Here is a 141,134-nt window from a genome sequence, read left to right on the forward strand (position 1 = left end):
ATTAGAGATGTACAGAATACATATATCCATTTAAGTGTTGTAAAATAAATGCTACACTTTTATTCTTCTGTTTTAAATGTAATGCATGCCTTAATGTGCATTTCTAAAGCCCCAAAGTATGTTAGGATAATACTATATATGCGCTATTATGATAAACATAAGGACTTAATAATCCTAAAATGTTTTATTTATCCAGAATTTACACTGACATGAAGGCTTGCAATAAAATTTTTTTCTCTTCATATCTGATCTAACATTTTCGGGTAAGAATTTTAATTGCCCAGTCTGCTTGGCATTCAATGTTTCCACCTTTGAACTGGTGATTACTGCAAATGATTTCTGTATAACAAATTTACTCGATTCAATGGCAATTTTGAAACTTCTTTAATTCTTTCAATAACTTTTATATATTCCTTGAGCGTGTTATTGCCAAAGCTTAAAATTTTTATGTACAAAAGATATATCACAAAAGGTATGAATAACTTGACAGGTATGTTGGCTACATTACAGAAAACCTCTTTCTGTATACAGGATATGTGTAGCACATGCCTATGAATGTACAACTTGCACTTTGTACCAATAAAATCAAAATACTGCATCAATTTACACACAGAATTAAAACTTTGATAGTTACTCTTACAATACAACATTTACAATGAATTCCATTTCCAAGGTGGACTCTCAAAGATTGATAATTGATGTACATACATGATTGTTGTAAATGTTATTTCTTTGCAACCACTGTGAAAGAATTTTAAAATTGTAAGCCGTCCAAAAACAGACATGCATACATATGCAAATGATAAGGACTTTGTTTAATTTACAATTGATACTCATCGAGTAGATTCTTTTCATTACCTGATTTCAACGTGGGTACCTCACTATACTAAACTATTCTAAGCTGCAATCAGCTATTCCTATTTGATCCCAATGCAGGAGTCTCTGACTTCTAGAAATGCTCCCTGTCCATCTTAACATAAACTATCAGTTCTAGTTGCGGTGGAAATCTCAGTGTTCATGTCCAGATAAAAACTATGTGCAGTTTTGATCCACGTGTATTTCACAGTGGAATTTGCTGATCGAAGATGAATAACATTTGAATAAGCACATGTTCCTATTATTTCTTAAAATATATTTTTTTTACATTTTAGAAATAGCATATTACAATTGGAATAATTTTTCAGATTTTTCTACATCTAATCCTTGATGAGGCTGAACTTGCCTTGTCCAGGATGTACAGACGAAATGTTCTTGTCCTCAACGATAAAGTTGACTTGATGAGTGCCAACAGTCATGCTACCTATAAGCAGTTCATACTACGGCAACATTGAAGGCTAGGGTCTGGACAGAGACAAGTAATTCCCTCTTGCTGTTTCTGGCAGATACATGACAAATATCCAGATGAATAATACACTGGCTTCATCCCCTCTAGGCTTGCATGAACTTAAACACTTTTTTGCATGTATGAGTTTGTATATAAATGAATGCAATTGATTTTATTCATTGTTTTCTTATAAATGCACATAATATTGCATCAAACAATAATGCTTTCAGATTTTTTTTAAACACCAGTCTATTTCTGCCTATAAACAATGTGGGCACGAAGATCATAAATAATCAATATAAAACGTTTTCAGCAACTGCAGATACAATATTATACATTATTTTATTTTCAACTACTGATATTTCAGGATATTATATAAAGTGTATCCTGCCTTAGCTGACACCTCCATATATCAGATACTGTTTCATATTTTACATAACTAAACTCGAGAGATCTCCTTCACCACACCAAAACCAGAGTTGATGGTGGTTCTTGAGGTGCCACGTTTCTACAAATTCTCCTGGGATCATCTTCTCTTCTCCTCTGCATGCACTGCTTTCCCTCAAGTTGACAGATGAGGGCTTTCTATATAAGCTCCCTCATGTGATGATGTTTTCTTTTCCTTGCATGGGTAGACGGAGCATCTGCCACATTTTTTTGTTGTATGCCTGTTTTAAAGAAAATTTTATTTTCTTAACATGTGTGACAAGCATCCCCATGCTAACCCATATTAACTTTTCACCCAATATTAGAGCCTCATGATCAGTTCCCAAGAAGGAGTTGTTGAGGGGTTGTTTTTGTTCTTATTTGTTCTATCCACAAAATACTGTGAGACAGGATGCATGTTTGCCCATTCCTTCAGAAAGCAACATGTTTTCATGAACAGGTATTAGCTAGTAATCATCATGATGACAGCATCTACCCCAAACTTCCTGAGCATATTCCATAAACCCCATATATCCTTAATAAAGTGTGTCAGTCCCCTGGGAAAGTGCTATACATATCACTGGATCTAATTATTAGACTTGCATTGCTCAAATCAAAATAAATATCCATTAGAATGATAACAATACTAATTACAAGATCTGTATGCATGAAAATATTAAGATTCCTTACCACAAATATAAATATGTGCCGATTGTTGCAAAATGACTTGTATCTAATACAAAGTTTTCATGACTTGTACATGTGAATAATATTCCATTCGTCTGATCTCCAGGCAGAGATCATAATGTACAATCAATATATAAAATTATTTCTAATTTCCTGCAGTGAAACAAGCTTACACTATCTCCCCTTCTTTGTTTCTCATTACACCTCAGCCACTATGGATATTGTGATCCAAAGCAGCTAGCTCATTCCTAATCCTGTACACAGGAGGGATGTATGAAAATCTCTTGGCACTGTACATCATGATCTGCTGATGAAAAACTTCAAGCTCAGCAGTGCTTCTGCAATTATCAAAAACATGTATATTGTAACATGTGTTATTTGTTGTTGTTGTTGTCGTAGGGTTTAACGCCATTTTTCAGCACACGATAGACTATACATGGCGGCCAGTATTAATGGTGGAGGAAGAACCCGGGAAAACCCCGGGAAGAACCACCGACCCACGAGAAGCTACTGGTAAGCTTTCTCACATACCCACATTGGCCGAATCCGAGACTCGAACCTACGCAGATAGAGGTGAGATGGCAGTGATCCGTAACGGAGAGCGCTTTAGACCACTCGGCCACTCGGGGCCCCCGTGTTATTTGTAATCTGCTAACAGATTAATACAATTATTAAATAATCATTACTGTTGGTAATTTTTGCATACATAAAATCTTTGCTGAAGTGTTTATTGATAGAGTGTCATGGAATTGTTTATACCTCATGTGCATGTATTATACCTGAAATTACCAAAGACTTGAGAAAGAGAGTCACTATACATGTATCACGTGCACACATCTTATGAATTCTAACTTATTCAGATCTTCAAATGGTAAATATATACAGTAATTTATTATTTAGTTGAGAATAAAAACATTTAATGTGGTCTTCACATTTTTCTTTTCAATACCATGCAATTGTTGCAATCCTGAAATGGCATACCTGAAATTTAAGTAATAATCCACTCTGTTTAGGAATCTTTGGTCCAAGAGCACCTGTGCCAAGGTTTACAGCACTTTGGCTTCCTTCTTGGGATCAACTTCATCAAGCCAAGGCTTTGTCCGCTCTTCATTCTCCAGGTAAGGTTCATGAAGACATGTATTAATGCCTTGGCCATGTGAGAGGATCTACTCATGTGTATTGGTGATGTGATGTAGGACACTCCTCAAGATACTCTGAAAGAATGCCACAATCAATACCTTTAGCACCTAAAGCTGGTCTCTTTTGTCATGGTGACCCCATATTGATAAGACAACTTGATTTATATCATAAAGCGAAAGCTACATTGTAGAACTGGCTAATAGTTAACGTAGCAGGATTCAAATTTTCCTCAGATCATTGTTCCTTCAATATTCCACACTACTCTGACATTTCAAATAAATTACTTTTAATAAACTACATACCTAGAAGATTTGGTGATAAATATATATGGATAAAATATACATTAAAAGAAATCAGAAGATAAGGATTATGCACTGTAATTTTGATTTCATACAAAAGTATACAATAGCAAATGTTATCATATATGTTTCAAATAAAAGGACTGAAAACTCAAAAAAAAAATTTCCATAGCTGCTAGCAGTCATGCATGAAAACCAAAACTGGTTCATGTCTTGGAGCCATTGTAATAAAGCCATATTATCCATTTGTTTGGCAACCTTGAAAAGTAGGTAGAAAAAATAAAGTTAAAAATGCATGAAGAGCAATCATCAAAACAGAAACAGCTTTTCAATTCCAAAAGTTTTATAACAGTAAAGAGTGAAAACCAACAAGTCATTTAATTCCCAAGAATAAAAATGAAATTGAAAAAGAACTTTCAGTATTTTAAATTAAATCCCAAATAAGTTATATCACCAGTCCTAATGAATAAAGTTCTAATGAACTGCCAGTGGTTTCCAAAAACAAACTTCAACTGTTATCTCAGTATTTTGTTTTTAAATAAATATGTCTTATGTGCATTCATCATGAGCTAAGTGGAAAGATGGGAAGAGGGTGTTAGCAAGAACTGCATGTGGGACAAAGATACATGTATAAGTGGGAAACGGCATAAAGAAAGCATATGAGGCATGTATACACAATTTCAGTATACAATCACTGGTCCTCTAAGTATTGAGTGGGGAAGAAAAGAAACAGCTGTGATTATTGGGTTAGCCAGCACAGTATACTGGAACATTTTTGCATAACCAAAACAATGACAGTTCAAATTATGCCTTTTTCTATGCATCAAGTGGCACAGTTGAAATACCCAACCCCACTTCTGAGAAAGCGAAAATCAAGGCTTATTTTCGAACTCAAACTAAGAAAAGCATGAAGTGGGAACTCAATCTGCTAGCAGTTATAAAAATGTCCTTTATCAGCATTGCATTTGTTACATCATTGTTTTCAGCAGAATGACAACTGTAAGACAACCCCCACCCACCCACACACAAAATCTGCAAGACGTTTGTCATTTTTACCTTCCTAATTCAATAGCAAATACTTCAGATACTGAAGGTGTCTTCATTCTCTCAGTATGTTGCAAAAGCACTTGGCCAGGTGTTGATGTGAAGCATGAAAATCTACTGGCCATCGGTTCTGTATGCTTGGGTTCATCTTTTGCTATATTCTTTGTAATTTTGTAACTAAAAATATGAATTAAATATTCATTTGTATTATAATTTATGTTTTTAAACTGTTTCTTTGTGCACTGTGTTAAACACTTAGAACTTAAATACTTCATTTAAGCAATCCGCCAGCCATATATTCTGGTAGCACTTCAACATCCTTTTCCTATCATGACTAAAGATCCTTTTGTAATTGTAGTCAATACAGTGCTTTATAATATATTTACTAGTAGTTGAAAGATGTACAATAAAATCTTAGTATTTGTTCCATCACGTTTACGTGATAAGGTCATTAAACTTTTATGCAAGTAATGTGCATGTCACATTAACCTAAGGGGTGTGTGTGTGAGAGAGAGAGAGAGGGATAGAGATGATATAAATAATGATAACGCTTGTAAATGTATCTAAGTTCCCTCGCCGAATTTAAAAATACCTCTCACGAAGATAATTGACAGGTGTACAAATTGACCTTTATAAGCACGCTGTTATAAAAAATAAAATATATATTCCATCCCAACATACAATACAGTCACCGAGTGAAATATTGATCAGCCGATCACATCTATTTTGGGCATATTACAAAGCAAGTCCTTGTGCAAATATTGTATTAATAAAACAGTGTGCTTTTTCAAACATACAGTAGGAACAAGATATTGAAAAATGGAGAACACTTATACATAGACATCACAGGCACTTGATTCTGGGGAAACTAATGTGTATCACCATATAACACAGACATTGGCCTACCTGTCCAACAACAACTTCGCCATTTTAGTGTCTGATGACAGTCCTAACTCTTACATCAATACTCTTCATCGAACAAACTGGTCCCCAAGACGAATCCTTGATAAGTCCCGTTCGGTTTCTCATACAGTTTTTCGACGTTTCTTCTCGGAAAGCGACAAGCGCGGGCGACCTTTACGTTTTTGACTCTCACGTGTGTCCGAAATTTTTGTTTATAATGGATATTTAAATTACAAGCACGTGATTAATAACCCGCCCACTGGACGAAGATGACGTACACGTTTTTGTGGTCCCGTGAGGCTTCCGTAACAGTTCGTGACCTACAAGTTTCAATTAAAGCGGGCCCCCACAAAAATTCATTTTCTCTCGTTTATTTATCAATTGCCCAATTTAATCTTCTCAAACTCTAGGTTTTTTTAATTATTTCAGCTTAGAAGTCGACACATTTCACTAGTTACATGATCTGTAACATTCACAAAATTACAGACACTCTGCACTATTGTGCCTTTAAATAAAAATTATAAATTTAAACAAATCAGTATATGCGCGTTACACGTAGTATGTAAAAACGATAATCTGTAATGATTGGAACTGATATAAAATATATCCCTTGAGATGTTTAAATAGCAGTGACTAAAAGAAAAGAAGTCAGTTATAAAATCAAAGTTTCAATTTAACTGGCTGACAATAGAAATTGGGGGAGGTTACTGTTGACCCCATCCCTTCCCCCAATGTGAGAGCACCCATGTGACGCGCCATTTCCCCTGTGATACGCCTTATTATCCCCCAGTACAAGACCATTTTTTCATATTCTTATCAGCTGTGGCTAAACTGCATAATAGCTAAAGGTTAGACTTGAGTAAACAAGCATAAGGCCAGTGTGATTAATTAACAGTTAATCCTTATCAGTTCATTTATTATGTGGAAAGGGCTGCCCTTCGGACATACTTCAAAGAAACCATGTTCTACAATATGTATATGTACACATCAGCATTGACTGGACAATAAACGATGCCCTATTTTATTGTAACTTACGATGCCTAGGACTTCATTTTAACAGTTAAAATCTGTTTATCCCACATTTAAATCCCACCTTTTTCCTTAGGTTTAAGTCTTAAGGCGTGTAACACTGTTTACTGAATAAAATATTTTTTATTGAATTAGTTCTTTGGGGGTACATATACTGCGTGGCATATTTTATTTTATTCCTTCTTTTATTTTAATCATTTTAATTAAACTTTACATATACGGGAGAGGAATGTCAGTCGTTCACTGGCAGAGTTTCTTTGGTGGAAATGGAGGTTGATTTTGTTCGCAGAGAAAAATAGGCAACATTCACAGTGATCATTCATGGGATTTAAGCTAATTGGCGACAATATTATTTTTTAATGTTTTATTGCTACAGTTATGTTGTAGTGTTTTAAAAATATACAATTTATGTGAATACTGTTTAATCTTAATATTATATTTACTGAAGAAAAAACTCGTGCGATATTTATTATTTCGTCACTACAGTATTCACAAGTGATAAAATATAATATGGCCTCTGTGGATTGTATGCGTTGTATCTATTTATATATGGTTATTTTGTTGTTTTTTTTCTTCTGAGAAACGAAAATTGGCAGACATAATGTTATAATAGAGAGTTCTCTGCGAAAACTCGGGAGACAGTACGAGATCGGGAGGTAGGTGTGGAAATACCCCCAAAATCGGGTAGGTTTTTCTCCCGGCTTGAACTGTCCGGGCTTGTTTTGTTTGGCAATTGCACTCGAGTTTATTTTTCATTTTTATGGATTTGAATGCATGCTAGCTGCAATCGTTTCTTGAAAACATAAAGAAATTATCGACAGTTTGGATCCCTATTCATCTCAATCTGGTCATCTGGAGAGGCCCAGGGACAGTCTCCTAGAGTGTACTGACCGAAACAGAATTATAACGCTGACTGAATGATTGATGTTCACCAATAATGATGATGTCTTTGTAAAGGTATCTGCAATGGTTTCATAATGTTCAGATTTGCAAACAACATTGGTAACAAATGAATCAGATCTTAGAAGACAATACAAACATGTCTTGGTGTTTTACCTTGTCAAATTGACTACGCTGCTTAAATTCTGATTGGCGACTCGTATATTTATTTTGCCATATATGATATTTATGGAAACATTTTTTCCAACGTCAATTACTCTGTAATTTTGCACGTTGGAACAACGGTTATTGATCGTCAGAAGCCTACCAACCTGGATGAAAATACTGGCTTCTAGTCATCATGGACTACAACGTTGGCTAGGATCTTTTGCAACATTGTAAGTAGCATTTGTGTTAGCCAGCCAGTCGAAACTTTCAACTGCATTGAAATGACAAAATGAGAACCTAGTGCATTTGTGAACTGATTCTCTTCAGTAATTTAATGGTTTCTTCAAAATGACTGAAAATTGTTGACATCAAGGGACAAGGATTTCGGGCCTATTGTAAGAATATGAAGTAACTTCATTGGTGAAGGTTTGGTTCTTAATTTATTCTCTGTATTAACCTTTAAGTAGTTATCTATTTTACCTTTGAGTTTAAGAGGTGCAAGTTCAAAGAAGCATTTGATGTCCATAAGTTAAACAGCATTATCATAAGCTTTTCTGCTGTGCATGGTTTAGCAAACATTAATAAAAACTTATACAGGATATGTAAGACTTTTATGACACAACTATTACGTCCACAATGCAGGAAGACAGTAGGTTAATAGTTATTGTTGACATTGGGATTGTACTCATGGGAATTGCTTCCTTTCAAGAATAACGACCATACATAGCTTGCTGTATGTAAACGTTTACCAATGACAATATGAATAATCCCTAAATTGTCTAGGAGCTAAATATGCATATTGGATATTGAGGAGAATAATATACATGGCAAACATGCATGTGATCTAACGTAAATCAAACGAAATTCATTATAAACTGGCGACAAACTTGTCGGAATTTAAAACCATAATCAGACGTTTAACGTATATGATTTGAAAATTGAATAACAAAACACGCTCCCACAATATTAAAGACACACATATGCTCAAGCAAAAATCACAGTAATATAAATTAATGAGCCACATACTTCCTTGAGTTTTCTTCACTTCTGCTTCTAATGTTTCCATCCTGAAAGAAAATCCCATAATTATCGAATTACACCTATATTGGTTAGGGCAGCGAGAAATGTATACATTTGCACTAGCAAATGTCTACATACAAACAGTATGGTATGATGTCATGGAGATGGTGAAGCATTCGGACATGTAATTTAACTTTTTAATAAACCTATCCTAATTTGTCCAAGTCTGCATCACTCGTACCAGTTTGATTTCTTTGGTTTTGTGCATGTTGTTGAATGAGTGCATGTGAAATTAATGTCGATCTCATATAAACATCTAATTGATCACAGTTGATGCCAATATTTAAAGAGGACTCAGAGATGTTATAATTGTTACAATTAATGAGGCTCTGAAGTGACACTGCAGAATATTTAATACGAGATCTCTGATTAGAAACATAAGCAGCGTGTCCATTCATGGTCTCCGTGTAAAGCGACCACAGATCAACGATTAATTTAACAAAGAAATAGAATATAAACAGTTTTGTCCTAAAATGGTAAGTTTCAGTTAAGTTTCAAAATACATATATCAAAGATTTATTCAAATTGTTCACGTACCTCAAACTATCCATTCGTATTTGCCAAACATTTACTAATTTCTGCCACAGCAAGAAATGTCTTAGTAGATTTATTTGTTTATATGTGTTTAAGTACATTTCTTTCACCGTCTATTTTGACTCCAATATGGCATGAACTATTAAAATGAGTATCATCTTACTTCTGTCAATTATCTGGTGCAGTTTTAGATACAAAATTCTACTGCAATGCGCATGAGAAAATCGCCTGCTTGATTTAGGCTCAATACAGAGTTACTCAAGAGAAAATATCTACGAACACATATAGTAAAAGAGTTTGAAACTGCAAAGGATTCCTATTTAAAGTTTGTATTCCTAATAACAGTTTTATCCCGCGCTTATGTCTTTCCATCTTCCATATGTCTGTATGTATAAAGATATATTGTTATTTAAAACAAATATATATTGTATCCATCAATTTAGTTAAACAAAATATTGATATCGAAAATAATGTGTTCCTGCAAATCGTTAAGAGTACAGTCAGTTGCATGGATGTAAACCTATATATACAAAAAAAAAATTATATATGCATGTCAATACACAGACATCCGTCTTTTCCTTCATACAGATATGCTGTATATAGACGGAATTTCAATCATTACTTAACAAAAGTTAACTGTCTATTACAAAACTATTCTGAAAAACAAAACAAGATTTGAACTGATTTTTAAAGTGTAAGTATTATAGCTCTAACTGGATATTGAGGTCTTTGAGATGTTATATACATAACAATTGCTATTTGTATTACACAGTATATACTAAAACACACGGGATACTGCTGTACATTTGATAAATATAAAGTACCCAAATCTACAGAGGAAGATTGCCCCTGCCTTTTGTAGTTTTTTACTTGGGTAAAATATAGCAAGTGTAATATTATTTTGTAATTCATAATTTTATCAAGCAATTAGTAAATGTTGACTTCTATATGAATTTCTTTTCAAATAATTGATGCTAAACCCATTCCATATATATTGGTACGATACATTTGCAAAGTTACCAATTTGATACCCGTAATATACTTTCATACAGTTACGAAAGTCTGAGTTTATCTGAGTAAACTGTCTAAGTATTTTATACCTGTAATGTACTTTCATAATAAATATTTAAAATAAACAGAATATATATTGTGACAAATACTTAGAATACCAAAATGTCCAGGAAATAACTGCAATGCAATTAACCAATCCATATTTTGCATGCGTTACGTCAAAAAGTAAAGCAAAACTGAGTTACGTCCCTTTCTATGAAAAGTGCTCTGTGAGAGTATTGACCATTTTATATTTAATAAACTATGAACAGAAAATATACGGACAAAACACCTTTTTATATATGCTTACCATTAACACGAATTAGCATTATAGATGATACACGTATATTAATACATGAATACCTAAAGACATATAAATAACAGATCTTTACAGAAAGTAACTTCACAATGTCGATGGTTCAGTTTTGGTAAACCAAACACTTGGGGGAAGTATTAACTAGTTTCGGACTTATGGTCATACGATATTAGATTTATAGAAAAAGTTATAACCCACGTTGAATCATCCCTTCTAGAATATTGTAAATGAGACACTTATTGCCCAACACTATCTTGAAGTATCGCGATTTTGTGTCTGGTATCGATATAAATCAAACTTTCTGGCTAGGAAATAAAATAGGAAATTTAAACGAATAATTATTCAGATTTCCAATAAATACATCAGTATTATACTTTTCATACCTTTTCATACCTTTTATTGACACTTTAATATACTTCAGACTTACATATTTACATGATATCTAACCATGACCATTATATAAGCTTGCACATTATATAAATTAATTTGTAACCTCTTACGACATAAGGTACATTCGGTATGAAGGAGCATGGAGGAACACTAGATGACGGTAAAGATGAAAGTTACCATAATATTAATTTCAATGAAGAATATGACGAAAAGGCCATTGCGCGTGTATGTTTCAAGGAAAAATGGCATTATCTGGAATATATATTTCATCCCTATCTAGTTATTGTTCAGAACCATATACGTGTTAAATATCTATATCAGCAAAGAATTTGCTATTTATTTTTAATGCCTAATTTTGAACATGTCCCTTTTAGATTAGTCTAAAAATAACATCCTTTCCAGGTTGCAGTCATCACACCTTACCTTCAGTGAAATCCCTTTGTTTGGTAGGTTCGACCAATATATATTCCAGGCTGAGATCAACCTTGTATTTTTAGTTATTATCTGTTAATTGTTATTGTTGAGGCTGATATAAATGCTAGACTGAGTTTAATAAACCATTATTATTGCCATGCCTATATTTATTTTTTAGATCTGAGACTAGTACATATAGAAGGAAGCGATCAACCAACCTAACATCTAATCATGTCCCTGTATTCATTAGGCTTTAAACATACATACATGTCTGGCTGAGATAAATAATCCTTAAGTTCAATGCTGTTTTATTAGGTTTTAAACTGATACAGATGACAACGTAATGTTGACTGATGGTGCTGTATTTGTTACGTTAGAAACTAACCTTCATGTCAGTTCGAAATCAAAACACCTAAGTACCTTATTTATTATTATTCGACAAATATTAATGATAGATTACACCCCGATAACCACACTATTAGCAAAGGAACACGCCAGAGGCTAAAACATTACCAAAATAAGGAAAGTAAAGGCAAATATCTGCGTCAAAATTAAAAGATAGAATATAATTATTTTCAATATCAACACAAGAACCATACACATTATTATTTATGTTCCAACATAACATAATATATTTTAACAGACTGTTCGTATTTCCGGTGGCACAGGCTGACATTTTAAACTCAAAACTATGAAACTATCAAAACAGAAAAGTTATTTTAAAAGACTCACATTTTTACTTATCAGCGCAAAAACACTGTAAGTGATATATCCTTCATGTTTTCACATTGTTTATTGCACTGTAGTGTGTTGTTTATATATCAGATCTGTTAAATATAATCTTATTTATGTTTGAACATAACATAGTTAACATCAGTATAGATATGCACAATTTTCTGAAGCCATTGCTCTGACTGAAGGAAATTTACTGGTGTTTAGAAGTAACCCTTCTAGCACCGAATAAATCACACCTACTTTCAACCTCACGGTGCTCAAAAGCACAGAGATTAAGCTCCATGAAAACGTTATTTTCCGCTTTGGCTTAACTCCGTTTTCCATTTGAGAGAATGTAACATTATTTACTGCTTAGGACTCACCATAAAATCAACAATAATCATAGTAGAAATATCAGTAATTCTCTTAGGGACTACAATAGTATACAATAACAGTTCACTGACCCTGCTCGTGTTGTGATACCTAATGTAAATAAGGACTACTTCAGTTATGCTCTCATAATTCTTTGTAGAGATTATAAATTCGACATGGTATGTACTAAGTTCATAGGTATCTGAGTGTTCTGTAGCTCCATATCAGTGTTGCCATACCTCATGTTCCAGTTATCTTACAAAAATACAACAGTAAAAACATATATCCAAAGGTTGTACAGCAAATTTAGTTGTCATCTGCGTACTAATGAAACTATGTCAGTGTGCAAATAAGAAACGGGATAAAGCAAACATACTGCATTGTGTGGATACTATTTTATATCAGATTATTGACTGCTAGTCTAAGATATATATCAGAATAAAGATTTAACTAATATTTATTGAAATAGTTTGTTCACGCATGTAAATTAAAAAGATATATATTTTGACACATGTTGAAAAGACGTCTTGCAAATTGTATTTCACATGTTATACTATAAGGACTTCCAAAAAACAACTTTATAATGAATCTCAATTTAATTTAGGAATACCTCCCTAATATGAGATATTATGACTACCTTGAGGAATATCAATAAATTATGTGAGATAGAATGCCCACATATCGAATATTTGATATGCGCAATTTACCTGTAACTATTTATGTGTTTACACAATCAGGGAACGTGTACAACTTACATATCATTAAATCATATAAACGCAATTTCATTTATAATACTGACACTTCCATTATGATGCCCATGGTGTGATAAACGCATCACTGTTCCGTATGAATATTATAGGTTTCTATTCTTCTAGAAGAAGAACTATAATTTGTTTTACTCTACAACTGTTAATCTAATAAGGGGACCGTAGTATTTCTAAGTTCATTCTACTAGTAGGACAGCATTTTTCGGGACACGACAGTGTAGTCATTGATGTATTCTTTGCACAAGACCCATGTGAAAATCTTTTAAGTAAATAAATATATCGAGAAGTGTAGAGAAATTCAAACTCCAGTTCTGTAAATATAACAGCTACTTTCAAAATTACTCAACCAGTCAGACTTGGGAATTCCACAAAAATTAAACAAGACTTTAGATCATTTAGACTATGGAGACAATTATTAGTGCGACACAAATTGGATAAAACATTTATATAGTACCACTAAATGAAACTATATTCTCTGGCACTGTAAGACTTAGAGAATAGTGTCTTTCACAACAATTAATATTTGCTGGTATGATAAGACTTGGAGAATATAATATTACCTTATACACCAATCAATATACACTGGTATGGTAAGACCATGAAAATATTATCTTGCCCAATAATCAATGCCAAATGACATAGTAAGACACGGGAAATATTACCTTACACACAACAATAAACATTCAATAGTACGGTAGGACGATGGGAATATTATCTTAAACTACAATCAATATTTAATGGCATAGTAAGACTGGCGATATATTACCTTACACAACAATCTATATATACAGGCATGATGAGACTATCGAACAATTATCCTACACAATAATCAGTGTTTTCTGGAATTCTACGTCTATGTGAATATTGTCTTCCACAACAATCAATATTGAATGGGATATTACGAAGAGGGGAATATTGCCTTCATAAAAATAATTATTCGATGGTGTATTTAGTCTAGAGATATGTTATCTTATTAACATTGGTATTTACTTGTATAGTCTTACTACCATGATATTTAATAATTGGTATTAGAAACTGAAACCTTACGATCGTAAAAACTGATTAACAGAAGGTACAATCTCAGACGCAACATTCCCATTCTACTGTGAAATTTGAATGTCATGATATAGGGTAAGTTACTATAATATAGTTTACCACACGTTTATAATTTAGCCTGTCTGGATATTGAGTGTCAAACCTAATGTGGAATTGCAGACTGGAACGTCTGAGGTTCGGTTTTTGCCAGAGGTGAATTGTTTATTATATATATTCATTACAGAAATTGACCACACAATATATATATCTCCCTTTCTCTTTCTTTCTTAAATTCATTGTTCAAATATCATTGCGTGTCTCTGTCTAAGAGGGTATTCCATAAATCGATGTCAAAGATACAAGTTGACATTATTTTAGTTTACAGTGCATGTAAAACGTGGGTGCACTTCACAAGAACAATGTAAGTAAACCTACAGTATAATTTGTTTTGTTCAAGAGCTCTCTAGTTTCGCTTTCGATTTAGAGGCTCTAATGGAGGGGTAAGTATCGCAATGTTATTGGAATGATTTACCAACAAAATGGCTGATTTAACATGCGCAACAGACTTAACTATCGATCCACCCGAAGAAGTGTAGGTGGATTATGTTCTGGGAGAGCTGGTAGTATGCAGACACACCTTAAAACTCCGAAAAGTCGTCTCCAGAGAGTGATAAACTAGAGAGAATAGATTAAGTAAGCTTAAAATGTATTTTTTAAATTTAAAGTTTCAACTTTAAAGACATATAAGCATGCGAAATTTAGTTATCCCAATCAATAAGATTCCAAAACTTGAACTCAGATTGTAAATGCATAGCTACTGACGCCTCAATAGTACAATCACTTTTCCAAAGCTCTTTAAGCTAACTATGATATATAAAAATGCTCTTGATGACCTATTAGTTTATTTTACTAACTATGTTTTGACACTCGTATCGAGAAGAATTTTAATAACAGCTTATTCCTTTGGTGATGAATGGTAGCATATGTTTCAATCACGTGTAGTTTAAAAAACAATGCACCAGCTGTACTCTCTTTCGTAATACAGAAGCATGTAGCAGAAATGGTTTTGTTCTATGATTTATAGGTCAGGTTAAGAATGTTTAAATATTTCGAATTATTCAGTTTCTAGTAGTATCGTGTTTGCATGGAATAGTGAATAAATGTGCCTTGAAACACCAACAGCTTGATACGCTAACTGTACGGCTGATAGCCATTCTGCGCATAAATAGAACACGTTATGTATTAACGTTTTTGATTTGAAATGTACCAATAATAATATGTTTCCCTATGTTACTTTCAACCTGGAGACGTTTAGTCGATGTGGGACTTTAATTCCCTGTGGACGTCTGGGAGGTTGAATTCTAAGATTCATCTTTGAAATCAGTAGCCTGCAGTATGTCTAGCAGTCATCACAACACATGGCCTTGGTCACACTGACATCTTGCCTTTCATTACTACGGAACACGATGTAGTCAATCTGATGATCTTGCTCAGCCCGTAGGTGCATCCAAGTTGTTTTATTAAGGTTAGGAAGATGGAAGACGGTCAGGAGATCATATGTAGCGCACATCCTCAAGGACAGATGTCCATTGCTGCTGCAGTTGCCAATTCCATGTCTGAGTCAACTCTAACGTTAAAATCACCAAGAATTATCAGCTTGTCTGACTTTGGTAGTGAAGCAATCAGAGCTTCCAGATCCTGGTAGAACTTGTATTCGGCTTCCTCGGAGTAGGTTATGGTTGGTGCATAAGCACTAATGAGTGTGGCTTGCTTTTTTACATGTAAGGGTAGCTTCAGCATTATAAGCTGGTCATTAATGTCCTTTGATAAGATGGAGAACGTATTCACCAAATTCGACTTGACAGCGAATCCAACTGCAGACTCACGACCGTCATCATTGTCACGATCACTCCAGAAAAAGGTGTAGCCAGCTCAATCTTCAGTCAGCTGGCCCTGGTCGGCCAAGCCAGTTTCACTCAGGGCTGCTATCTCTATCTTGTACCGAGCAAGTTCTCTTGCAATCAGGACAGTTCTTCTCTCTCGTCTGTCAGCATCTGAACGATAAAATAAAGTGCGTATGTTACAGGCACAAAGGGTGAATGCAACACTTCGGGTTTTCTTTGTTTTTTGACCGCAAGAATGGGATTCCCTCAAGGCGTGGTAAGCTGGTCAGAGTAGATGAAGCACGCTTTCTTAGAGCACCTTTTCTAGCCCATACCTCAGCGCTATCCTGAAGAGGTCGGCTTAGTCTCTCAGACGGCTGCCGACATCCATTGCTGCTTCAGGTCAATGGAAGACGACCATACGCCCTGAGCCGCCTTCGTGCAGGTTCGCCACTACGGCTGCCAGTGCATGCATACCATCGCCGCAGGACGTGTGCATGGGTGATGACATAAATGAATTGCACGTGAGTTGGATTAAAGTGAGGACAAGTTGCGCTGCGTCAGCCTCACTCTCTCGTCCAGGCTCCACTTTGTCCAGTTCCAAGACGTAGTAAAGACGGCTGGAATGTAGATTGGATGCATTGCATGACCAAATCGTCCTACGTGTCTTGCCGTGCTCTTTGCATTATGCATTGTATTACTGGGTCAGCCTTCCTGCCCGTTGACCAACTGGTGGTTACTCAGTCCACCGGATTCAGTCTGCGCATGAAATGGGTGACAATCCCTGACTCACTGAGGGTTTGAGACCCGTCGCTTACCCTCAACAAGGTTTATCCAGCCAGTCGAAGCCGTTGCCAGTGGTGTGACTGCTACAGCTTCTTTAATCCACATGTGAGAGCTCAACTCCAAGTGAAGACCAAAGGGGGACTAGCTACTCCCAAGGAAGCACAACTGCTATCCTCACCAGAGGCACTACTCCTCCATGCGCACCCTTACACAACTTGCATATACCCCTTCGCTGAATCTGGACGTGTCCAGGAACCGATAATGACTGATAAGCATGGTAGTCTTTTAGACTGAAAACTTCTTTTGTAGTGAAACGCACAAATGATAACTGTATTAGGGCGGAACTGGGCATAATCAGGTTTGAAACTATAAATCAATAAATGAACTGATTAAGTTCTGGGATTATCTAATCTCATTTTTTGCTTTCTGTTTTTTAATGTAAATTGGAATGGGGTACAAACAAACGGAAAGGTGATATGTCAGAGCACTTTCACATCAGCAAGTATATTCCTGCAGAAAATTAATTTTTAAATTTGGAAAACTCTGCATGTTGCTATATATACCTCTACAGTTCCACACACAAGGCCCTAATGAAGTTTATTCTACTTAGGGCTATCGCATATATATATGATAATCAGCAGCAATTGGCTATGGGACAGCTGTGAGACTGCAACTGTAATCAACAACCACCATATTGCTTACGTCAACGTACAGTGTTGCCTGCAGCTTTCTTGGGCGAATAAGACTGTTTTCATCTTTGCTTCACTGATGTTCTGTTACAGTGATACAGAGCTATGGGCTATTAGATGTGCTGTCTCCCTATTATTATTAGCACACGATTAATAGTTGGCCTAGACTGGACATCAGAAGACTTCACTGTCCTATTCCATAAATATATGGTGACCGAACTAAGACCTAGGTTACGTTTGACCATAAATATTTGGTTCCCACATAAAAATCATTTTAACACCACACAAATATATGGCTCCGAAGCTACCTGAGTTAAGATTTGTTGCACGTCGCACCTATACACAAGTCTCCTTCCTCCTCGTGCCATCGTTGTAATATATGCTCCAGTAGAAAACACTGTTTTACAGTAACAACAGTAGTACATGGAAAACACAGATTTACAGGGAAAATGAGACAAAAAACACAATTTAGCATTCCTAAAGGTTTGCTTATATTTATCATAATTTTGATTGGTATTATAATAAAATTGTTTACTTGGTAGTATAAAAACAGCCTAGCAGATTTACTTTATGACCCGTTTTTAAAAATTAATGTGCAATGTGCATATGCATCCATCATAACTCATTTCTCGAGAAGTGCAGATAATGATAATCGTAGACCCATAAAAAGTTACAGGAGGTTTTAATATCAATGCATTATCACTCTCTCCTTCATCTTGAAATGAGCTAAATTATATAGGTCAGATTAAGTTAAATATCAAGATTCTGTGACAGGATTATTGAATATTTTCTTTAAAAGTAAAATTGTTTTTATCATCAGATCAGATTTGAGATCATATTACTCTGATATATAGCATATGTTTCAGCACAAGATAGGCTATATACGGCGGGCAGTATAACTGGTGGAGGAGAAACCCTGGAAAACCCCGGAAAGAACTACCAACCCACGAGAAGTTAATGGCAAGCTTTGTTACGTACCCACCTTAGCCTAACCTGAGACTTGAAACCACGCAGACAGAGGCGAGAAGGTAATGATCCGAAACGGTTAGCGCTTTAGACCACTCACCACTCAACCACTAAGAGCCCCTAAAACAAAAATAAAGGACGCTGATACAACTATGAAATGTATCATAAAAGTACTTGTTTCTTGTAAGCATTACAGTAACAAATAAGCAACTGAAAAAATCGGTTACAACCGCTTCCCATGGAACTTTAGAATTCATTACAGTAGTATAAAGAGTGGTACTGATGTAGATGTCTACTGTCTGTCACATTGCCATTACATGTTTAGTAGCTGACTGTTTTCGGCAGAGTTTGGTTTGCCTCACCGAAATAGTTACTAAAGACTTTGATGAGAACTTAACTGATTCAAAACAGGATAATTAGTGAAATGAATATTTTAGGCAAGTAAATGCATTGTCATTGAGAGATTCATTCTCTTGAGAGCTATGAGTCTGTGACTTTCGGTCAAAACAGTACATCATCAAAATGGGGTAGTCACAGTATATGCTGTTGTTTAGACGATGATTTCTCTGATTTCTCGTGCATAAAGCAAATTAATATAGTTGCAATATCAAACCTTATACAGCATAGTGTCAGGAACGATTTAAATTACAACATTTGAGAAGACATATAATAAAATGCCCTTGAACGTTTGGAATTAATTATCAAAGGACTCTTTAGTTTGGAAATCTATTGAGAACCCTGTCTATGTGTATATGGAGGGCACACCTTGTCGAAACAGCAACATGACTGTGTCTACGTTTAGATTCCTTATCCATACTTTCTATATAATCGAATGAATAGTGCACAATTTTATTACAAATGCAGTTTTAATGTATTATTATGACTAGTTTTATTTGAATCTTACATGATGTTCATGAATTTGGTAGTTGTCCCATTGACGACCCGTTACGCGGTCAGTAAAGAATTCAATTTTAGAGGCAATGGTTATGTGGCTGCTTCAGAAATTAGAAATGAATGCTGGACTACTATAGTATTGTGGTTGCTACCTGAACAACCCAACACTGGTACCCTAGTCTTACTGTGTAAGATGTCGCCCTATACTGGGATTGTAGTCATTTTCTTACCTCCTGAACAAACCGCGCCGGTGGCCTAGTGGTTAGAGCGTCCGCCTCGGATGAGGGCAATCGTGCGTCCGATCCTCGGCCGAGTCATACGAAAGACTTAATGGTATGGTACTAGCTTAGCGCTTAGCATAAAGAGATTAGGATAATGTGACTGCAGGTCCGGCCTTAGGCCTATTGGATAGATTTTAAGCTCAATATCATATGAAACGTTTTTTAATTCTTTTAAATGCTTTGTTCACATGGTACCCGTGTGTGTCCTTGTTGTTTAATGCTGATAGATTATGATGTGGATTGTTTCGGCAATATATAGACCATCCACCAGTATATATCCAGGGTGCTGCCTTACTTGGTACGACAGACTGGTGCCCTAGTAGCGGCATCTTATAATGCTTCTAACATATGTAAAATAACAAAAAACGTGAATGGGTTATTGATACAAACAAAGACTGATTATAATCAGTCCTTTAAAGATGTCAACATTAGGCTTGATGAATGGTCCTTCAAATAATGGAATGATGTAAAGCATAAAGTTATGTTATAAAGGCATTCCGTTAAACTTCCAGTTAATTGATTTAAATATAATCAGTTTGATTTAAATAACCTCACAGGCATAATTAATTCATTTTTCCCCATTTCTCATTATTATTAAATATAGTAGAAAGAATGATGTTGTCATTGTGCTATTTAAAGCCTGTCCGATTATTCTGCAGTGTTATTTTGTCCATTCATATGATTTTATCATGACATTTAACCCAGATATGTATCATAGTTAGACAGAGCTTTATGTACAGGTAAACATGTTCTGTGTAATGTTTCTTATGTATCTGATATGTAGTTTTCTTAGCTTCAGGAAATATGAAGATAACACTATATGCAAATATACATTATATCACACCCTTTTCACATATTTGATAGGTCCCAATTTTAAAAGTCAGATCATAGCGAGATATTAGACAAATATCAGGTTTGGTTACCTTGTTGCAGCATTTTTTATAATGAAAGCAATTGACAAGTATCCAGTACTTACATTGTATTTAATATTTATGTATATATAAAATTCAGCAAATAATATTTTTCTCTAGAATGCAAAGTGAACATGTAATTTTTTAAAAACCTATGTTATAATGAATTAAATCCCAAATAATTATAGAATTACAAACACAAGTCCTAATAATGTAAGACCTGAATAAATTAAAACCAAAGCTGAGGGTGTTGATGTGTCAGTAGTAGCTTGCAGAGTGTTGATGTTCCAACAGTCTTTTGTTGAATCACAGAGATATAATTCCAGGTCTGAATTCACTATAAATTCCATGAAAGGTTGCTGTCCAACTCAATTTTGGACAAGGTCAAGTCCAACGTACGATGTTACATTACAATAACATGTAATGAAAACCAAACTTAAAACAAATCTATCAAACAATGCAAATTAATGTACATAACAGCGGGCTTTTGTGAAGATAATTTATTAAACGTGATGCCTGGCCGAGTCATACCAAAGACTTACAAAAATGATACTAACAGTTGCCTCGCTTGGCGTTCAGCATTAAGAGGTTAGTTTTAGGACTGGTCGGCCCGGTGTCAGGATAATGTGACTGGGTGGGACATCATGCTACATGTCTGAGGCATGATGCCCCAGTGCTAGACATCACTATCAACTGCCACATTGCAGACATCGTAGCGATATGACTGAAAAATTGTTAAAGCAACGTTAAAAATCCAAATCACATCACATCACATGAAATAATGGATATGCAATGCTTTAATAAAAACAAAAGATGTGATCATAATAACCAATGAGGCTGTGAATTCCTTTCTTGAAGGTTACCACAAACAACTAATTTCAAGAGCTCGTGATGGTCCGTATTGGCAAATGAGTTCACGTATTAGAGATATCCACTTAGGAATATATAAATATTGAAATTTCATGATTATAACAATTAATCTATGCATCACACGAGATTGATTGGACCTTTCGTTGTATCAAAATAATTATATTTCAGAGCTTCAGAACACCAACAGAAAAATATTTTTTACAAACCACAAGTCTTTCACACTGTTAATGCTGTATATTCAAGATTGTTGAATAAAAATGGGTGATAACTTTATATCACAATATTACATTGAGTTCATTTTATGTCAAAACTAATTGTTTAAGTACATCTGAACCATATCATGGCAGGTTATTCATTTATTTTATCTTATGTATTCCTAAAAATGTTAACAATTAAACTTGTTCACTTTCTTTTACTGGCTACAATTCATATACCGTATGGCAGTAATGCTGAGGTTAAAATATGTACTTCACATATGCTTGTGCAAGATATTCGCTGGTAGCATTTGCTTTTAATGCAAATTAATAGTGTGTTACAATGATACATTTGTCAGTGTGAACTCGAGACTCTAATTTTAATGTTTCCTACTGTCAGTATTGGTTTCTTTAATTGGATTAGATCTGTTCCTTTTTGACATACGTGGTACCCATGGAAGGCAGATTCTTCAAAACTATATGCCAGGGTACATTGATTTCACGAAGTTTATATTAAAATGATACGAAAATTCTAAACTGCTACTTTTTGTGACTAACCACTTAAAAAGTGTCCTCTCTGGGTTTCATATGGAACAGCCGTTACATGGTAAACAGTTAAACAATTTCTGTTTAAAATGGTATCAATATTTGGTGGATGTAAGATCCGAAAGTAAAAGAGAAAATTGTTAAGGTAAAAACTGCAAGTCTTGTGTAAAAGCACAAACGAAGAACATGACTAGAGTAGCATGGTCTAAAGAGGAGAATGCAGCTGTGAAAAAACAACTGAGACAATTTATAAAAACTGCTTCAATACCAGGAAAAATGTATAAATGTCTTTCAAAAAAGGAATAATGAACATTCCACATGAATTATGATCACAATAAGCTTAAAACTAACGATTGGGATTAAGGATTGTAAATTAGAAAGCAATTTGTACTCTTAAACCAAACAGCCATAGCCCTTAAAGCATGTGGAATGCAACGACCTCACATTTTAATTTCATTCTCGGAAACGTCAAGTCTCTATTCGGAACCAGTGCGGTTTGTACAATGTCACACGAACTCCTAAGATTTATAAATGTTGCTCTAGTATTTCTAAAAACTGATAGCGAGAAATATGACAAAACAAGGAGTCCGGAAACTGTGGAAGAAATTAAGGGAGTTAAATTAAACTAGATTAAACGTAAAAGAAATTAATTGTTTTGTTTTCTTTGGATGAAGAAGGTTCTGTTGGAGGATTGGTCTACTGACCAAACAAGGTTCTTCTTTATATTGTCATTACTTGTATTAGTAGAAGTAATATTAATGAGATAAATGAATTATTGAGTTTAATGACATGCTTTGTTATTATAATGCTCAACAGAAAATGTGTGAATAGGTGCATGACTATATATTATAAATGCAACATAAGTGAATGTCATGTCCCGTTAATCAAAGACCCACACATTCTCTCTCTCTCTCTCTCTCTCTCTCTCTCTCTCTCTCTCTCTCTCTCTCTCTCTCTCTCTCTCTCTCTCTCTCTCTCTCTCTGTGCCATTTAACACCACATGTAGCAAAGATTTTAAGTTTAAAGGCGTATTCATGATGTCGAAAATGATGGACAAATTCTAAAGACTAGTCCACACAATTACGAATTTCTTAGCAGCCTCAGCACCATACAATTAGCGTGGAGTTAAACATTAGTACTCTGGACTTTGAAAGGGAGGATTATTTATTTATAGTTATTTTTAGGTTTCAAGTGGACCTTGTTCATATAAATCAAAACTAGCAGCAGGAGAAAGATTACAAGTGTCATTTTTATCTTTCAAGTAATATAGATTAGGTACTTGGCTGCTCAAGTAAACTATGTATAGACCCTTAAATAGTATGTCAGCCTTCGGTTGATAAAACTTTATGAAATGGTATTCTAGTACTTGCCCGATTTTATTGTATTTATCCAACTTAGAGTCCGTGTAATGTTAAACATAACTGGAAATGGCTTGTTTGTTCTCATAAGATATACACTACAATGCAGCAGTAAACATTGTCAACCATACCTTTGAACAGCAACAAATCCAAGAATACGTCCAATATACCTAAGATTTCATATGTATAGGAAATCGATGTAAGTCATATTTATCAGAATAATAGAGGAACCAAAGAATATAAACTCCTAGAAGTTTTCTTAGTTTTCCTTGTCTCCTTTCATTTTAGTCAAATTTATAATATATCTAATATAACAATGCAATAGTTGTAATCATTTTTTAAGCAAGGTACAAACAATTCGATTACAGTTTCCTCCTCGGCATCATCAAATTATTCTGATACAAGTCATTTCAAGGCATTTGTGATCAATATAATAACGCTGAAATTCGCGTTGAAAGTGGCTAAGATTACGAAAGTAGCAAAAGGTCAAGATGCAAAATTGTAGGTATGGATGTTACTGCTTGTAGTAGGTTTAAACTGCAGACAAGACATCGCAAGAAATTAACCTTGAGATGACTGTGCCTTTTACTTTGCAGATAAGATTTTGATGGTGATACAAGACACACTATCTGCAATATTTTCTTATTTCTTTTCACTACTGCAACAGCTACTGAATCACATCCTAACCATGAAAACAAACACTGATCTTGCAAACAATGAAAACAAACACTGATCTTTCAAAGCATCAAAACAAACACTGAACTTTCAAACCATGAAAACAAACACTGATCCTTCAAACCATGAAAATAAATACTGATCTTTCAAACCATGAAAACAGACACTGATCTGTCAAACCATAAAAACAATTACTGATCTTTCAAACCATGAAAACAATTACTAATCTTTCAAACCATAAAAATAAATACTGATCTTTCAAACCATGAAAATAAACACTGATCTGTTAAACCATAAAAACAATTACTGATCTTTCAAATCATGAAAACAAACATTGATCTGTCAAACCATGAAAACAAACACTGATCTTTCAAACCATGAAAACAAACACTGATCTTTCTAACCATGAAAACAAATACTGATCTTTGAAACCATGAAAACAAACACTGATCTGTCAAACCATGAAAACAATTACTGATCTTTCAAACCATGAAAACAAACACTGAACTTTCAAACCATGAAAACAAACACTGAACTTTCAAACCATGAAAACAAACACTGATCTTTCAAACCATGAAAATAAATACTGATCTTTCAAACCATGAAAACAAACACTGATCTCTCAAACCATAAAAACAATTACTGATCTTTCAAACCATGAAAACAAACACTGATCTTTCAAACCATGAAAATAAATACTGATCTTTCAAACCATGAAAATAAACACTGATCTGTTAAACCATAAAAACAATTACTGATCATTCAAATCATGAAAACAAACACTGATCTTTCAAACCATGAAAACAAACACTGATCTTTCAAACCATGAAAACAAACACTGATCTTCCAAAATATGAAAACAAACACTGATCTGTAAAACCATGGAAACAAATAATGATCTTTCAAACCATGAAAACAAACACTGGTCTTTCAAGCCATGAAAACAAACACTGAACTTTCAAAATATGAAAACAAACACTGACCTTTCAACTCATGAAAACAAACACTGATCTGTCAAACTATGAAAACAAGCACTGATCTGTCAAACCATGAAAACAAACACTGATCCTTCAAACCATGAAAACAATTACTGATATTTCAAACCATGAAAACAATTACTGATCTTTCAAACCATGAAAACAAACACTGATCTTTCAAACCATGAAAACAAACACTGATCTTTCAAACCATGAAAACAAACACTGATCTGTCAAACCATGAAAACAAACACTGATCTTTCAAACCATGGAAACATACACTGATCTTTCAAACCATGAAAACAAACACTGATCTTTCAAACCATGAAAACAAACATTGATCTTTAAAACCATGAAAACAAACACTGATCTTTCGAATCATGAAAACAAACACTGAACTTTCAAACCATGAAAACAAACACTGATCTGTCAAACCATGAAAATAAATACTGATCTTTCAAACCATCAAAACAAACACTAATCTTTCAAATCATGAAAACAAACACTGATCTGTCAAACCATGAAAACAAACACTGATCTTTCAAACCATGAAAACAAACACTGATCTTTCAAACCATGAAAACAAACACTGATCTTTCAAACCATGAAAACAAACACTGATCTGTCAAACCATGAAAACAAACACTGATCTTTCAAACCATGGAAACATACACTGATCTTTCAAACCATGAAAACAAACACTGATCTTTCAAACCATGAAAACAAACATTGATCTTTAAAACCATGAAAACAAACACTGATCTTTCGAATCATGAAAACAAACACTGAACTTTCAAACCATGAAAACAAACACTGATCTGTCAAACCATGAAAATAAATACTGATCTTTCAAACCATCAAAACAAACACTAATCTTTCAAATCATGAAAACAAACACTGATCTGTCAAACCATGAAAACAAACACTGATCTTTCAAACCATGAAAACAAACACTGATCTTTCAAACCATGAAAACAAACACTGAACTTTCAAACCATGAAAACAAACACTGATCTTTCAAACCATGAAAACAAACACTGATCTTTCAAATCATCAAAACAAACACTGATATTTCAAACCATGGAAACAAACACTGATCTTTCAAACCATGAAAAAAAATACTGATCTTTCAAACCATGAAAACAAACACTGATCTGTCAAGCCATAAAAACAATTACTGATCTTTCAAACCATGAAAACAAACACTGATCTTTCAAACCATAAAAATAAATACTGATCTTTCATACCATGAAAATAAACACTGATCTGTTAAACCATAAAAACAATTACTGATATTTCAAATCATGAAAACAAACACTGATCTGTCAAACCACGAAAACAAACACTGATCTTTCAAACCATGAAAACAAACACTGATCTTTCAAACCATGAAAACAAATACTGATCTTTCTAACCATGAAAACAAACACTGACCTGTCAAACCATGAAAACAAACACTGATCTTTCAAACCATCAAAACAAACACTAATCTTTCAAACCATGAAAACAAACAATGATCTTTCAAACCATGGAAACAAATACTGATCTTTCAAAACCATGAAAACAAACACTGAACTTTCAAACCATGAAAACAAACACTGAACTTTCAAACCATGAAAACAGACACTGATCTTTCAATTCATGAAACCAAACACTGATCTGTCAAACCATGAAAACAATCACTGATCTGTCAAACCTTGAAAACAAACACTGATCTTTCAAACCATGAAAACAATTACTGATCTTTCAAATCATAAAACAAACACTGAACTTTCAAACCATGAAAACAAACACTGATCTTTCAAACCGTGAAAACAAACACTGATCTTTCAAACCATGAAAACAAACACTGATCTGTCAAACCATGAAAACAAACACTGATCTGTCAAACCATGGAACCAAATACTGATCTTTCAAAAAATGAAAACAAACACTGATCTTCCAAACCATGTAAACAAACACTGATCTTTCAAACCATGAAAACAAACACTGATCTTTCAAACCATGAAAACAATCACTGATCTTTCAAACCATGAAAACAAACACTGATCTTTCAAACCATGAAAACAAACACTGATCTTTCAAACCATGAAAACAAACACTGATCTGTCAAACCATGAAAACAAACACTGATATTTCAAGCCATGAAAACAAACACTGAACTTTCAAACCATGAAAACAAACACTGATCTTTCAAATCATGAAAACAAACAATAAACTTTCAAACCATGCAAACAAACACTGATCTTTCAAACCATGAAAATAAACACTGATCTTTCAAACCATGAAAACAAACACTGATCTGTCAAACCATAAAAACAATTACTGATCTTTCAAACCATGAAAACAAACACTGATCTGTCAAACCATGAGAACAAATACTGATCTTTCTAGCCATGAAAACAAACACTGATCTGTTAAACCATGAAAACAATTCCTGATCTTTCAAACCATGAAAACAAACACTGATCTTTCAATCATGAAAACAAACACTGATCTTTCAAACCATGAAAGCAAATACTGATCTTTCTAACCATGAAAACAAACACAGATCTGTTAAACCATGAAAACAATTACTGATCTTTCAAACCATGAAAACAAACACTGATCTTTCAAACCATGAAAATAAATACTGATCTTTCAAACCATGAAAATAAACACTAATCTGTTAAACCATAAAAACAATTACTGATCTTTCTAATCATGAAAATAAACACTGATCTGTCAAACCATGAAAATAAATACTGATCTTTCAAACCATGAAAATAAACACTGATCTGTCAAACCATAAAAACAATTGCTGATCTATAAAATCATGAAAACAAACACTGATCTGTCAAACCATGAAAACAAACACTGATCTGTCAAACCATTAAAACAAACACTAATCATTCAAACCATGAAAACAAACAATGATCTGTCAAACCATGGAAACAAATACTGATCTTTCAAAACCATGAAAACAAACACTGAACTTTCAAACCATGAAAACAAACAATGAACTTTCAAACCATGAAAACAGACACTGATCTTTCAAATCATGAAACCAAACACTGATCTGTCAAACCATCAAAACAATCACTGATCTGTCAAACCTTGAAAACAAACACTGATCTTTCAAACCATGAAAACAAACACTGATCTGCCAAACCATGAAAACAAACACTGATCTGTCAAACCATGGAAACAAATACTGATCTTTCAAACCATGAAAACAATCACTGATCTTCCAAACCATGCAAACAAACACTGAACTTTCAAACCATGAAAACAAACACTGATCTTTCAAACCATGAAAACAAGCACTGATCTGTCAAACCATGAAAACAAACACTGATCTTTCAAACCATGAAAACAATTACTGACCTTTCAACCCATGAAAACAATTACTGATCTTTAAAACCATAAAAACAAACACTGATCTTTCAAACCATGAAAACAAACACTGATCTTTCAAACCATGAAAACAAACACTGATCTTTCAAACCATGAAAACAAACACTGATCTGTCAAACCATGAAAACAAACACTGATAATTCAAACCATTAAAACAAACACTGAACTTTCAAACCATGAAAACAAACACTGATCTTTCAAATCATGAAAACAAACAATAAACTTTCAAACCATGAAAACAAACACTGATCTTTCAAACCATGAAAATAAATGCTGATCTTTCAAACCATGAAAACAAACACTGATCTTTCAAACCATAAAAACAATTACTGATCTTTCAAACCATGAAAACAAACACTGATCTTTCAAACCATAAAAATAAATACTGATCGTTCAAACCATGAAAATAAACACTGATTTGTTAAACCATAAAAACAATTACTGATCTTTCAAATCATGAAAACAAACACTGATCTGTCAAACCATGAAAACAAACACTGATCTTTCAAACCATGAAAACAAACACTGATCTTTCAAACCATGAAAACAAATACTGATCTTTCTAACCATGAAAACAAACACTGATCTGTTAAACCATGAAAACAATTACTGATCTTTCAAACCATGAAAATAAACACTGATCGTTCAACCATGAAAACAAACACTGATCTTTCAAACCATGAAAATAAATACTGATCTTTCAAACCATGAAAACAAACACTGATCTGTCAAACCATAAAAACAATTACTGATCTTTCAAACCATGAAAACAAACACTGATCGTACAAACCATGAAAATAAATACTAATCCTTCAAACCATGAAAATAAACACTGATCTGTTAAACGATAAAAACAATTACTGATCTTTCAAATCAGGAAAACAAACACTGATCTGTCAAACCATGAAAACAAACACTGATCTTTCAAACCATGAAAACAAACACTGATCTTTCAAACCATGAAAACAAACACTGATCTGTCAAACCATGGAAACAAATACTGACCTTTCAAACCATGAAAACAAACACTGAACTTTCAAACCATGAAAACAGACACTGATCTTTCAAATCATGAAAACAAGCACTGATCTGTCAAACCATGAAAACAAACACTGATCTGTCAAACCATGAAAACAAACACTGATCTTTCAAGCCATGAAAACAATTACTGATCTTTGAAACCATGAAAACAAACACTGATCTTTCAAACCATAAAAATAAATACTGATCTTTCAAACCATGAAAATAAACACTGATCTGTTAAACCATAAAAACAATTACTGATCTTTCAAATCATGTAAACAAACACTGATCTGTCAAACCATGAAAACAAACACTGATCTGTCAAACCATGAAAACAATTACTGATCTTTCAAACCATGAAAACAAACACTGATCTTTCAAACCATAAAAATAAATACTGATCTTTCATACCATGAAAATAAACACTGATCTGTTAAACCATAAAAACAATTACTGATATTTCAAATCATGAAAACAAACACTTATCTGTCAAACCATGAAAACAAACACTGATCTTTCAAACCATGAAAACAAACACTGATCTTTCAAACCATGAAATCAAATACTGATCTTTCTAACCATGAAAACAAACACAGATCTGTTAAACCATGAAAACAATTACTGATCTTTCAAACCATGAAAACAAACACTGATCTTTCAAACCATGAAAATAAATACTGATCTTTCAAACCATGAAAATAAACACTGATCTGTTAAACCATAAAAACAATTACTGATCTTTCAAATCATGAAAAAAACACTGATCTGTCAAACCATGAAAATAAATGTTGATCTTTCAAACCATGAAAATAAACACTGATCTGTCAAACCATAAAAACAATTACTGATCTTTCAAATCATGAAAACAAACACTGACCTGTCAAACCATGAAAACAAACACTGATCTTTCAAAACCATGAAAAAAAACACTAATCCTTCAAACCATGAAAACAAACAATGATCTGTCAAACCATGGAAACAAATACTGATCTTTCAAAACCATGCAAACAAACACTGAACTTTCAAACCATGCAAACAAACACTGAACTTTCAAACCATCAAAACAGACACTGATCTTTCAAATCATGAAACCAAGCACTGATCTGTCAAACCATGTAAACAATCACTGATCTGTCAAACCTTGAAAACAAACACTGATCTTTCAAACCATGAAAACAATTACTGATCTTTCAAACCATGAAAACAAACACTGAACTTTCAAACCATGAAAACAAACACTGATCTTTCAAACCATGAAAACAAACACTGATCTGTCAAACCATAAAAACAAACACTGATCTGTCAAACCATGGAAACAAATACTGATTTTTCAAACCATGAAAACAAACACTGATCTTCCAAACCATGTAAACAAACACTGAACCTTCAAACCATGAAAACAAACACTGATCTTTCAAACCATGAAAACAAGCACTGATCTGTCAAACCATGAAAACAAACACTGATCTTTCAAACCATGAAAACAAACACTGATCTTTCAAACCATGAAAACAAACACTGAACTTTCAAACCATGAAAGCAAACACTGATCTTTCAAATCATGAAAACAAACAATAAACTTTCAAACCATGAAAACAAACACTGATCTTTCAAACCATGAAAATAAATACTGATCTTTCTAACCATGAAAACAAACACTGATCTGTCAAACCATAAAAACAATTACTGATCTTTCAAACCATGAAAACAAACACTGATCTGTCAAACCATGAAAACAAACACTGATCTTTCAAACCATGAAAAAAAACACTGATCTTTCAAACCATGAGAACAAATACTGATCTTTCTAACCATGAAAACAAACACTGATCTGTTAAACCATGAAAACAATTACTGATCTTTCAAACCATGAAAACAAACACTGATGTTTCAACCATGAAAACAAACACTGATCTTTCAAACCATGAAAACAAATACTGATCTTTCTAACCATGAAAACAAACACAGATCTGTTAAACCATGAAAACAATTACTGATCTTTCAAACCATGAAAACAAACACTGATCTTTCAAACCATGAAAATAAATACTGATCTTTCAAACCATGAAAATAAACACTGATCTGTTAAACCATAAAAACAATTACTGATCTTTCAAATCATGAAAACAAACACTGATCTGTCAAACAATGAAAATAAATACTGATCTTTCAAACCATGAAAATAAACACTGATCTCTCAAACCATAAAAACAATTACTGATCTTTCAAATCATGAAAAAAAACACTGATCTGGCAAACCATGAAAACAAACACTGATCTGTCAAACCATGAAAACAAACACTAATCTTTCAAACCATGAAAACAAACAATGATCTGTCAAACCATGGAAACAAATACTGATCTTTCAAAACCATGAAAACAAACACTGAACTTTCAAACCATGAAAACAAACACTGAACTTTCAAACCATGAAAACAGACACTGATCTTTCAAATCATGAAACCAAACACTGATCTGTCAAACCATGAAAACAATCACTGATCTGTCAAACCTTGAAAACAAACACTGATCTTTCAAACCATGAAAACAATTACTGATCTTTCAAACCATGAAAACAAACACTGAACTTTCAAACCATGAAAACAAACACTGATCCTTCAAACCATGAAAACAAACACTGATCTTTCAAACCATGAAAACAAACACTGATCTGTCAAACCATGAAAACAAACACTGATCTGTCAAACCATGGAAACAAATACTGATCTTTCAAACCATGAAAACAAACACTGATCTTCCAAACCATGTAAACAAACACTGAACTTTCAAACCATGAAAACAAACACTGATCTTTCAAACCATGAAAACAAGCACTGATCTGTCAAACCATGAAAACAAACACTGATCTTTCAAACCATGAAAACAATTACTGATCTTTCAACCCATGAAAACAATTACTGATCTTTCAAACCATGAAAACAAACACTGATCTTTCAAACCATGAAAACAAACACTGATCTTTCAAACCATGAAAACAAACACTGATCTTTCAAACCATGAAAACAAACACTGATCTGTCAAACCATGAAAACAAACACTGATCTTTCAACCATGAAAACAAACACTGATCTGTCAAACCATGAAAACAAACACTGATCTGTCAAACCATGGAAACAAATACTGATCTTTCAAACCATGAAAACAAACACTGATCTTCCAAACCATGTAAACAAACACTGAACTTTCAAACCATGAAAACAAACACTGATCTTTCAAACCATGAAAACAAGCACTGATCTGTCAAACCATGAAAACAAGCACTGATCTTTCAAACCATGAAAACAATTACTGATCTTTCAACCCATGAAAACAATTACTGATCTTTCAAACCATGAAAACAAACACTGATCTTTCAAACCATGAAAACAAACACTGATCTTTCAAACCATGAAAACAAACACTGATCTTTCAAACCATGAACACAAACACTGATCTGTCAAACCATGAAAACAAACACTGATCTTTGAACCATGAAAACAAACACTGAACTTTCAAACCATGAAAACAAACACTGATCTTTCAAATCATGAAAACAAACAATAAACTTTCAAACCATGAAAACAAACACTGATCTTTCAAACCATGAAAATAAACACTGATCTTTCAAACCATGAAAACAAACACTGATCTGTCAAACCATAAAAACAATTACTGATCTTTCAAACCATGAAAACAAACACTTATCTTTCAAACCATAAAAATAAATACTGATCTTTCAAACCATGAAAATAAACACTGATTTGTTAAACCATAAAAACAATTACTGATCTTTCAAATCATGAAAACAAACACTGATCTGTCAAACCATGAAAACAAACACTGATCTTTCAAACCATGAAAACAAACACTGATCTTTCAAACCATGAAAACAAATACTGATCTTTCTAACCATGAAAACAAACACTGATCTGTTAAACCATGAAAACAGTTACTGATCTTTCAAACCATGAAAACAAACACTGATCTTTCAACCATGAAAACAATCACTGATCTTTCAAACCATGAAAATAAATACTGATCTTTCAAACCATGAAAACAAACACTGATCTGTCAAACCATAAAAACAATTACTGATCTTTCAAACCATGAAAACAAACACTGATCTTTCAAACCATGAAAATAAATACTGATCTTTCAAACCATGAAAATAAACACTGATCTGTTAAACCATAAAAACAATTACTGATCTTTCAAATCATGAAAACAAACACTGATCTGTCAAACCATGAAAACAATTACTGATCTTTCAAACCATGAAAACAAACACTGATCTTTCAAACCATGAAAACAAACACTGATCTGTCAAACCATGGAAACAAATACTGATCTTTCAAACCATGAAAACAAACACTGAACTTTCAAACCATGAAAACAGACACTGATCTTTCAAATCATGAAAACAAGCACTGATCTGTCAAACCATGAAAACAAACACTGATCTGTCAAACCATGAAAACAAACACTGATCTTTCAAACCATGAAAACAATTACTGATCTTTCAAACCATGAAAACAAACACTGATCTTTCAAACCATGAAAATAAATACTGATCTTTCAAACCATGAAAATAAACACTGATCTGTTAAACCATAAAAACAATTACTGATCTTTCAAATCATGTAAACAAACACTGATCTGTCAAACCATGAAAACAAACACTGATCTGTCAAACCATGAAAACAATTACTGATCTTTCAAACCATGAAAACAATTACTTATCTTTCATACCATGAAAACAAACACTGATCTTTCAAACCATGAAAACAAACACTGATCTTTCAAACCATGAAAATAAATACTGATCTTTCAAACCATGAAAACAGACACGGATCTGTCAAACCATAAAAACAATTACTGATCTTTCAAACCATGAAAACAAACACTGATCTTTCAAACCATGAAAACAAACACTAATCTTTCAAACCATGAAAACAAACACTGATCTGTCAAACCATGGAAACAAATACTGATCTTTCAAACCATGAAAATAAACACTGAACTTTCAAACCATGAAAACAAACACTGAACTTTCAAACCATGAAAACAAACACTGATCTTTCAAACCATGAAAACAAGCACTGATCTGTCAAACCATGAAAACAAACACTGATCTTTCAAACCATGAAAACAATTACTGATCTTTCAAACCATGAAAACAATTACTGATCTTTCAACCTGGATAACAAACGTATGTAACATGGTCTTCGGTCATGATGCATTAATATAAACTTGATAACGTTGATTTGTGTTCTCAATTTGCATGAAAATAACATCAAAATGCATAATACAAGCAGAAATTATGATACTTTTAATGAAAATTCATACTTTCGATGGATTTTTTGTACATAAAATGTGAGGTAACTTCACAACTGACATTGATATTTCAGATAAAACCATGATATTGATATATATCTATATTTTAGACAGACAAATGATATTGACCTGGGAATTCAGGTTTAACTTTTCAGAAAGGACTATGAAAATGACAAGTGACAGCATGATTCCATGATGTACAGCTATATAAAAGTATGAGTCTCTTACGTGATATAAACATTTACAATTTATAGCTCCAAAATCATAATATAGTATTTCTCAGTACTGATCTTAAAATAAAAACTTTGAAAGTTCCAAACTGAATGCCCTTGTCTCACACATGTGTAACCCCTTACCAATTTTCATACATCTACTTCTGGCAGATTCAGACGTACAAGCACGCACTAAATGTAATATTAATCTGTGACCTTATGCTTCAAGAACAAACGCCAGCTTCAGCAAATTTCCAAGCAGAATACTTTTGGTAGATTTTGTAAAAATATTACTTAATTATCCATTCAATTTGATTTCACTAAGAAGCAGGTTTTACACTGTATGTCACTTGTACAGTTTTCTCAACAAATGATTCCTTGTATAATGATAAAATTGAGTGTATTCCAAAGTGAATTCAATAAAACAGTTACAATTAGGCAAATGATGTGACACTGCATCTCACAACAGAGAAAGAGTGTGTATTTTTTCTACAGAAACAAATCCCTTAATATATTGAAGTTATAGTGGCGAGATGAACGACAACACTGAACAATTATTTGCGGAGTCCGATTTAACAGAAGGAAGTAAGTGAAGATCACGTTTAATATATACAACATTACACGTTGATATATGTCAACCGCTGAGAGGTACCTTGTATATACATTTCTTTGAATGAGTTCATAACAGTAAAGTTTGTATCAACGTCTTCAATAAAGTAAATGGTACCTTTATTTTGTGAAATTTGTGTTCATCACATCATATGATAATTTAGACAGACCATATCAAAATATAATTTAAAGAATACAATTACTGTTTTAATGAACTTCCCGTAAAAGTTAAGGACGTGTTGGTAGTTTGCAAATAAATATATCTAAATGTGCACAACGCTTCTAAGGAGGGGGGGGGGGGAGAAAATGCTGAATTCATGACAGATAAAAACAAATCTTTAAATAGTGTTTGATTTTCTCAATACACGAGATGTGCTTGGTAAAACTTTAGACATGACGTTAAATAAAACTTTTAAACATATCCTACCAATGGTTGCATGTTAAATCAATCCACTTGAGAAATAAACCAATAGTGTACATTGAAACAAACTGTACTGAAGTATTTTGCTATGAGCTGGTAAAAGTGCGAAACCAGCGTATGTAGTATTAAGAACAAATGAAATGCTAAACAGTTATATTACATATATATAAATCTCTCATTTCTAATCGCATTACCAACCTGAATCATGCTGTACACGGCGTCGATTCCTATTTTGGAGCGCTCTTACCCGAAGATGGCAACGAAGTGACTATTCGTAAACTGTTTCAAAAAAGTATATGATTGTATTATATAATATAGCCCCCCCCCCCCAAATATACCAATTTTAACTATTGTCTATTTTATGATAAAAAGTCAAATTTCTTACTTTTATAAATCTGACTATTTCCATGCCTCGTAACCACCTTTTCTTTGTTGAATGTCCGAATATCCGATTGTGAAAGAGGCAACGTCTTCCGGTATCAGTATCGTCCTGTGGTATCGAAAACCAAACAAGATACAATCTCATTAACAAATAATTATGTGTACAAGCTGTGTCATCCTAATACTAGTACCGTGGTAATCATTAGAGCTCGGCGCTACGAATAATATTTTAATTCGGTATAGCCCTGTTTGTATTTCTAAACATACCGAGAAATGTGCCACTGTATACAGCAATTATATTAGGTCCAAACAATGTAATGGCTGGAGCAGGGGCCTGACACCTTATTTTAACTTTTGTCTGCCAATAGCCGTATTTTTTTATTTATAGCTTCAAAATAATGTATTAATCATATTATCTTGAAATAGCAAAAAGAAAGTTCAAACGAAAATCGCACCACCTCCATCCCAATGTTAAATGGTCACTACATTATAGTTGATGAATTTACTATGTATGTATCCATTGTTATATAAGTATTGTAGCTGCTGTGGACCTTTTAGGCCAGTGGTATGCTGGCTCAAATATGAGATAGACATACCAGGTTTATTTTTCCGACCGGAATAGTTTGAACTTTTTTCTTATTCTGTTACAGTTCTAATACAAAATCTTTCACTTCATTAAAGTGAAATAATTAACCTTACATTATAGTTCACAGACAATGCTAGACACTGTGCTGACAATAGAGAGCGTGTTGAAATAAATAGTGTTGACACTGAAGTCTGAAACTTACTACCTACACTAATGATATAATAGACACGGGCATTTGCTTGCGATGACAGCACCTGGAGAAGATATGTATCAGTGACGAACCGTACACGTACTGTACACTATTTCAACAAATGAGAATATATTTGGTGCAATTGCGAAAGTATGTAACATTCAAACAGAAACCAACTCTTTTGAAAATCTCAGGATGATTTACAATTATTAGATTAAATTGACACATTAGCATAAGCATGTAAATAACTAGAAAATAACATTTTCTACTTTAAATTCGAACAAATTTCAAACATTGGATTTGGCCTGAATATAGTTCACAACATCCCGTTTGGCCATTAAAAAGTGAAAGGCATATATGACAAGTGTACAAGATGTAATCAAAGTGTATTTGTAATATCCAAATGCAACTAACCCCCCCCCAAAAAAAAAAAAAATAACAATAAGAATTGGTAATTATTTTGTCACAAAAATGAATGCATGATGTTGATATAAATTTAATTCGTAAGACGGTTATTCCGGAATTTCCGTAGATTGAAACTAACGCAGTGTCTTACAAAGAAAATGTACCGTGGTACTAACAACCAGAAAAAAGCGCAGTATTACCGCATACCTCTGGTAAATCATAGTCCTTATTTGCTACATATATTTTACTCAATTTGACTTCATATCATATATTAGTACTTCAATATTAATAGTAGTTTTTACTCCAACTTTAAACGGATGTCACGATTTGGTTACATTATAATTGTATCCAACGAAACACCCAATTTTATGACCATGTTAGCATTACCAAGAACAACATTTTCATATTTACACTTTACCCTCATATTTACTTTCTAAATATTGTCCTAATAGTTTCATTTCATTAATAACATTGTTCACTTAGTTTCTCAAACAATGTGCTAACGGTGTCTTGACGAGTGCAAATATACTCCGGTGTAGGATTTTAGTGTCCATGTGCACCTAAGATGCAGATTTGATACATCCTGTTATTTAATTGAACCTCCTTCTGTACATTAACTTACATACATACAGAAATAAGTATGAAGTATGTTGCTCATCTGCATTTATGATCAAATAGCTGTATGATAATTTTCCCTTCCTTTGCCAAGAACGAAATGCACGAAGTTCTTTTACCATATCATATTTTCTTTCAAAATCAGATAAATTGTAATATGGTTTCGGATAGAACTTATACTCCTCTATTGCAGTTTTCTTTTTAATCATACCACTCGGGTGACCTAGTGGTTAGAGCGTCCGCTTTGGATGAGTGAGGTCGTGGGTTTGATCCCCGGCCGAGTCATACCAAAGACTTACAAAAATGGTACTAACAGCTGCCTCCCTTGGCGCTCAACATTAAGTGGTTAATGTTAGGATTAGTCGGCCTGGTGTCAGGATATTGTGTACGTTGTAAAGAAAAGCCTTCATCAAATTGATGCAAACAATACTTTGTTACTTTTGTACTGATTCATTTTTGACGGCTTCATGGATGGCTTAGAAATGTGCAAGCATTATCAATGGGGGAAAATGCAATTGATCAATCTTCTTTGAACTATGTCTTAAAGAAGATATAAAATGTTTGTGTGGTTCCATCAACGTTTATGTGATATTGATTTTCTTACCTTTAGTTCAGAATCTCTTAGAATAGTTTGAAGTTTTTTATAATTTCTTTAATTTCGTTTTATATCTGTGTTGGGTATGGTTTGAATCAACTCCACATTTCGTAAAGTTATTTAGTTTGTTTTATTTATGCTGTACTCTTACGTATCATCTATATTGGATATCCCCAACATACTGGTCAAATTACCATGCTTTTTATGCGTTCTACATTGCTGTTAACTAGTGATGATTGGCCATGTACTCTCTCTTTCCCTCTGGTTTTGCAACCAACGCAAATTATCATGTTGTTTTCATGTGCGGGTTTTTGTGATGTTCGTTTCGTTGTTGTTGTTGCTTTTATTTTCTTATATGCTTTTGTTCCTCTATTTGTTTTTCTTCGGGGGGGGGGGCTTTTGCCACCCATGTAACGTGCAATAAATTATTTCATTCTTCTTAAAACTGTTATATATGCACACTTCTTTATTAATACTTAGTGGGAGTGCCATTTATAAAATGTGTTAATATTTTCGGATCGTTCCTACGTGTTCAACTGTTGAATATATCTTTCGTATTGTACTAACATATAACAATTCCAGTTATCCTTTTACTTTTAAGTGATTATGCATGAAGGTGTTCAGGTACCACCTATGGGCGTGTTGAGTTTGTAATGAATAGTAACGGGCGTAAGCCTGCGTTACATTCGTCCGAGCTACTCAATGTTGGTGAGTAGAGTGCTCATGCTCGTCTTGTTTATTCTGTGATTCTCACCAGCTGGTCGTCGCTTCATACAGCGGCTGTAATCGCTAGGTGGGTGGATGGTATACGCGCAGACATAAGGCAGAACCTCTATTTTGAGTATTTGAGAATTTAGGAGATACGGAAATAATAAACTAATTGATGGAGTCCACATGTCGATGCTGAATCGTGAGTACTTTTTCTTATAGTCACCCGTGTTGTATGTTGGCGTCTTCTGCAATGTTGCAGATATAGATTGTCGGCCTCGTTCAGCAGCATCAGATCTCAGTGTCACTATAGAGCATGTTTGGCACTGTAGTGGGCACTGTAGTGGGCCTTAATTTTGTTGTATTAAAAGTCGTATATCAACAGCTTACTGCTAGGTTTCAAGATGGCCATCTTATAATGTACGGTGATACGATTCCCATCAGAGATTGTTTCATTTATCGAAGGCTGCTTCAGTGATACTGTGACTAAACCTGTCCTCCTTGTCTTTTCAACATCACCAGGTCCACCCAGATCTGCTTGCAAAGGTCCTACATCGTTGTGACGATAACAGTGTTCATCACGAATAAGTCTTTCAAACACTCTATCTTAGCTTTGGTACTCAGATCCACATCCATCTAAATGTATGGGCCATCAAGGGCTCGGCTAAAACTCCTGATCACGGTGGTTATCGTCACGCGCACTTTAGACTGGTGGTAAACTTAAGTATGCAGCTGTGAACTACAAACCGATGCTTCTCATGCGGGATGGACATTAGCTTCCTGTACTCAGGAACGTTACCCTATTTCTTTCAGTCCGGCTAGTGGTCGTCCTGCCAGCCACTTGGTCTGGAGCCAGTGGGTAGTCAATATGACAACTATGAAGCTCCTTATGCCACTAGATGTAGACCTTAAAAGAAGATGTAGCCCTTTGACGCGTCTGTTTCTCAAAGTGTGGCACAAAGCGCAACCTACTGGAAACGATTCATTAACAGGCACTGCCTCATGATACAAATATATAGATTCTAGTGCCTAAGTAAATGATTCTACTTGCGAGTATTTTGCTGCCGTAACCTGGAGAAATTTGGTAGCTGGATGTAGCATGGCACCTGCTCACCGTCGAAATGTCGTTATCACCAAATAGTCTCATATCAATTTCTGCCAACAGAAAGGCTTAACGCGTGCAGACATCGCTGCCCATTTTGGGGGAGCTGTATAAATGGAAATGGTTAAGACCATAGCATTTTACTGAGGTATCGCGAAATGCCTCACGCAAGTCTGCCATAATTATTACGTCCACTTCCAATTAGTAGTCGTGGCATGTCTTTGCAGCCGTGTACCTCTCAAACATATTCCTGAACGACATAGCCTCATCGATTAAATGCTTCATTTCTTCCGTCTTTAGCACTATCGCAATTTAGATCTTAATATTGCCCGTCAGTTTAATCATCTCAATTCCCCTTGTTCCTACTTTTTTCCTACCTCGTTGAAAACAAAAGCTAAACTTTACACCACCAAGGAGCTTAGCTCGCGACCAATCATATTATTTTCACTTGGCTCCATATTCTTAAGAAATAAAATTGCATCTGATTTAAGAATTTGGTTCAATAATCCCTTACAAGCGTACCTGGCTTTTCTAGTACGAATGATGTAGCCTTTGCAACAAGCCTCTGATTCCTGGCTTATAACGCCGGCATAAACCATTCACGTAGTGGCTCTGGCATTTCTTTCAAGTTGTAGCTGTGGCAATGATCTTTAAACTTACGACGTGTACGCCTTGCCTTCACAAATATATATATTATATTCGCATACGTTTCGGGAGTAATTGTCCCATTCTGTAGTAGGTGGGTAATACCAAGCCCTGTCCCGTCCATGGTTTTATGCAATAACTATGTTATTCTCAAACTTTAAACTCTTATACAATGACATGTAAGTATGTGTACTAATAATGCCTAAAATTTTCCAAACTTTAATTGGCATGTATCCTATAGCTGAAGTATCTTTAATTTAAATCTTTTAAATGGGGTTTGCGCAGATTGCATAGAATCTGGCTAACATACACCTCAGCCTGAAATAGTGTACATGAGGCTGTCAGATTTTGTAGGTGATATTCCTGATTAGACCAGTCAATAGCCAGCTGTTGCCTGGTAAAATGTTTCCATCCGGTTACCTCTAGCTCCATCTGGATCTCGTGATGCCACTTGAAACCTGTTAAGACTTGTCATTTGGTTAATCAATTTACTGAACAACTTTCTAGCATTTCTGCACATAAAGTGATGGCAAATCCTTAACTATATTCTATTATGTGCTATAGAATATTTGCCACCACTTGATTTGACAAAACTCCCTTTTACCCATCATTATACACTTACGCTTTCTAAACTCTGGATTCGTGTATACTTGATCAGTATACTACAAGACGCGTGTATTTAACTGAGCACTTACCCTGTACCTGTAACGCACTGTTGCTCATAACGTTAATGCTATCCTGCTAAAGGAAGGCTTTATTCTTATATCAGGCTCTTGCTACGAGCTTGCTAAGTAACGTAACCAGTTGTACGAGCGAGGACCCAAAACGTGTTTGCCCCTATGTCAGTCAGCATTATGGTCAACCATTAGCGCTCTTGGGCAATTTTGTTGCGAAACGCGGCGTGAAAAGATTTTTACCGAATACTCAAAAATGCTAATGGAATATCTTGTTTCTGTATTGTTTTGAGCACTTTGCTAAGCATGAGGAAACAAGTTTTGGCTCCTGTATTAAACGAAATCTATAAAGCACAAAATCTAATAAGGAGTTATTCATTTATTACAGGATGCTAAATGGATGCAAAAATGGAGATGCGAGGGGTAAACTATCCATTGCACGTTTAACGGTTTCAAATAAAAGTGGAGCTAGAGTTCCATTTTTCTTAGCTGAAAATGTATGTCATGTTCATTTGTGAATATGTGTGTATGTCAGTATAAGTGCGTGAGAGAGAGAGAGAGAGAGAAAGGGAGAAGAATATTGAAGTTGACCTGCTAAAAATCTCAAGCATTAACTTCGATAACATTTGACAATGTCTGTGGTTGGAAGACAACTATGCAAAAATACCATTTAGTGTTATGTCCAGTTTGTCACTATTTTTAAGGAGCAATGTAAGACACAAAGAGATCATTTTAAAGGGAATAATTTGACCAGATCCACTATTTTACCACTGTACACCTTCAGGCCCCTTGTTTTTAGACTGATTTTGATTTCGCTCACAATCCTTTATGATAAAGAAAAGGTACCGAGAAATGTTTTATTTACAGTCAAATATCAATTATATATATATATATATATATATATATATATATATATATATATATATATATATATATATATATATATATATATATGATAAATAGTGGCATTTTTTATTTCATATACAATTGTCGTCCATTCAAAGTTAATAATCAAACCACTATGATACATATGAGAGAAAAAATTAAGTTTTGGTTGTGAATGAAGTTGAATTTTTCTTATGATTCAGATGAATCGGAGAGGGTCTCCTGTGATGGTTAGCTTCTAACGCTATCAGATTTCACAAAATTAGCGAATGTCTCCAAACGTATTCTATCCCATTTCAAACGTGAGTCCTGTGAAATGAGTATAATAAAATCAGGTGTTTATTGGAATACCGATATTGATTTCATACTATACCATACATATTTCACAGATGACCAGATAATGACTAAATTTAATTTCTTACCATATCATTATCACATCAACCTTGGTTTACAAACAAACTATTGAGCTCTTTAAGTGTTGCCTCCCTCAAGATGGTGATCAACACCATGGGACAGAAGCAGACAAATAGCAACAGATGAAAAGTGTGTTCAAGATCCAGGAAAATAGCATTGTATTCATTTATGGCCAATTTTGGGCTTTCTTCTGCAATCAACATCGTTCATCCGGCTCACTGGTGTTTTGCAAATAATTATTCAGTCATTTGTAAACATTTGGATATGCTGAACTAAAACCTAACAAATATCTAAATTTGACAAACTGTAAATAAGCAAATATCTTGCTTGATTTTCACCAACGTTTTCAAACGTCTTCAAGATATTAATTTTGCATCACCTGTCTTATGATATTTCTGCCAATATTGGGATTTTTATGAAAAGTGTATAAAATACAAAGGCAGACAACTGACCTTTTAATCCTACTATTGCATATGCAGGGTTACGTTTTGTTTATTGGAATGAAAGTTAAGGAACTTGTCAAATTTGAAATAAAACAATCCTTTACTCATAAAACTTGGGTTATTATGGTTGTAAATTAATCCTTGATGATTGCCTGATGTAAGTGAAAACCTCGTAGTTCCAATCAAAGTGATGGAAGAACGATCTTTTTGAAGCAAAGCACTTGATACATGTTGTGAAACCATCACCTGCTTTATTCATAGACAAAGATCGGTTTTCTTGAACATTGAGGATGAGCATGGCATATTCAAGCCACAATTTCTATAATATTAGATATTTATACAACAGTATTTAGATTTAAAATTTGTCAAAATAATTCAGCTCGTATCTTATCTCACTTGATTCACAATGGATTCAATAACCACTATGGTCTGTGATTTTTATTGCGACAGCAACTGTACACAAAATTGCAGTTGCTCATTTAATGTACCTAAACAGCTATAAGTGACTGAATCTAATGGAAGCGCTTGGGCGCATATGAGGAAACATATGTGCAGTGGATTGACTATAAGTAGTATAGGGGGACGATATCAGCCCAGAAAAGATGCTATACACACAAGTGTATTAATCATCTTCAACTCCCATTGTGCCCACATGATTAACCTTGAAAGCAGGTAAGCAGGTCCATAGGGGTACAATGTCAATTTGACATGAGTCCATACAATTAGGATTAGGGGAGTTTGTGTACACAACTGGAAAATTAACGTTAAACATGTCCGTAGGAATATCATTGTAGAAACCTATCGCTAACAAGGGATGTACTACATTTATATGTAATGTAATTAATATTTCAGGACAGTATCGACAATAGATAATTTGCTAATGATAAAAAGGTAAATAGGTTTAACATGGATGTTTGTCTTGGAAAGTTGTAACATTATTTTATGACAAGTTATATCGCACCGACCTCAGTACTGAGTACAGGCAGGGGCGAAATTCAGATTAAAACCGTTGTTAGTGCAACATTAAACATGTTATTGAAGTCATTGTCTCAACACATAAACGTTTTTAGAAATAGATTGGATATATCCTATAAAATCGACACGACGGAAACGAAGAGTGCTGAGTTAGTTGATACCATTTGCTATATAGTTTTTCAAAAGGGACATTATATTTAGTTTATCTAGTGAAGCAAATTAGTATCAACAAGCTTTTCACGAAATAGAACGAAAGCAGACCGGTGTCGCTCTGCCGTCAAGAGCACTTAACATTAAGGCGCATATTTTGACATTATGACCATATACAGAAACAAACAATCCTTCTGATTCAGGGTGATTTTAACAGGAGTCCACAGGTGAACATTACTATGCTTTTATTTATTGTATCAATAGAAAATGACAAAAATGTTCATAGATTGAACACTGAAAAATATTCAATATCTGCTCTGTTCGTTCACGTGGTGTTTGATTTAGATTTAGTAAGCTCTTTTTTATGGTAATGTGCTGCTGTTGAATAAACCATTTCGTACTCTGTCAATCGAGATTAGACTTCAGCGTAAACCGAGTTTCATACATTTTTAGGATTGTTCAAATATGCATTGCACTACAACTGACCGCGACAGAAAACAGAGCAAAATATGCTACTGTTTCGAGTCTATGCTCTTAAAATAAGTAACAGAAAAGAGTAAAAGGCAACAACATTGTCAACATTTTTTACAATCATTTATCTGGCTAGAATACAAAGTGAAAATGAGAAAAACGGACTTAGGGTATTGCGAATTAAATCCCAAAATAATCCAAGAATAACAGACGCGTAACAATTTAAAGTCCAGAATAAACCGCAGTACAAGGCCCATAGAAATCCAAAATCTGAAGCAGATGACGTGTCTATTATAGCTTATTGAGTGTTGATGAGTCAACAGTCTTTTGTGAAACACAGTAATATAATTGCAGGTTTCAATTTAGTAAAACTTCCATTGAATATCTTTATCCAAGAAGTTTTTCAGAGCACTTTTGTATTTCCAGAGAAAATAATCACTTGAATTTAAACATTTAAAGAAAAAAGTTTCAGCCCAAAATTAAATACATTCTGGACACAACATACACCTTGATTCTGTTAAAATTTAAAGCAAGAATGAAATAGTACTCTCAGCAACAAGATTATATCATTCTCTACTTGCCCGAAGATCACAATTAGCATTTTCTAACATACAAATTTCCTAATTATACCATTATTTTTGTAAGCCAATTGTGACAGATGAGTTGGTCATTTGTTCTGTTGAAATGATAAGAAAGAACAATACTATTTGTACCCATTGTGAGTTTTACAACATTATGCAATCTTCCCTATTAATCTATATCCTTATTTTGGTCACTCTGTTCGTGTATGTCTGAAACGGTATTGGTCTCAATGATAAACTACAGCCGTTAGAGACACCACCTCAGCGACATTTGAAACGTTGTAAAAGCTGGAAGAGAAGACTGTTCACAACCTGCGATGAAATTCAAGATCAATACTAAATCATAAACGATATATTTTATATACTGATCACATTTATAACTTCAAATATTTAGTATTATCTGTTCCATAAAATAAAACAATATCCAAAAATTTAATCAAGAATACATTCGACACTTAGTACAAAGATACAACATTCAAACATAAAAACTCCAGACAAAGAACTGTAAAAACAAAACATGAAAATCATTAATTACAGCGTCATCTATATATGGATATGTTTATGCGTGGAAAGTTTGATTCAATTACTGAAACCCGAGGCATTGAAGTTTAAACTCGAACTTAATCATTTATAATCATCGATACTAAACCATGATAAAGTCACCACTAAACCAAACTACATATGGGTAGTTGATGATAGGACATTAACAAGACAAACAGTTCCTACGGACATTCATCAAAAGTTATTTCCCTTTAAGTTGGACAAAATATGCCCTTTGATTTGGCAAGCCATACGAATAAAACTATATTGCAACGGTTTACCATGGCGCATGGGTCACCTTAGATAATAATACATTGCACCATCTGAGAATTTGAGAATATAAAAATAATTAGTCCATTGTTAAAGACTATTTTGATTGACCTCTGTAGTTTCATAGAGAGATAGCTCTTGTCCAAAATATTCACCCGGCTATCAGCAGGCACATTATTAGTTTGATTGAAAAGTACAAACAGATTTGTGTGTAATAATGTGCATAACGTCAAGCTTCATAGACGCACTCGACCGAGGATGATTTGCCTGACAGCTGTTTATGTTACAGATGGTTTCCTAAGGCATCCTGCAGCATGTATGCATCTTTATACAAAATGAATGCCTGTATTTGATACCTTTTAAATATGTACCATTAAGTGTATAATATTTCCATTAAAAACAATAGATGATACGCTTTTCATATCATTTATATAAGGAATCTGCACTTAAAATAGATTGAATTTGGAGTTCAGACAATAACGTTACTGCAAATGCCGATCTGATCAGTGTGTCTGTATGATTTGGTTTTTAACGTAGCTTTAAATACAATTAAAACATATCGCTACGATGTCTGCAGTGTGACAGTATATAGTGATGTCTAGCACTGAAGCATCATGCCGCACACATGTAGCATGATGTCCCGCCTAGTCAGATTAACCTGACACCAGGCCAACCAGTCCTAACATTAACCTCTTAATGCTGAGCGTCAAGCGAGGCAGCTGTTAGTACCATTTTGTAAAACTCTTTGGTATGACTCGGTCGGGTACCAACCCGCGACCTCCGCATCCGAGGCAGACGCTCTAAACACATGGCCAACCGATATGCCTAGACTATGCTATATATATATATATATATAACTTACTTATCGTGAAAGGTACATACATATGAACCTCGTTACACTATTCTATATGAATTATATTCACACATCGTTTCTAGTACATTTAAATCTATGCATTTAAGTGCAAATCGAAAGAGTCACATCATAAACTCATTTGGCATTAGACAAGTACGTTACAATGTAAAAACGGAAAGATTATTTACTTTAGTTTAAGCAGATAAATATAACATTTGATTCGTCATTTGATTTATTTATAATTTATAGGGATATTATTTGCGTGTTTCATCATTTGTGCAGGATGATTTAGTTCAAAACAAATTTCAAATATACTTATTTTCAAAACATAATTACGTGTTGAATATATGTAATGCATTCTGATAGACTTATTATCATTCATTGAATATAATCATAGAATACAAAGCATTCATAAACTCTATAAACAAATAGAATAATTTGACATTATGAAAGTAGTAATAAACAAATAAGGTTGTTGTATATTCGCAAAACAATAGTCATCACACACTTTTGTTCTTAAGTGATTTCTTGATATATATATATATATATATATATATATATATATATATATATATATATATGGGGGGGGTGGGGGTGTATGTGTGTGTGTTCTGTGTGTGTTTCCTTTTCAATTGCTCATATACATATATCTTCTTTTTCTATTTTTGTTGTATCATAATTACGTATAGCTTTGAGCTTCAAACAAAGTGTTTCAATCTTAGACCAGCCTCTCGTAATAGCGTTGGATGAGTAATATGAAATGAGTAATATGAAATGAGACAGCACCCAAGGAAGGTGCAACCAGGAGCAATCATTCTTGATCTGGTTTTGTACTCGAAGGACGATGACAAACTACTTTCTTTGCACATATGAACTTGAATAGGCATCAATTCAATTTGAAATCATTAGACAAAAGTTATAAAACTTAAACGAAATAAGTAGGTGTTTTGGTGTGTCTGTATTTAAACAATGCTTATTTTCAAAGAGATATGCGATGAATCCATGTACATAGATAACTTAAGCGACTCCTTTGCGTTATATGAACATTTGTATAATTTGTTGATTAAGCATACCTTCTGAATTCTTTTAATGAAAACGTGTCTTTGATATCAATGAAACTTATGTACACTACAACTTTCCCTGTAGAACATTATTGCTTTAATTCAGTTTAATACAGACCATCCCTGAGAAAAGCTAGTATGATACTAGACGACAGATAAGGATGTGATTTACACGGTAGCAAATTATTCTGGTAAAGCGTCATTGCGGGTTCCGTTTCCAAAACTTCAAAGAAATTCAGTAATCAAAAATCAATATGTTGAAAAGGTACTTCATAATGTTGTTAACATTTCAAATGAAGCAATGGTCTTTTTCATTTAGCAGATTGATAATAAGTACGTGTTCTATACTAAACACTTGTCTCACTTCACTGACATTGTTTATAATTATCCTTGTGACACAACTAATCTTAAAATACAATTACCATACTTCAGAAACAATTTCTGCTTTCCAAACATAAACCACGATGAGTACAAACTGATATCCTAAACATACTTGGTAATTCGAGGGTATACACAATTGTTTTCGTACTGCTAATTATCACGTACGTTTAAAAGTCGACCTGAAAAATAACACTCATTCCTAACATATTAGCAAATATCTCGGACAGGAAAAGGACTGATTAGGTTAATATTTATATTGTTTCCTGCAAATTAGACGTTGTCATCGAAAACCAAAGGCAAACAATCGCTGAACAGAGGTTAATTAGATACACAGATGCATGCCACAGTGATCATTTGTATACGCAAACGTATTGCAAATTCATAGTCCCACTCCCGAGCCTTTAAGACTGACTTACCCGTAAAGATGCACCGAGATTCTTTTTCTCAGTTATAATAGTTTATTTTTTTAGTTTAACTTCATCACTGTACGTATTTTATTATTAATCTTTCATTCTTATTCATTTACTCAATTTATTTAATGTGAATCTTCGTTACTATTTGCTTCGTTTCATCTTTGGGCACTAGGCATGTCCTACCTCAATTGTAAGACCACTTTCCCCACTATCAGCTACTTATCTTGGCCAGAATATGAAGTCTACATTAAGAGACTAAATTACGTAGTGACCCAAAATGTTCTGTCAATAAATCTTGAATGTTTTTAAAAGTATCAAGCTCATTTCTTGTAAAGTACCTTGCATTTACGCCGAAATGTTAAATAATATACGATTTCAAATTCGAATTCCAATAGATTTGTCCCCCGACCAACAAAATACTGAGAAAAGACTAATTTCACCTTAGCCATTCATCTTAGCCATTTACTTAATGTTTGTTTATTTTAAACATAAACGCATGAAGTGTTCAAAAATCGTCGATTTCCTAATTAATCTATATATTAATATGTTTGATCTTATATAGATTCATCAAAATTTGTCAACACTGGGGATTTATAAGTGTGTACTGTTTGTAAATATTTCTAGAGATTTACTTTTCATTATCTCTGGGAAGTTTCCTTTTATTTGATGCCCTCTTTTTGTGGAATGATATGATGTGGTCTTTGCCGATTCCATAATTTTCTCCATGTGTTGTGAACTGCCATTTTTGACATACTGAGTTTTACTTTTTTCAGTTTTTTTGCGTGACTGGGGCGAACTACTTTTAAAGGGTGAACCTGCTGATTGTGGTAACGATTTGCGTGCTTCCTGATATTTCTTCTTTTCAACGTCTACATTTTGGTCGCTCGAACCTTGATCACTCATAGATTCCACTTTTGAATCTCCTTCTTGTTGATTGACTTGTGTTGGAAGTTCTTTCTTTTTTGCATCATCTTTGGCACCCGTCTGTGTGTGTACATCAGACGAGTCTCCCATGCCCTGTGCAACGCCTTTACAAAGAATCGGTCCATTTTTATATAAATACATAGCTGGCCATACCATGTATTTAATTTTGCTCCCAGATTTGGTATATGCTCTATAGGCAGACAAATCAAAACCCATATCAGATGATAGTACGAATCCTATTAAGTCCATTGGTGGCTCCTGGGTATTCATCAGAAAGCAAATTGTTACACATTCGTCCATATATGGTCTTATGTCTTCAATCATTTCCTTGTAATTTCTATCAAGCGTAATACGCACATGCTGCAAAAGTAATTTATGATAAAAGAATCATTTCATAAATAAATTATAAGGACTATCATTAAATCTAGTTTTCTTTTCATTTAATTGTATTGTCTTAGTTTCAGTTCTTACTAAAGGCGTGATGAACAAGAATTACTCGAACCATTGGCAGTTTGGTCCAAAATATACAAATTTGATGTTAATGCATGTTTTGTGATAAGAAAATGTTTTCGAAATAAATAGAAGCCTATTTGTCATTGGATTTTAAAAGAACATTCATTGTCAACGTCGGGATCAGTTATATTCATGCATATCCTTCTCGATTGTGTAATACAACATTATCATCTCAAATTGCAAATAAAAGCATCCAACATCTTTGTCGTGACTGCAAAAATGGCATCGATAAAATTGAATTCACATGTACTGCTTACTTTGCATTTTGTAGGTGTCAAGCATGATAGCAGTCAGTCCCTCTTTCTTTTATTGATTATTCTGATTACAAGATACAAACTGATAGGAAAGGGGATCACCTTATTAAATTGTTCCTGCATTTTCTTAATGTTCCTTCTGGTACCTTTTAATGTTCTCATCACTTCTAGTATCGTCACATCATCCTACAAGAGTATACAGATTATCAAATAATATTAACTGCTTATTGAACTAGATATATATTGAAACAGCCTGCTTTGCATATTTATTACAATCCTTCCATCAGCAATGTAAAGAAGGTACCAAATTAAATTTCAAATGCAAAATCCCTAATATTTCGTTATCTAATAAAATAATGTGTGCCAAAGGCAAAGAGTTGATAATTCCCATACTGATTTTGTTCTAAAATAAAATCTGAATATACTAGTATTATTATTAGAAGATTTGATGTTGAGAAACAATATTGAAATGACCTACCTCATCCACGCCTATATATGCTTTTAGAGTTCTTAAAAGATCCTCTTTCAGTCTTCTAGCCTCTTTGCACTCGTCAAAGGAAACCTGTTAAAATTATATCGTAAATATCAGAAGTGATTATTGTTGCAACGTGATCATTTAGATAACATGCTAAAATTTGGAAAGAAAGTTCATGTAACAAATCTTACAACTTTGCGCTATGATACTGATCATTCGTCGTTCTCAATAGTTCTCATTTGCAAATTATGTGATAGTCTCTGCAAACAATCAGTATTTCTGAGCGAAAAAAAATATTTTTTCAATTTCATTGGGTAATCGCTTAAATCACAACGAGAATTAATCTTGAGAATTGAACAAAAACGCGTTCCTCATTGAATCACTGCCGACAGAGAACGAGAACGTGGCAAGCACAAACACTACTATAAGTATTAATAAGATAATTACATTTATTGTGTAAATGCTTGTGCTCCTTGCATGGGCAGAGTTTCTTGTTAATCAAATAAACCTGTTTTCTCCTTCATACTTTATGAAGACAAATCTTTCGATGCTTGTTGATTTTCAGTTCCATAATTGGCCCGCATTAACTGTTGGCCTTTAGGTTAAATGGTCTACTCTACAATATCATACAGCGTCAGTATCTGGACTTCAAGATTTTATATTGAAACAAGATAATGTCATAAAAGTAGATCGTTGATGCTAATAGATACTTAGATGGGACATGTCATAAGAATTATAATTACACCTCTAAAAGTTTACAAATTTGAAATATCTTTACATCGCTAACATTATGATTGAAATGGTTTTGGAAATAAATAAATTTGCGTATTATTTCACCAATCCAACCATGTATGAATGGCGACAATATAGAAAACATTCGTGTACTTTGAAGACAAAACATTGGATGTGTTCATCGAGAAATCAGCACAAAATCCGAAAAATGAGTCACCTTCACTTTATATGTAAATCTGCACAACAAAAGAACTCTACAATTATAAAACATTACATCTGACAATGTTGCTTCTAACCATAACTTTCAGACATTTAATTCTAAACGGAAAATCATATATATTTCTGAACTTCAAAATAAACTATTTTCATAATGTTCCAGTTAGTAATGGCAAGTCAATAGTACGTAATTATGTTGGGCTAGATGGACAGATAGATGGATGGATGTCACATATTTAGACAATACTATTGATGTGGATATACAGTTTGTCGTCTGTGGTAGTTACAATTACACTTACATGGAGCACATCAAGAAGAATTCTTATAGCTTCGGTCTCCGACTGTTTATATTTTTTCTGCAGCATGTCGAAAGCATCTGTCCACTGGTTGTCGTAAAGTTCTGAATATCTCTCTGAAATCTTTGTGGGCCTATTCTGGTCACTTAGATCCGTAATATTTGGGTTGTCATAGGTCATTTTTGCTGCGGCTTGGGAACTGATTCTTATGTGGATACAAATTAAATTTACAAAATGAATTTCACTTTTGATTCCTATCAATATATCGATAGCGTGAGTGAATTGTGTGACTTCTTAACTGGGTCAATGCATTGCGCTCTGGCAAAACGTCTTAGACAGGAAACAAATTAACTAAGGCTAGAAAACATTGGTCCGTATAACACATAAGCCATTTATGAAATAATAAATACTAGGTAAGTGTCCGAGTTCCATTATTGATTAGCGAAATATCATTATAAAAAGGTCACTATAAATATTATTCACATTACCAAGATGGTCAAGAAGACTCGAAATCGGCACTTCTTTGAATACAGTATAAGGCCTGACATTAAACGAACACCAGATTATTTTGGAACAATATTGCAAATAATATCATCAGCAGAATTTACGTTATACGAATAATGACGTTCATGGAAATTATCAATTAAAACGTTCGACGACTTTTTACGTCGATTGCAAACCTACCCATTGAAACCTGCATCATTTACAATGCTTGCTCAAGATTTGAACCAAAAGGAACATAGAGCTGTAGAAATTTAGATTTCCATATCCTCAATGTGCAATAGTTTTCTAGACAATATTTTCATCCACCGACGCGCAGAACGTGCACTTTAATATGGAAAACACACACATACATACATACATACACATACACACACATATATAAAGCGTTTTATATTGCATGAGAAAAGAAGATTTGTTCAATATGTATGTCTCTGTTTTGTATTTGCCTTTGACAAGGACGCATATATATATATCATCAATCAACTGACAGCTAAGTACAAAACTAGTTTGCCACTAGCCCTAGCAATTTAGATTCTCACTGCGTCCGTGTCAAAGGCAAATACAAAACAGAGATATGCATATTGAACAAACCTTCTTTTCTCATGCAATATAAAACGCTTTTGGACGCAAAAGCATGGAATAATTTTAGTCTATCTCTATGCAGCAAAACTAAATCCACTGGAAAGCTAAATGCTAGTTTTGTAATACGCACTAAAATTAACATATGGATAACTTTATTTAGAGGACAATATTCATTACAATTTAATGCATGCCTGTAACAATTTTATACATGAACCTGAAGAAAATAAAACCATATTTACTGCAACTTATTACTAATCTTTCAAGAACAAACCTGTTCAAAAGCTCGTTTTTGTCTTCTTCAAGTTGTTTTATTCGTTTCCTGCTTCGTTGCAGCTCTAGTTCGAATTTACTTCTCTCCTCCTCTCCTGGTTTAATTCTCCTTCTCTCATGGTTTAATTCTCTTTTTAGTATATCCAGTTCTTTTCTTGTGAAAGAAATTATTGCTATAAGGGTGCTACACCATTTATTATTGTTATTATTATTACCATTAGTAGTAGTAATAGTAGTGGTAATGATGCTATCAGTATTATTGTTTATATTAGCAATGCTGTAATGATTGTTATTGTTGCTGTGTTATGTAAATAATAACCTCATAAAACATAAACAAATGTAGGTTGTTGATAATACATGCGTTAGATGGTCAATTTAAGGGAATATTAAATGCAGAGTTCATGCGATTCTATAAAAACGTATGATAAAAATATCATAGTTGTGTTACAACTTTGTTACAAAATATCAAATATGGCAGATAGAAAATAAACAACGATCTTAAATTTTAAAGCATGTACATTATGAAGTACAAACAATTACGTGGTTTAAATGTGTTGCAAAATAAAGGAGCAATATAGAAATCTTCATGACACGTGAAACGGAAATATTTAATCCAGCATAATTCTACTGCACATGATAAGGCTGATGTTACTGAACAATAAAAGGAGAAAGATGAATAAGATTAGGACAAAATATATAACTAAAACTGATCACTGGTACTATTCTACTGTGATTGTTCATAGGCTATGATTTTTCAATCTTCTGTTTACTAAATTACTGATAAATATCATAGAGTTATATAACTTGACGAAATATTTCCAATCTAAAGGAAGTTTGGAAAGAAACGTGAGTCAATATAACGTACGTATGAAACCTAATTCATTGACTAACTACATTGTCGGCAATAAAATCATACTTTTTAAAACATAAATTTCGTTGTATGTGTGTAGTGTCAAGCAAACGTATATACCACAAAATTTCAAGTAAAGACGTTTCACATAAAGGGTGTGCAGTTTTTGCAAATATATTTGTAACCAGGTATGTTAGAATTTTCACAACCCGGCGATACTTTTAGGTGTAATGGATTTGACAATCAAATAGTGCAAATTTGAGAAGCAATTATTGGTAAAAGTTTATTTTTCTGAATAAGATGCAAAACGGTAAAACAGATAAAATATACAAGACACATAAAAATAACAAATATATTTTTGAAAGAGTTTGCAGTTTAATCTTCTTTAGGAAAAGGATGTATTTAAATGTATCCCAGGAACTTAAGTACCATGTCGGTTTCAAAGAATGATATGATCATATACTGGTTGTAGATGTTTAAAAAAAATGCTAGGTAAGAGAGAGTGATGTCGTAAGTTGGATGATAATCTTGTCAACTGAAATTTCATTCCTTTTACTACAGTGTTTTCCAATCTAGTTCTTTCATTTTAGCATGTTCTGTAGCTGACATTAATATTATGTAGGATAGAAAGGAACATAATAGCTTTTCAAAAGATAAGGACCTGGTCTGTAAGTTTCCAATATATGTGTTCTTTAGAAGGATTCGCAATGTATTATGTCTGTTTTCTTCACTATTTTGCATACCAGGTTAATGCAGAAATTGTGATTCACATCAAGATGCAATGAAGTACCTATACAATCTGACTTTTGAACTTCACAATAAATGCTGAATATTACTGCCATCCGCTCCATAATTTTTCTGAAAAAGTCACACTTATTGTAGCATTTTTGTCATTTGGCGAATGTGCTCATATTTTACTTTCATTTATTTTTAGGAGTTGGAAAGCTTTGACACCGCAAAACGATTTTGTAGAAGATATGTTTATTATCAACAAATTAGATTCCTATTGACAGCAATCTGGTCATCTATATGTATTTTATCTGACGGCGAAAGGAACAGACGCCTTGAGAGTATGAACTCAAACATAAGTCTGGTACCTTTTAGTAGATCGAACTATAATGATAGCTTAATGCTTGCTGTTCACCAATAATGATTATATGTAAGTGTTATTATGTATAGATGTATAGGTTGCTCCCCCGGTTTCGTATTGTTTCATATTTTCCAGCAAATGTTGGCTTAGTACCAGCTTAATTACCTCTTAGAAGACAAAACATTCGTGTATTGTTGTAATTTGACCCAATTGACTAAAGAAGCTTAGATTCTCAATGGTGTCTCACAGAATTGTCTTACCGTGTATAAGACGCGTCGGTAATTTTTTCCTCTCAAATGAAATTAATATGTGCTTTTGGAACAAAAAGTCGATCAGGAGCCAATTAACGTGGATGAAAATGCTGGTTTCGAGTAATCATGCACTATACGGTAGGCTGCGATCCTTTTCAGCATAGTAAAGAGCGACGATGTGTGCCAGGTAGTCGAAACTTTCAACTATATAGAAATGATCATTTGGAATAACGCACTCTCTCTTTGAACTGACTTCTTGAGTAACACGATGGTTTCATCGAAATGATTGAGGTACAAGAATGGCCAGACTATTTAGGAGAGTAAGAGGCATCCTTATGGGGGAACGTTTGGCTCGTTCTGTACGATCTGCATCAACCATTGAGCGATTTCTAATTTAGCTTCGAGTGCAAGGTGCAATATAGCATTTGCTGTCCAAACGTGAGTTGATACAATTACCAGAAGCTTTTCTTCTGTGCTGGGCTTTTGACTCGATTTTGTTCACTAACATTAGTATAAAAAAATGATAGCGGATATTTAGGATTTTAATGGCATAACGCTTATGTTACCATGGTGGGAAGACTGTGGTTAAGTATTTTTTGTTAGGATTGGAATTGTATTCATATAGATTACTAACAATGAATTATCACTATTTGTAATATATTTGTGGGACAAAATATGCATGCTGAAATACGTATATACGTGGCTAAAATGTATTTGGTATTCAAACGAAATTCACTAACAATTAAGTAAAGAAAATGGTTCGAATTTCATCCCCTCTATAATCACACAGTACATGTAGATAATTTACACTTAGAATAACATCAAGTAGTTCCCATATGCTATGTATTAACTATGTACGTATCCTCAAACAAATATTACACGAAAGTAACTGTATGAAGTAAACACTTACTTCAGCTCTTTTATTTCTGCCTCTAATGTTTCCGTCCTGAAAGAAAATGATATTCTTATAACAATTACACCTATATTATCTGGGTCACATGTACGACAAGCCCGACATACTTATTAGTCTGGTATCGCTTTTTAGGTGAACATCCTTGATAGTTGCCTCTACCTAAACACGACTAACACTTATACATTAGTTTTCCTTTCTTTTTTGTTGCGATGTTAACATGTCCGATACCTTACCCCAAATTTCAAGTGAAATGGTGATTGACAAGCGCCTTGAGCAGTCTACATCGATTTGTTTGAAACCAGCATCCATTCTACCGATAATAACACCAGCATGATAGAAACAACAAATATGAGAATAACAATGGAAAGGTTCAGTTGGTTGCACTCTTTTTATTTTGGAACGCCAAACAGAAATCTATTAAAAGCCCGTGCTAACTTAGGAATTTCGGATTTTAGTCTTTCCAGATTGCCAATACAGGCTAAAAATATTCACATATCTAGTCCTCTAATTATCGGAGGTTTTAAATTGGTTGGAAAGAGGCACTCATCTTATCTGATATTGCGACTGATCATCAGGCACCTTCAACGTATGTGTGCCAACTTGAAAGGCCAAATTAATCATACCTTCTTCGTGTACTCGAGGAATGATTCTTCAGAAATAGTCATGTGATCGGTGCGTCTAGAGTTTTCATATATTATGATAAGAGTTCCTTGCAGAGAGTGTATTACATTTTAATGAATATCTTACTCAGAATGGATTTTGAGAGGTTTTAAGTGAATTACTTAAAATGTAAATCCCATTGTTGTTGTCAATAAAACTAAAAGTAGATACAAGGAGCATAAACAATAGAATTAGTTTCACGTTTATATAATTTAATGCTCTTTTGCACAAGTTAATATAATCGACGCAAAGGGCTATCAGCTGAACGTAAATAATGTATTATTTCAATGTTGACTTAAAATCAAATTAATTGATATTATTGAGTTTTCTAACAATCCTATATTACATTATTTGCAAAAGATGTTCAAATACATATATCTTATCTGGGAATAAGACTGGTGGACCAGTACGTTGCAAATCATGTGATCCAACCTGTTATCGCAAATCACTTTCTTCTGGGTATATTCCACCTGTTTCTCTCTACATATATCATATGTGTGTGTGTGTGTGTGTGTGTGTGTGTGCGCGTGTGTGTGTGTGTGTGTGTGTGTGTGCCCCGTATTCTGGAAATCTCAGATGACAGGGAGGGAACAAAATCAAGAATGAATTGAGTAATACATATTCCATACAGTTGTTTGGATTTGATTTAAACATACAATCATGTATCAACAGTGCAAACTAACCATCAGCAGTGCGATCTTTTATTATATTTTTTTAATTTATGTTTTTAGTGGGTAGTGTTGTTGCTTCTGTTGTTGTCTTGCCTATTTGTATCTAACTACTCAGGCCAGATATTAAGTTGTAATTAGTACATGGACCACATAGCAATTCATTCATATGGTTGCTATTGATGCACTAACTTTCTGACACGTTTATCACGTCTACAAATCTAATCAAACAATTGCACTTATGTATTCAACAATAATGTAATCTGAAAACGAGTAAGTCTTGAAACGGAACCGAATTCGCCAATGCAACAGTATCCATATACATTTGTCTGTCGTGCTTGAATAATAAGTATAAAAATTTTTGTCTGTATAATTTAAAACAATATTGCTAGTTACACGGCCTATTATATATTATGTGCAAATGTAATCATTATAATCTATCGACTGATTGATATGTCCTGAAATATGTAGGTTGAAAATTCTCGCCTGAAGATTATTCACCTCATTAGAATGTTACGCATGCAATTAATTGATCTGTTGATTCACTAAATTGTTGAAAGTGTTTAACAAATACAAACTACCAGAACGTTTCTCGATTTCAGTGGATAATTAACCTGTTTATTATTGTTTTCATCTGTTATATTCTATTTTTTACACTGATGCAAATTGTTTGAGAAATAATTTTCATTATTTTTCATTAGTAAAACCATCCAAATCATATCAATCCAGTATCACAATATTTGACATCTGTCAGAAGAACCTAAGTGTTAAAAGGACACACTGATCATACCATTAGCATGCAATTTCCACTTCAGTTCAGTGTTACGACCTTTTGTCTTAAACTAAGTAACCGAAATTAGCAAAGCCAACATGTTGTACACACGTTTACAAATGATTTAATTTTCTGACTTATAAAACGGACATGCATGAATAACACACCTTATTGTAAACTGAGATTTTTGAATGAATTCCAGGCCCTAACTGTTTTGTATCAAAATAGTATTATCCATGATGTCTTTGAACGAAATCATAGTAATCCTAGAATAATAGTTTAATACAAATGAGAACTTTGTAATTCCAATAAAAACTCAAAACAAATTATTCTTCCCAAATAGATCTATCAACAACATTAAGCACATCTGGAGAATGATATTAAAACAGGAACATACACAATGGAAATGAATCAATTGTCCACGTCTTCATTCTTATATAGACACGATGGCTCTACGCCGCACTATTTTCCTACTTGATCTATGTCGCAATAATTTTCAAGTGACATATTTCACAATACACCCCCACATTGCAACGGGGCGCACCATACGTAATCATTCAATCGGAAATTAAATTACGTCAAACTTGACAATAAGTCTAATATTAAGGTTAATTTTAAAACGTGTAAACACATATTTATCACTGTAATCTAAAGTCATGCAGCAAAACTTAAAGATGTAATATGGATATACTTAACTCTATAAGAAGAAAAGTAGTAGCGGATGCGTTAGTAAGGAGTAGGCTGTGGTGCTTATATTGTCGACATCGTTGTAATTATCATTACTATAGAAGTTTCTGAGTTCTTGATATCGCTTACATATATATATATATATATATATATATATATATATATATATATATATATATATATATAGATAGATAGATAGATAGATAGATAGATAGATAGATAGATAGATATAGATATAGATAGATAGATAGACAAGCAAATATCAGACTTTTGCAGTTAAGTCTAAGTGTTCTATATTATTTCCTGTAATCTCCGACCTTGTCGTTTTAAATGTTGAACTTACTTTGCTTGGTCTTGACCTCCTTGTCCTTGATGCACATTGTCATCTGCGATATCCTGAAAGCGAGATTATATAAAATCATAACATTCTTTCTCTCCATAGCCCTCTCTATAAATTGTGAAACGTTCATTTCTTATAAGCTAGTACAGACTGAAAGATAACCCGTCGGTCAGGTCATTTGTTTTTATACAGCTTGGCCAGTTTAAATAATGTTATTTCTCACATCGACAATGTAATCCAATGTTCATACAATTATTAATTATGTGAATATGATTTAAACAAGTGCCTAGATTACATCAAAAACAACGTACAGACAAGTCTTACTTGAATATAACAAGGATCACCGAGTACTCGCTTATAATTATTACACTGTACTTTTATATTCAAAACCATTTTGGCCAAACCCAAAGCAAGCAATATGTGTATCGCTCCCAAAATAAATACCATCGTAGTCGTCCTCGAGCAGTGGTAGGGGTGATAGTTATAATACTAGAATATAGGAAAAGGTACTACACACTGTTGTCTTTGATGAAGTTGTTTCTGTTCTTCTATTTTTGTTAATGTCGTTTCTTTTTGTTTCAAAAAGTGCTTTTTAATGAGACGTTGTCAATACAAACGAACAAATTTTGAATACACTTCTCAGTAGGATAAAAAAAGTCCATAAATATGAGGTACATTTTAAAACAATGCATAATTACGGCTGTCTTTTGTGGTCTTCCTTCATGTTCTTGATCTCTTAATAACACGTTGGTTTCATGATCATGCCGTCTGAAGTAAAGGATTTGCAAATATAAGCATTGAAAAATATACATATAACAATAAAAGCATTAATATGAAAGTAGGCATATGTATACTTGTATTTGTCCAGCTGTAGCACATACATACATACATACATACATACATACATACATACATACATACATACATACATACATACATGCATGCATGCATGCATGCATACATACATACATACATACATACATACATACATACATACATACATACATACATACATACATACATTTGGTTTTATTTACACACCAGGTACTCAGTCATGGATAGTACAGCGATCACACAGCACTAGGTGCATGTCTTAAGAGATGTTATGTTTCTACTACTTTATGAATCAATAAAGTAAAGTAAATGATGTGAAATCAAACACATTTTCCATATTTATTTAAAACCAGCGTCTCTGTAGAAATATATTTGTGGGCAAAATTATATACATATACTTACTGTTTTTGTTCCTCGTTAACCGGAATTTCAGGCTTTGATATCGTTTGGAACAATTCCGACTGGAAGATATGTACTAAGATTTCATCAAGAACTTATCACTTCATATATAGATACATTACAGTAAACATTTTCTACAATCCTATGGGCTCATCTATTTTGGTACATTTGAGACAATATTCAAATCATAATAGATCAGTTCGAGTAACTTATTACTCAAGTATACAGACACACCGATTGGAAGAGCATATGAACTGGATATCATAATTCTTGTCAAAAATATACAGTAAGACTAAAACGGTATAAAAACAGATCACGCTAGCCTTCAGGTATAAATCATAAGAGGGTAAAAACAAAATTACATTGTAAGCTATTTTACTACAATCTAAGCTCGTCAATTTATTTCTCGTAAGACGAACAAATAAACGAGGAGAGTGGTTAAGTTTGTGTGCATTTTAATCGTTATGAGAAGCACTTTAAATGTTGATCTTATCATGTCTAATGAATGTTTCCCACAAACCTTTTTCGAGGTATTCAGCTTAAGTTACATCTCCGTTTGGTAACCAAGTTTTGAAAAGATTTATTCTTTCCTACTACGCACCCCTGCTGCTATTTTTCCATATTTTAAGAAGTGTCAAATGTTTTTAAGTATATATTGGCATAACAAATGGTTACGCTTGAGTAATTTGTTATCCTTATTTGTAAAATAAATGTTCCAATGATATTCTCATTGGAGTTCGAACATAACGTATAACTTAGTTCGAAATTTTATTTACCTCTCAGACCTTTTGTAAACTCATCTTGATTAAGTTAATGCCACATCGTCTCTGCTATTATTTCCGTCTATTTTTTATAAACACTCTTAGTATAAAGTCTATTAATATTATTGACCAATACTTCCGCTTGAATAAAATGATGTTATCCAGTAATGACACAATATGGTACACTGCGCTATCTAATGACAGAGAGAGAGAGAACAAAACCAATATATGTACTATTAGAGGTGGAAAATCGCTGATTAGTACCGAGCCTATTCTGAATATTATCTATTTATTTTAATGTATTATATTCAAATACATCCACTATCCAGCCATATTAAAAATGTGAGAATATGAAAGCATAATGAATATATGGTTGTCACAGAGTAGCAGACAACCCACATTTATATACAATAGACTTTGCCTTGTATGTAAACGATGCGCACTCATACACTTCATTCAGTATACCTCTCCTTTCTGTTCCTTCCCCTGGTGTTTCTCCTGCAAACTTGAAGATGTTGAACTGAAAGAGCAACAACACAACCAATGATAATAACAAACATTGGTAGTATCAGTATTAGCATTAGTATTATCCTCGAAAGGACCGCTCCAGTGCCCTATTGGTTAGAACCCTGGCCGAGTCATACCAAAGACTTTTTTTAATGGTACTAGCAGCTACCTCGCTAGGCGCTGAGCATTAAGGAGTTAGTGTTATGACTGGTCGGCCTGGTGTCAGGATAATGTGATTGGGTAGGACATCATGCTACGTGTCTGCGGCATAATGCCCCATTGCTAGACATAGCTATAAACTTCCACACCGCAGACATCGTAGCGATATGACGAAACAATTGTTAAAGCTACGTTAAAAATCCTAATCACACACACACCCACATCCTCAAAAGTTAGATAATAATTAATGTATAAGAATAATATCCATACAAAATAGACATGTAGACTAGTGGCATAGTATATGAATTTATTATTATTATAAATAGACATGTAGACTAGTGGCATAGTATATGAATTTATTATTATTATAAATAGACATGTAGACTAGTGGCATAGTATATGAATTTATTATTATTATAACATTAAGACGAATGTAGGGAACTATAATTTGTGTCCATATGCGTCAGAAATCAAAAGCATAATCCACTGATTACGACCAACTCATTGAAAAATAGTGTATTCTTAGATATCAGCTCATGCTAGTTGTCAATTTATTGATAGCGTGATAGTGCTCGCGATCCTTTTCTTCTTGAAATGACATTGGTCACTTTCACTGATCAGTTACGAACCAATCACAACAGTGTATTTATTTTGAATGAAGAATACATTACATACAATTCCTGAACAACAGAAGTAATTGTGTAGTTCATATTTTTATTATTAATGCATTAATGTTCTGATAAGTATATCATGTGTTAAAAATACTGTGAACCACGTGTAGTTGAATATTCAGCTATCCTGTATACTGAAGCTATGTCTCGCAAAGGAATTGAACTTGTCAAGTATATACATAATATAATCGCCAAGCCATCATTATCCCTATAAATTGTTATGTCGTGCTCGAATAATAATTATCTACGTAATTTTAAAGTAGTATTGCCATCTGTTCGACCTATTACATATTTTGTGCAAATAGTTATAATCTATACACTGATTGATATGTACTGAAATATATCGTTTGAAAGTTATTGTCAGAGGATAAATCCTTTCCTTTGGACTGCTGAATATTTAATGATTTGCTAACTTGATTCGCTAAACTGACGAAAGTGTTTGAACAATAGAAACGACTAAAATGGTTTACGGTTTTACTTTTTTTTACGCATCGTCTAAGACGGTTACCCTGCTTGATGTTTGTGGATGTTTGCTATACTTTTTGTCTGTTGAACTTTCATGTATGACTGATTTAAGGTCATATGATAAGTACATATCGCTTTGCCAATTGTAGAGTTATGTCCACTTGCACTTACCACGTTGACGCTTTGCCTAATTGGTTACACCATGTCGAAAGTTTCAAACATCCAAGTGGTTATTGTTTACATGTTTCTCATCTGCATGAGAGTATTGGTAACGTCTCGTATTTCCTTTTTATTCTTGACAACAGCACAAATTGTTTGTTATATATTTTTAATTCTTCTTCATTATTAAATTCGCAGAATTAGCTCGTACCAGCATCTCAGTATTTGACATTTCCAATTGAAAATGTAGATTTGAAAGGTTATCTTACATTTAATCTCTTCTTATACAATCCACATTACATGTCGCCATCAAATGAAATGTAATAATAGCACAAGCGGAGGCGTTAGTGGAGGGTGATGTTCTTCTTGTCGTCATTAAAGTTAATAACATTTCTATAATTTGAATTTGAGATCTTGATAGTGCTCTTATTACAGGTCACAAGATTTTTCATATATATATATATATATATATATATATATATATATATATATATATATATATATATATAGAGAGAGAGAGAGAGAGAGAGAGAGAGAGAGAGAGAGAGAGACAGACAGACAGACAGACAGACAGACAGACAGACACAGAGAGAGAGACAGAGAGAGACAGAGAGAGACAGAGAAATATAGTTTCAAAAAAAGACTCAACTCAAACGCGATAGTTTGAATGGTCTATCGTTGACCAATCAAGTCTTAGCGTTCCCTGTTCAGTCTGAGTGTGACACATTTTATTTCCTGTAATTTCGGAACTTAAGGTTGTTTTAATCAAATATATCTCTTACTTATTTTGGTCATGACGGCTTTGCTCTTGATTAACAGAGTTATCTGCAATAGCCTGAAAGAGAGACTTATTAAAGTTATAAATCAATTCTCTCTAAAATTTCGGAAGTGTTAATTTCGTAGACTTTTCTCCAGACTGAGAAGAAACCCACCTGTGAAATCATTTGTTCTTGTATGGCTAGACCAGTTCAAGTACTAATATTTCCCACAAAGACAACGTTTTCGAAAGTTCATAAGAATTATGACTTTTGCAAATATATGATTTGAACAAGATTCTAGATTACTTCGTAAACAAAATGTAGAAAAGTCTTTTTTAACTTAAGAGTAATTACCTATTACCCTCTGATAATTATTATCAACTTTACATTTAGATTAAAAACCATTTAGGCTGACGCCAAATAAATGGCACTACTCGACCTCGTGTTCTCCACATCGAATCTTTATGTATCTATTTCGTTCGAAGAGTTCACATATATGGGCAGCTCCTGCATACATATACTGCTTCAAGTACATTAACTCTAAACAGTTTCAATTTTTATATGATTTTAACGTTCCATTTGGGATATGATATTTGATAAATACAGCGAAAATAATTCCCTGGTTTCTGCGGTACTACTCAAGAAGTAATCAACCCATTGGCAATTCTTTACAGTGAGATATCTCGTCTGTTGCCCAAAACTAATTATTGTTCTAATGATGTCAAGTAGTTTTCTTGGAGTTTTCTCTACTTTCCTTTGGAAAGACGTGTGTCTGCGTTTAAAATATTTTGAACTATCATTATCCAAATTGTAATGATCTTACCTTCCAAAACACTTCAACAACCTTCTTTCAAGTCGTTTGTTTTCTGAAACAACTTTTGTCATCTTACAAATGCGTATTTTACTAATGGATGAAATATTCACTCATTTCAAGCAGCTTTTGTACTTATTACAGCACGCTGTCTTGCATTTTCTTGTCTGCATTTTTGGGAATTCGCCTATAACACATATTTTTACTATTGAGTTCGCGTGCCCTTTTATAAATTATTGCCATGTTTCACATTAATTTGTTTACATTCTTATGATAATTTTCTTTTACTGAAACCTTCAGCCCTAAATGATAATATTGTTGTTCAAGGAATTTACTATTGACTTCAACACTTGTTGAACTCATCTTAGTACGATCATGTAACATGTATATATATTTTGTCACATTTCTGCATTTATTTGGACAGAAACAATGGGCAAGTTGCAGAATCACTGGAAACATCAGTAACAGGGATGATAGTTATAAAACGGGAAAATAAAGAAAGATACGGCAGTTTGTTACTACTGAAGTTCTTGTTAATGATGATAATTATGATCCTAATGCTATTATTGTTGTATGTTGCTGTCGTTCTGTTTCACATAATGTGCTTTGTTAATGATGATAATGATGAAACTATTGATACAGCTGTCTGGTGATGTCGTTCTAGCTGAAGAAATTGATTTGTAACTGGTGTTTTGTATATTTAATTAATATTGTGTGTTGTTAGTTTTCAGTGCTTATATGTTATTTATATTTATATTGTGTGAACTGTCAACCCTAATTGTGATCCTCATACTGTGAGAGAAGTTTTAATATAAGGGAAAAAGGGAGAAAGAAAACAATTATTTATTACCATCTTAACGTAAGCCTTGAGATGAATCAGCTGTAGGTGTCTTTCAGTCAATATTTCAGAGGATTTATTAATTTTAATTATTGACTGATATTGCAAGGTGCTCAAAATTATTGAACTCATTGACCAATTCTCACAATTATCCATTCATTCAACTTGTGATTATAGCATTGTGATAGATCAATACTATTTGCATAGTAGCACATTCGTTGACTAAAGATACAGGATAATATTGAAAATCGGAACTCATCCGAAACGCCACTGCAATTCATTTACAATACTCTATACTGTCATGAAACCTCTAGGAGTATGTGGTATTTAATTTGCAATACTGTAATCTATTTTTAAATTTTTAGGTTGTATTCTGAAGAAATAAATTATTTGTGAAATTTTACAATATTTATAGGTTTTAGCGCTTTTCTCTTACTAAGTTAAATGCCATAGAGCCTTAACACTGCTCTATACGAACACTTATTCAACACAATATTTTGTAAAGTACAGATTTTAAAGACCCTTAAATATTACTTACTCTTTTTTCACAGAACATTTTTTCATATGGTTCTCCTTGTTGACTTTCATAGTTGGAATGCAAGTTGGCTACATGGTCTTGCAATCTAAATTAAAAGGTATGCAAATTTATTAATGATGATATGTATAATAATTAAAAAATAAATAATGAATGTTGGCTCTTGTCGATTAAGCTGTCCTCTTCTAGTTTATGTTTCAATTCAAATAACCGTCTCGTTCATAAGTTACATGCATACATACATACATACATACATACATACATACATACATACATACATACATACAGCCTCTGCTGAGATTGGTTACCTCAGCTCTCACGCATTCTGTATTAGATATCACTTTATTTCAGCGAAAAGAAATACTGGTACCAAGCATTTATATTCTGCAGCATGATTACATAAATATTTAAAGTAACGTAATGAACATTGATATCTATATATAATGTTTGTAGTGTGTGTTTTATTTTGTCTATGACTATATGTCATGTATATTTTATTGACTTTTATCCATAATTGAGGGTAAGATTGTTGGGCCTACCTGACCAATATCTTGTTTGTGTAACAACATATTGCATGCCTAATTTTTGTCTTTGATTGTTGATTATATATTAAGATTACTATTATTTGTAGATAAACATATTCACTTTGATTTAATTTCAGGATATTTGTTGTCAAGGAAATAAAATTAGTTGTTGAAATTTATTAAGCGTGTTGGTAGTTCTCTCATTTTAAATACTTAGTTTAATATCATTGAATCGTAATAGAAGGCTGAGTACAGAAATATCAAGTTACCACTACACCCTTTTTTTCCAATGAAAAATAAAGGTCAGTACTTTCATCATTTTGAGAAAATGGCTGAAAATGTGAAAAGGTCAAGAGAGAAATGGACTTTATTATTACAAAGTGTACTTATTGTCAACGTTCTTGAAATCTACACTTCACTGTCGGTACAAGAAAGTGTTGATTATGATGTAGTTAGGAAAATATATCTTGAATGGTTATTAGTTTGCACCTAAGGAATATCGACCAAGGTTTAGGACCTGTAAAAACTCAGCTGGACAGACCCATGTCGAATTCATACGGGGTAAAAGAACAATTAGCCAAGAAGGTTGATAAGGATTATGGTACCCTCAGACAGCTAAGTTAAGAATTGCTTCTATAGTGACGCCAAGATGTACCTTGATGTGCATAAGGTCAAAGCTCACACACTTTTATTTGTCACTAAATCTTCCTCTTAGCAATCCTTTGGTTAGAAAACATATATGTCTCAAACGCGAACCTCTAAATATATATATGGCACAACTTTTAGAAATCGAAATTTTTAAATGACAGGTCATAGTAGATCATTGAAACATAAGTAGCAGCATAAAGGCGAAAGCTATTATAAATACTCTTATTTCTAAATGGTCAATGTCACGTCCATATTTTAAAAGCAATAGATTTATCGGGTTAAAACAAACATTCTGACTTTATTATCGATAATTAATAACTAATCGAGCAAAAAAGTTCTGTACTTCCTGTGTGTGGTTCTACCAAATCTCTCTCTCTGTCTCTCTCTCTCTCTCTCTCTCTCTCTCTCTCTCTCTCTCTTTTAAAAGATTGATAAAAGCAGGATCTTCTCAAAGTCTTTCATTATCAGGTAATATGTCCTTATCTGAGAATTCTTCTTATGGTAAACATATTCTTATTCAGGAAATAAAGTGGGGGATTCTTAATGTCCTTCTACATTCTCTAATTAGTTATCATATTACTCTATAACCCAAGATAGTCATAACAATACCTTCTTTACCCATCGACGGTATTTATTTTTTTTACTAGGCAATGACTTAACTAAATATAAGGTTGTCGTTAAACCTTTAGCAACTGATAAAGCTTCTTTTGATTAGAAAGTTGATACTGTTGAAATTAAAATCCCTGATTTATAATAGCTTGTGTAATTAATAGAGCTGCAAAACAAAGTGTTCTTGGGAATGATCTTGATCAGGAATTTATTCCTGTAGCTGACACGTTTATTGATCAGGCTTTTGATGAATTTACTTTTGCTCTTGGTTGTCGATCAGTAAAGAGGTACTGATCACGATGAATTTGTTTTGACTGAAAACAATCACATATATTTGAAGAACAATATAATGAGATATCCTATTTGTTTTTAGGGCTATTAGCAAAATTCAAGACAAACAAGTTACAGTTTGTTATTTTGTCATAGACAGAGTCCGCGTGAGAAAATGGAGACCACCTGATATACAACCTGGTGACGAGTAGTCATTGAGTTATCACGTTGCTGTTCCTAAGCCATATCGACATGATATTAGTAGTTTAGCTAATGAAACTCTCTTGGCTGGTCATTCAGGGGTCAGTAAGCTTATCACAAGATCTTTAATTATTTTTTATTTTCCGCAGATTAAAAGTGTTGTATCTAAATACTGTATATTGTGTCGGAAGATCCCCAAGGCTAATCTGCAATATATTCCTGCATTTGACAAACAATTTAGCAAATTAATCATAGACTGTAACGGTCCATTACCTCAGACCAGGTATGACATCCAATACTTGTTGACCATAACGTGTGCAAAACCAAGATTTCAATAGGCCATTCCTTTGAGGAATATTAAAACTAATTCCATTTTAAACACTTTGATAAAGTAGCGTTTCTGCCTTCACTTTTTGGAACTTTATATGTTAGTCAAAGCTGATAAAGCGTCAAATGTTGTCTCTAGAATTTTCAAATACGTTTTGCATGAATTGGGCATCAAAACTGTTCAAATCTGCATATCATCTTGAAGGTCAATGACCTTTGGAAAGGTTGAATTAGACTTTGAAGAATATGATTCGGTCGTATATCTTTGATACATTAATAGGTTCAGGTACTCATTTGCTTATGTTTGCTGTAGGGGATCAGTTGAAGAAGATTTAGATTTTAGACATGTTGAACTAGACTTTGTATATATTGTCCGTAGACTATTGAAGTTCTGAAAAGAGCAATTACCTTCAACCGAACATTCAAAACTTGACTAATTGGCTTTATCTCTGAATTCCATGTGCATATCAGTAAAAAGCAACTGCTGTGATATTTCATTGGAATTACTAAGTGTTTAATAATATTTCCGACTACGTCACTATTTTGGAATCATTGTGAATTTATTTATAGACATTTTAGACAATAACATAGTTATACATCATTCATTTAGGCACATCAACACAATTCCAATCTAATGGTACATCAGAACTTTACATATTGACATTTGGAACTCTGTATATAATTTTGGACGTGTGATATAACTTTAATTACGATTTGTGTTCATATTTCACAATAGTCAAAGTAAATTAAAACTTTTCCCTCTTTACTCAAGGGAAATACATTATTTGTTGAATTTGTCTTCACTTGCTGGTTTTCGCTCTTTTATGGTACTTAGCTGAGGACCGTAGAGTCGTAAAAAGATGCATTTAAACATGTTTGATTTTGATACCCTCAAAACAAAGCTGTTTGTTTAACTGGATAGCTTAATATTTCGTCTGCATTATCGATCCCACTCAAGCATAACTGAATGATCACTCTGTCGGATTTTTAGCATAGTATTTTGCAAAACATTAGAGAGCGAGAGAGAGATTATTGCTTTGAGTACTTGAACTGTGAGGGAATTTTCAAACAAGATGATATAAATCACCCGAGGAAATAAGCAGAAATTTAAATAGAGCTCGATCCTAAAATTAATGATTCAGAAATGTATCTATATTTATCCATTTTTTCATTTCTGAGATAAATTTAATAAATCAAAATAGGTGTATGCAGGATATTTCTCTACTTTACTCTGTTGTTTTCCTGATGCATTACATTCACGCAAAGAAACACCAGAATATATTAATTAAGCATTTCCCTACCTCGTTGTGGTCGCAATTACCCCCAATTTGGATGTAGATTCATATACATACTTATTCAAGTTGCAAGGCAACAATAAATGGAAGAATAAACGAAAGCATCAAGCCTTCTGAACTTTCCTTGGAAATTATTTAAATGTATATTCTAGGGAAAAGAAAGCGAACTAAGCATCAGCAGTATATTTTTATGCTTTTTTATGTTTGGTCTGCTTTTAATGTGCTTTTATGTTGTTGTTGTTATTTTTCTTTAGTTCTAGGTACTCTGGCTAGGTACGCAGTTGTAGATGGGACAGTGAAGCAAAGAAATTTATTCGTGTCTGAAGAGCTCGTTAGTGAAGTTTCTTCTATTTTACGAATAATGAAAGTAAAATACATATTGTCCAATGAAACAAATTTTCAATAGTTATGTAATCCCGGTGTCTCTGAAGAAACAACTTTTTGAGCAACATTTACCGCTTTTCTTCTTTGCTATCCTGATCTTCATGCTTTGAAATTGTATGGGACACTTCGACCTGGAAGATACGTGCTAAGGTTTCATGAGGAACTAATCACTTAATATGCAAAAACACACTAGATTTGAATAACATTTCTAATAATGTTATGTCCACCCTCTCTTTCCCTAGATTTTATACAATTATTCAAGAACAACAAATCAGTTCATGTAACTTTTTACTTAGTTATGCACACTGATTTATAAAATGCATTAACTGAAAATTAGAAATCTTATCAAAATATCAATTAGCACTAAAAGAATGTGAAACAGTCTCAGTCTGAAGCATAATATAAGATATTCATTTTTACTACATTATGTTCAAGTCTCTGTAAAATTCAATCGTATTAAACAAACATCAGAACATACAACTCAAGCTGACCTCCCACATTTATATCCAATATACTTTGCTTTGTATGTAATCAATGCGCTTTCATATCGTTCACACGACATACCTTTCCTTTCTGTCCCTCCTCTTTGTCTCTATGCTGCAGGTTTAAACCTTCGGAACTAAATAATAATCATAATAATAATAGTGTTTCTTGTAATATGGGCCACTGGCCCATGAAACATATCAACACATCATGCGGTACAAAAATATGTTATAGTGCTTAAAAAGAACACGTATTGATAAGAAGTAATATACATAAAAGTACCTATTATTATTATTAGTAGTAGTATTGTCCTCAACCGTTAAATAGTAATTAATGTATAAGCTTAATATCTATACAAAATTGCATGAAAAGTAACGAAATACTGTTCTAATATATTATTACTACCAAATCAAGGTTAAATAGAGCTGAAAGTAGTGCGTTGTTACCCGTGTTGGTATGCTTCATGAATGCAAACGAGAATCCACTAATTGCGAGCTGTTTATATAAAAATATTGTATTCGTAGATATCAATTTATTCTAGCTGTCAATTTAGCATGAAGGTTCTCGCAATCGATGTTTGCTTTAAACTCCAATTTTACTGACCAATTCAGTGCAGTTCGTTTATTTTGAATGTATTCACCATATTTAATTAACAAGAATACATTGCATACATTTAATGTAACATGGTCTAAGTATATTAGTACCAGAATACGTATGTATGGCAAACACCGTATGCACTTCATCATGTTGCGTGAGCAACTTTTGACAGTAAATCTAAAAATATATGACCACTGGAATACAAAAAGAAGAAAGAAATAAACAGCAATATCTATTTGAATTATGATAATCTGGAATTAGATTTTAAATATGATTATCTACCTTGGATCCAATATTTTTGAAAATCGAGCCGTAGACTCTTCATTCTGAAATTTGCAATGACTAATTTTGATTATATTTATCAACACCTATCAATCTAAACAAAACTGATATTTAAATGAATTTGTATTTATAATGCCAATACATGTAGATATTTCTTTAAATTTTATATTTATATTCGCATTTTGAAATATTTTGATCTCTCAGCTGTGACAATTAATGGTATTTACATTATGTATGAATCAGTCAGATACTACGTAATAAAGCATCTTCATTACACATCATCAGGCAGTACAAAATGATGATGATGATAACAACGATGACGATGAATATGACGATATACTGGCGTATAAATTATCACAAAAGAAAAATATTAATTTTATAAAACCCTACCGTTGTCGCAGAGATTTTATTCTCAGAGCTAAGAGAATGGCAGCAGTTCTGTCCCATAACGTTTCTTGAGTCTGAAATCTAGACAAATGTGATAGACATGTTATGTGTGCTAACCAAAGTGTAATTGATTCCTCGTATATGTGCAGTCTTTGAAAACTTAAATGACGTTAGAAGTTTATGTTCAAGTGTTTTATCTAAATTTGATTAATTCTTCTCTCTCTCTCTCTCTCTCTCTCTCTCTCTCTCTCTCTCTCTCTCTCTCTCTCATACATACGTGTTGAACACGTATATCGCCAAATCCTCTTCCAATTGTTATGTTTGAGACCAACGTGCATGCCAAGCTGAGATCAGCAAACATAATGATTATAATCCCTCTTTATTTGTAAGGTTTGAGATTAACATCAATACTAGGACGAGATGAACAAACCGAACTTTAGTCATGTTTTTCTATTCCCTAGATTTAAGACTAACATCCTTGCCAAGCTGAGATCAATAAGCCCAGTGTTTGGTCATTTGCTTCTTTATCGGTCAGGTTTGAAATTAACATTAATATGAAGCCGAGATCAAAAATCTTAATATCCATGCCGGATAAAGATCAACAAACACGTTCAGACAAAATAATGGATTTATTTATCAACGCCAATACCGCCTCCATACGAATTCGTGTTACTAATAAAGTACTACAAATAATCTTAAAATTAGGACAGAATATATGTATAAGTTTGTTTTATAAGCAACACATTTGTTAGCAGTTGCATGAGATTGTTTAACAAACTATGAAAATAGTAGGAGTACTATAATCACAAAACCATAAAGACAGAACTTACGAATTATATCCTTAGACAGTCTATTTGATTCGATTTTTGTTTCCTTTTTAGTCGACCTCTATGGCGGATCTTTAATTTCCTTCCTCCTTAGTGATAACTAAGAACTAGTTTTAAGCTGTACATGCACACACATGTAGTATAAACTGTATCTACCCACATCCTTTTGCTTAATCCACAATGATATTATAATCTGCGCAAGAATATTTACATATTATTGAGTTACTCGGTTCTTTATCGACTTCAATGGAAAAGTGATGATGCCACTAAACCAGAACTGAAAAGAATATGTGTGGGTCAATAATGTTAATAAACGTGAGTACTACGTAAACACTGTCCACCAATTTGTGTAATGATATTACATCTCCACTTGGGTGTGTATAGTAACTTCGTATGTGTATCACTGCTGTGTATCTCGGTATACAACTGTTGATACGTTTCATTTGCCAGATAAAGATAGCTACAAATACCAGGGCTCACAAATTATAAAGTGTCCATATATATTCTTATATCTGAGGGATGGATGGTAATTGTGACTTGAGTTCGAGCTCAGATCACACAGACCAGTGTGCAAACACAATACAGCATATACAAATCTAAAATGTTGCACTTGCTTCTATGTGTCATGTATGATATCTTTGTATGGGCGGTCGGGACAATGTATACACTAGACGAGGTAGATAACTCATTTTTGCAGCTCGATAGAGCTGTCATGTGAACAGTTTAAGTACATCTGTCCCCTAGACTGATTAAGATCATTGGATTCGTTACATTTAGGTGGAAACACTATGGAGTGGAAGAATATCCCCATGGCTAGCAATGTTGTGACCCACATGCACAGAAAGTATGGTAATCCGAGTTAAAATTTTTGTTGATTTGTATATATAACAATGCATTACACTATTTTACATGCACGTAAAAGATTTTACGTATGGGAAATGCCTTGTTTTATTTCAATGTTTATCATTTACAGAGATAAAAATCAAACAAGTGAAAGGAATTTTAAATAGTTATCAAGAGAATTTAAAATATATAAACTTCATTCTATAAATATAATTTATTGTTATATATGTGACATTCTTTTCTATATTTGTGAAATTTGTCTTACATATACGAAAAGGAATTGTTTCATAATTATGAAAAAAATTTGTATGTGAAACATGACTGAATTTAATGTAGAACAATACTTTCAATTCTTCAAAAAGTTAAATTCTTTGTCACATTTGAAACAGTATTTGACATATCCAAGAATAACGATAATCAATGTTCAAACGGGTTGCCATGACAAAATATTTGGTTCTTATTTCGTCTTTCCTGTTTAGCCACGATATCTGTCTGACTAATTATCATTTGTACTGCCCAATACCTATACTAACTCAAATAAAGGTCAGGATGCTGCGTTGCCCTAAGAACAAATGACACAAGAGGCAATTGCGCCTATATACAGTATACAGGCGCATTGAAAATGATTTCGGTAGTGGGTTACCAACCAGAATATGTGCCACATAGATTTGTAAGGTCATGCGCTGTATCACCAAATCATATATGTAAGATCGCTTTCGATGTAAAATACCAATAAGTGTTTTTACAATTTGAAAGTGCAAAATAGTGTTAGTACAGGATATATGATTGAAATGAAGACGCTGTATTGGGATATTCTGCAGAGGATGCATATTATACTCGGTATTAAAACTGGACCACTCCTCCTGCAGCGAGCATTATTCCAGAAAAGGACTTGGATTCGGATTGACTCGTGTGCAATTATTTATCTTCGAATGAGTTTTTTCGGTACTCTTTTGAAGTTTCTTATCGTCGCAGGAGATTGTCCGGTATCAACCTTTCCACATTTTCCGTCATGACCAGCATAGGGTGATTATCAAACATTTACGAGCTATATAAATTTATGCAGGGCAAACAATTATAAAATGCATTAGTTAATAAACAAAAATACCGAAAATAGAAAACAACAAGAGGAAATGAAGACCTTGAACAGTGAGAAGAGGTTACATGGCATTCTGACGGAACAAAACACCTGAGATAAACGTATGAAGTCACATTTGCCAAACCCAAGGAAATGTAACCTACATAATAAATCGATTCTAAACCACCCACACCATTTACTACCTCCATTGAGATGTAAGTAGCATCAGCACCATCACAGCAACAAAAGGGCTTGGACGTGATAAAGGTTTAAGTCACTTAAAGATTATGCTGAAAGTCCGTATTATCAAAACCCCAACGGCTCAGTTAAGAGCCTCCCAGATCTCTCAGATCAAGGTATTGCTCCCATGATTGCAAATCAAACACACCAATACAGAACACGCAGGAGATAACACCCATCACGCAAATATGTGTGAATATCTTATGAATGAATGCTAAATAAATAAACAAATACAATTTTGGATACAGTAACATTTTGGACATATTCTACTCAATTGCAATGACTACTAATTTTAAAAAAGTCGCATAAGTCCATTTTGTTTATTTTTCTGTTTCTTTTAATTTCTTTACTTGAAATGGGTTTTACTGCTACCAAAATTATTTGTAATTCATTTCTTCTCAATTCCCTCAGACACTCGAAAAGCAAATGTCCCTCTTATACATTGATAACTGGTATTTTCATTTTTGTCACACTTCCTGCTTTTCTGAATTTGAGTTTTCTTTTCTTCGACGTTCTGAACATTATATATCCAAGTGCCTTTTCTCGTGACAGACATAAGCCTTATTATCATTTTTATCTAAAGAAGTATTCGGGTGCCTCTCCATAAGTCATCTTTGGTCTCTACATATAGGAAGAGGGAGTTAACCTAGTAAAATCAAACTTGAATCATCTACCGTAATAAAGCGATTGTACCCTTCCATGGAAATGCCCGACACAAAGCATTGATGTTTTGTTACAGCAAGCATTCGCCACGACGTTATTGCAGAATTTCAGCTTACTGATTCGGATCCCTATCCAGGTTGATAAACGTCCACAAGCCTTAGTTCGAAAGAGTAAGTCTTGTCGAGAAAGAAACTCGTTTGGTATCCCTTGAAAATTACACATTCAACCAACACACGACGTGACTTCCAGAAAAATTTGAACGACTTTTTGCACTTACACAGTCAAAATTATAAAGTTCAATTATCAAGTGTAAGACACCAAAATATATTACAGACTTACTGGAGTATGTGTTAGAGGAATAGTAGCAAGATAAAGATCGTGATCTTTTGAGACTGTCGATTAATCGCATCAGTTAAAGTCTCCTGTTTGTATAGAACAACTTGATCCAAATTACTGCTTGACCTACGATCGTGTGATTAATTTGACAGGACTAAGGTAAAAGATACATGTTGTATGATTCATTTTCCGTTACCTTTTGTCAGCGGAAAACAGAAGAAAGGCATATGAATTCCAGACGAACGGAGTATTGTCAGGATTTACAGATCAATGTCAGATGTGTTTATCACGCAATCGTGATGGTTCGAGCCCACGCAAATAAAATATATACAGTGGAATGGGGAAAGATCGGAAGATTATACCTACATCAACAAAAAAAGCAACCGTCCTTTAAGAAACAAGCAGGAATGTTGACGTCTGTGTATTCCCTGGATTACAGAATATTCACGACATAATATAACATACTATCACTTAGTTATACGTTGAAAGTTTACCCTAAAGGCATTAAGTGGAGATTTTCTGTTTCTAGGACGCCGTGTTCTAGACAGAAAACATACTGATTCCTATTATCACCGAAATACCTTCCATGTCATTGAATGTATTGGGTTACAATTGTAACAAATGTGACCATGAATTTAAAGGTCGTGGGCGACATATTTATTACATGGGAAATTCCGTATAAGTTCAGCCGCTAGACCAGGGGTGTCAAACTCAATCGCTCAGCGGGCCAAAACTCAAATCACACGTAAGGTTGCGGGCCGAACAGGATAAACATTCAATAAGCGGAAAATTAAACCTTTTTAAACATTAATATAAATTAAAACAGAAAATAGTTTTAATAATAAAAAATCATTGGCATACCCATTTTCGCTCTTATGCCAATTTGTCAGAGCTGGATGTTTGGCAAGGCTGATAATTAGGGAATTTCATTTGCACTTTATATCGCAGGGCCATTAAAAATATTTTTGCCTAAAATTCTCTCTCGGTCCGGATATAATTGTACGCCGGGCCTGATGTGGCCCGCGGGCCTTGAGTTTGACACATGTGCGCTAGACCTTGTGTTCCTGAAGGACAAAACATCATGCAATACCCTACCTGCCGACGAACATTGTAGACCAGCGTATTACGAATGACATTGGACGAATCAATTTCAGCAAGAGAAATTTACTTGCGACTTGTTGAAAATATGTCCATCTTTTGGACGGCGTGATCTTAATAAGAGCAATAGCTCACGCGTTGTGCTTAATGTTTTGTCAAATTGTAAACTTATATAATCAATCTGACATTGAAAGATATCACAGCAAACCCAAATAACACTGGTATAAACATTTTTTAGAAGTCGTCTGCTTTAGAGATAAATTGTGTCATTTGTTATGGATTTTCATGTGCTGAATTCAAATATGACAATTAAAATAACTGATTGGCTACTGTTTCCAAGATATTTAGGTGTATACATTTTACGTCTATGTATATTGTGTAGATAGTAGAGTTTTTATCATAAATTGTAAAACAAGGTCTTTCATGTGTTTATCGTTGCCTTACATGATAATATTTCACCTGTTCTGTTTATGTAACACTTTAACAAAACAGCGAAAGGGTTATATAAAACGACTTTGTTATGAAACAAAAGGGAAAAGCCTATGAAGTATAGATAAGTACATGGTTTAATCCGTATGTCTACTCAGCACATTAAGGCGTGTCTCTTGTATTTATTTAATGGAGCATATCTTGTCACTGTCCAGTAATAGCCTGCAAGCTTTGTTTTTCTCCGTTTATCCTGATAGCGTTTCTGCATTGTTGCAATTTCCTGGTGAAATGGCTCGCCTTCCTCGCCTTTACTGCTTGGCATTTCGGTGGGAAAAAGAATCTAGATGAGAGTGCAACAAATGTATATTTAGTGACATCTTGTAACTAAGGCTTTTGTATGCTTTGACAGGCTTTACCACCAACTCCCTCTAGTTTTCTGCCTTATTGTTTCTGATACAATTTGTTGTCACTAATAAAAGGCTCTTCATGCTGTCTTTTCATTGCAATGCAGTGCACTGTCAAATACATCATCTCGAAGAAGTTCTTGAATCTGAACACCAAGAAAGACACCTTCCTTTATCTTAGCTCCACTTAACCTTGGGCATTTTCCACGGAGGTATTTGAAAGCTGCTTGTATTTTGCCCATGGCCTTGACAAAGTTCTTTATCAGATCCAGTTTGATGTGCAAAGATGGTAACACAGTCTCCATTGATTCAACAAGTGGTGGATGCTGAACGCTTTACCTCCCAGTCTCCAATGGCTGTTGGAGTGGACACTATCTCTTCATGTAGTGGGAATCTCTCACACGACTTTCCCATTCGTAGAGAAAACTGCAGTACGTTGTGTATCCAGTCTGCAGACCAAAGCAAGAGAACAAGAACCTTCAAATTGCCTCAAAGCTGCCACTCATGTTGGTCATAGTTTATCCTCCTAAAAAGTTGTTGTCTCATGTTTTCATAGGTTTCCTTCATATGGACTGTATTACCAACTGGAATTGATGGCAAAACATTGCCATTATGCAGCAAAACATATTTAAAACTCGTCTTCGATAAATCAATGAACAGTCTCTACTCATCTGGATCATGTTGAGGGCTGTTATTACACCATCGATGTTATTCCAGGCTACAAGATCACCTTCAGTGAAGAAGAATGGGACAAGAGCCTTTTGACGGTCACATAATATGGAAACTCTAACGTCATCTGCTGTAGTCTGGAACCCAACATTGGATAATTACAAATCCTTGCCAAGGTCAGTCAGTCAACCTTGTGATATGAGGTGTGGTTCAGACGAGGAGGATGGGGGCAAATATGAATGATGTGCCAATGATTACTCATGACTAGAAGTTTCATCCTCTTCTTCGTCTGACTCAAGTGACAATGAATCTGGTGCATCAGGAACCGGCAGTTCCTCCCCGTGGGGTACATGTCATATAGATGATGGAATGTTTGAATAATGCACACTTTGCTTTCACTTCTTTGACACACCTTTCCCAGCTGGAGGCATCATGCAGAAGTAATAATTGATGATACGATCTATTGGGTGTCTCCAAATCATTAACACTACAAAAGGCATAGGCTTCATTGTCCTGTTCAACCACTTTCAAAGATTTGTTGCACAAGTGTTGCAGCATATGTGTGAGGACCACCTAATTTCCTGACCTCCAATTTTGCAGTAAAAAACAAGGTGATAGTCCTTCTTATCAATAGTGATTATTCTGCGCTTTTGTGATGCAGAGGTCACTTCACCACAAACATAGCACAAGTTATAGGCATTGTTCACACAAGTTCGAGACGTTTCTGCTAACTCTAGCTAAACAGAAATGTGACCCTCTGCACAATCAAACACTGATAAATAAGAGAGCATGACACTGTGTGTTTTATAGAGCTAGTATAGGACAATTTATTCATCAGAGTGATGTAAGCTTAGTTATGACGTCTAGGAATAACATGATGTAATTCATATCATGTATGAAGCAATACCAGCTTCAGATTCCATCATTCATCAATGTGCCTAAAAAAAGCAATTACCTTCCAAGCCCAGTCATAGCTTTATTCACAGATCCTTTCAAAGATGTATTTTAGTCATTTCTGATTTAAATTTATAACTCTTCTCTTTATAACTAACTTACCATCCACCATTCTCATGTCAAGGTTCATATATACTGACCCATTATCATATCTTTAAAATTAAAGCCAATGGACCAATGAAGAGACAATTATTTTAAGATTTGGCAGTGGTGGATATAAATGAAGACAAAAGAAGATATCTTCATTCCAAATACCAGGGATTCCACTGAACTATTGCTTGAGTCAAGTGGTAAACTTTGATTTATTGAATGAAGCCATAATAATCAGTCAGTTAAAGATCAAGTGCTTCTCTTCGCAACGGTCGTCCATCATAAGCATGCATGTTTATCTGATCATCAAATCATCAATCGACTCCTGATGTTGTGATTTGCGACATTAGTGATACAGCGCGATTTCGCTAAGTTATTGAAAGGGGTGCTGCATGTGTGCATCTCTATGGATATCATCCATGAAGCCACCAGTTACTCTGTATAACACATGCTAATCCAAAATTACAAATAAAAGATTAACACGTCTCCTGTGGATATGTATGGCTAATGTGATTCTACCAGTTGAATGCAAACGTTCATAGGGAATTGATACAAATAACTGGATGGATTACCAACATCCGAAACTTTAGCCAGAGCAGGATTTGTGTATTTGAATCAAAGTGAGCAGGTATAGCGCTTCAATTGTACAGTGATGTTCCATGAACGGGAATACAAAGATTCAGCTAACATTAAGTATGCCATGAGAACGTTGGGGATGAGATGATGTGGCCCCCGCCTCTGACAAGTCTTATGGCCCACTCAGCTACTCTTCAGCTTCCATGTTTGACGTCTCGCCTAGCTCTTCTGCGTAAACATGTGCAGCAGAAACTCGAGATCGCATGCGTTTTGGTCGATATGGTTGGTTGACAACAGACCTTTCAGTAGCTGGCATATACGTACGGCCAGGGTCCCCTAGTTATGATGTGACTGGTAACGTATGTTACATAACTTCCAAGGATGCTAAAGCACCAAGAGTGACCACAAGCATGTATAAGCTCTCGCGAATCTATTTGCATCAATATCTTTCTGAAACTCTTTTTTAAGAGAGTTATATGCCTCGGAAATACTCAGGCTCAGTTTAATTGTTTTTTCGTAGCATGTCTCTGGATGAATCATTGTCCTTCTACCAGTAGACAACGTTTTGGTTTTGGTGCCATGACCTTGACGTTGATTCCTATATGACGAGTGACATAGGGCATTCGAAAGAAATACGCAATAATCAACCATAAAGAACGTGTATGTGCCCTCAAAGTTTTTAGTAGGTCATCAAGATCGCTGCAACAATGCTCAGGATTTATCGAAAATGTTGTCACATCATTTTTGCCGCCCACACACGGATGCCAAATTCAGGTCAATAGAAGGAACATAAGGACTACAAAATCAATTTGGCCATTAGATATTTTTTGAAACGTTCAAAGGCAAAAAAAGGTTTTACCACAGCTGAGACCATTGATCATGACGCATGGTGGAGTTGGGATTTCAAAGATTTGTTGTCGCTCCCTCTCTTGGCGCATTCAAGTATTCAGGTGAAGTTTATCATGAGCACGATTACTCTTACGGTCAACGGCTCCATGGCTGCACCGACACAATCCCAACAGCTAGACATGAAACTGGTGGAGCAGAGTAATTGGCAAAACGAAAAATTGGTTATCTCGAATATTTGTGATTTGCTGTGTACTGCAATTACCTCGGGAACAAATAACTCGTTTTTCGGCGACATGGACCTGGGATATTTTTTAATTCCCCGCTCTTAAATAGCTAGAGCCAATCTCTTGCTCTGTATTAGATCACAATGTCACTATATTAACACCCTATTATACTCATTGTACTATTTGCGAGAAAACAATTATCTGGAGATAAAATGAAAAATATATCGGCTCGTACGAAAATCTTAGACCAGCTCCACTACCGAAAATGTAATGCTTATTACTTTATAGTAGATCAATTTGCTATATGTATGGCAATTGTTGTATAAGCTGTAACCTAAACATTAAAATCTATAGTGGAATGATTAATCTTATAATAAAGATGACGCCCCGTAGAGGATATAACCGATACTATTCGCACAGCAACCTTGTTTTAAAGGAGAAATGTTATTCGCCCATTACATTATCTGCAGATGGCCATTGGCTTGGCCTTTGCGTACATAATTTACTTAAATCTATTCGAACATCATGTATCTGAACTGCTATGTTTTGTTTATGTCATTATAGGTACAATCTAGGCTGGACAAAAGGCTATGCCAAGAGCTGTTACCCACAATGACTTACAAAAATAATGTCTGATTTTTAATGTCAACTGTCCTTTGCTACATTTCTAACTGAATTACTTACCACCCGATCGTTACTTTATAAAATATTCCTTATCTTAATCTAATCCTTGTTTGTGATTGTTAAAAGAAATTAACTACACATAAATAAGAACGTATTCGTCAACTACAAAACGTTTTTACGTTCAATCAAAAAACAATTGCTCTCATTGAAATATTTGGATTATTCATGGTCCTGCGAGTAAATAAATTTATTTAGCACATTGGCAAACGTCAGTAAAGAATTAAAAATAATTGTTTGTTTTGTTGTTTGTTTTTTTTTTTTTTTCGTTTTAAAACCAAAAATGTTCAAACAGGTGGATGGTCTTAGGGAACATTCCAATCGAACGTCAAATTGGCAAATGTGACACTTGTCAAAAATATGATTGAAGGTTTATAATTAAATTATATTTTATAATATTTGAAATTAATTTGTGATAAATGCAACTATTTATCATGAAAAATGAACAGATGATTTTAATATCAATACATTCATAGCTAGGAATCAATTAAACAAAATTCAGAATAAGTGGCCACCTTGAAACATGGAATTAATGGGTCATTTGTTTCGTTCTTGTTAAACGCCGCTGGCGGTACCATCGGCTAGCAGCCTGGACACTATTTGGTCCCTGTCATCGCTATGGTGGTCGCATTATTTGCCGTTCTGCATGATCACTTTGTCGTTTGGAGCTGTTTTAGCGAGCACAGTGGATACACAAGACGGTTACAAGCCCCAATAAAATGCTGCCTAAACTAGGGTCTTTTTTGTCTTTGTGGTCTTCAACTCTGTCTTCGTGATCTTCAACAGTTTTGGTCTTCTGTACTTCCATAGTACATATATTGTTCAGCCGTTCCAGCAGACGACATCTTCATACTTCGTTGGCTGTGGTTGATGGATTGTGCTCTCCTGAGCGGCGGAAAATTATGAGGATAGCCCTATCGAATTCCAATCAACCTTGATGCCTTACTATGTTGTCGCCTGTTATAAGAAGTATTATTTTATGCCCCCGTAGTTTTTTAATCATGCGGAATCATGGAATCATGCAGAAGCCGTTAGCAAATACATACTACAGATTACTTTTGACCAGTCTGAACAATAAATTTTACTTTTTTAAAGATGGGGGTGTTTTTGCTTGGTCTGTCATTTTGTGCATTTTTAGCAAGAAATTGTTTTAGCGCACAAAGCCTTTCCTAACTCTACTAATGAAGAAATAATTTTGGATTTTAAGTCCAGGATTTCCCAAACGTACACTACAATGCTTTCATTGGGCTGTTCTACGCTAGCATGGATAAAACTTTGCGACGTATCCAACAATATATTCCTCCTAGATATTTCCTCCGCCAACCCGCTGCTGTGTATTATAATCATCTGTCACATCGTATTGACGCATCTTTTCGGGTGTAAAATCGACCGTTTCTGGAAATGTTATCTCGTGACCAGGCGAATAGTAGTACTGCATCCCCACTGTTCACAATTCAAAATATGTTGGTGGGGGCATATCACTGGAGAAGGCAGAGATTTATCAATAAATGGTGCGCGTCTCATGGATTGGTTCCCTGCTTGAAAGACACTGCACTTTACCTTCATCTTGGTGGTAACGAATGCCAACATAAAGGTGATTTCGAATAAGAACGTGAATTTTCATTTGCAAGAGTGTAATTTTGACGACTCTAGAGTAGGATATGTGCGCCGATTCCAATTATCCTGAGCAAATGCAATTATCTATAGGAGACAATGTGCGAACCACAGAAGTGTTCTGTTTTTTCATCAATATTATTCTCGGTGTTTTTATATGATTGAGATGCATACATAGCTGCGTGACGTTGACAAACGCAGACGGATTGGATTCTACTCTTGTGTACGCCCTTCCCTCAGTTTCATCACACCTCTCGACTCAGATGAACCCAAAGATGGGGTCTAGTGAGTGGTCAATACACATACAGAAGGGATGGGTAGGAACTGTGATACTGAGCCACTAGGTGGCTAAATTTTAATCCACAGTCGTTCAAAACGTAATTATCTTATATACTTAAAGGCGTGATCTAAGAGAAGATAAATCAAACGGAAATTTAAAAATTTATACAAAGAAATGAAATGTACCACTGCTATGTCAGAAGACGTTGCTTCAATTATTTGGGCGATAGCAAATTTTGTTGTACTATTGCACGTCCATTGTTTGTCATATTCTGCCAATTAATATATTATTTTAATTTTGACCGCGTCAGTTTTACATAAGTAATTGTTCATTCATTTGTCGCCTAATTTTGGTGAGTAGCTGAGTAATATACACAAAATAAAAGATATAATGTCCATGTAAATAAGTTGGATACATATTACATCAAAGGTATGGAACAGGTATTTATATTGATACAATCAATACTTTGAAGTTATCCGTGAAGCAATTCAGAGGAATAATTCTGAGTTTATGCATTAATTCATGCGTACTGTCGATAGAGATAAACGAACTAAGTCTTTATTACAATGAGACAAATACAATATTAATACAGGTATGTCTGAAATAACGCATATGCTTAAACCTATAGACACGTGTTAAATATGTTAACGAATGATCTGATGCTACATATAGTTAATGTGACTGTAACTTAGTGAGCATAAACACGTACAATATTGCATCCTTTTCGCAAGAGTAATTTTCTACATGCAAGACAGCTGTTCTTAATTTTCACTATTAGGTTGTTGGCATATCGACCGGCGATAGCAAGACTCCAAAACAAAAACCTATTGAATACTTACAATAAATGTAACTCTGGTATTTTAAGTTGACGATATATGCTAATGTCTAATGTCAAACAGATTAATGACTTAATTAATGTGTACATACTACAAATGTCAAATGTTTTCTAATTAAAAACAAAAACGTTGGAAAGTATCGTCATTAAGGCTAAGAATTACAGCATAGGTAAATGGTTTTAGGATAAATCCTATGACATTGTATCGAGGTAGAGGGAATGCTGTTGCAAGGCTGTCACTCGGAGATTCTCATAATTCAATTTATATGTCAAAAAAGAAGGGTCCTGAATTGTTCTACGTTGGTTTTAAAAAGTGATTTTGCCAGTAATATTAGTTACTAGACACGAAAAATTTATAATGAATTATGTTTTAAGAGTGGACGAAACAACAAACTCAAACTATGTGAGCTATTGAATCATTTGAACATTATGATTACTTCAGCACGATTTGCATATTCGTTGAAGAAATGTGTTTGTGCAGCATTGTATGTCTTAACAAATTCTAATATTTTTGTTGAATTATTACCTTTTGCAAGTATGCAAGTTCGTTTCCTGTTCACCTGCACCTTTATAACCCAAACAGGTACTAAATGTGCCAAATTCTCAGGAGAAGCACGTTCTTCTTAAAACAACTGCAATTTTATGTTCATTTGTGTAACATTATTTTAATATAAATGCTATTACACATTTTCTTTGATTTTCCATTCATGTCTTTTTGTAAATTATTGTTTACAATTTCGTATATATTATCCTTCACTGTATCACTTCGGTTTTAAGTTGTATGTACGCGTATAAATTATCTCAATTATTATGCGCATTTTTATTATCTGCTGTGATAAGATGTAAAACAAATAAATATATATTAAATATATAAACAATATTGCTCGATAGAAACAGGTATTGAGTAAGCATTGTGTAACTCAGGTCCATTTGTAGCGCTTTGGAAAACGTCACAGAGCTAGCTATCTAAACTGAATAAGTTTTAAAAGAGTGTACGAATGGGTAAAATCTGTATACGGCTTTTGGTGTCAAAAGACTAATTGATGAATTAGATACACTATGAAACGATTAAGAACATATTTTAATAATATTGAAAATAAGATAACAGCAAAACAGAAAACATGATATGCAAATAAGTGAAAATATTTTAGCATTAACTGATACAAATGGAACAGTTAAATTATAACTAAAGGTAAAAGATAATACAAATTAAATTACTCGTACAAATTGGAATATAACGTGTTACTATAAATATTAAAACTAGAGAACAAAGGAAGCAAGGTTTTAAAATTAAATGAATATAAGAGCAAACTAGTCTGTTCAAGAACAAATCTTGGATATGCATTACCTTGTGGTGCAGAAATATAACATATATTGGTGCTGGTAACCTTGGCAGTAAAACCACGTGAATTTCTTTAGCTATATATGACGTAAATGTTGAAATAAATAAATGGATTGTTAAGTCTATTTTCTGGTTGCACTACAGCAAGAACAATAATTACTGCATTTGGATTTAGGTATAGTGAATAATGATATCGGTTTCATACAAACGTTATTAAATTTAAAAATTAATTAACAGTCTGATATTAGTTTGTGTTATGTTAAAGTTAATTGATATTAAACATTTATATTTCTTGGAGCTAAAAAGAAAACCTAGAGATGAATCGACAGCAATTGAAATTTCAAATCACAAAACTGTATATTATCCTGAAAACAGCAATATTATATATCTTTACAAAACACAGATATTATTATTTGATATTTAAGACTGGATCGAAATAGCATACTATTAGATAACGTAAACAGCTAAGCAAAAGGAAAGACTGTAACAGCAGCAGTTATAATTGGATGTGAAAATATTAACTCTTCGGTATTCACAAGATGGTTTGATAGAGTTTCCTAGAAAACCTACAGTTAATGATTTTACCAGCCTTTTGATAAACAGATTGCTTTAGAATATTAAATCATTGGGTTTGCAAATGGGTCAGTTATTTATAATGGTTACAAATATCGGTGAGTAAATAAATTGCAACAAATACAAAATAAAATGAATCCACGCAAAGAGGAAAATCACAATGAGTAATATATCTCCATCCAGTTCTTTATTGTGCTACACCAGTCCGAGGAGTATTAAACACGAACAACATTAGCAGGTGGTAGTAGCTAAATTAGCGAAATTAGGACCTTACATATTGATTATAATTTGAAGTTATTGTTTTATTTAGGTCGGTAGAGATCTTAATAAATATCTTGAAACAATTTAGGAAGAATTCTTCTAAAAGATAAAACCATTTCTTATGACAGTGTTAATATTATAAAATCATATGAGTAATGTTTTCATTGGCAGTTAAAAATTGCCAGCATTTTATGCATATGTGATTATTCAAAATTACTTAAGCTACATCTACTTGCAGCTTAAAGTATTGTTCTTGTCTTTGAGAATAATTGCATTATTTTCCTGCATTTGAACAAAGCTTATTAAAAATGTGTAACTGTTGTTTATTTAACGAAACACTGTAATAGCGACAAGTGTTTCATAGCATGTTTTAAAATCGATATTGTTCAGATATATTTAATACTTTCATTTTTCTTAAAGTTTATTCTAACTAATATTTATCATTTTTGTTTCCATTCCTAAATATGTCCTCCTATGCAAGTTTTGCTTAATTTATTCACTATCTAAATCGGCAGATTTCAATTTAGAAAGGGCTCGTACACTGCCTTTATTAGTCGTTAAAACCGCTTCTGTAAAATTTGCAGGTACACCTTTCCTTTAAAAGTTTATGTATATATCAGAATGTTATCATGATGTCATAACTTGAATTTATGTGTGCCAGAGCTGTCACGTTTTGTGTATTTGAATAAGTTACCCTACTTTCATCCGTTTGCTTATCTTTTTCTCTTTCTGTTGCTGTTGATGCAATGCCTATAGATATATGATTATTACTGGTGTATACTTTATTTAGATCTTTTAGTTCTTAATTTCGGTTTTATAAAAACGATTCCACGTTCTGATGTTTGTGCTCTATTTAATCTTTCGTCTCTCAAAATATAAAAACTATTCAACATCTTCCATTTTTAAGTGGTCTTTTACAGATGTGTCATTCAATTTTCATAATTCAGCAAATTATACATTTCTGGTTTTCATTCTTTCAATATTTTAATACATTTCGATCTTCTTCTCCTGTATTTTGCTTCATATGTTACAGTACATTAATATTTCGAAAGTACATGTAAATGTTAAAGTACATTTACACTCAGAAATTAATCTGTGGCATTTGATTTATTTGACTGTAACCTTTTTCTGTTTACATATATTCTTAAATGTATTTATACATGATTTGCATTCTTGCAAATTTTCTATTTTGCTTATCCAATTAATTTTCGTTCAAGATCTCACAGTGATAGTCTCATCAACTTGTTGATGTCTTTTTCACAAGTTATCATGCCAGCGAAGTTAACCTCGGGACTACTCGGTAATGCCACTTGACACGGGATCCAGCTCAGGGTCAGCTTGGCTAACATTAGTTTCTTGCATAATTGTAACTATCCTACACCATGACTTAATATGGTGCAACACAAATAGGGGACAAATTATTTAGCATTTTGAGGCCCCTAGTGGTCGAGTGGTCTAAAGCGCTCACCCTTACGGATCACTGCCAACTCACCGCTGTCTGCGTGAGTTCGAGTCTCAGGCTCGGCTAACGTATTGGGTATGTGAGAAAGCCTGCCAGTAGCTTCTCGTGGATCGGTGGTTCTTCACGGGGGGTTTCTAGGGTTCTTCCTCCACCAATTATACTGGACGCCATGTATAGCCTATCATGTGCTAAAAAATGGCGTTAAACTCTACAATAACAACAACAATTTATCATTCAGGAAAAGTAGGGGTGTAATAGGGGGCTAATCATTTTATTTTTTAGAAACACTTCAGGCCTCAAATAACTTTAAAAAATTGTCTTTCCCATTCATTTCAGGAAACATTGCTACCAGTCTATATGAAAAAAGTCTAGATACCATGCTACTATATTCTCCAAATCATTACAAACTCTCCGTCAGTTGCATCCATAAAAACGCTATATGCATAAAGTATGATTATATATGCATATCAATACTCAACTATCCGTCTTTTTGTGTTTGCAAGCAAAGGGTATATAGACATACAAATAGACGGAATTCAATACTTAAGTAAATGAAGAATTCATTATTCATTATCTATTGAATAACATTTGTAAAAATTGACAATTAGAATAAATCGTTAAATTGAGTGATTTGTGATACTAGTAAATAAACTAAATATTTATTTAATCTAAGTGAACCCGATATGTTATCATTTTCACAACTAGCAAACTAAAAGAACCAAACATATCATCCCATTAGAAAGTAGAAGAATAAAAAAATAGTTAGTAAATAAAAATGGTGGAAATTAACTATATTCAAAACATATTTACGTCACTTTTTAATGAAAAGCGCTTTGCGAGCATTTCAACCAATTAATATTACATAAGCAATGGAAAGAAACAACACGGAGAAATAGCCAGTTCCGTCCCTGTTTATCACAGCAAGGACTTATTTGTCCTGAAACGTTAGCCAGTCCTGTCAATAAATGAATACGTAACGTACATACAACAAGATAAAACAAATGTATACAACGTAGCTGGTTCAATTTTAGAGAATGAATTTTAGAATGAGTGACCAAGATGCACATAATAAATTAAACAAAGAGAGAAGAGCGAACTAATTTAGTTCGACTTATGGTCATACAATAATTAGATTTTTCAAAAGTAATACCGATGACATTGATGATTACGAAGATGTCGATGGGAATGATCATGATAACGGTTAAACCAATAAGATTGTATGTTTAACGAAAAATTGGTATTCTTTGAACCGTTCTTCGGTCCATATTTATATATATCAATATCCTTACATCTTTGTAAAATACATATGTGTGTTACATACGTTTATCACCCAGTCTTCATTGTTTTAGGTTTAAGACTAACATTCATTGCAGAACGAGATCAAAATATTCAAATTTTTACTCAGTTCCCACACTAGAGTGAAAACATGGCAAAAATAATGAAACTAATAGTAGATATTGTGTAAAGCTGATAAAGGATTTGTTTCCAAGATAAACACAAATCTGTACGAATTACTAGTCATAATAAAACATGACGAAATTAAAATATCTTAAAACTATAGCCGTATCCCAGTATACATTTTTTAAAAGAGCTAAAGGATAGTTAGTGCTTGGCGACACTTTTAACGTAAAACTAATAAATATGAAAATAGAAAAGGTATTGTCACAGAGCTTAAATTCATAACTTACCAGGGCCAAAAGATGCAAACAAATTTCCGATGTAATTTTCGTCCCCCACTTAAATCGCCCTTCATGATGGATCTTACTTTATCTTCCTTGCTAGTTATTCTCGCTCACTAGTTTTAAGATATATATCAATACCTGCCCGTACATGTATATATGTACATACACGAATAAAAATAACCAGGTTATACATTTATCCACTTTGACATTTATGTGTGCAAGAAAACCTATCAATAATAAGGTTTTCGTTCCTGCTTCTTCTTTTTTGTAATTTAGTGGTAAATTGATGATGCTGCTAAAGCCAAAGCGAAGAGAATATTTGTGTTCCACAACGTTGACTGTTCATGTGGTGATACCTAACTGATATATGTACTGCTCGTATGGTGCTCGCATATCTGTTTGTACAGATTATAAATTTGACATAGTATGTCCTAAGTTCAAATGTTATGATAATTGAGACCTTATCACTTTTGTCATATATCAATTTGCAGGTTAAGTTAGCTTACAAAACTCAAGCTACCATACTAGACTGTAATATCCTTATCTCTGAAAGCTAGCTAGCTAGCACAGTAGCGTAAAATATGAATACCATTCCGTTTAGAAGAGTCCGACATACTTGCGTTATTGGCGCTATAGTTGTAATCACAACCGTATCTAGCTGTCCTGGATAATATAAGACCATAATAAAAGACCGGTTGTAACTCCAAAACAGCTGAGCGCTTTGTACGAATACCAAAAGGTGCAAGAAAAGGATCAGGATTGATTCTTACATGTTTAAACGTATATTTACCCTTAAGAACCCTTGCGAGTTATATTCCAACCTTAGAGTATGTTCCGCTACGGTCAATAATAAAAACTAAAACACCGTAGCAATAGATGTTTTGAATGGGTGACTTTATCCGCGTTACATCCCGCTAGTGACAATTCAGACCATCAGCGTAAATGCCAGCACTACCTAGAGGAACTCAATTTTGGGGATGATGAATTTCCGGTGAAGGTTACGAATGTCACGATCACATAGTATCAAACAAAGGTATCTCTGTTAATCCTTTTACTTTTGACAAAGGCTTTTCTCCACTTGCATAACACCCACTTGCATAAAGCAAGCGGACCCATATTTACTTTCATCTTAATATCTTGTATTTCCTACAAACAAAACAGTAGATGAACTCTTGGTTCGAACTCGTGTTATTAGGTACGGACGAGGGATGGTCCTGTTTAACAGGAGGAGGCCGTAAAGTAAGTGTTACTGCCATTCTGAAAAGATCATCTAACTCAATGGAAGCATGTGTGGTTCATATACCACTTTCATGCAGACATTTTTATACAATATTAACATTAAACACGCATTGCTCGTCCTATACCTACCATGGGCGTTCTTTTAATGGTCATATCCGAAGGGGATTGGGAGATTGAAACATGCAAATCAAGGAGATATTTAATTACACCATTATTTCCGCATGCCAATCGTGACAGATGAGTTGGTAATTTATTTTGTTGCAGGGTTATGAAAGAAACCTTAATGACTCCCAGTAATTGTACCCACTGTGAGTTTAACAACATCAAACAGTCTTCACTGTGTATCTCTATCATCCCTGAGTCCCTATAGGTAATGTCTGAAACGGTATTGATCTCCATGACAAGCTGTTTAGTACCACCACATCAACGATATTTTAGATTTTGTAAATTCCGGAGAAGATATTGTTCCATAAACTGAGATGAGATTCAACGAATTGTTGAAGTTTTTTGAAAATTTTATTTTTATGAACTGGCCGCTTATTTGACATCAAATAGTATAGTCTTACAGATCTTTACAATATAGACGCTATCTAAATGAACAATATAATCAAATACATATTCAATATTTAGAACAAAAATAGAGCATTAGAACATGCAATTTGCACAGCAAGAATTATGTTGATAAAGTATGTACAAAACCTATTATAATATCAGCTGAAAAATGTTGCCTTACGTTAAATGTATCATGTTGATTCAATCGCAGTGCTGAAAACCTAGACCTTGAACAGTAAAATCTTCCAGAATAATTCACATTCGTAGACACGAAAGCATCATGAGGTCACTGCTAAAGCCAACTGCAAATGTGCAATACTGCTTGGACAAGTGCAATACTAATGGTTGTTATCCACATTATTTGTGCAACTCATTAAAATAAAACTGTTTTAATTGTATGCCTTCTTACATTGGCCACATTAAACACATCAGATATTACATCACCTGAATAGCAATCAGAGAAACTGAGAATAGAAGAATATACACTGGTTTGCATGCCAGTTGTTTAGATTATTGGTGTTTTTTCAAATGTATCCTGCAGCAATTATGCATATATATATACACCGTGAATATCTCTCATTGGTTCTTTAAAAATATGTACCAATTAGTGTATAATCTTATCATTTAAATAACAGAGACATGTTTCGAAGTTTAATGAATTCGTTTATATATCATCCGCGTAAGATCGTGATAGATTGTTTACGAAAGGAACCTCAACTTAATTTCTCTTAAATTTCGAGCTCACTGACTCAAGATGTGTGTGCTATCCGCATGGAGAAATCTATGATATGTATATCTATGAAAATTAATTATCGTAAGGGTAACATACATATGCGAGTGTTCCTCTATAATGTATGCTGCATGAATTTCATTAATCTATACTTACTAGTACATTATAATATATGCATTTTAATGCAAATCATAAGATTATCAGAATCAAATCACAACTTGATATAGCACTAGAAATATATCTTACACCGTGATGATGAAAAGATAATTTTCCTTAATTTGAGTTTCAGCAAATAAATATTGCATCTGAATAGACATTTGATTTAGTTTAATAGATTGGGCAAAGTCTGGTGTTGGTTTCACTATTAGTATAAGAACAAATTTCAAATGTAGTTGTCTGACAAGAAAACGCTCATGTTAAATATATTTCATGATTTGTTATAGAATTTGTATATATAAGCACAATAATCAGTTGATATTATAAAAGAAATAAGAAACAATATATCATGTGTAACGTGGTTCTGAACACTTGTAATTTCAGTTGGTACCAAATATGGAGAAAATCAAATTTCTCCAACAACCACATAAGTGTATGTAAATACATAGATCTCGTTAAAGTGAGAGTATGCCTTAATTGGTTTCTTAGATGACTTGACTATGAGGCAACGTTTGACACGTTCAACATCTAATGAGCAGATGGATTATATTGCTTCTTAATATTTTTCAATCTTGCTAAATCGTAATGTAAGAAACAACATTTAAGGTTACCTCTACATTTGTTCTCCTACTTAATGTTAAAATTATATATATATATATATATATATATATATATATATATATATATATATATATATATATATATATATATATATATATATATATGTGTGTGTGTGTGTGTGTGTGTGTATGCTTTTCAACTGCTTGCTGACCAATGTCTAATAATGACATTTAGCACTGACCTTTTGGAAGAATAGAGTGTTCAGACAATAGACCTAACTCCCACAGCATATAAACATAAGTAATATTAAATGAGGCAACAGCCTTGGCAGTGAATCTGGGAATAAGCAATCTCGATCTATGTTAGTACTCTAAGAACCATAGCAAACGCAAACTTTAAACGCGTAAATTCAGTTGAAAATATTTTTAATTAAATTTGCCCTCTGATAGAAAAAACCAAGTGAGACAGTTGCCATTTCAATTTTCTTGCAAATAAACAGTAATTGCTAAAAGCAAATACAAAAGAAATAGCTACACAGAGGTCAGTTAGACACATGCAGTATGCCAGCGTAATTAATTTTAAACGAAAATTATTGCAATTTTATAGTCCCCCCAACACTTTTAAACTGACTTTGCCGCAAAGCAATATTTGGTTATAACTAAGTTCCTAGTTTCAGTAATAATATTATATTATGTCCCGTTAACATCTTCTCTGTTCCCTCATTAAAAAATTTCATTGTTATTCTCTCAGCTTTATTCATTTATTTCAATTTCTTTGCTGTAAATCATCGTTCACTTTTGTTTGTTTCATTTTCGGAGATTAGGAATGTTCAACCTCAGCCGTCTCCTTATCTAGTCCCTTTCCCATACCCATTATAATATCATTCATCCTGACGAGAAAATGAAACATACATGAAGATAGCAAATATTTTACATGCTAGTGACCCAAACATTTCTAAAATAATATTACGTGATTGCCTCTTATTTAAATAAAATATCAAAACATTTTTAATGTGTTCAACCTGCCCTCAAGTAAAGTAGCTTGTATTGCAAATATGCCGATATAGCTTCGCGGTAAATTATAAACGATTTGAAATGAAACTGATGGGGCCCAGCCAACAGAATATTAACAAAGGGCCGATTTCAACTTAGTCATTTGCTGAATGTCTATTTTATGTTCACCTCAAACGTATCAAGAATAAGCAATCTTGTATTTAAGAATCTTTGATTTACAATTAGCATATACCTGTATGCGTTTTTATGGTATTGGAAACTCAGCAAATGTTGCCGACACTCAGATTTTACAAACGTGTAATAACTATTACCGTTTCATTTATAATTTTGGGGCTTGTTTCGACTTTTTCTTGTACCTCTGTCTCTGTTGGATGATTTGATGTGGTATGAGCTGATTGCTTTGTTTGGTCCATATGTGGTGAACCGTCCAATAGTCCATCTTGAGTTATAATCTTGTTAGTTGTGTTATGTGACTGATGTGAACTAATTGCTCTGTGTGAATCTGCTGAAGGTAATGATTCTTGACAATTCTCACTGTGTTGCTTCTGTTCATAGTCTACGATTTTATAATTCGGAACTAGGTCAATCATAGATTCCCTTTTGGGATCTCCATGTTGTCCACTTACATCTGTTGTGCATCCATTCATATTTGCTTCATGTTTTGTGCCCGTCGATCTGAGTACATTAGACGAGTCACGCATGCCCTGTGCAACGCCTTTGCATAGAAGGGGTCCATTCTGATATAAAGTCATAGCCGGCCATACTATGTATTCGAATTTTTTCCCAGATTCGGTGTACGGTTTAAAGGCAGACAAATCAAATGCCGAACCAGGTAATAGTTCCAGTCCTCTGAATTCCACTGGCGGCTCCTGAATATTCATCAGAAGGCATATTTTTACGCACTCATCCATATATGGTCTGATGTCCAGGAGCATTTCCTTGTAGTTCTTCATCGTGGCCAGTTTTGAATACACGTGCTGCAAAACATAATTTATGGTCAAAGCATCATTTCATACAAGAATTATGAAATCACCTGCTATTTTGATTTGTATTTAGTGTATTGTGGCCAGTTCTTGACGAAGACGCGATTCAGATGACATGTTCGAACGTTTGACAGTTTATCAGAAAACAAAAACCTTTGATGTTAATGTTTTATCATAAAAACACACACACCTGACTAACTTTTATCTGAAGAATTAGATAAAAACTTATTTATCACTGGATTTAAACTGCACATTCATTTTCAATGCCAGTATTCTTTAAATTCATGTAGATACTTCTAGAGTAGGAAATTAAAATATATTTCTCATCAGCTTCATTTTGACTGCAAAGCTTATATCAAGAAATTTTGAATTCATCTGTGCTGGTTACCCTTCAGTCTGATTACAAGCGACAAACTGATATGACGGTTATCACCTGAATCAATTCTTCCTGCATTTTCTTAATGTTCCTCTTGGCACCTTTCAATATTCTCATCACCTCTAGTATCGTCACATTTTCATTATCCTAAAATATATCAATTCATATAAACCACTTATCGAAAATGATCTACGACAAAGAAAAGCGCAATTCTTATTTCTCCCAATATTGTCTTAGCCAATATAAACAACATACAAAATCAAATATAAAATATAGATTTCAAAACACACACTAGTAATTGGTTTTAGATTGTGCTTTTATCCCATGGTGTCCACTTGTACCTGCTTGGATAGTTTAAGTGGCAACGTTACCATTCAGTACATTCAGGTCCGATTCTCACATCAGCAGTTCATATTTTCACATAGATCTTTCGTAACAGTGATGGAATCAGTTATAATATTGACATATTGGGTGTGGTAGTCTTTCACTCAGAATTGATCACGGATCGTTGTGGCTGAAGTGGACAAAAAGACATGCCTCCCAAACGCAGGGTAATTTGTCGTAGGTACCTGCACGAGACATCGACTCGCACAGAGCAGGTGGTTAAGCACCCAGCTTGCATTTGAGCTCCTCATCTGTGGTATATATTTAGTTCTCCAAAGGTAGCATTATATTTTAAGTGTTAATAGAAATCTGGAACGTAAAGCATAAGCAAGCTGATGCATATTCACCATTAAGGAATACACGATAACACCTAACACAAACACTTCTGCCTGGGGTAGATAGAATTGTTGATGATTCCTATTATCACAAGAGATCATATTGAGAAACACAACCTTCTTGTGCGAATATTATAGTCATCACAAGAGATTGTGTTGATAAAAAAGGTCGAAATGAACGTACCTCATCCTCGCCAATATATCCTTTTAGAGTTGTTAGAAGACCCTCTCGTTGTCTTCTAGCCTCTTTGCACTCGTCAAAGGAAACCTGTCACAAATTATATCATAAATCTCAGACGTGTTTCATGTTGCAACTTGACAATTTTGGTAAAAAGTTAATTTAACAATGTTTTCAAAGAATGCATTCTGTACACTCTTGAACACGAAACTTTGAAAAGATTGTGTATGTATTAGCAAGTACAACAAGTTTATACTACATTTACCAATCGTTTTTTTTCACTCATCGTTTTAAAATTAAGTGATGGCTAGGAAAAAGATCAATATTTCTGAAAAGAAAAAAGGTTCTTTTAAATATCAATAGATAAATATTCTAAATCACAACGACGTATAAAATTTGGAGAAATGAACAATAGTGTGATCTTCATTAGATTGCTGAAGACAGAGCGTGGAGGAAATAACAAACGCAAGCCATTTATATTAATATCAAGCACGTTACTACATTTGTTTTGTAAATGCAGTTGATTGCTTGAACAGATTACCTTATTCTTATCCAAATACAACTATTTTCTCATACAGACGTTTAGAAAACATATCTTTCGATGTTTGTTGTTTTTCTATTTCTTAAGTTTCCACCTCTCAAACTGACTAACTGAACAACATTGCAATATCATCCAGTGTCAGTATTTGAATTACCCTGAGTTTATATTGGCGTACATCATGTTGTCATATTAGCCTATTATAATTGTCGATAGGTAGATGGGGGATGTCAGAATTATTATAATTAACTGCTAAAATCATACCAATTGGAGACAGCGTTGCGAGTGATTACTTGCATTATTATTCGTGTTGGCTTGAAATATATTCAAGAATTTAGTATAAACCCGACTAACGTATGAAAAGAAGTTTGTCGATCGAACATTTTTTTTACAAAATAAGCAAAATCAGTTTATTCTTGCAAAAAAACAAATGTGCAAAAGCATCCAAACTCTACAGTTATCAACAAAATAAATCAACTAATATATTTATCAAACATTTCCCATTTAGGGGAGTACAATATCCATGTTTTAACTTAACTATGGACTATTTTCCAAATGTTCTAGTAAGCAATGGTAAGTCCACAAAACGTAGTTACGGTGGGCTGGCTGGTCGGGTGTCCATATTACGTATAGTTCGGATATATATATATATATATATATATATATATATATATATATATATATATATATATATATATATATATATATATATATATATGGTTCCGTTTGTGGGATTTACATGTAGACTTACAGCGAGCACATCAAGAAGAACTTCTATAGCTTTAGTCTCTGACAGGTGATGATTCTTCTGAAGATTGTCAAAAGCATCTGTCCACTGGTTGTCGTAAAGTTCTGAATATTTCTCTGAAATCTTTGCGGGCCTATTCTCGTCACTCAAATCCGTAATATTTGGGTTGTCATGGGTCATTCTTGCTGCGGCTTGGGAACTGATTCTTATTTGGATAAAATTTACATTAAAACAAATAATGAATTTCACTTTTACTTACTATTTCTAAATAGCGTGAGTGCAATACGTAACTTTTTGGCTTTGCTCGCTGACAAAAAGTTTTCGACAAAAAGCAAATCAGACTCAGTTGTTAACAAACAAGTCAGCAGTTCACATGTTCAATTTGTAAAATAATGTGACCTAGGTGTGCGAGTTCCTGTTAGATAATTATCGTACTACCAAAAGTACCTTACATATTATTGGTATGGACGACAAGACACTCAATTATCACTTCTTCGAACACGCCAACTATATCTTTCGGTACAATTTCACAAGAAATTATGATCCGCTGTAGTTACAATGTACAGCTAATATATATGGCCTTTCTGCGCACTAACAATAATAATATAAGATGACTACACCATACGTGGCTTACAATACTATCCCTTGAAATATGTGTCATTTACAAAGATTTTGTGTGAGGATGGTGAACCAAACAAACATTTAGAAGTACAGAACATTTTGGTTTCCATAAGTAGTATGAAAGTACGGCTTTTGCCCCATGGCCTTCTTTGTGGACTTTCCACCAGTTCTCCTATCCAACCGCCAATTTAACCCCTATGTGAGCGTTGTCTGCTTTTCATTTTTAATTTCGACAGCACACACGCAAACACACACGAATCATTCAATCATGGTGGTTAGAGTCTGCTCCGGATGGAAAGGCTACCGATAGGGTTAGTGGGGACAAAAAACAGCCTTTCTTACTATTCTAGTCTGTAACGATTGTGGAAATCAAAATCACGCGGATGTACTTACCCAGGCAAGACTACCGTAGCGATCAATATATCCACAGTGCAATGAATGAATGAACGATTGTAACTATAGATATATCAGCTTCTGCTGTATATTGATTTTCTTTAGAGCAATTTTCTACAGAGACTATTATAGTCTCTATAGCATGATCTATGCATATCGCTTATTGTGTAGTGGCAGAAAGAAATAGTTGAGTTGAGTCGAGTTGTGATTATTCTCGTATTGACGAAATGTATTGTGGCTGCATATATGTCAGCGAAACTATTGACTCTCAAAGTACACTAAAAGAATTCATGGAAGTTTGTAATAGTGACGTAAACCTGTCAAAAGACTGGAATGTCAAATATATGACTGATAAAGTGAGATCGCTTTATCATTGGAATGCATAAAACAGGTTCATCAAAGAATAACAAACGATGTTGTACACATTCTCTGTAAAATCCCAGAATATCTTAGTAAGTCTGTGATTCTGGGAGTGACCTCAGAAATAGAACTAAATAAACTTTAGCATATTAATGAGGCAAGAAAACAACTTCTACAAATCTGTAGAATATCCTACTTGAAAGAGAGCACCAGCAAACGAAACGTACCTCGCCCACTGTGTCTGAAGCGAGTGATGTTTTTGATGAAGTCAGTGCCAAAAATGTTCCAGAGCGGGCTAATTAAACCAAGTTTTTCGGGCCATAAGTATAAGAATGGCATTTGAAGTCAGTGGGTATACGACAGGTATTATGAGGACGAAGACGAAGAGAAACGCAATCATCGATTACAATTTTATGAAGCTATTGCCAAAAGAACTAAGAAAAAACTATTGACGAAATTTAGCAACGCTCCGTCTCCGCAAACGTTGATGTCAGTGAATTTAAACGCACAAAATCAGGCTGAATTTGAGTTGGCGTAGTACTCATTATCGGGTACATTGAGCTCCATCACTGGTCATTTCAACTGATTTGGGCTGAGGAAACATTATAATGTATCATCTAATCTGCGTTTTCAGATCTATTTGATGATGCCAATGATAGTAATAAGGAGCTATTTTATCTGAGACTCTCAGATTTGCTATCCGCCTGGCCTTGACGCTCCTGTACCACCTGATGACGAGGTAGAAATAACATGCGACGACGGACCTTCTGAAATGTAGGAGTTTTTACGTCAATTAGATAAAACGCTTGCTTGAAAGTATAGGAATCTCCATGGAATTGGGGCCCAACTAATGCAAATCTGCCTGCCTTGATAAGTATTCACTCTGTTGCAGAGCAAACCATTATGGCTACTGCAATACACATACCCAAACAGTACGTGATGGTCATGGGGCACGACCCTGCCTTAAATGTAGTATCGGAGAAGAATCGCGTGATCAACTTTGTCAGCATTGTGGATCTATTTGTGAATACTATAAAGCGCACAGAAGCAAATTAAAACAACAATCACCTGTAACTGAACAAGCACAAACAGATACCATAACAACAACAAGCAATAAAACAGAAATATCTGAAATAATGACCAGCATTGAAGCGATTGCAGTTTCTGACAAAAGATATCAATAAAACAAGACTCATCGCCCGCCCGACCGCCCCCCGCCCCCAGTATAAACATGCCTACCATGTCACAGCTAAAACAGCTCGAACGATAGCATGGAATGTATATACCAAGTCACATGAGAAAAGCAGACATACATGAATAAATGAGTACCACATTTGTATTAAATCCAGAACTAACACCACCACCACCGGTTGCCAATGCAGCATCAACGGCAACAATCAATCACAAGAAAACAACGGTGTAGTAACTAAGACAAAATGCGTGAGAGCATCAAATACGAATATCCAGAGGTGCAAAAAGCTTGTGATAGTAAACAAGTATGAACAAAACCGATGTCGTCGTCTCCCTTCTGCTATCGCTATTGAAGCGGCTGAGTGCAAAAACATAGGAATCACAACTACCTCAATTCAAATTTCAGAAAGGTAGTGGTGAGTTGGAAAATCATGTGGCCATTATTCCACCCACCTACACACCAGGCAAAGACGCTCAACAACTGCTACCAAATAGGATTCCTGGGAAAAAATAAACTATCGTTAGGGCTGGGATTCAACCAGACATTGTAATTAGTGAGCATCTGGTTATACCGCTTAGTCGCGACAAAGATGAATTTAAAACTACTAAGCTGTGATTTCACAGTGGTGCCCGCGTAATCATGAACCGCAAAGACAACGGTGTCATTAGCGATGAAATTGGCATAGGCATTGAAAATAGTCTCGAAACGCTGTGGAATCACACCAGTGTGGGTTCGAAATGACCTCTCGAAAGATATACGCAAGTTGAGGTCCGTCTCTCGCCGTATCACCCGTTTGGTGGATCCAGTTACATAGCAACACCAAACTGCGTACCGCCAAGGTCAGTTATCAGCGTAAAGAGTTTTGAAGAATTTTGATAGATATTTTAATGGCGCTATATCCGGCTAGTGATTACTAAGACGTGTGTCGAAAATATCAACAACACCTGGATGAACTCAGCTTTGATGATAACGAATTTCCTGTGCAGTCTGCCAAAGCCATACTGAAAATAAAATTGAAACATTGGGTAAAAAATCTTAATCGGTTGCTTAACCGGCAGAGTAAATATAAGGGGAAGAAATATCCATGCAGACGTTGCGTGCATGTATTTAACACTCAAGATCTACTCACCAGTCATAACTGTTATAACTGTTACTGCGGTGATATCAGTGAAAACCCACAGCGCACAATCAAACCTCGAGCCTGGTAAAGGCACTGTCAAATTTACTACAGTACAACGAAAGATAAAAGTCTCGTACATCATGTACACGGATTTTGAATGTCTGAACGTTTCAGTAGAAAGCTTTATTAACAAATCGCTCAACAAATCCCATGCAGACTTTGCTATATCGTGGTTCGATGTTTTGTCAAAACAAACCAGCCAGTCCTTTATCGTGCCAATAGTGCTAGCTCTCTAAATACAGTTGAGGTGTTCTCCATGGATTTTACAGCAGCTCCACTCACCAGCAGACATAATTTTGACTGGCGATAACATTCTTAAGTTCTCCTCAGCTCCTCGCTGCTAAATTGGTGAGAAATCTTTCGTTGACAAAGAGCAAAGACAGTCCAATGATACACTGTCATATCATTGGTGTGTACTGAGATGACGCACACAACGCATGTAATTTGCAGTTGCGAATTTATCCCAAAATAATCCCTGTGGTGTTTCATGACCTGCGGGAGTATGATGTAGATTTAATGATGCAACCAGTAGCCCCGGCATCAAATTCAACGATGCGTATAATCCCAAACAACATGGAAAAATACACGATATTTTGGCTGGGGCAATTTCACTTTTGTCGATACGATACAGTTTATGAATTCGTCCTTAGACATATCAGTGAATAATCTCACGACGGTGAATTTAAATATTGCTCGTAGGTATTGTCCAAACATTACGGACTTGCTGACGAGAAAAGGTGTGTATCCCTGCGAGTACATGAACGACTGCACCAAATTTGCCGAAACTCACTTGCAGTCTGATCAAAGCATTTAATTCATTTTTGTCATGGGAAGGTATTTCTAATAACGACTATGAAAATGCAAGGAAAGTTTGGTCCGCATTTGAATGCATAAACCTGGGTGAATATCACAGTCTGTATCATCACGCTGATGTGTTGTTACTCACTGATGAGTTTGAGAAATTTCGTGACATTTTCATGCACGTGTACAAGTTAGATGCTGAACATTACATTTCCTCACCAGGTATTGGCTGTGATGCATTGTTGTCCAAAAACAAAATCGCGCTGGAAATGCTCACTGATATTGATCACTATCTGTTTATCGAGCAGTCACTTCGTAGCGCAACATATACATCATGTCACAGATACGCTCCTGAAAATAATCCAAACGTCTACGGCTATAACCCCGCTGACACCAACAGTTACATCATGCATCTAGACGCCAATAACGATTATGGCTGAGCCATGAGGCAGCCACTTTCGGTTGGTGAATTATAGTAGTTCGAACCTGGGTACACTGATCTAAAAAAAGAGGTGCACGATCATAACATCCACGGTCACCATGGACACTTCGTTGAAGTTGATCTGGAATATCTTTAGCATTTCCACGAGGAATAAAACGATTAACCGCTGACACCAGATGCGCTGTCGGTGCCCAATACATGGTTGTCACCGCAACAGTGCGCGAACGTTGATGAGTCTGGACGCAAATACGCCGAATGCACCAAACTGGTATCGAATCTTCGGACCAAGCACAATGATGTACTGCATGTGTGAACTCTTCAGTTGTAATTGCGATTGGGTATGCCTGCAACCAAAATATATTGATTGCTTGGATTTCTTCAGCAAGCTTGGATAGCTCCGTACATTCAGATGCATGCGGTCCTACACACAAAGGCAACCAATGAATTTGAAAGTGATTTTTTCAAGCTCATGATCAATAACGTGTTTGAAAAAACCATGAAGATTATGTGCAAAAGAATTATAGTCGATCTTTTCGGTAATAATACTGAGCAAGAAAAGCGTATTAGGCTCATTGCGGATCCGAGTTTTGATTCCAGACAAAATCGTTAAAGGAGAACTTCTTGCCGTTTGCAGTAAAATAAAATCAAAACTCAAACCGACAAAACCAATCTATGTTGGTACGGCCATGCTTTACTTATCGAAGCAACTCATGTACAGGTTTTACTATGAGAAGGTCAAGCTGCTTAATCAGGATCTGATCAATAGGCTAACGTTTTTGGCCCTGTATAATCACAGTTGGAGACTAGGTTAAATACATCCTTGTCTCGTCCGATACCCTCTCCTCCGTGATGACGAAAGGTGTCAGCTATCGTTGAGCGGTAACCCTTTCATCGCACTTGGTGCTAACTTTCTTCGAAGAGCCAGAGCAGCAAATTAGCTATTTATATTTGCGTTATAGATGCCTGGAGAGGCAGGATATGTTCCTTTGTGCTGCACAAGGATACTATGGTAAATGAAACTCACCTGTATTTACCAGAAATGACGGATTTATACATATATAATGAGTTTCTTAAGATCATAAAGACACGCACGCATGTAAATATTGTAGCCCGAACCTTTATTGTGCAGTCGCATAGGATACCCGTGCGAGTGACTAAGTGCTCTTTGAATATGATGGAATGGTTATGCAACATCACTCAAGTGTCGCCTATAGAAACATGCATGATAAAGAACGCGACTGAATAAACCGTGTATCGATAGCTTACCTGTACTTGACCGACCAGAGCGGAACCAATACAGGAATGTACACAAATGCCTATATAACACACAAAACAACTTTACATAAAAGGGAACTGTGGCACCGTTATAGATACGTACAAGATAGGTGTGACAATATCCATTACGAGGCCATTTCCTGTAGGGAAAAAAACCCTCAGACCGCCTATGCAAGCAAAATCTCTGACGTTGGCGCCCGGACGCTACGAATGACTTGGAACAGAAACTCACCGATGTGTGCCTGTTTGTAATGGAATTACACATATAACAGCAGTTTTTTATAAGCGTTAGAGGTTTGCACATAATTATAGCACTAACTTAATGTAAAGTTACTTAGGGTCACCTTGCAAGTACCTAAATGTGTGACGACAACAAAGTGTTAGCAAACTGTAAAGGCATAGGAAGAGAAAAATTTAGAAATATAGATGGATTATACTTTCCTTAGAAGTGAAAACTCCTCCAACTTGTAATAGTAAATCTTCCTCGTATATTCCGGCTTTAGACAGGTCTCATGACCAGAGCGGGCATCTTGGCACGAGCAGAAATAGTAATTGAAAGGTTCTTAGACTTCCCCGCCAATCCTATTAGCTAAGGGGAAATCACTCTGCCCGACCGTCACATTGGTCGGCAGACAACTTCTAGCTCACTTTAGCTAAACTTAGTATCTGGGGGGGAGGGTATGATTTGCAAGGCAGCAGTAGTTCTCTTAAGGTATTATGATTGGATAACGTATTTAAAGATGAAAACTGTTTTTATTAAATGCATATTTCATACAAAGAGCATACCACTTTGTTTCGTCTTTGAAGCAATTTTATTTTTCCTTTGTCAAGTCAAGAATGCTCATCAAGGACATTAATAGATGAAGCTTCTGGAAGCAAAAACGTGAAATAAATTTAGATTATCTCCTTCAAGTAAAACCAAAATCCAAAGAAAAGCTAAATGCTAGTAGTTCAACGTATACTACAGAAATAATATAGGGATAACTTCTATTTAAGGAACAAAATTCATCACAATACATTGCATCTGGCAAATTTATGTATGATTATGAAGATATTACAGTCCATATATATTGCACCGTATTACTAACTACTCAAGAACAAACCTGTTCAAAAGCTCGTTTCTATCTTCCTCGAGTTGTTTGATTTGCTCTCTCTTTCTTTGCAAGTCTTCTTCGTACTTCCTTATCTCTTCGTTGCTTTTTTTCCTAAGTAATTCCAGTTCTTCTCTTGCGAAAAAAATCATTCTTATAAAAGTGATGCATAAATTCATTATTATTATTATTAGCAGTGGTAGAAGTATTGGTGGTGGTGGTATTATTATTATTATTATTATTATTATTGATGATGATGATCATGATCATGATCATGATCATGATGATTTGCACATAATGACCATATAAAAAATCCAAACGCATGATGTTTACAATGATGACTTATATTGGCTACCTTCAGGTAATATTAATCACAGATTTTATGTGATTCTATTAAATCTTCATGGCTAAAAAATATCATGGTTTTCCAATAAATATTATTTTATAAATCTAAAAAAGGCTACTAGAAAATTAAGAAGCACCCTAATTTTTAAGGACAGCACATTACAGATTACTTTCTATTATGTACATACGTTGTAAAATATGTTCAAAACGAAGAACAAATATATGACGGCTCCTGACACGTGAAGATTAATACATATTTCCGCCATAATTATAATGCAGATCAAGCTTCTGCCGCTACCAAAGAAAGCAAGGAGGTGAAGAAAGACGAAGAAATTGGAAGGAGAAAGATAAGAGAACTAAAATGTTTCAATGATACTATTCTACTACGATAGTTCAAGGCCATAGTTTTTCAAAATATCTGGTATTTTGCAAATTAATGGTAAGCATCATAGAGATCTATACTTGCAGAAATAACTTCCACTCTTCAAGAGGCTTGGCAAAAAAACGTGATAGAATACAACGTAATTATAAAACCAAATTCATAGACATACAACAATTTCCCAATAAAGTCATACCTTTTTAGATAAAAATTTAGTTGTTTATTTCTCGTGTCAAACTAACTTTTCTGTAACAAAATATTCAAATAAAGACATTTCAAATAGTCCATATACTTTTGTTTTCAAATGTTTTGAACCAATTACGTTACAAATTTGAGAACCCAACGGTGACAGTTATGTAAGGATTTATTTCTGTGTAACTTGCCGTAAAACTTTGTATCATCTCTTCTTTTTCATTTTTCTTGTGTGATGGCTAAATACGGATGTGTTGTAAGCAACAACGGAGCATAAGGGCATTAAATAAGACAAGGACATGGCCTGAAAGGTTCTCAATATATTATGTTTGATTTCTTCACCATCTTACATAACAGGATTCCAGGACAAAGCTAAAGGCTGATTCAAATCGAGATGCACTGAGGTACCAATGGTGATACAATCTGACCTTTAAACTTTACAATAAAAGGTAAATATTACTACTATCAGCGCCATTACTGCTATGAAAAAGCTTCACTTTCCTGTAGTATTGTTTCTTATTTTGCACAATCACTCATTTTTTTCTTTCATTCCTTTTTAAAGAGTTAGAAGCATGGGGCGCTGCAAATGGTTTTGTTAAAGATAAAGTTATTATCGACAAATTGGATCCCTGTTTACAGCAATCTGGTTATTTATAGTTATGAGGCGGGAGGTCAAGGGACAGTCGTCTTGACAGTAAAGACACTCGCTGAATTGTAGTAATCTTTGGGAAATAGAACTATAACGATGACATGTTACTTGCTGTTCATCAATAATGATTACATCTGTATAGTCAGCTCCGTTATATCTTATTGTTCCATATGTTGTAGCACCTTTAGCTGTGGTACCAGCTAGATCAGATCTTAGACGACAATACAATCATGCCTTGTTGTATCTTCACCTTGTCGAATTGACTAAACCGCTTATGTTCTCCGTGGTGCCTCACAGGCATGATTTGACCATGCAATTACGTGGGTAGCCGCTCTGCTTTCTTATCACCGTTAATTACTTTACAACAAAAATCGGTCAGAACGGATATTGTTTTCAGAAGCCGATCGACCTGGATGATAATGCTGTTTTCGGGTCAGCATGCACTACACCCTAGGATAGGATCCTTTGCAACATTGTCAGTAGCAACGGTGATAATCAACCAGTTGAGTATTTCAACTGTCCAGTAACAGTCACGTGAAAACCATGTGTTACTTGTGACCCGTATCTCTTCAGTAATCAAAGGGTTTCTTTGTAATCACTGAATTTGTTGGCTTCGGTGGACAAGGATAACTGGCCTATTTAAGAGAGTAAGAGGTAACCTCATGGAGTTGATACATTACCAGAACCTTTTCTGCCGTGCTGGTTTTTGGTCACGATTTCGTTCACTAACACTATCATCAATGAATAGTGTATATATAAGACTTTTATGACAAAACTTTTATGTCAACCAGGTGGGAAAGCTATTTTTTAGCAGTTGTTGCTGGAAGTGCGGATTACTGACCATGCAAGAATAACAACGATACATGGCTTGATGTGTGTAAACATTTAACTGAGTAATTATGAATTATTCCATTATTATCTGATCATTAAACTACAATTCTACCTATATTTAAGGAACAAATATACATACTGAAAATCGGGAATACATGACCACAACGTACGTAATTTATAACAAATCAAAAGAAATTCAGTAAAAAGAAAACCTGGTTCGAATTTAAAACTATATAATCACATATTTAATAGAGATGATTTGAAGGTGGATTAATAAAAATTGTTCCCATGCTGCCATGTAATTTCAAGATGCACGTATTCTCACGCAAACATCACCCGAAAATAGCATGGTGAAGCAAGCACTTACTTTAGTTTGACTGCTTGTGCCTCCGATGTTTCTCTTCTGAAAGAGATTGATATCCTTATACAAAGTATACGTATATTATCTGAGTCACTTTGATCACAAGCATGCAATACTTTGTTACCTGTTATAAATATACATGTGATGAACATAAATGCTAACTTCCTTCATATATATACCCGGCCTTCACTTGCACTATATTTTCCATTCTTGTTTGGCACAATATTAAGTTGTACGATAACTTGCTTCAAGTTTGCTTCGTACTTAGCACATGCCTTGATCAGTCTACAGCGATTTCTTGAAATATGATATCCTTATTGATGATAATAGCATTAACAAGACAGAAATAATACAAGTGAGCATCAAAAACTGAAGGTTTAATTTCGTTAAAATATTTTCATTTCTGTAAAGCAGTATCGCTCAAAAGCCGGTGCTACCTAAGGAATTTCGGAATTTTATCCACTGAGACGCTTAAAATGCCTTATTGAAACAGTTAATGCCATTGATGTCGTCAATAAATCATGTAGATAGAATGAATCAATCGGAGAATACACAACGGAATTCATTTAACTTTTATCGAGTCTATAATGTCTTGCAAAATGCAATATAATCCATTCACACACCTATCTGTTTAACGTAAATGTCTTTTTATTTTCAACACTGAAAGGATTATAAATATATTGATAGGATTTAGCTTTCTGAAAGTAATAATTTACATTACATGAAAAATATATTCAAACACACACCCCTTATCTGTGAAAGTGATTGGTGCTCCAGTATGTGGCAAGACATCCCCATAACAGAGATTACGACTTCCTTCAATAGATATCCCACCTGATGCACTCTCAGAGGTCGGGCCATGGGGTTGATCCTTCTGAAGCCACATTGCAAATAAATTATGTTTAGATTTTATTGCAGAGAGAATTCCATGAAAAGGACAAGCTTCTTACTGATATTCACATCTTTAAGATCAGAGGTGACAAGCATCTCTTTCCTATACGCAAGTTTCCATATACAAGCACACAAACTCACAAACTTTCAATACACAAGATAGATCTTGTTTGTAGCATACACTAACAGAAGAAGAACATGAAAAGAGGAACAAAAACAAGAAACACGTCATTTAAATTGTAAGCTTGGTGTAAACTAATTAAATAATTAAGCAGTCAATTATTTGTGTATTATTTCCTAGCCAAATCGCGAGGTGGTTTATAACAACCGGAAAATATTATTTTACTGGTCAATTGCTAAGAAATGAAATTTTCAAAAGACCTTGCGACATGCATACCATTCCCGCGTCAGTTGCAATTCCCCTTTCCATGGAATCATTTTTAGCCAAAGGTACTCTTTCTTCTGTATCACTGCAATTGAAGATATAACAATGGACTATATAGTAACGGTTTTGATTATGAATTGTGTAAAGGAAAATGGGCATCAAAAACTTTCTGATATGAGACGAGGTTCGATTATTAAACATTGAGAAGATTGCGTTTTACACCGATAAAGTTTTAAACCTCACTTTTGTGGATTTAATTCCATTTTTCAAGGATCAAATCCTATATGAAAAGATTTCTATGACAATATATTAAACACAGAGTTAAGACAGAATATTTATTTGTTGAAAATGAAAAACGAACACCATGGTATATTTGTTTATGTTGCGGTCAACATTACCTCAGAGTTTGATGATAAATATAAAAATCAAAAGAATACACCCGGTCCTGACAGCTATGTGTAATTGAATCATATATCCAGTCCAGGGGACAACAACGTGAACTAACCATCAGCAGTGTAATTTTTGTCTGTTTTATTCCGGGTTTTTTTTGGGGGGCGGGGTGTTGTTATTTGGTGCTTTTTGTCTAAGTACTCAGGCCAGATACTCCATTGCAGGCAGTGAAGTAACCACACTGCACCTCCGTATCTACTGGAAACTAGATTAGTCAGTTGCTTCAATTAATTTACTTGAATGCATTCAACACATTTAATTATCAAGAATACATGACATACATTTCATTAATCATGCAGTTGTCACACTCCCTTCAGTTATTGTTCAAACATGCCTAAAACGTGCATGTGTTTTGAGCACTTATATGCGCACTTTGATATCAACCAGCTCCGGAAATATTTGTGTTCCAGTTTTAAACGACCGTACTAATTATCTACCTGCGGCTATCCTGGACCCTTTCACGTGTTGTAATTTTACACTGCGTATACCAATATTCGTTGTGTTTCTTCTTTAAAGATCTGTACATAATTTAGTCTCATTTATTTATATTTATATTATTGATGAATTAATCTTCTAACATGTATATCATGTAATACAAATCTTTCGAAAAAGTGAACATATATATTTAACTTTATATATCTTGAAACTGACTGGAATATAAATGAAACGAAACTTTTCATGTACATACATTATATGATTGCCAATACATCATTATGACTTACAAATTGATCTATCATGCTTGAATAATAATTGTTGTCGATATATTTTAAGCAATATTTCTAATTGCTTGACCTATTACATATTTTTGTGAAAACATGATCAATATAATCCAGCGATTGATAGATTGATTTATTTTTCCTGAAATATACTGGTAGAGGTTCTAGTCCATGGCTAATTCTTTTCATAAGACTATCAACCTTGTAATGAATTAATTAACCACTTTCATCAATTTAATGGAAAGGGGAAAGGATAAAAGTTTCTGATTTTATGAGATCTGCTAATACGATTAATCTGTTTTTCATTATTTTTATCTCTTGTAATTTCTGAGGCAGAAAAGATTTAATGTCATCTGAGACAATGAGATTCGTACTGTACATTTAGCTTTGCCCACCCTCAAGTTAATTATAGGTGGGCTCTGTTCGATTGCTTGTGTTACACTAACGCTTTGTCTGTTTGGTTACACCGCGTCTAACATGCACGCAATTAACCAAGCCATCTATACTTGTTTTCGCGTCTGCCCATGATTTTGGGTTACAACTCAGATTTGCCTTTATTATTGCCGCTAATTGTTTACAAATTATGTTTTATTATTCTTTATCTGAAGAATCGCCAAATCAGATCGTACCAGTAGCTCAATGTTTTCCCAGATAAATGTATCTTCGATAGGACAACATACTGTTCAGCCTATTCTTATAATATTTAAACTTCAGGTTCACATAACATGGATAGTAGCAGTAGCGGAAACGTTAGTAAGGGGTGGAGGGTAGTGTTTATCTTGTCGTCGTCATTGTTGTCAAACGTAAGCGTTTTTATTTCAGTCTGAATGTGTTATATTTTATTTTCTGTAATCTTTGCACTAGATGTCTTTTAAAATAAAATGTTACTGTTACCTTGGTTGGTCAAGACTGCGTCGCCCTTGTATAACAGTGTTATCTGCGACATCCTGAAAGCGAGATTTGATAAAATTATAATCTCTATAATTTCTGAAGCATTCATTTCTTAAAGGCGTGTGCAGACTGAGAATAAACCCGTCTGTGCATTTATGTGTTCTTGTAAAGCGCTGCCAGTTGAAATACTGCTATTTCCCACAGAGACTATATATTATATAGATAATAAGAATTTTGATTTAGGAATATATATGATTTGAACAAGTATCGAGATGACGACGTAAAATACGTCCAGACACGTTTTATTTGAACGAACAACAACCACCGAGTACTCGCTGATAGTTCTCACATACTTTACTTTGAGATTCAAACCCATTTGCACAGAACTCAGAGCAAGTAATTTGTGTAAAGCTGATAAAAAAAATTAACAGCATGTACGACCTCGTGTTCTGCACGTTCAATCTTTTTGCATCTATTACGTTCGAAGAGTCCTGGTAGAAATATGTTGATGTTGCTTCAGATGCATTTATTCTCAACCATTTTAGCTGAAGTGAGATTCAAAGATTCCTTTTGGGATGTCATATTTGATAAATATAAAGAAAAAACTTAACTTTCTATGTAATACTTTTCATGAAGTAATCACCCTTTTGGTTGTTCCTAAAGGTGTGTTTTGCAATGGTTTGCTCGTGTGTACTTGAAAATCAACTTTAGTTTAATTATATGAAGTCATTTTCTTTGAACTTAAGTTGTGTTTTGTTTTGAAAAGAATCGAGTTTGTGTTTACAATATTTCTAATAGAATTGTCAAAACATGAGCATTGTAACATTCCATAATTCTTCAATGACGTACTTTCAGATCTTAGTTTTCTGAAATCACTTCTGTGTTATATTACAAATATGCACTCATCTCAGTCAGCTTTTGCACTTATTAGAGCCTGTTTTCTCACTTTTACATCCTATACATTAACTTGTCTGTATTTTTTTGCGTTCGTGTGCAATAAAAAAACTTGGAATATTTTTTATTGAGTGTGCGTAGCATCAATGCAAAAATTGTCATATTTTAGTATTTTTTGTTGTTATTAAATTGTTCACTTTCAAGTGATGAAACTCTCAGTCCTAAACTATATAGTGAGATAAGGTTATTGCTTAAAGAATTAACTATTCACTTCAACACTTGTTGAACTCATGTTAGAAAGATCATTTGATCTGTGTAGATATTTACCAGATTTATGTGTAGTATTAGAAGGAAAACATGGGTAAGCCAGTAGCAGCATCAGCGGAAACGGCAGTGAAAGGGGTAACAGTTATAAAAGGAGAACAAAAATTATGATCATGTTGATATTATTATTGTTTTATACTGTTCTTGTAGATTCACATTAATTGCTATGTTACTAAGAAATCGACACTACACCGAACAAGTTTTACATCCACATTTTTTAATAAAGAACGGATCTAAAAGGGCCATAACTATGACTTACATTTTTTAGAAGAAACAAATTGCATAATTACCGCTGTCTTGTGTGGTCTGTCTTGTTGACTTTCATCCCTTGATGTCACGCTGGTTTCCTGTCTAAAGTAAATAGTATGTAACTAGATGAATTATCAAATATATAACTATAAATGAATAAATAATGAATGAAGGCACATGTGCATGTATAACTCGGACACCATTAAGCTGTCTCATCTTTTCAGCTATGAAAATTAATCCAGATAATCGGGCTGGTTGGTAACTTTGTGTTATTTCTTACATATTCTGTCTTTCAACTTAGAGTGCACGCAGTATAATGCTACAGTAATGGAGACGCCTTCCAATCTCTCTCATGCACATCAAACTGATTTAGATAAAAACATCGCTAGAGAAACCATAAAAAGCGTGAACGGGATGTAGACGAAACATGATATTGTCCACCTACAACGCAAGTACGTAAATCAACTACAACTCAAGTACGTATATATATATTATACATCCATCCATCCATCCATCCATGCATACATACATACATACATACATACATACATACATACATACATACATACATACATATACAGTCCTTTTGAGCTTACATATATCATCTTAACAATCACGCATGCTCTCTGCGATATACCTTTATTTCACACAAAACAAAATGGCTGCACCAAACTATCATATTTAGGAACAATTTTACCCGATAATGAATGTAAAGTAATGAACATTGTTTTTAAAAGAAAAATGTTTAAATTTGTTATACAAAACGTGACCGCTCCGGTGGCTAAATTGAAGAGAGCGTCCGCCTCGGATGCGGGAGGTCGCGGTTCGAACCCCGGCAGAGTTATAGAAAAGACTTATATAGATGGTACTAGCAGCTGCCTCGCTTGGTGTTCAGCATTAAGATGTTAGTGTTAGGACTGGTCTGCCTGGTATCAAGATAATGTGACCGGGTGGGACATGATGTTACATGTTTACGGCATAATACCCCGTGCTAGACATCATTATACACTCCCACACTGCAGACATCGTAGCGATATGATTGAAGATTTGTTAAAGTTTAAATCCACAGCACACAAACACACATAAAAAGTGAGCTGTTTGTTATAAGTGGGTCCATTAATGCCACCTGCTTTTAATCGTCTGTATTATGGATTACACTCACACATAACCGAAAGTAACTCTCACGGTTTTCAAAACATTTTGCGGTTCACGAGAGATGGAGAGTGACAGCTGGCCTCAAATACTTTAATTCTGTCTGTGAAACTTCAAAAAGATTTTCTACATCACGTAAAGAATTAAAAAGAAATTAAAAAACAACGATATCGACGCTAAAACTAATGCTGCTTACCTTCTTCCATATTTAGTTTTGTCGAGATATATCGAATAAATCAAAATCGACAGTATATTTATATGTTTAAGTCTTTGATTCTTCCTGGCACATTACACTCAAAATCATGAGACAAGACAAGGTACATCCTTCAATCATTTAGCAACTGAGATTAACAAATCTCTCATGCATCCAACAAATTATGTCATATTCTCACCAAAGTTATCACCGACCTTAATATGAAATTATTCACGTAATAAATGTGTGTGTGTGTGTGTGTGTGTGTGTGTGTGTGTGTGTGTGTGTTTTACGTATTATATTTCATAATATTAATGATTATTTATCATATTTAGGACATGACACCTGCCTTTTCCTAACTACGCGTAGAGTTTACACGGGCAGATAGACAAAATATAAATCATTTAATAAATTAATTTATTCAAAAGAATTTACAATGGATACAACGTTTTATGAAGTGCGTACTACTAAAACACATGATACATTCTATTCATAACCCCAAAGTACACCATAAGATTGGCCTTCGAATGTTGTTTTCCTTATTTTTTGGAGGCGGGTGTAAAGAATGGGGTGAGGAGGATTGAATAAAAATAATTATATAATGTGCCATACTGCCATCTAACAATTTAGAATAATTTATAAATTCTGTTTTCATTAAGCTTTATTTATAAAACTGCATACAGTGCATATCTCTTCAAGAAAGCTGCAAAATAATTAATTTGCTGCAATTAATAAATTTTGTGAAAATACACAAGTTTATGTTTATCTGAGTTATAAGAAAAGCGTATATTTTCATGACTAGTAATTCAAACTGACAAAATATAAAATTTGAGGGGGAAAAAAACATTTTTTCTGTGCAAATAACTGGATGGTATGCAGTTAAACAATCCACACATCCTCTGGGTGAAGTCAAATAACCAAAGTGAAAATAGTTATAATCTCTTTATGAAAAAAGTGATTTGCGAGAGTTTCAGCTACTTTACAAATAATAAACAAGGGAAATAGTTTAGAAAATATGAAGATCGGTCTCTGCTTAACGCTGAAAGACCTTAATTGGTCTAGAAAGTGATCTAAGACTATTAGTGCAAGAATACTAAAGACAACATTCAAAAACTGTATACACTTCATCGTGTCGCGGCAGCAAAGATGAACAGTGGGTCTGAAGATATGTGACCCATAGTAAACAAAAGTAAGAAAGAAAAAATAAATAAGTCTTGTCTGACTTATGGTAGTACGGAATTAGATTTTAAAATATTATTATCTACCTTAAATATTCGACTTGTGGCAACTGATCTGAAGACTCTTCTAGCTGAAATTTACAATGATTAAGCTTGATTATTGTTATCGATACAGATCAAACTTCCAATCCAAACAAAAATGAAGTTTAAATGAATTATTATTTATAATTCCAACACATGCTGAGGTTTCGTTGATTTTCATGTGTTTTATTCGCATCTTTTAATATTTTGGTCGTTCATATTTTAAGCTGAATTATGACGATTAATGGAACTTATATTATGTACAATATGAATCGGTCAGCTACTAAGTCATATAAAGAAAGTTCATCATGCATAATTAGGCAGCACAAAATAATGATATTTGCGATGACTACGACGACAAGTACATCTTTAAGAAGGTATTCTCATAAAACAGCGTAATCAATTGAAAGTCTCCTACCTTTGTCGCAGAATTTTTATTCCCAGAGCTACAACGACAGCAGCAGAACTGTCCCATGAACTTTCTTGAGTCTCAAATCTAGGTAAATGTGATAGTTGTGTATGCCAACAAATGTGTAATCATTTCCTTTCCTATTTGTCATCATTGAAAACCTAAATACGGTTAACTACGTGTGTACAAGTAAATTACCTAACTTTGATAACTTCCCTCTCTCTCTCTCTCTCTCTCTCTCTCTCTCTCTCTCTCTCAGACACACACACACATGCACACACACACACACACGGACACACACACGCACACACCTGTTCAACACGAATATCACCAAATCGTATTCAACGTGTACCTAATGTTTAGTTATGTCCCTTTATTTGTCATATCTGAGACTAACATTCATGCCAGGCTGAGAGCAACAGACCTAGCGTTATCGTGCCTCTTTATTTGTTAGGTTTGAGATCAATTTCCATATCAGGCCGAGATCAACAAACCCAACTTAGTCATCATATATATTAACATCCCAATTCTTCTTTGTATGTTTCATCAAACAAGAAGTCGCCGGGTTCGAAACTCGCGGCGGCATTCCAATTTTCAATTTTTTTACTTTATATTTTTATGTTCAAACTTTCTCATCGCAATTTACATTATTTCTGTCCTATGATGGGCAATGAATATAGTACTCTGTGCTATGGTTAAAATTGATATCCATACCGGGTCAAGGTCAACAAACATTTGTTAGTCCAATGACCTATTAGAGGGAACACCGTTACAAAATTATGTAAAGTGAAAGTAGATGTTTGTGCAAAATCTAAGCAAATAATCGATTTGTTACCAACACCAACACAAAATCTATGCAAATTCCTGTTCCGAATGAAACTTTCAATACTAAAAAGCAATTAACATTAGGGTCATTTCCGAGTATACATGTTTTATGAACGACGCATATGTCAACGGTTGCGTGAGATTTTTAACAAAATATGAAAATATTTGGATTATTATTGTCAGAAACCTTTATGGTCGAACTTACCAATGTTATGGTGGGACAAAATATTCGATTCAATGCTCGTCTCGCCTTTATTCGACCTCCATGGCGGATCATTTATTTACTTCCTTGTTAGTTATTACTGGGAACCAGTTTTGTGATATTTATCGCACATGCCCACACACGACAAGATAGACCTTATCTACCCACTTGTTTGTGTTTAAACGAACATGATAATTTAAATAGTATTAATGTATTCGAATGTTGTTTTTTTTTGTTTGGTTTTTTTGTTGTGGTTTTTTTTTTTTACTTATTTTTTTTGGGGGGTATTATTATTTTTTTTGGGGGGGGGAACTTCATTGGAAGAGTGATCATATTACTAAACCAGATATGAAGAGAATATGTATGGATCTAGAATGTTAATAGATGTGTGTCCTATTTGAACAATGCTGACATATTTGTGTATAGAGATCATATTCATTTGAGTGCATACAGTAATTTCTTTGGTGTTTCACCGCTGTATAGCTCGATTTAGACCTGTTGACACGTTTCATTTGCCCTGTAAAGATAATTAAAACTACCAGAGTTCACAAAAGAGAATGTGTCTATGGATATCCTGATATCTGAAGGTTGCATGATATTGTTAATTGTTGCTTGAGTTCCATTTCAATTCAGACAGACAAACCAAATACAGCATATACAAATCTCCAATTTTGCACCGTGTGTATTTGTAATGTATCATAGTTTTACATGGTCGGTGAGACAATGTAAATGCTATAAGAGGGAGGTAACTCAGTGATACGCCATGGTTGAGCTGTCATGTGAATATTTTATGCAGGTCTGGAGTGGTAAGATGCCCCCGGGCTCGTAATATCGTAATACTATGACCAATACACATAAAAGTATGGTAAACCGTTTAAGAATTTATTGCTTTCGCTTATATATATATATATATATATATATATATATATATATATATATATATATATATATATCGCGCATGCCTACACACGACAAAATAGACCGTATCTACCCACTTGCTTGTGTTTAAACGAACAAGATAATTTAAACATCATTATTCATGTATTCGATTGTTGTTGTTTTTGTTTGGTTTTTTGTTTTATATATATATATATATATATATATATATATATATATATATATATATATATATATTGCTATTTTTTGCTGTTACATGTTCAACAGAATTGATTTAACGTAAGATAATAATTTCACATCGTTTACATAACAGTATTAAAATGAACAATAATAAATACTCAAACAGGTTACTGTGACAAAATAAATGACATAAGAGGCCTCTACGGAGGCAATGAAATTGTTTCGGCGCATTTCACCAACTAGATTTTATCACACAGGTTTGTAAGGACATGCGCTGTATCCCCCAATCAGAATACAATGGACACGTGACGCCGCTTACGATGTATATACCAATGAGTGTTTCTGCCATTTAAAAGTGCAGTACAGTGTTGGTACAGGTTACATGATTAAAACGAAGACATAGTGTTTGAGTGTTCCTGCAGTGGGTGCTTGTTATACATGATATGATACTTCGACTACTGCTGCTGCAGTGAGCATCATTCCAGAGAATGATATTAATTCGCATTTGACTTTTGTGTAATTTTTTCGCAGAAAACTTTTGCCGGTACTACCTTCATCTCCTTCTCCATCATTGTATATGATGATATTCAAAACGAAGCAAAGTAGAATTACATACATTGACTCAAAAACAACAAGCAGAGGAAAAAAGCAATCAGCAAGTGGAATTGAAGACCTTGAACAGGTATGCGAAAGAAGTGAGTGAAACCAGAATAACTCTCAGTGTGTTACATGACATTCTGGGTGAGCTAAAACATCTGAGTGAAATGTGTAGAGTCATATTGGTCAAATAAAAGAAAAAGAAACCCACACAATCAAATAATTGTAGACTTTCCACACCCTTTACAATGAAAGATGAATTCCGCATAGAAACATTGTGATGAATATATCTATTTAAGCTTAAATGAAGTCGAGTGTGTTTTATGATATGTCCTTCGACATTAACGATGGAGCACAATCTGGCAAAACTATTGAAAGGGTCTTTATGCCCATCTGTGGATATCATCCATCAAACCACAAGTTACTTTTATGCCACAGTCTCATCGAAAATCAAAACATCGAAGAGGAATACACGTGTCCTATCGTTTCTGAGAAGGTATTATGCCTCGGCCCTATGCTCAGACTCAATGACATTATTTTCTCGCTGCACGTATCTGGATGAATCGTTTTCCTTCCAGTAGTGCAGCGCATTCCAAGGGTTGAATCTGACAAGCATGTGCTATTTATGGTCTATGGTGCTTTTGTTATTAGTCACAGCAATGGTAATGCGGGCCCACTATACACCCAGCGCGGGGGTAGGAGCGGAATAGGTTGAATATGTTTCCATACTGAGTTATGATTCAGCTCTTTAAGTGATGAGAAGCAATGCCACTTTAGTTCACTTCTTCAATAAGCTCTCATGTCTGTATGACCTTCTGATATTACTCCAAGAAGATAAAGATTGGCTAAAGGCGGCTTAGTCTTAGAAATGAAAGAATTTTACTCTTCGCAAAAAAATAGTTATACGACGAAGACTTTTGCGACGACGCTGCAAACATTTTAACCACCGAAGTGTATGAAACAGAAAAACTGCCAACGGAACCCCTTGTTTAGGCTGCCAACAGCGAAGGGTCAATCGAGCGGAATCTGGCTGCATAAACGGGGAGAATAGGCCGTAGCCTAGCACAGTTCCATATGTCTCACAAACTATTTTTGTTTGGAAAGTGGACAGCACCTTCCTGGATTACGTCAGCAATGTAAAGCAAACCATTACACGCCCTGGCCCCAGCCATGTTGCATAGGGAAGGAGGTATTCATTTCGTTAAAGCATAAGATCTCACTGAGTAGTTTCGTATCTTGACGCCTCCCTGATTTTTTAAGGTAGAAGGCATGAACCTAATTATCGCAAGCCTGGCATTTATAAATTCACACAGAAGCTAAATATGTAATGTGGCTTAGATTTACTTTGAGTTAGGCTTGGAAATGGGTTGGCTTGTTGGTGACTGACAGTCAGATTTGGACGAGCATTGGAGATCAAATGCGCAACTTGGGCTGCAAATGAGCAGCCGACTTGGCTTGCATATTTACGTGTGTCTGCTACAGAGGTAAATATCTAAAAATCTAGATGGCTGAAGGGTGATGAAATGTATGCTAATTTGTTATAGTACTAATGAACTTTATTCATGCATAAGGCACATACTGATTCTTTTAGCTGCCTTTCACAAGAAATTATTACAAATAGCTCTTTGCTGTCAAAAATGAATGTGAAATTTAAGGGTTGGTGGCAGTGTTGGTTCAGTATAAAAGCTAACAGTTGCATCTGGAATTAACCTGATTGCGCAGTCAAAATCTCACTCACATGTACGCTTTTTAAAAAATCATTAGTTTGTTTTTATATGTATCTTCAATGTAAAATTATTCTCATTTTTCTGCAATGGGTCATTGTAGGATGAAAATTAACCAGATAAAATGTCCAGTGAGACTTAATGCTTTACAAAGGAACCGATCTCTACTGAAGCACGCAAAAGCTCGCCCGACTTCGAGAAGATAACCCAGCTGATACCCCAGTTGAAACCAGTATAGAAGCTCTAGCAGATCACGAGCTAATTACTGCAGTGAGATCCGATTACGCCGAATAAAAGAAACAGCAACAAGGGGCGCATTGAGATTCTTCGTCTCCAACACAGAGCTTCCAAAAAATGTGGAACGAGCTTACAAATAATATGTCGATGCTTAAGGAGCTCAATAACTGCTTCGCCGTACAATACAAAAGATCTGATCAGGTGGTAAACGACATTAACCTAACCGAAAGGGAAAGAGAAGAGAAAGGTCAAACAATAATAGATCGTGTTCTTCAGCTGGAAGAAAAACACGCGCTATCGCTAGAGACTGCCAGTTAAAACCGAGAAGCCATTCACTCATAATTTAGCTGGCATGGGAGACCATCGAGCCAACCGTTACTGGGAATAGAACTCTCTCTACGCGGCTGCAAACACTCTTCAGTGAACAGTGCGTCACAGTTGCTCCGAATTTCACATCGCTGCAATTCATCACAAGCACGATTGTGCTTGCGGTCACAGTCTGAATAGCACACCGACACCATCTACAGCCCCTACATCTAAACCTGAACCTGGTGACGCAAAGGAATGGGCAAAATGTAGAGTTGGGTACCACGAAAATGTTGTACTGCGGTATACCACAATTATGTCAGGGACAAACAACTCATTTTTCTGCGGAAAAGGTCATGAATTTTTTTAAATTTCCTACTCTTAAAAAGCTGGAAAAATAACTTTCTCTGACTTATAGCAAAATGTCTCCATATTATCACGATATTATATTGATTATATTATTTGACAAAATAATAATTTCTTTGACATAAAACAAAATAAAATATCTCGACTTGAAAGAAAATTGCAGACCAACACCAACCCCGAAAATTAAATGATCAGCACTTTTATAATAGATTAATTTGATATTTGCATGAAGAAATTGTTGCATTAGTTATAATCTAAAAACTAAAACTAATTTGGAATAATAAAGCTTATACCATGGCTGACACAACGTAAAGACCAATCTAATTAAAATAACATCTCCAATGATTTACGTGAAGATCTGTCAGCGATCGTTTAGGTGTTATGTTCTGGTGACTTTTTGAATTAGACAATATAAATGCAGCTTTCAGAAATTTGAAAGTGAATCAAACCATTCGGTACACATTTATCCCCTTCAGCCATACTGCTCAGTTTCCCATGCTTGAACTCCTTCGGATTAGCTGATACAATTAGCGATTATGGTAATAATATAGGTTACCAGAACAGAACCCCTAAGCGGTCGCTGTCAGATTTCCACATACAACAGTAGAGATCTGATCTCAACCAGACTGCGCAAAATACATAGCCGTGGCTGTTTGCACAGCAGCTTTGTATTTTAAAGAAATACTATTCGTATGGCCGACGTGTACATTGATCTGCATAACGCATGACCATTTCGTATATAATTTACTTCAAGCTCATGGTACATCTTCAGGGTATCTGATCTGCCATCTTTTATTCAAGTCATTTTAGGTACAACTGGTACAATCAATGATGGATAAAAGACGGAGTCAATGCAACTATTGCTCCACCCCACCCACCAACCATGCCACCCCCACCCTCCACAAACGCCCTTCTCCAGCTGGGAGTTGGTCTAAAACGAAATGAAATGGTATTTGGGAGACAGGCTTCTCTCTTTAATTGCTTAAGGACCTCCTCCTGCTTTAATCCTCCCTTCACCCCTGATATAATACAGTCTTAAGAAAATGTATTACCAGTTATATATATATATATATATATATATATATATATATATATATATATATATATATATATATATATATAACCTCGAGTTGAAAATTACGCACATTGACCTGCAAAACATGACTGGATTTTTTATGTTAACTGTCATTTGTTATATTTCTTACTGAACTAGTTACCACCCGATCGCTACTTTATAAAATAATTTTATCTTAAGTAGAAACCTTTACAGAGCTCGTGAAAAACAAAATAGTTCAATAAATCGGCCCCCAAACCTGTAATGGTATTAATGAGTATCCATCCATTAATACGAATAAATGTCTTCGGGCTGATTTATTGGACTAGGTGTTTTTGCTTCCAATCACCTTTCTAGTAGTTGACAGAGCCTAAGCAGAAACGTATCTGCTTGTTGTGCTTTGCAACTTTAACAAGCTTCATAAGTTTTCTTGTTTTTCAAAACCAATCACCTTTATTTAGGCATTTTGGGATTACGGACTACATGCAAGTTTTGCGTACTTCTGAATTAAAGAGCTTGCAAATATGCAAAATTATGCTCCTCCGAAACTAAAGTTTTAACAGTGAAAGTGCTCTGATAAGGATGGGTAATTTTACGTTTTACAAAAGCACATGTAGCAGCAGAGAGGGCGAACAGACCACTTTGTAGCAGCGTCCAAAACCGAAAATAAACCCTTTTATCTTTGATATGATATCTTAAGCAAATATATTTGAAACAAAAATATTAACCAACTCGAGGAAGCCTCGAACTGGTTAAATAAACTGTTTTTATAATTTTATCCGATGATATTATTGTTGATAGCGATCAGATTACAAAAAATCGACTCAACTTGAGGTCGCGCCATCTCTGCTGCTGTAAATTTATCCAAATATTGTATCGAGACCTACACGATATCGGGATCTAGGATCATATAAATATATTGTTATAAATCCATGCGAAGTAGCTTGAGCTCGTAAAAAGAAATTTCTAAATTTAATTATATCCATATCTCCGCTACACCAAGTTTGATGAATATTGCGCAACGTATGTGTGTCTACGCCATTAAACACAACTAAAATATTGCAATTGCCTCTCATCACTTTTGGTATTTGTGTATACCGTTGTGTTACATATATCACTTCAGTGTTTTTATGTCTACCTCGAGAAAATATTCGAACTGGATTTGATTATTTGTCCAGCATCACATCATCGTAGACAACTGAATTATTAATAAATCCATCTAGATCATCTACAGATGGTGTCTCATCAATATCGGTTATAAACTCGATAACATCGTTATCTTTGTCCAGTAATCGTGCGTTTTCATTAAAATCTGTAAGCACATCGTAGCATCTCTGATCATCAACTGATGGTGCTACCAAATACAACTTATCCCATTTTAGCCATCTCATTATAAGATTAAGTAATAATTGCGTCTTACCCGATCCAGATGGATCTATTATTATCATTCTGATCGAATTTGGCAACGTAGGATGGTGTTTAACTGGCTCTTGTTTTCGAGTCGCTGAGAAATCAATTATATCCATATTATATAAACATATGAATCTATATTGTTTACGCTGTAGAACCAAAACCCCAACTAATGATCTATCCACGGTTACAACAAAAAAATGTCAGAATAGCATATGGTGGAAGATGTGCAGTATGTAACGGGAAAGAAAATTATTTTTTACCTATAAAAGATGGTGGTGATATTGCTAAATTAATGTCAAAGTTCCCAGGAACTCCGTGGGCTAAATACCCAGGAGAAAAACATCTACCAGGATATGATTATTGTGGTCCTGGTACTCGACTTGATATCAGACTTGACAATCAAGATCAACCAAAACCAGGTGAGTATCCAATAAACGCTATTGATAAAGCGTGTGTCATGTTCATGATGTAGCGTATAAAAGTGAAAATCTACAAGACAGACATATCGCAAATGTGAAATTAATTCATGCGTTAAATTCTATAAAAAATGCAAATATAAGAGAATCATTAGCTAATTGGTTAGTAACATCCGCGATGAAAGGTAAATTAGCGCTAGGTGCTGGTAATTAATTATAAATGGAAACGATTTATTATTTCCCAAGAGGATACTGGAAAGGTAACGCAGCGATTAGTAAACTGGCCGAGGGAGCAAAAGTTACACGCGTTACTGCTAAAAAATGGTTATCCAAACAGGCAATATGGCAAATTTACCTACCACCACCGAAACAAATTCAGTACGCGTATTTCGATGTTAGTGTTCCTAATGAAGTTCATCAAGCAGATACCTTATTTTTACCACACGATACTGTACGTAGAAAAACGTACAAATACGCGCTAACTGTCGTTGATGTTGCAAGTAGATATAAAGAAGCAGAACCATTATTGACAAAGACAGCTGCTGAAGTAGCTTATGCGTTTAAACGAATTTATCAACGTGGACGCTTGCAATGGCCACAGCTGCAACAAGTTGATCCTGGCAAAGAATTTCATTGTGTAGTATCATCGCTGATGAAGCAACATAATGTCACCATTAGACGAGGACATACTGAAATTCACCGTGATCAGGCAATTGTTGAGCGATTTAATCGAACACTTGCTGAGCGGTTATTTGGATATCAATACGCGAAGGAATTCATTCAGGACAAGATATCACGCGAATGGGTTGCAAGATTACCAAGTGTGATAGCTGCATTAAATAATGAAACAACTCGAACAACCAACATGAAACCTATTAACGCAATTACCAAAAAAAATATACCACAACGACGTGATTTTTCAGCACAACCAATACTGGGCAATGTCACTGTAAGGTATTTATCTGAACCCGGTGAACTTGAAGGTGGTAAAAAAAAGAGCGACTGATCCTATCTGGAGTATTACCACACACAAGATATCTGGTATAACTAGATCTACTGGTAGACCCGCAATCTACAGATTAGATTAAACTGCTCCTCAACGTGGATTTACACGTGAACAACTACAAGTAATTCCTGAGGATACGCAATTACCACCCAGATCACTTAACTAGCACCCCTACGTCGATTACACTCAAGACAGGTCAACATTACATTTTCTCGTGTATGACCGCGACTGTTATCTTTTCTATCTACGGTAAAGTGTCTTGGATTATTATTTGAATATCTCCATAACATCATACAATTACAACTTGCACAATGATTATTCTGCTGTTGTTTCAACATGCTGATAAATTCAACATCAAGATCAAAATCGCGTTTATTTTTTTATCAGATTGTTTATAACCAGCTAATTGTTTTTCTTATTATATCATTGTCAATATCATCACTAGTCACTGACTCCATCGGAAGAAGCTGTGATAGGTGTATGATTGTACTTCTCGTTGTTTCATCTCTCGCGCGAGTCTGTGTGTAGGTGTCAGAACGATCATATCTGATTTCTGAAATAGTTCGATAGCTCGAGTGGTTTTACCAGAGCATCCCGGTCCGTTTATGTATATCGTTTTATATCTAGCTATTGGATCATATACCGATGGTGCAGATGATATATTTGATCGTTGATTTTTATAATAATCATCTTTGATCGTAACATCTGCTGATTCAGAATAATCAAGTATATTTTCTTTCTTTATTCTCCGTAAAATCATCCAACAACTTTGCATATTTCTTATCGATGTAGAACGAATCCGTTGCAACCCTAACTGCGGTATCAGGAAATTTATTTATCATAGATAGTAAATTTATGCTCACGTAGGCCAACATCGATGATCTTAAATGCGTATACTGAGGTGATTCTCCATCCATATAGCTTACAATCGTACCTAATCGTGTTTTATTTGATAAATAAACATCTTCGCGGTTTATAAATATATTTCTCGTTGCTGCATCAGCAACTATAAAATCGTATTCGGTATCATCCAGTATTAATCGTGCATGACGTTGTTTATGATCATATACTCCACCTTGAGTAAATTTTCCTATTATTTTTCTTCCAAGATCCTTTGCTGTTCTATCGCTATTATTGAGTTTAATCTCTAGGATTCTAGGAGCTTCTTTGATGATATCATCCTTGAAAGCATCAGGACATTTTTCTCTAAATTCTTTAATGACCTCATCGAGACTGATATTTTCCCTCGGTGGTAACCAAACCTCGGTTTGTTTCTTATATGATATAATTGCCTCACTAACCACCAACGATACCAATATCGCACAATCGAGCATATATCGTAATAAAACTATTGGTGCCCAGCGTTTTTCTGAGAAATGTCTACAAAACCAAACATAACATATCGTATGAAGATCCATAGCAAACTCGAATGATTCAACACAAGCAAATCTAGTTGGATCAAAATGCGGCAATGGTCCATTTATCGATACTCGCGTCATTTCATGTGTTGGATGACCGAACCTTGCAAAATACTTAGAACAATCTCCGTTTCCGAGAAAACTTCCTGGATAACACGCAACCATATCAACAGATATCATATGGTTGTAATTATATTTGGTATTCCACAATCCGCCGTGACCATACTCGACACAACTTGATTGTATATCCGAAAGAAATTCAATTCGGGTTGGTTTCCACGAACTGTTTTCTCCAGCAACATGAGCTGCAACAGATGGAACAGTAAAACAGTTGCTGAGCAACTCATCAATATTTTCTGAATATTTTTGAGCAAGATTTTTCATTTCTTCATGAAGGGATTCTTTACGATATATTTGACCGTTAGGTGGCACAAATTGATAATATTTTTCATCATCTGAGCTCTTAAATAACCAGACTGACACAGGATCGTTTTTACTTATTTTGTTAATAAAATCAAACATGTTATCATCATAAAATTTAACAGTTCGATTTCGTGGAAATATTGTTACTGCGCTAGTCCACGCGTGCGCGTTATGATCAATAATTTCGATCGAAGCTCCATTTGATTTATATTTTGATTCATATAATATTTCTCCTGTTATTGTTCTTACGGTTATTGGGAATTTTAATTTTTTTCCTAACTCAGTGACATCTTTGATAGACGCCCCGGTATCTTTAACCATCTCGCCCCACTCGTTTATTATTTTACGTCTTTTATCTGTTAAACCGTTTCCACGGACCGCGTTTGTAAAATGTTCTATTACTCGTTCAGCCACACAGTTTATTTTTGAAAATTTCATCGGTTTCAGATCATCAACGCTAGGTTTCTCATTTATCGGACAGATTCCATAAATAACTGCTGTTACAGGATACGCTCGCTCATAATACGGTTTGTCAATACGATCAATAGACCTGGTTTGGAATTTCTACTCAGTATGACAGTTTTTTATTATTGTGGACATGATCATATTTGTCACGGATAATCCGGTTATCTGTTTCTGTTAACACGACAAATTTTATTCTGGAAAAATAACTTCTATCATCAAGCTGTTTAATAATAGCTGCTGCTCTTACGTCATTCATCGTAGAGTCGATGATATCTTTGTCGCGTATAATCTTGAACGTTGACCAGACATGGAATGCACCATCTGCGAGAAATTCTTTCTTGGCGTCGTGAATTTTATTGATCAAACTTTAATTTTTCGGATCAAACAAATCTCGTATTGGTAGATCAGAAAATATCCTGTCCAGGTTAAATTTACTTGTTTTCCAGGGCTTGATTCTGGATAATCTCTCAAACTCATCCATATTATATTTCAGACAAGTATTTAAATAAAAAATATTATATATATATATATATATATATATATATATATATATATATATATATATATATATATATATATATATATATATATACAATGTCTCAAAAGAACAAGTGCAAATGGTTGATAATCGGATCATTGACTCCCTTCAATAAACCCTGCAGGAAGGAATTCTGCAGGATTGACTTGCAGTCCGTTCGCAGCGGAAGTCTAGGACAGATACCGTGTCTGCGATGTGGTGTTGGAGTACGAGGTAAAACAGAGTCATGTGCACGTTGTTCTTGAAAAAAATACAGAGAACTTAAAAGATACTGTGATAAAAAATATGATGTCAGTGACGGAGCTATAAAATCCGTGGAGGATTATTTAACTAAGTTTTCAGACAAATTATGATTTAAACAAATGATATTATTGTATAATGGAGCAAAATGAATTTGTCCCACATCTTATAATAACAAACTACGAAGAAAATCGTGATGGTGTAGTTAGGCACCGTCGATTGAAAAACCAGTTGGTGTTGTAAACAATCATGGTTATCTTAAATTTGGTATTTAGGGTAAGAAAACTTATTCCTGTTACCGATTCACATACGAGTGTTTCTTCGGGGTGATCAAAGACGGTTTTGTGATCGATCATATTGACGGAAATAAACTTAATAATAATTTATCCAACCTTCAGGCTATTACACAGAGCGAGAACTCTGCACGGGGAGAGACTGGTAACTACTCAAAAAATCCTACAGCAATTAAATCCTTCAATACTGAGACTTGCGAAGAGAGAATTTTTCAATCAATGAATTCAGCTGGCAAATATTTTGATATTCATCCACATTCAACACAAAATGTCGAAGAAAATGTATACAAATCTACCTTCTCAAAAAAATATAAACAGAAAATCACCTTCCAATATTGTTAATGAGATAAAGTATCATCACTATCAAGTAATTACGTAGAATTATATTTATTAACCATTTATTTCATTTTTATTTTTGGTCCCAGCATTTTCCACTCGTATACTACTTATTTTTCGACTTGAGCGAAAGGGAGATAATTCTGTAAATATATTTCTCCGTAGATTTCTGACTTTTACGGTCGTAATTAGTCAATTAACCATCTACGTCGTAATTAATATCAATGATTATACTCGTAGAAATATATTTATGGTTTCTAACTTACAAAATAAAAAAATAAACGTATTTTACATCGTACAATATAGCGAGTTATCTTTAAATTTGTTATGAGAAATCGAGGCAGAATACGCTGTTAGTGCAGATATTTACAATCTGTTCAGAAACCGCTGTTATAATACAGAAATATTTAAACCGATCTGTAGGTAATAAAACGTTTGATGGTGCAGTGGTAGGAGATGTACATATAGTTTATCAAGGCAGAACACGCTGTTTGAGCGCAGATATTTACAATCTGTTACGAGAAATCGAGGCAGAACACGCTGTTACATTTACATATTTACAGTGTGTTCAGAAATTGATCTGTAGGTAACTATAAAATATTTGATGGTGCTGGCGAAAATAATTAAATTTTAGGATACTTTCGCTATTATGACAAAAGACTACTTTTTCAAGGCAGAAACCGCTGTTTTAATGCAGAAATATTTACAATCCATTCAGAAACCGCCGTTTTAATGCAGAAATATACACAATCTATTCAGAAACCGCCGTTTTAATGCAGAAATATTTACAATCCATTCAGAAACCGCCGTTTTAATGCAGAAATATACACAGTCTATTCAGAAACCGATATAATAATTTCTGAAACATATTTGTCAGATGATTCTATGGCTTATTGCTATCGCGTAGAATTACTGAACTCGAGGACCGGCGATCGAGTCCCCATGACTGACAATTGTCGGTGGTTACGCTTATTAGCCTTTTCATAATTAATTGGGTCCCCGCCAGCCCTCGAAACTCAACAGAAAAAAAAGATACCCTCTCACCACGTCAACAAGTGGTCGATACATGTTTTGTATCACCCACGGGCTGATTATATGGGGGGTGTCAAAATCTTTTGAGCGTAGAGAATGGCTCCATATATGTTTGTGCCGTACTTAATTAAGATTGTCATTCATTCATCATATATATTCCATGTACCCCATGAACTTGCTAAAACACTCGAATAGAGGTTAGTGTTGGGATTGTCATTAATTTTTTATATATATTCCATTTACCCCCTGAACTTGCTAAATCACTCGAATAGAGGTTCTTGTGGGAATTGTCATTCATTCATGATATATATTGTGCTGTCCTTGAAACATCCTCTTGAACTTGCTAAAACACTCAAATAGAGGTTCACATGGGGATATATTTTTTAATTTAAATAGATATATATATATATATATATACTGTATAATAATGAAATACGAAAATAGTAATGATATTATTTCTGCTATTAAAAATTGGCAAAAAGACGGTATTAATATATCTGATGAACTAAATCCTGAAAAAATAATTTCTGATTTTGAAATTATACAAGAACGTAAAAATCAAGGGATATATACACTATCATCCGAATATAAGTTCATAAAATGAATTCAGACGGCGATGTTCCAGTCGCTAGATACTGTAGAAGATGATCAAGTGAAGGAATTCGTTCCTTTTCTGCTGCAGTAGAAAAAATTAGATCGGAATTATCCCGCGAGTACGAAGCAAAGAAAATAATTAGTACTCGTATAAGACAATTAAGAAAAATTATGTCAGATCATGACACGACCAAGCACGTGTAATAATTTATCAAAAATATTTTATTTTATTTTATCAGAAATATTTTATTTTATTTTCTTTTTTCTGAACTATTTTATTTTATTTTTTCTGAAATATTTTATTTTTTATTTTATCAGAAATATTTTATTTTATTTTATTTTATCAGAAATATTTTATTTTATTTTTTCTGAAATATTCAGGCATTTTTAGTCAATTTTCTTATTTTTTTCAGCTATTTAGTCGATTTTGTCAAAGAAAATTGATGAACTGTCCAATATCATTCGGGTCAAACCTCAAGGGATTCTCTAATTGATTTATCGATAAATTGCTAAAAATCCTCATTGTTTTCAAAAATCACCAGAAAAATTAACAAAAATCACATGTAAATCCACATTTTTTTAGCTAATATTACTAATTTTTGGCGATTTATCGATAAATCAATTAGAGAACCGCTCAAGGTTTGACCCGACGAAAAACTGTAATTTGATGAATTTTCTTTGACAAAATCGACTAAAATAGCTGGGAAAAAGAATAAGAAATTTGACTAAAAATGTCGGAATATTTCTGAAAAAATAAAAAAAATGTCAGAAAAAAATACATATTTCTGATAAAATAAAATAAAATATTTCTGATCAAAGAGCTATGATCAAAAATCATTACGATAAAAGTCTTTAAGACAGAAATCTTAAGATTTCACATGAATATTCACAATTAATTTCTCCCCACGCAGGTCAATTAATCGTCCTAGGTGGTCGGTGAGTTTGAAATTGATTCGTAACAAATACTGATTATGTGCACGTAGATAAACAGGATTGGTAGGCTCTTGTACGATCAAACTCCCAGGAGAAGCTTGAGGAGTAAATGTGTATAAAATATATCCTTGCTGAGCCTGATTTGATTTTCCAAGATCTATTTGATAGCTACCATCGATTACGTCACAAACAAGATTGACTGCGATCGTTGAAGTTATATTAACGATTCCTGTTGAAATATGTCTACCACCTCCGTACGGGTCGTTATTATGTCTGAGGATAGGCTCGGGTGGAGCTATTTTTTTCCACGCATCGAATAATTTAGGAAAGAATTCATCAATGATTTCGTTGGTGGATTTTTTAACCCATCTGCGTTATACCCGGGAAATTTAAAATTCGGTAGATCTACATCTGTTATCGAATATTCATTTAAAAAATTTTGTTTATCGACGCGGTCTGCTTTAACATCAATTACCGTCTGAATTAATCGTTAGTTAAGATATTCCATGTCGGATACAAGTTGATTTAATATTTCTACACGTGTAATGATTTTACGGCGTGAACTTGTTATATCAAAAAGATATTCTTGGAAGGACTGCCGTAGCTGCTCTTGTTGTGTTTATGATGTTGATTTATTTATTTAAAATACTCAATAAGTTCATCTATATAAATATTATAGAAAACTACAAATCTTATCCGCTCTTTAGGGGGTTCAGGCATAAATTTCCAATTAATTTTATCATCATCAAGGAATATAAAATCACTAACTAACGTTAAATTTTTTATATTAAGTAATTTTTGCTTGTATGGTGGGGCAATTTCATGATATAATTGCCTATCCGTGACATGATCAGATTTTTTCGGTTCTGGGTGTCCATGATATTCTGGCGCAATATCAGGCCATCCTAGCACGTTTCTGATCGAAGATTGATAAATATCAACGGCGTAATCAGGTGAATGTATTTCAATCGTTGCTGATAAAGTTGGCTCATGAATGTTAATTGATATTTTTGATTCCTTTCCTGTTATTGATTTTATTCTACGTTGAAATTCGTCGTTGACTTCTTCAATCTCATAACTGCCAGTTGGTATTCCAACAATGGCCCAATAAGGTGTTCCATCCGGTTTGTTTTTATTAGCAAACACAAGCGAATTATTTTCTGGAGTTCCATTAAATGATTTCGATCTGATGTTTGGCCAGCTGTAATATACTCGTAATTGTGCTAACGCGATTTGATTCCCGCGAATCGCAGTTAGAAATTTAACACTAAATTCAGGATTAGTCGAGCTTGCCGAGATCATTGTTGTTTTTGGTGGAGCTGTGTTTGTCACGATCTGTTGAAATAGCTCTGCTGACGTTGTCAGTGATGTCATTATTAATACTCGTACCTTTAACAGCACTGTTATATATTTTAATCATTTCTGAAAATTCGAAATCAGAAATTATTCCATCACTGAGGCTTGCTGATAACAACGAGGATAATTTGGAACATGCGACTTTCGCTGTGTGTAATTTTATATATAATCGGATAATTTTTCATTCATGCAGGTGCATATTTTTTGCTATGATATTAAGAACACCTGCAATAGTTGTTGCTGCTGAAATACAGATTGTCACGGCTACTGGTGCCATCATTGTCATTGTTGACAATGTAGCACCTGTTGTAGCAACAACAGCGGATACTGAATAAACAGTCACGTCGACGATAACCAGTCGTCGTCGATATTTTTTTATTTTTACTGATATCTTTTAATTTTACTTGCCATTCACGCGCTTGATTATACCTAAATTTCTGAACGTCGATTGAGGTACTCATTATATTTTATGCAGTATATAATTGAGGTGTTTCAGCTACAAATTCCAAACACCACCAGTAAGATGTTGCGTTTAATGTCTTATCAACTGCTTCCAGTATAAATTCTTCTTCGGTTCCTTTATTTAATACAACAGACACAACCCCGGAAAACCTATCGGTGGAATGTCGCCATAGATACTTTGTAAATATCTCAAATTTTGCAGCACTGAACACAGATAGCCTGTACACGCCAGTGACTGTTGCGGTATATTTAATAGTTTTATTCTGCGTTGACCATGTTGCAAATCCAGATGATACCGTTTATACGGTGTTGGTAATATGCCCGGGAGTTATTCCAGGTGGAATTTTAATCAAACTAATTTTGTTAACGATCTCAGGAGTCCCCGCTACGATGTCTTCGAGTGTTTTTTTAATCGTGTCGATGTTAGTTTTGATATCAGAGAGTTTCATATCAGCGGTGGGCGGAGTACCAAAATATTCCTCTGCGGTTTCGTTAATTTTTCTAAAGTTTCTAAGGAGATTTATGAACGCGTTTATGTGAACATCATACTCGGCCCGCAACGTGGATAATTTACCATCTACGGTGTTGTAGTTGGTGCCGACGTTTTTCTTCGTTGCGGCATCTTCGTCGAATGTTGGATCTCTGAGCACTACTATCTTATTCCCGTTCATGCTGAGTTCTCCTGTCATTGTGTCGCCGGTGTTTCTTAAACTATTAGCAACGCTTCTCGCAATTTCATCTCTGATAGTTGTAAATGATATACTTGAATCCCTGATTTTTCCGCTATTAGTAAACACAGGGATGTTATCCGTGACTGCACCGAGTACTCGACGAACTATGTCATTCCATTTGATGTTACTCGTTTTTAAAACACCATATCGGTCCTGAAAAACAACAACTTCATCTCGATCAACTCCAGCCAGGTTCATAATATCAGCGAGTTCATCTTTAGTTGCGTACTTTGACAAATCGATGTCATCGGACTTTTTCTTACTTTTCTTACTTGTAGAGTAAAATCTTCCGTAAATATCAACCATTATAAGATCTATATATCTGTTTAAAACGATTTACGCGCAACGAACTGGTTACCTGTATAATCATGCACGACTTTATGTGGCGGTTTGGATGATTTTCATATGGCGTTAAGTACATTAATTGCTTCGCGGCCGCATATTGGCGAATCTTTCATTGTTTGTGTTGGTAGCGTTGAATACCAAACTTTTTTATGAAGTGGCTCGACATACTTGATAAATTCAACAGGTGGAGCTAATCCGTACGAAATCGAAACAAACAATTCCACGTGGATCAGTTGCGTACGATACCCAATGAGTACCGCGTCCTGAATTCGAGTCGAGATTAATAATACCCGTTTCAACGCTGTTTGGTCGTTGTGGTAATTGATCTCGCATAAAAACACCTCTAAAGGCAGATATTTTTAGTTGTTTAGCAGCATTAAGTAAATCAAAATTTGATGCTGGAACGTCTAACGGATTGTTCCTGGAAGCCTCAGACCTCTTCCCCAACGAGATCCTGGTAATCTTAGGCCTAATGCGGCTGCTTTTGCTACGGCAGGTGCGGCTGCGGCAATTAACGCTGGAATGACCACGAGAAGTGGAATTATACCACCTGTTTTTATCATATCTTTAATGGCGTTCAGAGAAAGATGAAATTGAGCTCCTGTTTTTGATTCTAGGGCTTTATTGAGATGTTTAATTTGATAATTTGTCAACGATAATTTGTTTGGACCGCCACTAGAAATCTGATCTCGCTTTAGTGATATCTTTGTTCCGCATTTGTTGGCGTTTTTTTATTGTAATTTTTTTACCTGACCGGGAGTCAGAGCAACGTTAACATGACTGTACGACATTTTATGATAAATACTTACCACGCTTCAAATAATGATTAAAGATTTTCCACTGGTGCATCAATGACTCTCATTCGACCGCTACCACCTTCAATGAACATGGCTTTATCGCTAAGTAGGACCGCGATTGCTCTATAATCAACACCACCACCTGTATTTAATCTTGCTTTAAGATGTATATCGACGACAGATTATTTTGATAGATCATGATGCTCCAGCGAAAAGTAATAGATAGGATACAAAGTTCTAAAATCATGTTGTGATATTTGCAAACCGGTATCCACATTTTGATCACGTCCCATGAATGACATCAAACGACGATATACACGTCCTATATGATTTTGTTCATAATTAAGTTGTATATTTTCTGGTGGTTCTTGTTGGCCGTTTATCCGTAAAGAAATATATGTGATACCTAGTTTGTCAAATATCATATGAGTATATTCTTGATTATTTAAACGATCATAATTCTGAAACGCAATAAAAAATATGCCGTGGTGCAGAAACACCTTGTTGTGATGCTATATGCCATGTAAACTGACCGTTAGTGTTACTTTGTATACTATCCGTGCTTGTTGTTAACCATGACAACAGGGATTTACCACCTGTGTCCATGAAAGAAAGTAAACGCTGCTCTTCTGCGATCATTGGAGTCATCACCGGCATCCACAAGGAGAATTTTGTTAATACTACCTTACCAGCGTCACCAGCAGGTCTCCACAGAGCATCGTTATCATCACCTTTTCTTACAAAAACAACCTTGTGTCTAGCTCCAAAAATAACTTTTCTAACATTCCTACAAAATCCAAAATATGCGATAGTGGAATTGTACATGAAAAACTTCTATTGGCTCCTAGCAACATATTTTTACGCGTTGCAAATCCCAAGTTGAAACTTGGGTTAGCACCATAAACTACTGGCGTCACATCAGCATCGGCGTTTCCGGCAAAATTTCTTGGTCGTCTTATATTATACGGATCGCTTTCAGGGTGACCAATATTATCTTTTACAAACATCATCGTGGTACCTGCTGATCTTGTGTAATCATCAGAATATCTTGCTAATCCTATTATTGTTGTAGCAACGTCTACATCTTTCTGAATCGATTCAATATTTTTTCCATCAATCATATATGTGGCGCTATCAAATAATGCCATAATACCATTGTTGACAAAACCAACTTTTACTGCATCTCCGTAATTAGTATCATCCATTTATACAACTGTACCTTCTACCTCAATAAAAGCCTCAGCGGGTAGAAAATATCTACTTGTGTCATGAACTTGCAGTTCAATTCTTCCACGTTGATCTGGCAATCGTGCGTCATAAGAATAAAACTGATAATCACGTACAGACTCATCTTTAAGGACAGGTGCTTCTATGTGAAATGCTGTGTCGAACATGCGCTTGAACATTTTATTGTAATTATTTTCGTCTAACACGTTGATTACCGCGTTCGGGAAATTCCACTTCCTGATATTAAACTTGAGATATTATTTTCAGATTCACCGAGTCCCTGATCTGCTAGTTCTGTATTTTTTTATTTGCAACTTGATGTATTATTTTACTGACATCTGAGGGCATCACTTCAGTACTTGATAATTTTACTGGTTGTCGTTTTCGTCGTATTAATCGTGCTAGTCTATCTTTGATCGCCGAGAACGCCTTACCAGCAACATTGATAATTGCACCAGAAGCTTTTTCACGAACAACATCGATAGCTTTCATAGATAATTGTTTTGCAACAGGTGCTACTTTTAGGGCTAATCTTCTAAATAATCCCTAAATAACTTCACCAAGTCCATCTCCGTAAATTGCTCTGTAGACTGGTAGTTCACTACTCTGACCATTACAGGTCTACGATAATTATTGTGTATGATCATCTTATCTTATTTATCATTTATCTAATCGCCGTGACTTTAGTCATCAGCAAGTTCATCGATAAGTTCTCGGTAAACACCGATATCCATAATACCACCACGAAATAATCGCTGGCAAATATCAGTTGCTTCATTAATTATTTCTGGTGAATTATTTCCGGCTCGTTTTCCTCCTATAAGAACTTTTAACCGCGACACGTCATTGAGAATATTGTCAGGACAAATAATATTACTTCCCAAACCACTACCAGTAGCACCAGGTGCATCATGAAATTCTTCTTCTGGAGATTGCGGTCGAGGAGGTTGTTGTTTTTTCTGTAGTTGAGGAATCTGTGATTTTTTTCTGTTGCTGCGGTGGTGGAGTTTGTGGTTTTTGCTGTGGTAGGGAAAGTTGTATTTGTGGTTGTTGCATTTGTGCATAATATCTATCTATTGCGTATAATAACGCAATATATCTAGGATCAGCGGTTTTAGCTTGATCAGCTCCATCGTGTATACGATGAATCCATTTTTGCCAATTATCACGACTTATAGCATCATCAGCATACTCGATTTTAAAACTATTCCTCGCTGATTATAAGATCTTACGATAAACTCAGCTAATCTATTTACGTCTCCAAGTCCATTTATAGTATTAATACTTTTGCCAGTAAATTTATCGTTTACATCAACCCTAGCCCTTGCTTGCTCTGTTTCTGTTTCTAGTACACGATCTTTTATATCACCTATTTCAGCACGAATTTTACCAATACCTTCAAGTATTTCTTCACCGATGGGTGGAGGTTGAGCTGCAGCTATATCAGTTGGAAAAACAAATTATTATCTTAGCTCTTGCTGCTATTTTTTCAGTTTGTTTAACTGATGGAAGAAGTCCTTCAGTAACTTTTGTGACGGGTTTAAATAACTGTTCCGCACCTTCTGCGAATTCAGCTCGTGTTTCCTGCTACGCTCGTAAGTTTTCTCTAAATGAGTCTCTAACAGGGAGAAATTTCTTAATTGCTTCTAGTCTCTCTCGGGCTAATCTAGCTGTGTGAGATTCTGGATGGACCATTATTTTGATATAACAATTTTTTTAATTAATAGCAGCAGAGAGGGAGGGACCTCAAGTTGAGTCGATTTATGTAATATGATCGCTATCAACAATAATATCATCGGATAAAATTATAAAAACAGTTTATTTAACCAGTTCGAGGCTTCCTCGAGTTGGTTAATATTTTTGTTTCAAATATATTTGCTTAAGATATAATATCAAAGATAAAAGGGTTTATTTTTGGTTTTGGACGCTCCTACAAAGTGGTCTGTTCGCCCTCTCTGCTGCTCATGTTAATACATTTTTACAACGAAGTTTGCTTAGTTTAACTACAATCTAATATATATTAAATTCATTAGCAAGTCATGAAAAAGTAATGGGTCAAGTGTTTGGGACAATTTTGCTACTCTTAACATTCGTATGTGTCCTCAAGGAAAACTTTGAGTGGGACGTCGACACCCGGGAAAGATATTTATCAGAGAGAACCAGTGAACATTGAAAACATTGACTCAAAAACGGAAAAATATTTCGTGAACAAAAGAAATTATATAAACTTCAAAAAAACAACGGTTGTACTGAAAATCTAAGGATGATTCACGGTCCTACAAAGAACTACATTTACTTAGCACATTGACATGCGCCAGTGAAGAAAAAAAATCTTTTTCTTTATTTAATCTGAAAATTTTCAAATGTTGCATTATCTTTCACAACATCTCATGTTTTATATTTGCAAACGTAACGCATGTCTAACATATGATTAAAGATTCATCAATAAAATTGTATTTCTAATATTTGAATAAGACATAAAAACATGCTTTTAATATCATTAAAATTTAGCACGTTTAGCAGAGAATTTCTGTACGTTCGTTACTAACGTAAACAGCTAAAGAACCAGTACAGTGAAAAAGTACCGCATTAAGTACCATCGAAGGAAAATATCCTGGTAAACCGTTATGCTGGAAATACCACCCACGTCTCACAAAATGACACCCGCAGCAACTGGCTAGGAAGCTTAAAATGTTAGCAGAGAAACTGATAACGTCGCTGCATGGAATTTAAAGGTTAATTGTTTCAATCTTGGTAAAAACAAAATACCGCGCTCAGTACCATTGGCTGTCAACATGGAAACCTTTTATGGCGGTCATATTCTTGGTGGTTCTGTGTGATCTCTTTGCAATGCAATGCGCAGTGAACGATAGCGGACGTTTTGTACTCTTTCAGCGAGCTCACCTGAGACACCAGATGGTTTAAAGCCCCATCACGATGTTGCCTATTGCTTTGAATCGTGCAGAAGACGCTACTAAAAATGCAATCTATATTACTTTTGACGTGGCCGAGGAACAATTGTTACTTTTTACAAAATAATTAACATATAGACGGGTTCTCCAGGAACTATGATACCGACCCGCCAGGTGGCCAAACTGCAGTGCGATGTCATTCCTTGCAAGGCAGCCTACGTAATTTCTTCGAGAGTATATATATAT

At 34.4% G+C, this 141,134-nt stretch overlaps 2 protein-coding genes and 1 long non-coding RNA gene across 4 annotated transcripts; all 3 read right to left on the bottom strand.

Moving 5' to 3' along the window:
• Window positions 1-367: 367 nt before the first annotated feature.
• On the bottom strand, window positions 368-2,796 carry LOC149797532 (uncharacterized). Its single transcript, XR_016421843.1, has 2 exons — window positions 2,611-2,796; window positions 368-1,992 (listed from the first exon to the last, which is right to left on the bottom strand). It is a non-coding gene; the product is annotated as an uncharacterized LOC149797532 (long non-coding RNA).
• A 13,707-nt stretch (window positions 2,797-16,503) lies between these two features.
• LOC149797533 (uncharacterized) lies at window positions 16,504-74,778 on the bottom strand. The gene is made up of 18 exons (XM_089960772.1): window positions 74,666-74,778; window positions 73,839-73,916; window positions 73,449-73,492; window positions 72,651-72,705; window positions 72,159-72,217; window positions 67,832-67,916; window positions 65,669-65,721; window positions 63,391-63,445; window positions 62,168-62,226; window positions 61,630-61,699; window positions 60,935-60,987; window positions 57,802-57,837; window positions 54,702-54,854; window positions 53,348-53,549; window positions 52,104-52,187; window positions 51,728-51,811; window positions 50,567-51,218; window positions 16,504-16,625 (listed from the first exon to the last, which is right to left on the bottom strand). Exons 2-18 carry the CDS (start codon window positions 73,893-73,895, stop codon window positions 16,504-16,506), a joined length of 1,923 nt encoding a protein of 640 aa, XP_089816898.1. The 5' UTR covers window positions 73,896-73,916; window positions 74,666-74,778.
• A 12,807-nt stretch (window positions 74,779-87,585) lies between these two features.
• On the bottom strand, window positions 87,586-118,682 carry LOC149797534 (uncharacterized). 2 transcript variants are annotated; one of them, XM_089962391.1, is made up of 13 exons: window positions 118,594-118,682; window positions 117,573-117,650; window positions 117,161-117,204; window positions 114,592-114,652; window positions 113,087-113,139; window positions 111,039-111,111; window positions 110,497-110,624; window positions 109,757-109,792; window positions 107,006-107,128; window positions 99,642-99,843; window positions 98,359-98,442; window positions 97,513-97,602; window positions 87,586-97,073 (listed from the first exon to the last, which is right to left on the bottom strand). In XM_089962391.1, exons 2-13 carry the CDS (start codon window positions 117,627-117,629, stop codon window positions 96,384-96,386), a joined length of 1,641 nt encoding a protein of 546 aa, XP_089818517.1. In that variant the 5' UTR covers window positions 117,630-117,650; window positions 118,594-118,682; the 3' UTR covers window positions 87,586-96,383. The 2 variants fall into 2 exon arrangements, with proteins under 2 accessions (XP_089818517.1, XP_089818516.1); XM_089962390.1 differs by lacking the exon at window positions 117,573-117,650 and having other exon boundaries at window positions 118,594-118,675.
• Window positions 118,683-141,134: the final 22,452 nt, after the last annotated feature.

Source organism: Sinohyriopsis cumingii, chromosome 6 (genome assembly GCF_028554795.1).
Source record: "Sinohyriopsis cumingii isolate HCF-2022 chromosome 6, ASM2855479v2, whole genome shotgun sequence".
NCBI lineage: Eukaryota > Metazoa > Mollusca > Bivalvia > Unionida > Unionidae > Sinohyriopsis > Sinohyriopsis cumingii.

What these genes read in the sequence shown, in the direction of transcription:
- LOC149797533 (XM_089960772.1), bottom strand. Translation starts at nt 73,895, where the DNA reads ATGGGACAGAACTGCTGCCATTCTCTTAGCTCTGAGAATAAAATCTCT. An exon ending in TCAAAAATATTGGATCCAAG is followed by an intron (nt 72,706 to 73,448) that starts GTAGATAATCAT and finishes ATTATTATTTAG; the next exon opens with TTCCGAAGGTTTAAACCTGC. An exon ending in GAAGACCACAAAAGACAGCC is followed by an intron (nt 60,988 to 61,629) that starts GTAATTATGCAT and finishes TCTCGCTTTCAG; the next exon opens with GATATCGCAGATGACAATGT.
- LOC149797534 (XM_089962390.1), bottom strand. Translation starts at nt 118,665, where the DNA reads ATGATCCGCCATGGAGGTCGAATAAAGGCGAGACGAGCATTGAATCGA. An exon ending in CCACAAGTCGAATATTTAAG is followed by an intron (nt 114,653 to 117,160) that starts GTAGATAATAAT and finishes TATTTACTTTAG; the next exon opens with ACAGGAAACCAGCGTGACAT. An exon ending in GATATATTGGCGAGGATGAG is followed by an intron (nt 97,603 to 98,358) that starts GTACGTTCATTT and finishes GATATATTTTAG; the next exon opens with GATAATGAAAATGTGACGAT.